Here is a 113,868-nt window from a genome sequence, read left to right as displayed (position 1 = left end):
TGCTGTGTAAGGCTGCTTACCCAGGGATGCATAGTTGTTTGTGGCTGTGTGCTGCGATATATGTGAGCATTTCTCTTGAGTGTAACTACCAGATGGATGGCATGTTTATGTTAGCCATCTGATCATCTGTGCTATCTGTAGCAAGACTGGTGTGTATCTCAGCAGATAACTTGTGGCTGGGTTTATATGGATGAGTGTGTGAAAGTCCGTGTGTTTCTGCATAGGCCCTGTGTTTGAGAGATTTCCTAACAACACCCATCTTCTGGGAGGTTACTCTAAAGCCAGTTACTTCTCTCTCCATTCCTTCGCTTCTTTGCCTCAGTTACACTGGCTTCTCCCTGGGAGTAAATGACTTGAGCACAGTGAGGTCTCCTAGAGCACCGCTGCCCTTCAGGCAAGTCCATGAGCCTCCTCCTTGCCTCTGGACCCTATGACCTGAAAACAGAAACCAAGAAAGAAAGGGCGAGCTCCATGATAAGCGACTGCTCCAACTTCACTACCCTGGAAGCCTTACCGTAGATTTCTTGATGTAACTTAAAAATTGAACTTCATTAAAAAAACAGTTTATGACTAAAAGCACAGAAATGGTGCCATAATATTTAAATAGTCCAGCAGAGACCTTGCAGTTGTTAAGTGATTTATTTCTGGATAGTGTTTGTACTTTATAGATCTTGTTTTACCAAAAAAAAAAAAAAAAAAATCACTACCGTGAATTTACTCCTATGTAACCTTATGATCATAATCCATTGTAAATGAAATATGAGTTGTTTTCTTAAGCCCATAGCACAGTTTTTGAATGGTAGTCAGTGTGGTATTTGTATTAGGGACCATAGATACTACATTATTGAGCTTTAATCAAGTGGATGCCCAAAAAATTAGATTTTGGATCACATTTTTGACAAAACATATTTTGGTCAAAGAAGGAAGAGAAGGGTAATAGGGTGTGTTTATCAGATATTGTTATGTTAGACGCTGTCCTCAAATGTGAATTCCTTTAAATCAGGGGTTATCTCAATTTTACAGGTGAGAACAAGGATGATCAGAGAGAGAGGAACTTGCCTAAAATCTCACAGCTAATAAATGAAATTTCACATCTAATGTTTGACTCCAATCCCTTGGTCATTGTACCTTGAGGTATTACCTATATAATTTGGCATTTTCTGGATGTGGAGGAGAGAACCAGAGGGCACTTAACGTTGAATCAGAACCTGGGGAGGGGGGTTCATTGGAGGTGGAATCGCTTCTCTTGGACTTTGGGTGTGTATCCAGACTATGGCTCCAAGGAAAGCTGCCCCGTGGCACTGACAGATTTCCTCAGGACTTTTGATGGAAAGAAGTTGAAAATTCCCCTTCCTCTAGGAAAACCAGCCCTGCCAGGGCTGCGCTTGCTGTAGAACTTGGGTGCTATTGTTCCTGGCAGTCACTTTTGGTTTTGCCCCTCCCACCTTCCACCCCCACCCTGCTGGCTTGGGCAGAGTGTACCCTGGGGAGGTGTGCTGGGGCTGACCTGGCCTCCTCCTGGCCTGAGGAGGCCTCTTCCTGGTGCTTTGTCAACATTACGCCCCAACAGCATCCCCCCGCCCCGCCCGCCCCCCTTTGAGGTGGGGGAGGGACTGCCTACAGCCCCAGCCTAGGGAGGTCTGGGACTGGAGCCCCTGGCCTCCGTCCCTGACTTCCTTGTTCTCAGCTAGCACTTGGCATTGCACCATTTCCCCCCACATTTGTCCTCAAGAGTTTTTAGTCAAGAGACCTAAACCAGGACTCTGAACACACCGTTTGCCTCTCGTCCACTGTCTTGAGGCTTCTGTTGCGCATAAACTACCTTCTCCTTGCCTGCTGTTTGCTTTCCGTGGAGGATAGGAAGGGGAAGATGACACACCTCTCAGCTTTGCTATTCGGTTGGCCAAAAAATTTGCTCAGATTTTTCCATAAGAGGTTACAGAAAAACCTGAAGGAACTTTTTGACCAACCCAATACTTACTAGGAATGAGCAAGACACATTTTCAAAGAGTAGGTAGAAAATGTAAAACTACTGACTAAAAGTAGATTTTAGTACTCTGTGTCCCTTTTACCAGGCTTGTCCCATTTCTCCTTAGATAACCCACTTTGGTTTGTATCACCTGAAACATAAACCTCTTCAATGAGTTGTTTTAGAGCACTCCAGCACAAATGCAGATTTCTGATACCTGAAGCAGCGCAATCAAATGTTACTCCCAGTATGGCACAGGGAATCTACAGTTGATATGTCTCTCAGCTTGAAAACATCAGTGTTTTGTCCTTGTTTTGGTGGGATTAAAAAACGCTCTTATCTTAAGCCCCGGGGACAAATGTGACCAACCCCCAGGCTTTTATCTTGAGTGTCTTTGGCACTTCTTTTGGCACTGAAATAATGTTTGGATAAAAATAGTTGAATATACAGTGTCTGGTTTTATATTTGCTTGTACTTATCTGAGTTTTCCCTTGTGGACATGAACTTTCACTCGGAAGGAGGTCATCCTTTAGGAGTATTTAAACCCCCAAAAGCCCTCATCTTGGGAAAGCTTCATATCTAGGGACCAGAGACTGTTGCTCAGGGAATTAGTAATAGGACCTGGACATCTGATCTTCAGGTGTCAAGTCTAGTTCAATTCATGTTATAGGGAACTTAGACAGTTACACATCATCACCATTCCAGGGGTCAGGTGGAAAGAAGTGGCTGTCACTTTTCATTTGCCAGTGCCCCACAGTTATAGAGATAATAGAGTATTCATTTAGCGTTGATCGTCATTCTAAAAAAAATAAAATCCAAAGTGTGTTAATAATTCCTTATTTTTATAATGAATTCACAGTAGGCTTTAGCTAAATAGCAAACTCTTCTGGGACTCCTAAATTACAACATGATTAACAAAATTTGATTTTCAAGAAGCTGTTTATGACAACTATTGCCTGGAGTACAGGACACCAGCCAAGATGAGGGCAGGGGTGGATACGGGCTCACTGGAGTGGTGAATTAACTTGTGTTGTCATGACCACTTCTTCAACAAAGATGCTAGGGAGAAGACTAGAGAGACTGGGACCAGGTCTTACTCAAGGAAAATTTATTTAACAATCACTTTTGTGTTGAAAGAACTTTAGATTTCTAGATTTAAAATCCAGTATCAGTCCAGCAAGTTCAGTAAGGAAACCATCTGTCTCTATCTGATGGAGCCATAACTGTGCAGAGATGTGGCCAGGGGTCTTTTGTATTCTCTCTTATTAGTTAATACCGCACTTTGTAACCAGGAGGGGCAGTTTGGCTGGTTAGCAACATTCATAGTCACTAGATAGGTATGACAAAGTCTGAGTGTGACTTCTTGCATAAACTGGGTAGTGGGCTTTATTGACACGTTTCAAATATGTGAATGAATGAATTACACTACCAGCAACCATCTGCCCAAGTACATTTACGTACATTCATAAGGTGTACCCTGTGAAGCCTCTTATTGTAACACCAGTAACAAAGTTAGAGTCTGTGAGGGGCATGGTGTACCTGGTATCCAAGTTATTTTGTTCTCTTTTGGGTCTCCAGTTCCAATGAACTGTAAAACATTTTACATGTTACATTTTTTATACTGTAAAACTTGGAAAATAAACTGAAGTCCCAAATTACATTTTGTTCCTTTTTTTTTATGTGATTACTTCAATCTAAAAAGTTTTATTTATTGAGATATAGTTGATTTATAATGTGTTTGTTTCAGGTGTACAGCAAAATGATTCAATTATTATTCAATTCAATAATTATTCAATTATTCAATTATAGTACCTACATATATATTTTTCAGGTTCTTTTGCCTTATAGGTTATTACAAAATATTGAGTATAGTTTCCTGTGCTATACAGTAGGTCCTTGTTTTATATATAGTAGTATATATATGTTGTATATATATGTTAATCTCAAACTCCTAATTTATCCCTCACCTTACTTGCTCTTTGGTAATCTTAATTTTGTTTTCTACTTTGTTAGGGGACATTTTTACTCTTGAAATAATTTTGATACCCTTTTAAATATAACCTGTCAAGTTTCTCTGAAAACCAAGACAATGTAATGATAGATTGAATGGGAAAGTAGAATTGTCATTCTAAGAAAAACAAGCATTTTATGCAATCATTTTATGGTCAAGAGAATGTTTTAAATGAATAGAATACTGAAAATTAAATTCTTAGGTTCTAAAACTTGGAGGTGAAACAGGCTTTTGAGTAAATCAGCAAGTGAAAAAAGATCTTCAAGTCAGATAAGGAGGGAAGAAAATGTCAGACCCTGGATTTGTGAGAAAAGTGAATGTTAGATTGTTTTTGTGAGTGGCTTGCTAATTCAGTTTAAATTATTGACTTATTTTCAGTAGGTCTACTTAAAGGGAACTTGATCATTTGACAAAGAAGTACTGGAGCTTGCCTTCTGCTACACTCAGCTATCCTTAGTACTGAGTACCTGTAGCACACAATCAAATTCTTACCTGTTGCATGGACAAAGATCAGACTAAGCAATTGATGTGAAGATACTCATTGTATAGATTATTGATAAACTGTCTCTCTGGGCCATCAGCCAAAATGGACACAATTTACACCTACACAAGCAAAACCTACTCAAGAAAAGATTAAAAGTGTGTAACAAACATAAACCAAAGACTCTTTCTTTCATTGCCCATGATAAAGATAACAGAATTTTGGAAGAGTTTTGAGGATGTTAGGTGACAAATCATAAGATTAGGGAAGTGGAGAAAGGATTATCAGGATGGGACCAGCTGCAGCCACTGCAAGCTTTCCCAATATCAGAGACAAGGTCCACCAGTAGTGTGTGGGTCTGGGGAGTATCCCTGCACCAGAGAGACTTGGTAATGCCATATCTGTGTTGTGTAGCGTCTTCTAGTTATACAGGCTAATGTTGACATGGCCAATCAAAACCGTATTTATGTTCTCTGTATTTACACCCAAACGTGTTTCTGCAGTTCTGAGAATTCATCTGGTTTCAGACAAAATGATGATGCAGTTGTAGAATTGACATGGGGGCTTTAAACATTTTTCCTTTTCTAGCTCCTTGCTCAGCTGTCCTGTCTTACCCACTCAGTTTTGCCTCCTGTGATCTGCATGTGGTAATCAGTTTTAAGGGTCCATTGACTGAATATTGCAATGAGTGAATAAACGAATGGGAACATGGCACACACTCAATGCTGAGACTACTGGGTGTAACCTAATCATTTATGACTATTGTAAGGGGAATTATTGGCATTTTGTGGGGTTCTAGGGCTGACATTAAGAATTCTAGTCATCACTGCTCTAAAGAGTCCAGATTGATACAATATCTGGTTAACTTGAAAGAGGTCTTTAATTCGTCTCTCTACCATTTGGGTCTATGGATGTATTAAAATAAATGCCTTTGACATTTAGGTGGCTGTGGTTATCCCATTTTCAGAGAATGGAGCCTGGGACTTCTGCTGTCATCCCCACACTGCTTTGCTTCCCACCAGGATGAGTATATTCCTGGGAGACTTTGCTAACCCAAGGGAAGAGAATATCCCCCACTGGAAATCTTACTGAGCCAAGGAGATAGTGTTCTTATTTCTTCAGCAATTGGCTATCCTAAGCAAATCTGAACAGATGACACTGTTGCCAAAAACTTGAAATGAGACTGACTTTCAAGAATCACTAGCACATTCTTAATGGTACTGCTAAGTCACTTCAGTCGTATCCGACTCTGCAACCCCATAGACGGCAGCCCACCAGGCTCCCCCGTCCCTGGGATTCTCCAGGCAAGAATACTGGAGTGGGTTGCCATTTCCTTCTCCAGTGCATGAAAGGGAAAAGTGAAAGTGAAGTTGCTCAGTCGTGTTAATGGTACTAATTAGTATTAATTGTACTAATAGCTGTTAAATTAGGGTTGCATAGGGTTTAGCAGAGTATTTAGTCAAACACGATTTATTAAGTACCAATCAGAACTTAGACCCTGAGGTTAGAACAGAATCAGCCAAAATCTTCTCCCTAAGATCACTCTCAGACTAATGGGGGGAGGGGCATGCACTTAAAGTACAGTAAGTTGCAGGTTCTGCAAAAGACTGCCACAGGGTGCTGTGAGGACTCAGCAGAGGATGTGACCAATTTGCCTGGGACATGACTGGAGAAGAGCCATAGAGTGTATCTCTAAGGGAGTTTTCTAGGCAGGTGCAGATGGGGAAGGACAGGCATTCTGGTAGATGGAACATGAGCCAAGGCTTGCAGGTGTTAAACAGCCAAACAGCTTTGGCCAATTTCTGAGAGTAGCTGTTTAGTCACTAAGTCCTGTCCAACTCTTCACGACCCCCGTGGATTGCAGCATGCCAGGCTTCCCTGTCCTTCACTATCTCCTGGAGTTTGCTCAGATTCATGTCCAGAGTAGAGGGGTAGACAGTTGGGAGGTGCCATGAGAACTGAGGCTGGGTAAGATAGACAAGAGACAGTTTGCATAGACCTCCGTGTCCTACAAAGGAAATTGGTTTTAACCCCAAGACAAGGCTAGTCCTGACCCCCCAGTTCACTGGCAGTGGTACTGACCTGACTTCTGCTGAAGTAACAACTGGATGTTATCATCTAAATGAAGCGTTTGGATGCCATCATTCCAAGATGGTACTCCATGTTTGCAGCAGCAATCACCCCAGTGAGACCCGTGCTCTTCCCATTCCTGAGCCCAGATATCACCAGCATCAGCTCTACTCCGACTTTGCTTTTCTCTTGTGGAGGAGAGAGTCTTCAAGGAGGTTTAATTTTACAGGTGCTACCTCATTTTTTCCTCCCCACCTCATGCCACACAGCCTAGACGCCACAACTGGCCATCAGACAACTTTCTGATCAATACTTGCTCTTTGTCTTTTTAATCCTTAAAAACACAAAATGTTTAAACACTTGTTGGGAATAGAACACCACTTCCCTGATGACTCAGAGGGTAAAGAATCCACTTGCAATGCAGGACACACAAGAGACACGGGTTCGATCCCTGGGTTGGAAAGATTCCCTGGAGAAGGAAATGGCAATTCATTCCAGTATTCTTGCCTGGGAAATCCCATGGACAGAGGAGGCTGGCAGGCTACAGTCCACAGGGTCGCAAAGAGTCAGACATGACTGAGCAATTAAAGCACAGTGAAGAATTTTAAGCATGTATGTGACACGATCAGTTTTTCATTTTCAAAATACCCTTGATTGCAGTGTGCAGGACTGGAGATGGGAGGGCAGTCAGAACCTTGCTGTTACCCAGCTAAGACGGTAAAGCCTAATTATACAGTAACAGCAAGTGAAGAGAAGAGGATCGGACTTGCTTCCTGTTGGATGTGGGAATAGGAGACATCGAAATGGCTCTAAGACTTCTGGCTGGGAGATTGTCGGAGGGCGATACCTCTTCCCCATTCCTGTGCTTCTGTGAAGGACTTTCCCCAAACACTGCTGGCCTTTTGCCCAGCCCTTATTCCTGTACTGAGATGGAGTGAGTTACCTGGTTAGCAGGTGGCAGCCATTTGTCCATGTTTCTTAGGATGAAGTTAATGTGTACGTTGGGGGAAGGATCCAGTCCATTTCTCCTGCCTCTCCATCCATGACCCCTGAGGACAATGGTCCTCTCTGCACACCTGATCCCCTCAGATGACTTGAACTTGGAGGCAGGAAACTGGGAAGCCCATTTTCCTAATCTCTAGTCTCCAAATTACTGCTTCTCTGTAATCAGGGTGGTATTCTGCTGACTTTTGGGCCTAATTTCTCAGTTGGTTCAGATCTCAGGAAAGGAAAGCTTTTTTTTTTTTTTTTTTTTTAACTGTGCTGGGGTTTAGTTGAGGCATGCAGGATCTAGTTCTCTGACCAGGGATAGAACTCAGGCCCCCTGTATTGGGTGCTCAGAGTCTTAGCCACTAGACCACCAGGGAAGTCTCAAGAGAGCTACTTTTTAAGGGCATCCCCTTAAAGCCCCAAAACTGTGTTGGTGTGAGGTGCCTATGGGGACATCCAGGTGATGCTGTCCAGGGAAGATGGCTGGAGTGAGGGGCTTGGGACCCAGAAGAAGCCTGGCTAGAGACAGGTGGTGTTGGATGCTATGGGCTGGATGAGATGACTGGGGGAGTGGGAAGAGCAGTGGTCAGTGTTGACTTGCATTTGTTCCCAGCAGAGGCTCAGGCCCGGGTCTGGAGATGGTGTATCAGTAGGTCTGGGCTGGTGACCGTCATCTGTGTTTTCTAAAACTCAGACATGATTCTGACACTGAACAGACTTGAGGAGACCTTGTAAGAGTGGGAAGTTCAAGGACAGGCCATGAGACCTGCCAGCACTTGAGGGGATATCAACCAGGGAGTGTCAATCAAAAGTTATTTGATAATGACCTCTGACTGGTCACATCATTGATAGAATGGGCTTCCTGGGCGATACAAGCTAGGGCCTGGACAGTATACAACCTTGTTACAGAAAAGACAAACTCATTTCAATTATGAGATGATATTCTAAAGAAATAGATTTAAATGTTCATTCTTGATAACACTTTTTTTTTTTTTTGCTTCCCTAGCAGGAAGGTCAGATCACACAGTTCAAATTAGGCAACATTACTAGCACTGCAAATTGATTACTTGCTTCCAGAATGAAAGGGAGAAAGACATCTTGGCTTAAACAGTAAAAAGGATTAAAAGAAATTCCCTTGAGTCCATACTGAGACACCATCTGAGTAAAAGAAATGGAATCCTTTGATTGCTTAAAGAATTAAATTTAGTTTAAATCTTTAAAAATGGGGTTATGTTTACATTCCTTTAAAGTATTTGTGTGACTCTGGGAAAATTACTTGAAACCTTTGTGCCTCACTCAGTTTTCTCATCTGTAAAATGGGAAAAATAACAAAACTCATAAGATCTTTTTAAGGATTAAATGGGGTAATACATTAAAAGTATATAGCGTAGTGCTCTGGGCACATACCAAATATTCAATAAATAGCTGAAAAAGTTTTACACAAATAACAAAACAGCACTACTACTTACAGATAGTACTAGCTTAACACTCAGTGCTTCTAAAACAGGAGCAGCATGGCATGATTTAAATTTAATGCATATTAGTCAGGCCTCTGAGAACCAGGGAATTTTCCTGGGTTGGGAAATAAACCACTCTGATGACAGAACACATTTCTTGGCTATTTGAAGGATTAGCTTCAAAGATCTCTTTATAAATTCACCTCCCCCAGAGCTTATTTGAGTCTCTCTGGATAGCCACATAGTCCAGCTTGGGAAGTGTCTGCCTTGCTTTGTGAGGCAAAGAGAAAAATAAGGAGGCCTTGGAAGCACTGTGATCCAACAGTGCTGAATTATTCACCCATCAGTCCAATAAATGAGTGTCCACGACGTGCTGAGCAAAGTGCTAAGCATTGGGAATACGATGGTAAATAAACCTCTTGTCTCCAAGGAGCCTACGTATGATTTAATGAAAGAACAGACATGCAAATATGTGTTACACTTTAAATGATAAGTGCCAAGATTTGGGGTGTGCACAACATGCCATGGGAGCAGAAGGGAAGGGCTCCCCTTCAGACCACACAGACAATTGGACAGATGCTGATATTAATCATTTGAACTGGGACTTCATAAAGGGGAGGACAAGTTTAAGGGAGAGGGTAATGAGTTTTGGTCTTGTGATGCTATTTGAAGCACTTGTACAACATCCAAACCAAGATGTCCAGCTGCAGTTGAATGAGTCTAAAACCAAGGAGAGAGGTCAAGGTTAGAGACCCAGGCTTGGAAGTTATCAGCTGATAGGCATGGATGATAAACTACCTTGGAAGAATGTTAGAGCTGAGAGATACCGTGGAAGACTGACATTTAAAGGGTAGGCAAAGGAAGAGAGAGCAGAAAGGAAAACTAAAAAGGAATAGAGAAGAAGAATAGGAGCCCAGAGAGGAGAGAATGAGCAGAAAAACAAAAAAATCAAGAGAGGATTTTCAAGATAGTCTCAGTACTTTCAAAATAAAACTTTAATGACAGTTAGCTGCTATTCCATAAAAGGATTGTCCTATTTTCAAAGAATTTGCAGTGTCTTACACATGTGTTAAAAGACTGAGAAAATAAATTAGAACATTAGAATGCACACCCAATGCTAAAACTACAGAGCACAATATAACTAGTTTGAAAGGCACTTGGGGATTTTTTCAGTGCCTCAGCGCATCATTATGAATCCTAATGACTGTTGTCCTGTTCACCTGTGGAAGCACTGATCCGTGGAGAGTGAATTGCCCTCTGGAAAAACCAACTTGGACTCTGAATGGAAAGGCTGACTAGCAGCGACAGACAGAGGGATATCAGGATCCTAGCTCAAGCTAGGACGCCAGCTGACCCAATCAGAGACCGAAAGACATCAGAAAGAATTTAAAACATTTAATCCTTCTAGCTCCCCCGACCCCTGTGTGTATATGCAAGAAGGTCATCTACAGCGAAGTTCAGAGAGCAAATCAACCTCCCATCCCAATATCCTAATATACTAGAAATGATGGTGACATCAGTACGCGTGTTTTTCAAAACCTCTCAATAGCCATCCAAAGGCTTGGATCTGAGTTCATAATGGTTGGATCTACACCTAAAATAATAAGTTTAATAGAACCAAGAGAAGTTGATTTGCAAAACTTATTTCCAAGACTGAGCCTTCGCTAAGAGGGATCTTCTCGGCTTGAGGAGGGATCCTAACTAATATTCTAGGCACGGGGGCTAAATGGATTGTGTGTCTTCCCTGGGCTCTGGCTGTAAGGTCACACCATGCTTGTGACTTAGCAAGCTGTCCATTCTGCTACTATCATAGTCAAACAAGTAAACTTGAGGCGAGGTGTTAGGGAATTGCTCTCTCTAGACAAACAGATTTGGGCACTGCCATGGCCACTGATGATCTGACAACAAACGAAAGCTTTTTCATAACAATTAAGACAGCCAACATGGGAATAATTCCCCACCGTCCTTGCTGAGCGAGTGGGACTGCTGGATTTAGAAAGGCATTTGCCGAGGTGCATATCTGATGAGAAAGAAGTGGGAAAAGAGATGTGAGTAAAGGGAAAGGAACTGGCTGGACACGGGCCGGGGCTGCTTGCTGCTACCTTGTGCTGTCTGCATGGTAGTGGGTAGCTGTGGTTTTGTCTTCGTGAAACTCATCTGGAGTTGGAGGCTATTCATCATCGTCATCACTGTCGTCATTGTCCTCTTCATCAGAATTATCATCGTCATTGTCATCGTCGTCATCGTCTTCATCGTCATCGTCATCATCCTCAGTGTTTATCTTCCCAGAAAGCACATCCTCAATCCAGTCTTCCAGCTCCTCAGCTGTGGGCAGGTCATCATCATCCGGGATCTCCATCCAGACACTGTCAGCCTGCATCCAGAAGCAGAATGAGTGTGAGAGTGAGTGCACGAAGGAGCAGCCAGGCCAGAGGGTTCCAAGCGACCGTCCTGAGTGAACCCCAGGTCACCTACACTTATCAGGAATATGTGCACATGGCATCTTCCTGACCCAGGGATCGAACCCATGTCCTGCACAGGCAAGCGATTCTTTACCACTGCGCCACCTGGGAAGCCCATTAAACAGAAATGCTTAGTAGCAAATGGTACGTGTAGTATCCTGTTTGTGCAATATAAAAGGAAATCTATATTCCATTGAATTATATATAATACATACATATTCCATTAAAAAAAATTTTTTTAATTGTTTTATTTTATTTATTGGACACACAGCATGTGGGATCTTAGTTCCCCAACCAGGGATTGAACCTATGCTCCCTCCATTGGGAGGTCAGAGTCTTAACCACTGGACCACCAGGGAATCCCTCCACTGTTCGTTTATATAGCCAGTTAGCAATGTTCTTCTTTTTTTATTTTTTAGCAATGTCCTTTCACTCTCTTGGTAGATGTTCAGTTACCTGGGAAATTCTACATTTGTTATTTTGTAAACTACTTTTTAAATTACTGGGCTTCCCTGATAGCTCAGTTGGTAAAGAATCTGCCTGCAATGCAGGAGACCCAAGTTCTATTCCTGGGTCGGGAAGATCCCCTGGAGAAGGGAAAGGCTACCCACTCCAGTATTCTTGGGCTTCCCTTGTGGCTCAACTGGTAGAGAATCTGCCTGCAATGTGGGAGACCTGGGTTCAATCCTTGGGTTGGAAAGATCCCCTGGAGAAGGGAAAGGCTACACACTCCAGTATTCTGGCCTAGAGAATTCCATGGACTATATATGGTCCATGGGGTCACAAAGAGTCGGACATGACTGAGCAACTTTCACTTTTTCACTTTTTTAAATCACTAATAATGATTAAAATTCTGCTTACATTAAAACAGTTTAAAAAGAGAATGGTAGGATATAAGGTGAAAAGCAAAAGTATTTTTGGTGGCCCTGACTCCAACCCTGACTCAGACTAGGATCGGTCCATGGTGGCAAGTCTCCTGAGCTTTAGCAAGGCCAAGAGTCCTGCTCATTTCATGAGGGGCTGGACTCCTCTACAGGATCTCGCAGTCTGGGCTGTGTGGCAGAAACCAGGGCAGGTGGAAGTTATCTGAGCAAGCCTTCATGAGGTATACTCACATCTGTCACATTCACCACCCCAATCTGTGGCTTGAAGAGGTCAATCTTGAAAGTCTTTTCCCAATAGGCAACAAGCTATAGCAACAAAAAATAAAATTAGACAGCAGGCATCATCCCCTGTTCAAGCCACGTTTTGTGGCTGGACCCACCTGCCATCCCATCACAGTAATGAGGCCACCATTAGTTAAAGGTCTCCAAAACAGCTGTGGGCGTGGAGGAAATTGAAGACTTGGCATTCAGCACTTTAAATAAGCATGGAAAAAAAGACGTCAAAACACAAACTATGAAAGCATGTAATATAAAAGCTTCTACAGCTGGAAGGAAGAATATTACAGAGATGATCCAAAGTTGTTTCCCAAATTCCCTATGGCTCTTTTACAGTTTATGTGTGGTGAAGGAGCCATTCCCCTCCACAATATCTCACTTAAAAACCCCTTACTTTGAGCCGCTTTGCTCATGAGATGTCTAGGAAAGCAGTGGTGTGCCGTAAGTGGGCATGGAAGAAAGAAGAAGGCTTCTCCATTCAGACAGACTTGGGTTCATGTGGACTAATATCTGACTGGGGCAGGACTCAATGAGTAAGGGGCCATGGGGTAAGAAAATGGAGATATTCAGTGGTAGAAACTCTCCCAAACAAATATATGGTCTGATGGGGACTAGAGGATAGTCAAGAACTTGGAAATCAGAAGTCTGAAGATTTCTCATTTGCAAAAAGCAAGGCAAGCATAGAGCAGGTCAGGAGAAAAGCAGACCATCTGTGAGCTTGCAAAACAAAATAGTCCCAGTAAATGAGAACTAAAACCAGGTAACAGATAAACAAACAAAACTATAATATATAGCATCTTTTAAGGCCATGACTTTGTTATGGTTGCCCAGAATTAAGACATTGGCCTTAGGTGACATGGAATTCTCTGCCTTCGATTCACGCATCCTCTACGTAGGATTGGGTTCCAGGACCCCTGAGATCACTGACACCCTTCATTTTTGTATATTTAATCATAGTTTGAGTTGGACATGAGTGAGCGACTGAACTGAACTGATCAATTGTGACCTATGCAACAAATGATAATTCCTGGAAGAAGATAGAGAGCATTTATATTCTTTTTTTTTTTTTCTATTTTTTGTCTCACCGAAAAGCATGTGGGATCTTTGGTCCCCCGCCAGGGATGGAACCTTGCCCCCTGCAGTGGAAGTGTGGCATCTTAACCACTGGACCACCAGGGGTGTCCCTATCATTTATATCCTAATGATAGTTAGTACTGAGTATCAGCATTTAGCTCAACCTAAAGTCTATTGACTAATAGACCAAGCTTTGGCATCACATAGACCTAGGTTAGAAGATCATATCTACCACTTACAGCTTAAACCTCTCCAGTTGTCATCCTGTAAGATAGGTATTATAATGGTCTGTACTTCATAGGGTTGTTGAGAGCATTAGATGAGATGATGCATGTAAAGAATTTACCATAGTTCTGGGCATATCATTGAGTATATTAGCTACATTCATTACCACTGGGCTCACATACTGCTACAAATTCTGTTTATTCTCTTTGAAATGAAGCATAATCAAGTCTTTGATCATTGACCCAGCAAGAGTTTAAGAGCCTTACACATTCATCAGGTGCTAGATATTATGCTAGGAGAGCATGATGAACAAGACAGACAGGGTCCCTGCCTTCCCAGAAGTTGTTCTTAACTCCATGCAGAATGTTCATCTCTGAAGGTTTATTACTTAGAAACTTTGGTTGCCTCAGAGTGATGGTCCCCCTCAGAAAACGAAAGACGTTATAGCAAGGGGTGGTAGGCAGCTACGGAACCGTTGGCAGAAGAATTTCACCCATACTTGAGTGGGCCCCAGAGCAACTCTGGCCTCCAGAGAGTGAGAACAGTAAGTCTTACCAGGTCAGTGTAGGCATCAGTCCTTAAGTTCAGTGCTGCCCCAGGGGCTAAGATCTTCACATTGGGTAGAGGCAGCCACTGGGCTTCTGCAGGTGCCCCTCCTATTTTACCTCCTCCTTCGTGCATCCAATTCTCATGCTAAACACAGACATGAGACTGTGAAGGTGACCAAGGACGAGGCCCCAATCTGAGCCACTCACCAGAGGAAAGTCATCGGGGTCGATCCATACGATGCTCAGGTCTGGGTTGTCTGTGTTATCCCGGGCAACCTGCTTCAGGATCTCCAGGAACTCATAGCCATCTGAAGCAGGATGCAAGAAGGTTGAGTAAGCTCTGCGCATACATGGTTTCTAAGAGGGAAAGCAGAGTGCCGCTTTTCCATGAGGGTTTCTTAGGTTATTCGGTGCATACCCTCAATTACAGGATTATTCTATAAAATGAGCCAGATGAGAACTTCAGACACAAAGCAGCTTATTCAAAGAAACAATAAATATTTTGAATAAAGAAATTAAAAGTTTCACAGGGAAGTGTCTGGTTGTAACTCAAAGCTAAATTCCATTTGCTAAATTGCCTATAAAAATTGACCAGCCTAGGAGTCAGAAAGTGCAAACCCAGAACAGAGGAACTCCAGTCTGGTCCTCAGTGCTCCGTGCCATCTCTTAAAATGGATAATTTGTTATCCCTCAGAGTTCCCCAGAACATTCACTCTGTTGACCAAGAACTTTTAGCCTGGACCCTTAGTTTTCTACAATCTGGAGTTCCTAAAACTTTCAAACTAAATGGGCTTCTGATTGATGTGTGCATGCTAAGTCACTTCAGAGTGTCCGATTCTGTGTGACCCTATGGACTGCAGCCTGCCAGGCTCCTTGGTCCATGGGATTCTCCAGGCAAGAATACTAGAGTGGGTTGCTGTGCCCTCTTCCAGGGGATCTTTTCGACCCAGGATCAAACCCGCGTCACTTACGGCTACCTGCATTGGCAGGTAGGTTCTTTACGACAGTTGGTTTCAAAGCTCTGACTTAGTGAATGGGGTCCCCTTCCTCCCGCTCACTATTTCCCTGAGAGCTCTGCCCTCTTCTTATTCAATTCACAGCATTCATAGCACCCCCCAGGGGAAGGATGATTCATATGAAAAGCAGATACAAGCCTCATTAAGACAAGCTGATGGCTTCAAGAGCACAGAAAGCCTAAACCTTGAAGAACTGAGAAAGAGAAACTTTATGTCATAAACAAAAATTGTGTTTAGTAAGAAAAAAAGGAATGTTTATTAAGAGAAAGCATAGCCTAAACCTTCAGCATCCCTCTCCCCGACTCCCAATCAGTAACAAAGAGTTTAGGTTGTAACAAGTCCCTGAGAATAAGCTCTGTGCCAGTGTGTATGTGTTTGTATGTACAAGTCCAAGTGCTGGAAAAAGCACGCCCATGTGTCCACATATAAAAACTCCATGGTTTCAGGGAATCTCAGAGTATAGGGGACTCATGGTTTGTTTTAGAATAAAACTCAGGAAAATGGAAAGACCTCAGAGTCTCTTGGTAAACCCTCTGGTGCAAGAGCCCTAGGACAGAGAAGACTCTAAGGAGGGCTCACCGAGTTCTCTGGGGGACATAGATGAGGTTGAGGGGAGATGGATCTGAAGAGGCCCAGCAATTGGGATGAAGGGGACCAGTGATGACCTAGTAGCTCAGACGGTAAAGCATCCGCCTGCAATGCATGAGACCCCGGTTCGATCCTGGGTTGGGAAGATACCCTGGAGAAGGAAATGGCAATCCACTCCAGTATTCTTGCCTGGAGAATTCCATGGACAGAGGAGCCTGGCAGGCTATACAGTCCATGGGGTTGCAAAGAGTCAGATATGACTGAGTGACTAACACACACAAGATATAAGGAAGACCTGTCCCCATGCCTGGGTGGACAACATACTGGAAAAGAAATCTACGGCATTCAGTCAATTTGACTTCCCTGTGGCTCAGACAGTAAAAAATCTGCCTGCAATGCGGGAGACAGGGATTCCATCCCTGGGTCAGAAAGACCCCTTGGAGAAAAAAATGGCTATCCTCTCCAATATGCTTCCCTGGAGAATTTCAAGGACAGAGGAACCTGGTGGGCTATAGTCCATGGGGTTGCAAAGAGTTGGACACGACTGAGCGACTAACACCACCAGTCAATTTGAACCCTTCTCTGCAGCCTCTGTTGAACACGCCTCTCCTCTCTCCAGCCACCCTAGCCTTTGTTTGGCTACCTGGGGCCTCTTGGGAAAGGTTTTTCCTTGCACTTCCTCTTCCCTAATACACTCTAGGCAAAATGCACACTATTCTTAGCAGCTCTGCTTTGAGTGGGTGTAGTCTCTTTAAGTGTGGCTAAATCATACTAAAGATTCAGAGTGGACCCCTCAGCCCTTGTTACCTGGAAGGCAGAGCTACCTCTAGCAGAGAAGAGGGTCTTTATGGCCTGCAGCCCTATCCTGCAGAGATCTGGGTGGTCTGGGTGATTTTTCCATCTATCCTCTGAAATATATGACAAATTAGATTGTATGACAGAGATGGATGGTGTTTTGTGCTTTAGAGTTTGTCATGTATCACTGTGGGGGGGGGGGAGTGGAGGTGGGGCTATTCCTCCTGCTGCCCACAGGCGTGGCTGAGAAGGTCCCTCCAGAGTGCCATTGGCTGCTGCTACCTGGACACTACGAATCTGCCTTCTATGGGAGTGTCGTTGTGTCACAGGACAGGGACTATGGTGCCACCTGGGTTATCTGTGGGTTTATGTATCATCAAATACACAGACTGCCCCAGAAGGGGTTTTCCTCAAGAGCTCAGTGACCACTTTCAGCAGACGAGAAGAGATGGATGGCTACAAGGAAGGAAGGTGCTGCTGCCAGTACTCTGGAAAGCGAGAATCACATGTGACAAATCAGAAATTCACAAAGAGGATGAAATTCAGCAACACAGTCCGGAATTCATGTAGAAAGTAAAGCTGAAGTGCGAAAGACTGACTGACGTAAGGGAAGGCAGAAACGGATCTAGGTACGAATGTAGAGGAAGAAGATCTGAACGGAAGCCCAACACACAGGATGGCACTGCTTGTTTCTGATGGAAAACCCACATATCACGATTTATAAATAGGAATGTACATACAGGGACATTTCTGTTTCAGAGCAGGTTTGGAAATAAAAAGAGAAAGATTGAAGCAACAAAAATTGGGTCTTGCAAGAAAAATCAAATGATCTGGAGTTTTTACATAAACAAGATAAGTCAATATTGTGGTTTAACGCTTGTTTTTAAGAATACAGAAAGTTTTTTGTGACGAGTATATTCTTTGTGCCCGTGGAGGAACGAAGAAAGCTCAAAAAACATGCCTACAATAAATTAATAAATGATTTGCCATTAAAGTTGGGATGTTTCATCCAGAGTCAAGGGCAGTTTTTGACATCCCGGATGATGTATTCTGTAATGGGCCTACTCCTTCTGCATCCCAGAATATTTCCAGAACAGAACCTGTTCTTCAAGGAGGCAGCCAAGCTTGATTCTTAAACATGTGGATACTTGGGGCAAATGGTCCAAATCCTGGGTCTGCTGTTTGGAGTGTGACTTAGGGCAAGTCATTTAATGTCTTGGTTTCTTGTCTGTAAAAGGGGGATGATAACAATAGTACTGATTTTGTGGACTGATTATTAGTTAAATGAGTTAGTGTCTATAGCACTTAGATGGTGCCTGACACAAAGTAAGACTTAGCTATTATTCTTCTGAAATGCTCTGACATTCTTCTGCCTGAATACAAGGAACCTGGCCATTCATCTGTTTATCCAATGCATATGTCTTAAGTGCAATGATCTGGGCACAAGGGTGGGCTAGATACAGTTTTGGCCCCGTGTGGCAGAGAAGACATGTTCCTATGCAGTTACACCAGGAGGTGGTATATCATAGAGTGATTCCTTCTGGTCCCTGTTGCTGACTCAGTGATTGAAGGCTGCAGGGGTGGCTATAGCAGCTGGTATGACTATGAGAACCTTGCTTCAGTACAGAATTAAAGCAAGGTTTACTTACTTTGTTTTAAAGTCATTAAGCTAATTTTGATATTCCTGATCCAAGGCTCACAAGCCCTATATACCTCCGTCAATCCCCAGCCTTGAATCCTTGTTGGAATGAATTCTCATTCATCTGTGAAAGCAGAATTAAGACAGCTACACTGGCCTCATATGTATTCAGTCACTAAAATTTTAACTTACAAGTTCAGTTTCTTCTTAGGGACCACTTGTGTTTCTTTGTAAAATAGGTGTCCTGGAAAAGGGACACATCCACTCTGGAACCCCCCTTTTTGACCAGGAAGGCAGGTGTTGGGAGCCATATTTCACTCTTGTAATTCAATGTTAAGCACAAAACTAGTTCACAGTTACAGCTATAGGAATGAATGAATGAATGAGTTTGAAATTAATGAACATTTTCTTATCAATGATATACCCAGCTTAGAGGTCTTTTAAGATTGTGACCATGTATTTCTCAAAAAGAATAGCCTGTAATTCTTTTTTAAAAGGTAGATTAAGAAAAAAGAGGAAATATTATTATTTTGAGATTTATAGAGTAGCAGTTATTTCACCATTGAAAGTAGAGAGCTATTCTCTGTGGTCATTAGTTAGAGAAGCCACCATTCTCAAAGCCAGAAGGGATTCCCAAACATCCCACATATCCAGGCAGGTGTATAGATAGCCCCACCCAGAACATTTGTCTGTCTTCTCTCTTGAATGTTTCCAGCGCTGAGACCCTCTGGCCTCCCTAAAGGTCTAGTACAGAATCAAAAACCCAGACAGCCAAGAGTTGTTTCCTTTCATCAAACTGAAATTTCCTTTTTTCTCAAGAAGTCCATCTCCCAACGTCTTCCTTTACGCACACAGGGCATTGTTTTTATGTGCAGGAAGCTTGCGATCATGTTGCCCAACCTTGATTTTACCAGTATTTCTAGAGCGTTTACTGGCTACTGGCTAGTAAGTACTTTTGCATTTAATCTTTGTATCTAGTCCTGGTGGAGGGTAGGAAGATGTTATTATCTCCATTTTAAAGAGGATGAAATTCAGACACAGGGAGAGTCCCTGAATTGCCCAGCATCTCACACCAACAAGTGGCAGAGCCAAGATTCTAACTCAGGTCTTTGGTCTACACCTCGGGTTCTGTTTCCACAGTCTACCACGTGTGGTCTCCACACACTGACCCAAACTGCTGCATCTTCTTGCTCAAGTCTGTGCTTGAGATCTGAGCTCCAGGAATGAAAGCATCCACATGAGGGAAGCGAGGGCATGGATAGCAGGAGACACATGGGTGGACCTGGGAGCTGGTGGGCTGGCCTTTGCCTCCCCCTCACCCAGGAGTCATGAGCCCCTTCCCCTCTTTCTACCCTACAGCTGAGCCACAGCCTGTTCAGTTGGCTGTCAGTGATTTCCCTGAGTGTGCCTGGAATCTCAGAGCTGGATCCAAATAAAGAAGAGGGGCCCGTGGTAAAGAATGCACCTGCCAAGCAATGGAGATGCAGATATAGAGCTCAGACCTGTGGACACAGGCGAGGGGGAGGACAGAGGGTGAGACGAATGGAGAGAGTAGCATGGAAGCATAAACACTACCATATGTAAAATATATATGCGTGTATGTTAGTTACTCAGTCGTGTCTGACTCTTTGCAGCCCCATGGACGGTATCCCACCACGTTCCTCTGTCCATGGTATTCTCCAGGCAAGAATACTGGAGTGAGTTGCCATGCCCCTCTTCCAGGGGATCTTTCCGACCCAAGGAGTGAACCCAGTCTCCTGCACTGCAGGCAGATTTTTTACAAGTCTGAGCTACCAGGGAAGCCCATGTAAAATAGGTAGCCAATGGAAATTTGCTGTTTGACTCAGGAAACTCAAACTGGGGCTCTGTAACAACCTAGAGGGGTGGAAAAGGGTGGGAGGGAGGTTCAAAAGGGAGATGACATATGTACGTACATATATGCAGGCTAAGTCGCTTCAGTCGTGTGCAATTCTTTGCAACCCCATGGATTGTTGCCCACCAGGCTCCTCTGTTCATGGGATTCTCCAGGCAAGAATACTGGAGTGGATTGCCATTTCCTTCTCCAGGGGATCTTCCCAACCCAGGATCGAACCCTCATCTCTTACGTCTCCTGCATTGGCAGGTGGGTTCTTTACCAGTAGCACCATCTGGGAAACCCCGGACATATGTACATCTATGGCTAATTCATGTTGATATATGGCAGAAACCAAGCCAATATTGTAAAGCAATTATCCTTCAATTAAAAATAAATAAATTAAAAAAAAAAACAATAAACAGATGCAGGTTTGATCCCTGGATCGGGAGGATCCCCTGGATGAGGAAATGGAAACCCACTCCAGTATTCTTGCCTGGGAAACCCCATGGACAGAGGAGCCTGCCGGGCTACAGACCATGGGGGTCACAAAGAGTAGGACACGACTGAACACACATACATGCACGCCCGATGCAGTGAGAGCTCTGATTCCTTCCCTGCCAGACGAGACTGGACCCTGAGATCCCACGACCCAGAGCCAAGGGCTCAGGCTGAGCCAGGTTTCCCACGGCGAACAGGAGGCCTCTGGGAATCACATCTTTGTGGGAGGGGATGATGGTGATTATGCTCTCCTCCTTCCCAGGCAGGGAGGGCCTGGTGGGAATGAGGCTGCACAAGCCCTGGGGGACCAGTTCCAGGCCAGTCCCAGCCATGCCAGAAGCTAGGGCCTATCTGGCAGACACACGTGTGTCTCAGACCCAGCAAGGGCCCCGCAGTAACAGGTCCAGGCCCTCTGCACACTGCCCACCAGGCCCTCACACTGTCCTCCCAACCCATCCTCAGGGGCTGGCGGTGCTCATCCCATAAATACGCTACGAGACACCCGTGCCCCCACACTGCCACCCCAGGTGCAGTTATGGGACTCGGGGTCTTGCTCCTGGAGACAGGCCTAGGCTTGGGGAACCAGGCTGGATGGCCAAGTCCTGTGACTATTGCTTCTGAGGCAGGTGACACAGATAAGCAGGCTTCACGTGGTTTGCAGGTTGTGTCTGGACTTAGAAGACCCTGCACAGGTCACTTAACCTCTCTGGTGCTTCTATATCCTCAACTGACAATGGAGAAAAAAGCTCCCCCATGACCCTGGGGGCTCGTTGATAATAATGATACTATTGTTATCATGCCAAGCACTTGCAGAAGAGACTGCAAAGATTTTTCCTGTCTTCTTTCTTTCCCGCTCCATCAGCATTTAATTCATGTCAAGTGTTCTTCAGTATGTTCATCCTTCATTAATAGGAGGGCTCCTGGTGTCATTGGGCTGGTATATTCTGTGTGCCCACATGTATCAGACCCAGGGCCAGATGCCAGGACATGAAGGTGTGGAGGGCAGTCACCTGAGAGGTCTCCTCTCAGAAAGGCCCACTCAGTACGTAAGCAGCAGTATGGCATCTAATCTGGGCCCTTTGGGAGCCGTGGGAGACAAAGTTGAGAGCACATCCCTGACAAGGTGTGTCATCAGTTGTAAAATGGGAATAAAAGTAGTACCTCCCACATGGGGTTATTTCATCTAAGAGTACAATAAGTCACCATCATCCTCATCTAATCAGAATCACGATGAGGTCAGAGGTCAAGAAAGCCTGCCAGAATTTGAATCTTGGCTTGGATATAGCAAGTGATTTGGCAAGTCATTTAACCCTTAAGAATCACTTTGCTCATCTGACGCTGGGAGGATCATCATCGTGCATATATCACAGGGTGGCTTTAACATGACCAAATATGACCACCTCCATAAAGCTCACAGCACACTTCCTCCAGACTGTTAAGAGAGCTCTTTAAGAGAGCTGTATTATTTTCTTTGGTGAGTGGGTAGGGGTTTTATTGGTGCAGTGGGCCACGCGGAGCTTGTTAGCAAGAGCAAGGTATATCAGGAAGTACTGTCTGGGTAGGAATGAAATTCCTAGTCCTGCAGTCAGGCCCCTCTGTCCTGGTTACACATCAGTGACCTGCAGTAATGACTGACTAGTCGCAGAGTCAGGGACTTGCACGGAAAAGCCTTTCCCTTTCCCAGCCCTGAGCGAGCCAGTCCCCCACCCCCTCCCTGAGGAAAGATGCTGTGAGCTCGTCCTCCCTCCCCCACCTCCACCCCCAGCGCATTTCTTCCAGCTTCCCAGTAACAAGCCCCAGCATGGGCTCCTGTGGGGCAAGACACGGCTTTGGGCCCAGGGATATTTGCGCAGGGAGGAGGTGGAAGTAGTTTCAGGAGCTTGATTCATTACAGCAGCAATCTCTGTCAAACAGGTTCCTGCAACTTCTCCGAGGCCTCTTTGTTCCATTGTTCCAGAGAGCCAGACAGGCCTCCCCACAATCCTGGGAGGGGGCAGGGGGTGGGGAAGGAAGCCCCCTGGAGTCTGGCCAGCAGGCTGCTGCTGATGGCCACTTCATCTCTGTTCACACAACACCAGGGATCCCATTCTGTTTGATTATAGCTTGTAAACCTTGGGCAACTGGCTTCTTTGCTATTTTCTTCTCCAGGGGCTATGGGGTAGCTAGAATTGTGGAAAAAAGCTGGAAATGTACTGATATTTTTTTTTGGACACAGATTAGGTTTTCTTGAAGAGTTTTCCCAAATCTGCAAGTCAATAATGGGAAAACTGGGACATCGGTGAACATTCCAAAAAATTAATGAAAAAAGGGGGAAGGGAGCTTTCAGATAATTTGGAGCATAAATTTGTTTTTCATACAAAGGAATATTATTTGATCCTAAAAAGGAATGAATTATTGATACATACCACATACAGATGAATACAGAAAACATTATGGTAAATGAAAGATACCAGGTACAAAAGGCTACATATTACATGATTTCATTTACATGAACTATCCAGAACAGTCAAATCTATAGAGACAGAAAGTACATTGAGTTGTTGCCAGGGGGTGGAGGAAAAGGGAATAGGAGTGGCTGCTAATTGAGATGAGATTTTTTTGAGATGATGAAAGTGTTCTGGAATTAGATAGTGGTGATGTTTGCACAACTTTGTGAATATGGTAAAACTGCTGAATTGCGCACTTAGAAAAGGTGAACCTTACCCATGGTGGCCCAGTGGCTAAGACTCCGTGCTCCCAGTGCAGAGGGTGGGTTCGATCCCTGGTCGGGGAACTAGATCCCGCATGCTGCCACTAAGAGTTTGCATGTCACACTAAGACCCAGCGTAGCGAAATACATAAATATTTAAAGAACAAGGTATCTTATGGTATGTAGATTATACCTCAGTTTTCAAAATTGCATGATAAAAACATTTGGGTTTCAGTTTGTAAGAAACTGTGGAGGCTGATATTGTTTTACCAAAGAAACAAACAAAATGCTGGTCAGACAGTGAACAGTTGGGCTCGGGCTCAGTCAGTCATCAGCATATCTAATCATTTGCCCACAGGTATTTATTAAGCACCTACTCTGTGTCAAGGCATGGACAAGAACCAGGTATATATTGATGAGTTTTGTGGCCTCCCACTAGCTCATTGTTCCCTCTTCGGCAGTTTGTTGAACTTCTCTGACTCTATACTTCCTTATCCATCTTTATGAATGAATATATGAGAGGCTGAGGCAAATACCATACAAATGTATCTTACCCGGAACAGTGGTTCCCAAACCCCACAGGGCATCGGCATTTGGCTCAGAGCTTGTTTCAGTCAGCCCCAGGTGGCTTGGTGGCACTGTTGGGTTGGGAAACCCTGCCCAGGCACCTCATGGCCCAAAGCCTGGCTGCTTAGCCATCCTAAAGGAAGTTCCCTGCCTTCTCTGCTTGTGTTTGGATTGTCCCAAGTCTTCCAAATCACACTTCAGAATCACCGTTTACCCTTCCCTTTGGGAAACTTTATTCACAGAGCACTGCTGAAGGAATCCAGAATTTTACCACCTGCAAAATTAATTTTTCCTGCACTTCACTCTTCACTGGTGTTAAAAAGAGTGAAACCAGGAAAAACTTGTCCGGGTTAACACCCATTTATAGGGTCATTTTGTACTTTAGAAATAAGCTGCTTGTTTTGCCCAGTTCTCATTATTTCGTGGAATATTTTCTATGAAGTTTCCTAAGCACAGACAATATTTTCAGACCAAAGGATACACAGTTGTTATTTTAAGGTAGGGTTGTAATTCATATAGGCTAGATCACAACATTGGTAAATGAAGTTTAAATGTGAACAGAAGTTTACCTCCCTCCCCCTATACACAGGGGCTTTCCTGGTAGCTCAGCTGGTAAAGAATCCGCCTGCAATGCAGGAGACCCTGGTTCCATTCCTGGGCCCGGAAGATCCCCTGGAGAAGGGATAGGCTACCGACTCCAGTATTCTTGGGCTTCCCTGGTGGCTAAGACGGTAAAGAATCTGCCTGCAATGCGGGAGACCATGGTTCGATCTCTGGGTTGGGAAGACCCCTTGGAGGAGGGCATGGCAAACCACTCCAGTATTCTTGCCTAGAGAATCCCCATGGACAGAGAAGCCTGGTGGGCTACAGTCTTTGGGGTCGCAGAGTTGGACACGACTGAGCGACTAAGCACAGCACCCACATACACATACACATCCTTAAAGCTAGGATGTTTTAATATCCTCCTCCTCAGTCCTTGGTGCTTCTTAATAGACAGGCAGCTAGGCAGAATGAAGTTCATACTCACTTGTGCTCTGCTTAGTCTCTCACTAGTGTCCGGTTCTTTGCAACCCCATGGATTGTAGCCTGCCAGGCTCCTCTGTCCATGGGATTGTCCAGGCAAGAACACTGGAGTGTGTTGTCATTTCCTTCTCCAGGGTCATACTCGCTTAGCTGTGTGCATATTTGAATGTGGAGTCATACCTAACAGGCTACCACCAGGGGGCACTCGATCACCTTGCGGTTGCAGAAGACCGGAAATGACGGAAGAGAGGATGAGGGCTGACCAAGGAGTGAGGTCAGTTTTGGCCTAAGGTGCCTAAGTGTGGGGGCAGGGGTTAGGGTTCCTACCTGGGTCACTCCTCTCCGCAAAGGCCACAATATGGATTCCGTTCAAATCATCTTCCTGTGGGAGAGAAGAATCAAAATTACTCTCTTGGGTGGAAAGATACAGGAGAGTGAGTCCCGGACAGATTCAGACGCTGGAATGAAAATGGGAGGCGGTGGAGCGGGGTGGACGCAGGGGCACACAATCAGGAAGGGAATTCCGAGGAGGCGCGGGGAAGACTGTGTAGAGTTTGATCAATGGGTTTGCAAGACAGGAAAACGCCAACCACATACAGACATTAGCATGAAAATGGCCTCACTCCTGTGGGCTGCAGGATCCAGGAGAGCATCAGTAAAAGGCAAAATGAAGAAGAATGTGAGTTTGGTTCATCAGGCGCTCCGAGAGCCACAAAGCATTCTGGACACAGCTCTGCGAGAGCGTGTGTCAGTCTGTGTTTCAAGAATTCACCGCCAGCAAATATAATCAGCGACATACCAGATTACAGAAACTTCCGAACGCTGCTAACAGATCCTGAAACTGTCCTCAAACAGGTAGCAGGCAAGACTCTATGAAATAAGTGAGGATGTGGGTCTGTTTTGTTCACACAAGAATCTACACCTGTGTAGTGCTTTTGCTAAAGACACCTCTTATTGAAGAAGCAGAACCTGTGTGGTCAGTAGGGGGCGCTTTGCTGAGTGTGACCTCCAAGTTGTTGCCTTGGGGTCTTCTCGGCTTGCCAAAGCCGATAGATCCTGAGAGTGGGCAGCTGCAGGAAAAGTCTGGAATTTAGACTTAGGGAAAGTTGAGGGTGTGACAGTAAAAGTGTGTGTGGAGGCTGGGATAGGGTAGAGACTCTAGAGAGAGTGTTTCAAATCCATGGACAACCAAGTGCATCTCATGTTTTTATGTCCTGAGCAGAAAGGACCATATATGCACCTTGTGTCTCCTCTGCACTGATTATTCCTGCAGAAGGAGAAGCAGGAGGTTGGAGGGGCCCCTCTTATGAGAAATGTGAGCCTCAGGAGACCTGGAGAGGAAGCTGTGTGAGAACGAGACAAATCTAAGTGAATATGATTATTGCTGACACCGGCAGAGGGATTCATTGGGTGCCCTGAATGTCCTATTAGAATCATCCTAGGGGGAAAAAAAAAAAACTCCAGGCATCTCAAACCTCTCATGATCTCTGTTTCCATTTCAATTGATTTTAATGCTGGTGCCATCCTATCTAAATGCTAATTCTTTTTTTCCTTTGAGTTTGGAATGGACAAAAACCTCCAAATGGTCTAAGAGAGATTAAATGGAAAATATTATTATTAAAAACAAGAGAGTGGGCACTGCCATGGTCAGACTCTGGGGATTTGAATTTTACAGATATGTGTGTGCACGCATACGTGAGTACAGGTTTATTACACAAATCTGATGGCAACCAGAAGGGGAGTCTAAGCTTTCACTGTTTTACATTTGCTATTATCGCCAGACAGAATATCCTGATCAGTTCTCATTAGGCTACCCTGTGTCTCTGTCTCCTGTCATCAGTTGGAAGTAAGCAGTGTTAACTCTAGGAAGAAGGCTTCATTTCTGTATACCCTCCTACAGTGCATTTGGAAATTAGTTTTAGAATTAAGAATCCATGTTAATTTGCTAAGAAGCTGTTCTTAATAAGGCTGTCACTCCCCAGGCCTGAAATGGCCCCTGGATGAAGAACCATAACCCAGAGAAAGAGCCTCTTTCTTTATGGATCTCAAAGATTCAGCACACAAACCTATATTGAATACCTGCAAAGAGGCAGTTGCTTCTCAGTGCCAGGTATTTTCAGTAATAAGCTCACAGAGCAAGAATCCATGGTCAGGCTGGTAAGTCAGGGTTACTCAGTGAGAATCCAAGGTGCAAGGTGGGGGAAGGGCCAAGCTGACCATCCACCAGCCCGAGAACACCCCAGGGGCTTTCTCTGAACCCCACAGCCTTTGCTGTGCAGATCATGCAGTTAGTCATCACATTGCCTTGAAAATAACCTTTTTAATTGCACAAATCTCTCTCAACTGGATGGCAGGCTCTCTGAGGAAAGGGATTATGGCTTAAAATAATAATGAATGTAAAAATGGCAACAATAATATTTGCCACTTGCCACACAATGTATTGGTACTTTGTAAATACATTATTTCTGCATCTCAAAATTTGATTCCTATTTAATGCTTCAAGAATTGAGTGACTTACCTAAAGCCATGGAGATGGTACATGACATAACTGGGATTCAAGCCAGCTTTGTCTGACCCCAAAGTCCATTCCTTTTCTTTCTCAATGATGGGGTCCCAAATAGGCCACTGTGACATAAAACTGTTTTGGCTGAAGGCATCTGAATTCCTGAAATCCTTTATCTGCCTAAAAGCAGAGCCTTGCCAAGAACTCAGTTGTCATCACTCAGACAGACATTATCACAAAATTATCGTATCTGCCATCTCTTCTCCTAAGGGCCCATTTATCATTCAAAAAAAGTCATTTTGTTCTAGAAATGCTCCTCTGCCCCCTACCCCACCCCCATTCCCCATTAAAATGGTGTATAAGCCCCTCCTTGAGTCACGTTTCTCCCATGTATGAATAGCTAATTAAATCTGTTTTTTTTTTTTTCTCTTGCCAATCTGTCTTTTATCAGTTTAATTTGCAGGCCCTAAGAAATAGACCTAAGAGGGTAGAGGAAAACTTTTCCTCTCTGACATTACCAACAAGAGAGAGAATGGGCTCTGCTAATCTGTTGTCTCTCCACAGGCTTTGCAGAAGATGTTGCAAATGCTGGTCAGTGGCTCTTACTGAAGTTGAAAGAGGCCAAGGAGGGGCTTTTAGGCCAAGTGTCTGAGCACCAGATCCCCCAAAGAAGTGGAAATTTGGGAGTTACTTTGATGACTACCTTAGTGTAGATTTGCTAGCACTTTGTATGTCCCTCTGTCATAGCAGCAAACATACTGGGCTGGTGTTGTGTTATTATTGGGACTGTTTCATCTTCTCAACCCTGAATTCCTAAGGACAGGAGAGCAATACTTATTTTTATAACGTGATTAGCACAATGTAATAGGTTCTTCTTAATTTCTGTTGAATTAAAACAAAAAAAGAGTATAGTGATAAAAATCTTACATACCTCTTGAAGAAAATTAGCAAATATTAGAGATACCAAGGAGAAATGAAACATCAGTTACCCACCAATCAGATATTACCATTGTTCGTATTTAACTCTGTTTCCTTCTATTCTCTGTTGAATGTTTGCTCTCATGTTGAATGTTTGCTCTCATGTTGAATGAAGAGATGTAAAGAGAAGAAAAATAGTTAAAACTGTCAGATTCCCTAACTAAGGGGCAATCAGTGATGTAGGGGCTCACTGGAGGAGATCTCTGGCCCCCTCTGGGAACGACTTTCCTGTTGCAACCAAGGGAAGAGTCTTTCAGAAAGAACTGCTGAGTCCAATTTCTGAGGGCTTTTGCCAAGGACTGTGGTTGACAACTGGCCAGGATGGAGGGCCGGTGGGGAGGTGGAGACTCAAAGCAGAGGGACAAGTCAGCACTGAGTCTGGACATTCTTTGAATATTCTAAATAAATAAATAAATAGCTATCTGATTTACACACAGCAAATATTACTAGATACCAGTATTTTGGGAATAATAATTTATATTTTCTGTGATTTGCTGCTATAAAAACCTGTACAATTGGGGAGAGAAGCCAATCAATGGTTGCTTTAGCCCTACCTAGTTTTTCTATTTTATTTAAATATCTTGCAATGTCTAAGCAAGTGGGTATTGAAGATCAAGATTTTCAAGTTCACGAATTGGTCACTTTCCCCAGCCTGTGCAGTGTAAGTTGCTGTGGCCAAGTAGCCCCTGAAAGTGGGTACATGTGGATGGGATAGGGACTGAGTAGCTTCCCCAAGGTCCTTCTGACAGTCTGATTTCTGCTCCTCTTTGAGGATGCGAAGATAACCCTGGGTAGCCTGTCTTGCCCTCTCTGCCTAGTTGGAGACTTGGATGAGGGGCTGGCTAGGGCTTCTGGGGATGTCGTATGGATATTCCATGATGAGGTGTTGGAAAGGACTAAACCCCTCTGGCTGCCCTTTTCTCTGCCTGGTTGAATTCAATACATAGCCCTTTTCCAATTAGAAAGCAATTGAATATATACTAATGTGGAAAGTGTGAGCCATCACTTTTATTTTATAGTATAGCAAAAGCTGTAACTTATTCATTAAGTGAAAAGAAGACAGAGAATGGGTTCCAGTGAAGCCAGACGGTAAACTTTCTTTCTGAATATCTGCCGCTGATATGGGAGAGGGAGCATTTCTTCAGAGCAGTGTGCAGGGTGGTGATTTGAGAGGTGTCCATGATCAGAAGAAGGGGGCAGGACTCTCCTACAATGGTGTTGTGGTTTTGGGTGTGATACTGCTCTGTCAGTGAGGAAAGGCCTGAGAGAAGGGTTCTACAATTTTGCAGTGTTTCCCTTCCAGGAGCCTAGAGACTTATCTTTTAAGAATGATCAAAATAAGAATTAAAGATAAAGGCATAGCTGAACAGAATAGTAATAATCACTCTCAATTTGAAATGGTACCTTGTCTCATGAAAGACGAAGACAGACCAACAACCTATTCCAGATTAAAGGCAACTAAAAAAACATAACAATCAAACACAAGCCTTGGATCCAGGTTTGGATCCTGCGCCAGGAAAAAAAAATGTTTTCTCTTGCTATAAAGGATATTAGTGACGACTGGTCAATTTAAATGTGGAATTGTATTAGTATTAACTTCCTGATTTGGATAAGCATACTGTGATTATGTGGCATCCCAGGTGACACTAGTAGTAAAGAACCTGTCTGCCAATACAGGAGACGCAAGAGACTCTGGTTTGATTCCTGGGTTGGGAAGAATCCTTGGAGAAGGGCACGGCAACCCACTCCAGTATTTGTGCCTGGAGAATCACATGGACAGAGGAACCTGGCAGGCTAAGGTCCGTAGGGTTGCAAAGAGTTGGATACGACTGAAGCAATTTTGCATGCATGCACACACTGATTACGTAAGAGAAAGTTCTTATTTTTATGCAACTTCTGAAGTGTTTAGGAGCAAAAGGGAACTGGGTCTGCTATTTACTCTCAAATAGTTCAGAAAAATTCTATGTCAAGTGAATGTGATAAAGCCAAGTGTTAACATTGCGGAATCTGGGTAAAGAGGTCATGGAATTTGTTGTGCTGTTTTTTATAAGTCTGAAATTGTTTTAAGTGAAAGGTGAGAATGTTTTTTAAAATGAGTATTATTTTTAAAGCATTGTTATTCCCTTTTTGTTATTTTAAAATCCAATAACAAGACCTGCTAAATGTTAAATTTTTGAAAGGTTTAAATGTTAGGAAAAATATTTCTGTTGTGCCGTGTTGCTCTTAAATAGTCCACTCCTCCAGACTGAATTATTTGCCTTTGGTGTGAAACGTTTGTTTTACCTTCAGATATCCAAAGAAGTTACATGCCAGTAAAACAGAGAGTGTCAAGTTACTCCATGGTTCTGTTCATCTGTCACTATAGACTCTGAATTAGAGAATTAGTAAACACATGCTTCCATGTTAATCTCTTTCTCCCCACCACCAACCAGTCTCTCCCTCTCCACCAAAATGTTGCCCTATGGGGACATGGTCCACTCTAGGACATATACTGGAGAAAACAAGAGATTTGGCTCCAGGTGGTCTAAATTTAAGTCCCCAGATCTAATGCTTATTAGTTATATATCTTTGAGTAATTGATTTAATCTGTGTGATTGTCAGTTTCTCTAGGAAGCTAAAATAATACTTGTTCTATATCACTTTCCAAAACTATTGAGAGATCCAAGTTAAAGCATGCATGAAATGCTTTGAAAAAAGCTCCACAGTCTTTGGTTGTTACTGTTTACTGAATTTTGTATAAAGCTGGGGTGGGGTGGGGGTGTGTATCTTCAAGGTCCTCTTTATCATGCTCACCCACCTGACATATTGTCTGTGACACAGACCTCGGAGACAATCTGACTTGGTACTTTTCAGTGCCTTGAGTTGATATTTACAAAAACAGCTAGCACACGCTAGTGGAGTACCTACTGTGTCTGGGTTCTTCATACCTTTCGTCCCTACAATAAGACTGATTTTAGATGCAAGAGCTAAAGCTCAGAAAGACCGCATGATTTAAGGTAGGATACAAAGCTAATAGGTGGCAGATTCTGAACTTGAGCCCAAGTCTGAATGAAACGCATGGTCTGAGCTTCTTCTACCTGTGACCTTGGGTTTCTGGTGGCCAGTGAATGAAAGCCAGTAGTCACGCTAGGAAATGAGCTCAGAAATAGAGTAATTTTGCCTAATGGCCAGCCCAGGGGAACGGAGTTGTAACTCAGTGTGTTGCTGTCCACATGTCAAATTCTCCACTACCCCGGACATCCACTCCAGGCAAATAAGACTTGGTTTGAGGTTTGGAACTCGAGGGGATATTCCTCTTGGGAAATGTACTCGTCTCTATAAGGCAGAAAGAGTTTGTCACTTTCTTACCCATGTTTCAAACATATCTTCTGGGCGCAGGCGACGTAGAGTGGGTCTGGGGAAAAAAGAAAAAAAAGATAAACTTCCTTGAATAGAGATTACCTCAGCTGACACCAAAGCCCCAGCACAGTGAAATGTAGGATGAGATGTTGGTTCACTTTCCCAAGTTCTACATACTTGTTTTCTCTCTTAAGGAAACAGAGCAGATCGACCCTATTGTGTCACACAGAGCTGGGCCTAAAGCCTTTTCATAGGCCCGTTTGAGCCAAAGATTATAAAGTCTATCACAGATAATGGGTCACAGGGAACGGGGTCAGCTTATGCCCAGGCCAAGAAGCCCTTTCCCTCCTCACTTATAGGGGACACTCCTGAGAACGCTGAGCAGGCCCAGAATCAGGAGACCCAGGAGGGGAAACAGCCCAGAGCTACAGTAGTTTTATCACCGGGGTCATCCATCAAAAGCCATTGAAGGATGTTTGGAGAAGCAGGTTGGATCTATCTTTTGCTCATAGTTTCACTTCTTTTTGAATGTTGGCAAATACTGTTAGCCTTGTGGGTATTTATCCATCCTAATGCTGCTTCCCTGTGGGGACGGAGGCCGACCCAGTGATGGAGTCATTGTGCTCCACGTTCAGTGAGCCTATGTGACCATGAGGAGGGGAGGGTGGGTAGATGAGGCAGTAAACCCACTACCATGTTCCATGTTCTGGTATTGTCTCTCCCTTAAGAGCCGAGGTCAGTAGACTACATACAGCTGGTGGGTCCAATCCAGCCAATGACTCCTGTTTTTATAAATAAACTTCTGTTGGGACACAGCCACACACATTTGTTTACATATGGCCCATGACTGTTAGCACACTACAACGGCAGAATTGAGTGTTTGCAGCAGAGACCATCTGGCCCACAAAGCCTGCAATATTTATTTTCTGGCCATTTACAAAAAAAGTATGCTGATCCATGCTAGTGCTAGTGGTATCAAATATTCCTCTCCCAGAAGTTCTATGCACAAAATGTTCATCCTTGGCTTCATTACTTAACTACCCTGAGCCCAATTCCTTGATCTGTAAAATTAGGATATAATTTGTTATAGCCCCCAAAATGTTGAAGATTAGGTAAAATAGCTTCCCAAAGCACCTGGCATCATACGTTAGGATGCTAACATTAAATCACTATCATTATCATTGTGGAATTGTATTTGTGATATCTTACTGTATGAGGTGATTTCTCCACTGCGGGGAGGTGGCATAACCTTGTTTGCAAATGTAAACCCATAGTCAGAAAATGTAGCCACTGATCAATGACCAACAAAGCCACACTGCTGAGTTCAATTCTGCTGGGTTACTAACTCTAGGTTGTTGCTCTTGGGGGTCTGAAATGGTGGGACTGAGAGGCTTGTCCATCCCCCAGGCCCTGGATCACCCCTGCTGCCACTCCCTGCATGCCATCTGGGGCACCTTTGGTGCTCTTTCACAAACTCCACGAGCTCCTCTTCTGTGTAGGGTTTGTCAGGGATGGCAATGGGCTCGTCCATAAATGGCTCGTAGAAGTCAACCTCATTCATCTTCAAGGACAATTTCTTTGCAACCTGTAACAATTAGAAGCAAGACAATAGTTAACTTGAACGTTAGTCTAGAGTAGCAATGGGTTGTCCAGCTACAAGTGTGTATGTTCTCTGCAAAAGACATGGGAGTGTATCTGTGGTTTTAACTTAAATGTAGAAATGATAGGAACTCAACACCTAGGCCTGGCTGGACCCACCTCCTTTTGTGATCAAAGTTCAGATAGAGAGGAAAAATCCTCTTTGGCAGATGAGATCCAGTCAGGGCCAGAGAGCAGTCAGAATGTAAGGTGGGAAATTTAATTCCATAATCACCGTCACTGAACTGTGTTTGCCAGGGCCTGGAGGATGAAGCAAATGTTAGCAGATCATGTTCAGTGTCCTGGGATGCATGGATTTAACTGAACCGATTTTGATAGACCAGGCAGTTGATGGAAACCACGTAAAGCACACAGGTACTCAGAATCAGGGGCCAACCCATTGGTCTGTCCCCAATCAGCTCATAAACTGTAACTGCTATTTCGGTTGAAGCATTGGCCCGAGGGCTGTCTCTCAGTCCTGGGTGTGTCTGATGGTTTCTGAGGCTCTGGGAACTGCCTGGTTGGTTACCTGTCAGCAGGTGACCTGCCATCCTGGTTTGTCCAGGGTGGAGGGGTTTCCCAGGATTCATACTTTCAGTGCTAATGCTGGGAGAGTACCCAGCAAGCGAGGATGAGTGGCTCACCCTGTGTCAAATAGAAAGCATGGGGAGCCAGCCTATGAGCCGGATGCTCTCTTGATTAACATGGCTGTGCAGTCTGGTCAGGACAGAATGGTTGCTATGTTCACCGGCAGAGCTGCTGAACTCATATCTCCTTTTGTGAAATGATTCGAGAGGCTTGGAATGTGCAACGCTCTGTAGAAAACCAAATGCCATTCTTTTCGAGTTCAGAGCTGTGGTCCCAGAAAGCACAGGGATGAACAGTGGTTCCCTTGAAACTAAAGAGGAATTGCCTAAGAGCTGATGCCCTGTGGTGGTAACCAACGGTGCAGAGGCCCAGGGCAGCCATGACTAATGGGAGGGGGAGAAACTGGGTGTTACATAAGCTGTTACACAAGGAGGTCCATTCTGAGCCAACACTGGTATCCCTATGGCTTTTGTCATCACTTGCTATTAATTCCGGGTCACTGTATTCCAAAAAGATGTCTTTTAAGGACTTAAGGGAAGGCAACACCCACATGCTACTCAAGAGCTAACGAAAACAGCTGTGTTAAGAGCCAAAGTCTGTCAAAGAGATTTAATGGTGATGTTGATTTTGCTTTAAGAGACAAAAAGGTGTGAGATTTTCTCTTTTTTCCCTCTTCTATGGTATGGGGGTGCTGTGGATGATGGGGTGGGGAGTGTGGTTAGGGGAAAGGGGAGGAAAGAGCAACTATACAACTATGGGTTGGGTTTACACACAGTTCTTCACAAAGCTGGGCCCTCGCAGGATGAGCTTGAAAATGGATTCTGGTTTTCTGAGTTCACCTACTACATATCTTAGGAACCAGGAAACTGTGTTTGTAGGAGATGAACAAAAACAAATCCTAGCAAACACATGGAGCACTTGCTGTGTGCCAGTTACTGTTGCAAAATGTTTTAAGTTGATTACTTTATGAATCTCCACTTTGTACGAGGTCAGAGCTATTATTATACTTATTTTACAGATGATGAGCTTGAGGCACAATTTGAGGAGGAACTGGTCAAGCAGAGTGTTCTGAACTGCCAATTCGCCTCCATTCCAACTTTCCATTTCATTTCCTTCCAGATTACCTTTCCCTTGACATTGTGCAGAAAGGAATTTATGTTCCTTTAAATATCAGATTGGCACTGTGCTTGGTGTAGGGAGATGTTTCCTTATTCTTCTTATAACGTGTTCTCGTCAACTCATCCTCAGATCAGTCTACCAGAATGAAGGCTTCCTGAAGGTGAGGAGCAACCCATCACACCCTCCATTAAGGTAAACAGTGGAGATGAACCTGTGTGTGTGAGTGTGTGTGTGTAAGGATGTGCAGTGTTAAGACCATGAATGTGAAGTTGGATTATGATGTTTGTAAGTTTAAATCTTGGGAACTCTGAGCAGAATTTTCTAGAGGCCTATATCCCCTATATAGGCCCATTCCCTATATCCCCGTCACTACCATAGAATTTCCTCATCTTGAATCTCAGACAATTCCTTCCTTTTCCTTTTAATGTTATCTTGCATGGTAAAGACTGAAGGAGGCTTGACTGATTGAGGCACTGATTGATTCTTCAATAAATATTTAGTGGGGCCGACTATATCCAAGGGACCCAGACCTGTTTCATGGATGGTTCAATGAAATAAGAATAGATTTTACTATTAAAATCTGAAGAGATTCAATCATGAATTCTTTTGTCCTTTTTTTAAAAAAAAATAGTTGGAATGGAGTTTGCCAAGGCAAGAAGATTACAAAGTACAGTGGCCATTCTTCTGACATTTGGGCATGTATAAATTTTGATAACATATTTTTCCACAAGTTAGCAAGCCATTTCAGTTGTTGCAGATGAAACCAACTCAATGAATTTAGGTCTTCTCAACATCTGTCTTCTCCGTCAACTTTGTTTAGAGAATCACAGCTTCTTTTGGCCCAGTATGGTTCAAAAAAATGATTTTGCTGCTCACTGTTTACTCCAAGAAAAGAACAGGTCAGTGGGAGATGGCATGAGATAATTAGAACTGACATTTTTCAGGCTGTGAGGTGCCATAGAGTGGACACCATCCTCAGTCCTCTGACTATTGCTCCATTTGCTCAGGCAGGTTGGGCCCTTGTGTGGCTTGATACAGGATCAAGATCCATTGATCAGTGCTGGTCCCAAACCTGTGTGCCAGCTAAAATCTCCCAGGGAGCTCTTAGAAAATGCGTATTTCTGGGCCTGGCCATAATGCTTAAAAAAAAAACCCTAAATTTCCAGGTATGAGTTCCAAGAACCAATGTTTTTAAAAGCTCCTTGGGGCCTACCAACATGCACAGTGGTTGGAAACTGCTTAACTCCCAAATCAACATCAGCAGCCCTGATATCTCATCTTATTACAGTTCTCCAACTCATATAATGTATTTAACATAATATATTTATTGGTTTGTTTACTTACTTTCTGTCTTCCCATCTTCTCCTTACCCCAACACATACTAAACTCTAAATCCTACAAGAACAGAAATCTGATTTGCTCAATGTTGTGCCCCTGGCATCTGGAAGAGTGCCTGGCACATAAAAGGCCCTCAATAAATGCTTGCTAAGTGAGTAGGTGAATAAATAAATGAAAGATCCTTGCAGTTGAATGTCTTCCTAACTTGTAGAAATTAGAGCTCAGCACCCTATCTTATGTTCCTTAATAGATTCTTCTTCCTAGATTTCCTAGTGTTTTCAGTAGCTTTATAATCTTTACTGTCCTGAAGCAGAGACTTGCAATCTTAAGCTGTTTGTGTGTCTTCTCTTGTCTTTCTCTCAATCTCAACAGTGGGTAGGTCCCCTTGTCATCTCAACCTCTGCCAGTTGGTTTTTCATCTTTGGGACTATATTAGGGTTTCCTGGACCCTTGCCTCTCCTGACTTCAAACCTCTATAAAGCCCATCCCTTTCCAGGTCCCTCTGGCATTCCCTACGGTGCTGTGTCTCACAAACAGGTCCTTCCGCCCACTTCTGCTCTAGCACCCCCTGCTGGGCACCAGTGAGGCTTGGACTGGGGACAGCCATGCCTCCTGGACCCTACCGTTTCCCCCACTCTGCAACTGATGACTATAAATTCTTAAGTTCCTTATATCATGATCAAGACTGCCCAGTGCCACAGCTCTTCCTTCTGTGTTCTATATAGAGGTAGAGAGTATGTTTCTTTATAAATGTCATAAAATCCCGCAAGGCTACATGAACAGCGGCACTTGTGACTCAGTGTCTTTCAGAGTTTTTAATTATAGCGTGACCTCAACTTCATGGGCCACATATGGTTGGGCTGGAAGGCACATCTAAGACCAGACATTACCCTGAGTTCAGCATTGGACCAGCCTTCTAGGAACTGAGGCCTTCTTGCTTGGCCAAGCTTATCTGTCTGACTCTGTCTTCCTTCACATGAGTTCTTACCCAGGAGCTGCTGTATTCCCTCCCATCCCATCATAACCAAATGAGAGTGATGAATTTTCTTTATGCTTCTCTGGGCCTCCCCTTCTCTACTAATACTCCCTCCCAGTCTCCCTTCGCCTGGTCTCAGATGACTGCCTCTTCTTAACAACAGTACTGGCTCACACTTACTGAAGGTTTACTATGTGCCAGATGGCAGCTCAGCACTGACATGTATTGTTTCTTTCTCTTGAGAGCAGTAGGAGAGAGCATTTGACTTTGAAGTCAGGCTGACCTACTAACTATGCGACCATGAGCAGATTTATTTTGTCTCTCCTGCCTTGGTTTCATCTTCCATGGATTGAGAATCCTAATCCGTCTTATACAGGAGTGTTGAGAGGATTAAATTAGAAAACCTATGCAAAGCTCTTAGCACAAAGCCTGACACATAAAAAGTACTTAATAAATGATAGTTACTATTCCTTTTGATATTCTTTTTCCAGCTCTCTCCCACCTCTAATCCACATAATTAGGGTAAGTGTTCTTCAAGTTTGGATTGTATTACTTAGATTATAGAGCTATCTTCTGGATTATAGGCTTGCAGACTGGGGTCATACCCATAGAAGTGGTTATGTATATATATTTAATGCAGTCTCTTTTCATCATACTCCTTCCCTGCTCTAGCACTTACAGGCTTCCTCTTGCGTTTTACAGAAAACTTGATTTCTTTGTGGTAGCAATGCCCAGGAACACTGTTCATCAAAGCCTCACTCCTCGCTAGGAGTAACTTTTACCTTTTTTGCTTTTAACTTTTGCCACTTGAATTTGATCAAGACACCAGAACTTTGTCCTAGATTTATTTGTTCTAGTAAATATTGCGATTTAGAGCTTTTAGTTTGGGGTATATGTGTATGTGTGGTGTATGGATGTGAGTTTATTAGTGTTATATATGTGTGGGTACAAGTGTGACTGTGTGAGGAGGTATATGTTATGCTTGTATGTTGTGTGAGTGTATGTATTGGTGTGTTGTGTGTGATTATATGCATGTTGTGTGTGTTATGTGTGTATTGTGCAGATATGTGAGTGTGAGTACATGGGTATACACCCTGAATCTCAAGAGAAGATACAGAGTCTCCTACTTAATGGTGTGGTACAGAAGAAAGATCATGGATTTTAGGTCCAGATTGTCCTAAACTGTGATCTCAACACTATTACTAATTCGCTGGAGACCTTGGATACTACTTAACCTTTCTAAATCTTTTTTCTCATCTGGGAAATGTTGTTTTTACTTTTCAGAGTTGTTTTGGAGTTGTTTAAAGGATTAGAAACAGTATAGATGCAATATATCAAATTTTGCCCAACACAGAGAAAATCATAAATAGCCCTTTTGGTATTAACTGGAGCAAGAGTAGAGTGCTCCAACCATAGTAGGCCCCGAATAAATTACCCACTGATTCAAGGTCCCTATATCTCTGCAGTTCTTTGGCTTACAAAAGACTTGCCACATGCAGAAAATATAGATCCATTGAATTATAGATGAGTACACCAATGACATCTCCTGAGGAGTAGGAATGGGTAACTTTCTGAAACACCAGGGCTTTAGATGGTCTGTGCTCCTCCCCAATGCATCCCTCTCCTTGCCCAGTAGAGGGGAACTATACAACCCCAGGAAGGGAGAGGATGGCCCTCAACAAAAAGGAAGCAATGACCAGTGACCCAGCACATCTGGGCTCATACACTTCCCATTCTTAGTGTTGAAGGTAATAAAGAGTGATTCACCTCTTTTTATTGCATGTTTTCAGAAATACCCTTACATCCTCTGAATTAATAATTGTTGTACTCGTTTCTTATTCAATGGTAATTTAATGCCATATTGCTAACACTTCTGGCAAATGTATTAATGGATAGAGGATAGAGGAGTGTTAATGCTGCTAAAAGAGAAGGAAAAGTGGTGGGAAATTCAAGCTTTAAAGTGTTTAAACAGGTTTCTTAGGTACTTACGCCTTTGTCAAAAGTAGCAAAAAATTTTATATAAGGCTGGAAGTGTTCAGCTGCCTCTTCAAAAGCCTTGTAATCTAAGAGGAAAAAGATAAAAGGGAGAGACATTTTCAAGATTCACATTGCATCAGAAATTTCTCTTTTTAAATAATGTAGAGAACGTGGGAAGCCAATTAATTCTGATTGGATAGTTATCTGGTAGATATTATTTAGATAAGGATTTGATATGATTTTAAATCCCAAGGAATCTGGGTGGACTGTCGTTCAACTATCCTGAAAAGGATCTCTTATTTATTTATTTATGTTTGCGCTGGGTTTTTGTGGCTGCTCTCTGGCTTTCTCCGTTTGCAGCAAGTGGGGGCTAGTCTTCGTTGCAGTGTGAAGCTTCTCATTGCAGGTTCTCTTGCCGCAGAGCTCAGGCTCTAGGGCTCACAAGCTTCAGTAGTTGTGGCACACGGGCCTAGCTGCTCCATGGCATGTGGCTGTGTCCCCTGCACTGGCAGATGGACTCTTAACCACTGGACCAATAAGGAAGTCCCCTAGGAAAGTTCCTAGAAAGGAACTTTTCATCTCACTTTTATGTGTTTTAGGAAACTGGGTGAAACCAAGAAAGGACAAGAGAGAGAAAAACCAAAAGAAGTTTTTTCTCTCAAACTCACTGCTAGTTATAAGTGTACCCTCTAAAGAGAATGCATCCTGCTGTATAAGTGAGCACTAAGTAAGACGAAAACCCACTTAGTATGCAAAGCAACTCAATCAAAAATGACATCACAGAAGAATTTTAAACTTCCTAGTAGGAGTGCTTCTTTGGGTAAATCCTAGTTTTTCTTTCTCTCTTTTTAAGTTTTCTTTTTTCATTCTGATCCCTTGAGAGGAAGACTTAAAATTAACCAAGCCCAGGCTTGATTCTCTGTCCATAGAACTCTCTAGGCAAGGCTACTGGAGTGGATAGCCATTCCCTTCTCCAAGGGATCTTCCTGACCCAAGGATTGAACCCCGGTCTCCTGCATTGCAGGCGGATTGTTTACCGTCTTGAGTATGGTAAAGAATCTGCCTGTAAAGCAGGAGACCCAGGTTCAACTCCTGGGTCAGGAAGATCCCCTGGAAAAGGGAATGGCAACGCACTCCAGTATCCTTTCCTGGAGAATTCCGTGGACAGAGAAGCCTGACGGGCTACAGTCCATGGGGTCTCAAAGAGTCGGACACGACTGAGGGACTGTACTACTATTAGACTCGATTCTGGCCCCAGACTTGAATCTAAATGGGTCAAGATAAGCTTGAGACCCTGTGAGTGTGGCCATGCTGTGCCTCACTACACTTAGGCAGTTACTGCTTGGTAAAGACATTCATACTCCTGCCTGATATGTGAGGGTGATGGAAATGGTGCTCGTGTGGATGATTCTGCCCAAAGTCTATAATCCTGAGAGTCAGTGATCCTATCATTCATTTTTAATAAGATTACCTTTTTTTCCATTTCATGAAATTTCATATCCCTTCATCGTCAGAGGCATAAGCTTTATCTAGAATCCCAGAAGCAGGCAGAATTTTCTAATATTTAATCAAAAACATTTCAAGAATAACACTGACTTAGGGGACAGCAAGTTGAGTAAGACAAGTACACTGATCTCAAAGGCTCACAGCCAAGGAGGGTTATGGGCCCTCATAGGACCACAATGCGGTGTGATGGTTGTTAGAATAGAGGAAAGCACATAAGCCCAGGCAAGACAGGGGTTGGAAAATCTACAAGAACAGCTCTACAAGCTGATGCAAATTTACACAAACGCATTCCTCATAAAAATAGTTGGGTTGTCAGAAAATATATCATAAAACCTGAGAACTGGGCTAGAGGATTAGGTGGAGGGGAGGAAGGTGGGTGAGAGATTCAGAGAATGAATAGAGAGAAGGTGAGAGAATGCAGAAAGTGGAATGATTATAGCCATACCTGAGTTATTTATGTCTATCTAAGGGAGCAGTGGGCCCCATCAGAATCCTCTGTCCCCCCTTCCCCAACCTCTTGTTCCTGATGAACCTCTCCTTGCCTCCAGGAACCCCTGTCCTGATAGAGAGAATGGCCTTTACCTGTGTCCCAAAATCTCCCGTCTTCACTTGAGGAGCCAGTCTATATCCCTTTTAAGATGCAGAAGGGTTGAACAAGGTTATTTGCCAGCTTCAAACTGTGGTTTCAAGGCTTCTAACTGTGGTTGAGCCTTTAGCCTCACCCAAAGAGCAGCTGGCTTCTAGGAAACCCAGTCTAGTCTTCTGCTCTGTTTGATCTCATGTGATCCCAAGGTTTTTCCTGCCCTTGTGTGCTGTTTTGATGCTGACCAGGTCCTTCCTGGCTCCTCCCAGTCTGACTCTGCAGTTACCTTGGTCTTTCCCCTTCTGGAACAGGCTCCTGAACATCAACTTTTAACCTCAGGCTTACTGCAGTCATGTCTTAGCATTTCCTCACCTTTCTTCCTTATCACTCTGAGTTTTCCACACTGGGTATTGACCCTTTAGCTCCACATTTTCCTCAGTTTGGTATTCTTAACCATTACCTGATCTCCCTCAGTAAGTTTTTGTCATGCTCTCTTAGCACTAGCATACATAGTTACATGTTCAAACTGGAGATGGACCTTCATGTCCAACCTCCCTGGGAGATGTAGCCTCCCAGTTCTTCCAGATCCTTTCTAATTTGGTACCAAATGTCTTAGGCAGCCTTCTGTCCTAAGACCATTCCAGTCTACCTATGTTTTAAATCCTTCCAGTTTCCCCACTGTCTCTCCATTGTTCTTGTTCAACAGACAAGCTTGAGATCATTTGCAAAGCCCTTGTCTTCTGTGCCATTACACTTCCTTGACCAGTCACCCTCAAAATACAGCAGAAAGCACAGGATTCTCAACAACTGCTTCCCTGGGTGCCTTACCAACTCCTAGCTTCCCCACTCACCGACCTTGGCCTCTTTTGAAAGGCAAGAAAGAAACAGAGAGATGGGGATGCCTACTAAAACAACACGATGCTTTCCGCCAGTGCGTGATGCCCACAGGTGTGTTACAAGAGGCATGATAGATATAAAATTTTTTACAGTGATAAATCTTTCCAGATATTTTCTACAACCATTCAGATTTTTGAGTAGTTAATATTATATTTGAAAGCAGTGGCTCCCTCAGTGAATGTTCTGTTTCAGTAACAATTATTTTGTGCCTAAGACTAGTGAGCATCACAGCTAGAGAGAGGCTGCACCCCTGTCTTCCCCACTGGATCTTCTCAATGTGATTGTTACTTTAGTCCAAGTTGGTTTATCATCAGTGATTTTTTTTTAGTTTGTGAGGCTCTGTAAAATATTTAGTTTTTTCTTTTGATTTGATTTACTTTTATTTTTCTGCTAACACCAATGGAATGTATGATAGCTGTTTATTATGCTAATAATCATCATGATCAACATTATCAACAAAATCTGGTATTAGGTATTTCTAAAGAGGATAAAACTGATTTTCTTAATTTTCTGAATTATTCAATCTATGCCTTCCTTCTTCCCTTTCTACTGTTCTATCTTCCTACCTTCCTTCTTTCTTTTTTCTAATGCCTGTATACATTAACACTTAGCCAATCTGATTCTAGATGGGCTTTCATAATGTATTATTGTTTTTGTAAATTAAAAAATTATTTCTTTCAAAAATAATGATTGGGAATAATTTGATTAGTTGATTCATTAAAGAGGACTGTAGCCCTTTATGGCTTCAGAACTGATGGTGAGGCTGTAATGACAAGAAGGTGTAAAGGCTGTGTTGTCAAGTTCTTTCTGAAAATTTTGAGATTCCAGCAGTATTTATTCACAGAAATTCTTTGTTAAAAAACTTTTATCTGTTGGTATGAATTCCACATAAAAGATTGTTATTTTAAAAATTGACCCCAGGGACTTCCCTGGTGGCCCAGTGGTTAAGAATCCACCTTGCAGTACAGGGTACATGAGTTTGACCCCTAGTCAGGGAACAAGATCCCACATGCTGCGGAGCAACTAAGTCCATGAGCTGCAACTACTGAGCCCACATGCTGCAACTGGAGAATCTGTATACCACAATGGAAGATCTCACATGACGCAATGAAGATCCTGCATGCCACAGCTAAGACCTGATGCATAAATTGGTTAATTGAAAAAGTGACCCCAATAATATCCAAACCTCCATAGCCCCTTCTTTTATTGTGCATGTGTGGGTGTGGGTGTGTGCTCAGTTGTGTCTGACTCTTTGCAGCCCCATGAACTGTAGCCCTCTAGGCTCCTCTGCCTATGGAATTTTCCAGGCAAGAATACTGGAGTGGGTTGCCATTTCCTACTCTAGGGGATCTTCCCAACTCAGGAATTGAACATCTCTTGCATTGGCAGACAGATTCTTTACCATTAGCAACACCAAGCTTCTCTCCTTAGCTCCAGGTAAAGAAATAGGTTCAGAAGACTTGTCTCTGCTGTATCATACTCAAGCAGGCTCACTGTGCAAGAGGAGTTTTACTAAGAGTTTATGAGCTAAGAGATGAATTGAAAAAAATTGTGAATTATGTTTGGTTTGAAAGCTCTTCAAAGGATAAATTATTGGCTTCAAAACATGCTGGACCTTGCTGAGCTCCTGAATAAAGTTAACTGAATATTGCAACGACACTGTGAAATATACAGTGTACTGACAAAGTTTATCAATTTAAAAGCAAAAATTTAACCTTAGAAAGGAGGTTAAAATGGCTCACTAGTAACCTTATTATTTAAATTTTAAGAAAAAGTTGTAAGACCAGTAGAGCGATAATTGCATATTCCAAAGCAGATGCTTCATTATTATTTTTAAATATGTAGTATGGAAAATCTCAGCTGGGCTTGAAATTTTTTCAGATGATCATAAGAAATATTCACGTTACATTTGTCATTGAAAAGGAGAGCAATATCTGTTAGATGGAAAGAATGTTCACATCCTTGAAGGACAATTTAGAGATTAGATTATCTAAATTCTGTTCAATGGCAAGAAAAGATGGTTCATCAATCAAAGAAAAAAAAAAAGAATGTTGTCCTGTCATTTGCCACCATCTACATGTGCCAGCAAAGTCTCTGGTCAAGGGTGACTATCCAGAATTTGAAAAGATCACTTAAAACCTTGATCAGGAACAGTATATTGCTATTTCAAACATAAAACCTAATATCAAAAGCTGTATTCCTAGAAGCAAGCACAAGATTTTCATTCAAAATCTATAAATATTTTATTTCGAAGTTTTATACAATGTAATATTTGACATCTTTCCTAGTATTTTGTAATTATTATATTAAGAAAGTGAAAAAACATTTTTTTGTAAGCCCACATAAATCTCTTCCAGTTTACCCCTACGTGCCATACAAGCATGGTCACATTTCATGTGTGCCTTGACCTGACACAGCTGTGAAGTCTTGAAAGTATGGCCCAGTGGTTCAGTGTATGAGCCTTGAAGTCAGCAGTCTGGGACTGTCTGGGATGTAAATCTTGGCTCTACCATTATTACTAGCTGTTTGATACTGGGTGAGTTCATTCAACCTTTCTGTCCCTTTATATCCTCATCATTAAAATGCTGATAATAATGGTAGCTACCTTACAGGCTAGTTGTGAGAATGAAACTAAGGCATCTACAGAAAACTCCTAGCATAGGCCCTGAAATATGATATACATTAGTTGAATGGAGCTATTATTGTTATTCATTTAGGGTTGGGGAAGGTAGACAGTGGAAGATGTGGTTTTCTCTCTCTCTCTCTCTCTTTTTGGCCACAGTGTGCAGCCTGTGGGATCTTAGTTCCCTGGCCAGGGACCAAACTCAGGCCCTTGGCTGTGAAAGCACAGAGTTGTAACCTCTGCACCATCAGGGAAACTCTGGAAGATGTCCTTTTTATCCCAATCCTCCCTCCCTCTATGCTGCCCTGAGCTTAATGGAGGAAGAGAGAGAGTTAGGATAGGAATGGATAGAAACAATTGAAGGGGTCAGGCAAGGCATAAAATGATTAAAGGAAATGAAAGGAAGAGGAGAAAGTAGAAGAGGGTGGGAGAAGAACCCAGAGTAGCCAGCCTCTATATAGGAATGTGAAAATTGAAATAAAGTCACCTAAAGAACTGGGTTGAAAGTTCTTAGCTAGCCTCCTTCCCAGAAAAGCACCCTTGAGGAGGGTGAATCTCTATTCACCTTTTATGTAGCAAATTAGAAGACAGTTGAGTCATAGGAGAGAGAAAATAGGTGGGTTGTTGATGAGATGACTAAGGATGCCAGTTGGCAGATGGAATACAGAAATGGCTTCACAAAGAATTTCAAAACATTTTGGAGATTCCAGAAATAGTCATAAGCAGCCCTTATTTGCACTCTCCCATGTACTAATGCTTCCCAATTCTCTTTCATGATTATGCCCATTCCTACTAGCACTGTCCCTCTCTCCACAGCTCAGACGCAAGAAAAAGCCTTAACTCATAGGACCCTTGCTGCCAAAGCACTTTAAAAAATGTCCTCAAGTAGTTAACCTTCCTGGTTCCTTCTCTACCTCTCTCTTCCTGGTTCCCACTCGCTACCCCAGTCACCTCTGTGTAGGTTGTAGTGATGCTCCAATATGTTCCTCTACCCACCCAAAACCTGGCCACAAAGCTTTCAAAGGGAATATACCCAGAGGTGTGGCCATGCCATTGCAGGCAGCCTTGGTGGTCAGTGGGGGTTGACCAGCAATTTCCCACAATGTGCTGCAGTTGCCAAGGTGATCCCTACCCAGATTTTCCTCAAATGCTTTCCAAGAAGCTGCTGACCACAGGAGCTGCCAACGTCAGGGAGACAGCCCTTTCTGCCCCATGTTGAGAGAGAATCCTGCAGGTTGATGGGCAGGTGCAGAAAGTGGAGGAAGGGCTTTTCTCTCATCTGTCTAACACTGATGAGCCTCCTTCAAGGTCAGAGAACATGGCCCAACCTCAGTATTCTTTCAGCTCCCCCACCTGTTTTGCATAATTTCTGCTCATCTGTCCCATTGCACAGGGTGCAAGGAAGATTCCCCCTCTATGTGCTGATGGCTCATCTTCTTTCTGGATAATCTAACACACCTTGTTGGGAAAGGAGCCTTTAGACTAACAGGCTCGGGTGGACAGACAACTTACGTTCTGATTCCTCACTCTTGAAAAAGCCGATGAGTTTGATGTGGTCCTCAATGCGCTCAAAGGCTTGGACTTCCAGTTTGCTATTGATGATCTCCACTGGGTCTTCAATGAGCTGGAATGTCACACACACAACATAAAAGATGTTCAAATAAAAGAACTGTTCCCTGCCCGGTAGGGGAATCAGGCGCATGTGTTAGAGTGCTTTGGGGGGAAGTTGTGAACTTTGTTTGAGTTCTTCAGGGTCCATTTCACTTTCCCCAGTGAGGTGAAATTTCTTTCTTTCTTAGAGGAACTGACCTTAACTCATGGAGTAGGCCGACTGGTCTAGGAGTAACCTCATTTCTCTGGCCAGCTGTTGATTCAGGAATGGCATGTGACTCAATTCTGGCCAATGAACCTCCAGAGTAGATCAGCTTGAAGGCCTGGGGAAAGTTCTACTCTCCTTTTAAGAGAGCAGTGCAGGCCAGATTCTTTTCCCCCCTCTCATTGGATATGAATGAGGAAATGTGGTGTATCAGCTCCTGCTGCTGGACCTTTTTAAAAATTTATTTTTAATTGGAAGATAATTGTGTTACCATGTTGTGTTGGCTTCTGCCATACAACAACATGGATCAGCCATATGTGTACATATGTCCCCTCTGTCTTGAATCTCCCTCTCACCTCCCATCCCATGCCACCCCTCTAGGTTGTCAGAGAACTTGAGGACAGTCAGCTTGAGGACAAAGCCAACACAATTACCTGATTTACAGAAAGAAATGGAGGTAGAGCCCTGATTTGGTCAAGTCTAAAATCTGCCTCCCACTGGTCTTCCATTTGTCAGTGATGTTGCACATTATTTAAGGTACTTGCATCTAAAAGCGCCCTCCTAGCTGACAGAGCCGGGGCAGGGCCACGTGGGCCCACAGTTGTTCTGTTGCCTCCCTCAGCCTTCTTTAGGGCTTGCCAGCGTGGATCAGTGAGATGAGAGTCTATGAGCACTGTTTTATAGGAGGTAACCTTTGACTTACTTCTGACCCTCTCGTAGAATGTTTGAGGCAGTTGGGAAAAGGCAGTAGGCCACTGTGTTCTAGCTGGTAGATAAGGAATCACCAGTATGGACGGTCTTTATCTGCAAGTTCAAAAGAACTTGACTTCACAGCTGTTATTGAAAGTGTGAGTTTAGCTATGGAAAAAATACCTGTACAGTGTCTATTCCTCTATTGGCCTGAGCACGTGGATCCCAGGGAGCTGTCCGTCCATGGCTGAGAGGGAATGTGGTATTGGAGGGCTCCTCAGCCCTGCCTTTCTTTATCCTGTCTGCGGGTCACTCAGCAGGTTATTACTCCTCTCCCTCCTCCATCTTCCACTGACCATCTTCCTCTCTTCCTTACACCCCCCTTCAGAAGCCCTAGAACAAAGCCAAGGGGATTCTGGGGATGTTTGTGCATACTTGCTCAGAGAGTTAACATCCTACTACTACAAAGTGCTAATTTGTGACCCTCTGGTCACTAATAAAACAGTTTATGAAGTGATTTACGGGCCAGCTGCTGAGTAGACATAAATATTGTCATGATGTAGGCATGCTCTAGTTTTTTCATGAGGCTTGAGAAATCTTTCTTAGACCAGGTCAGGTTATCTACCTTTTCTGTTGTTACTTTGGGGTCTTACACCCTGTATTTGAACCCACACAGTGCCACGCACGGCCACTGGGCGCAGAAGCTTACGTCCAAGAGAAATTCCACCAAGACGTCAGCCGCAAACTCGCCATCAAACTCAATTGTGCGATCACCCTTAAGAACATACAGGCTTCCTTCTTCATCAAAACCTAAAAGAAACAAAGAGTTCCCAGAGTAAAATCATCCTGATGAAACAAGAGCCATCCTGTTGCTCAGGGTCTGGCTCAGGTTTCCTGGGTGACATGGGGTCAGGCTCAGTGGAACTAGCATTAACCTTAAGATGGGTTCCCAAAGGGGAAGCTCAAAATGAAATAGTCGAGAACCAACAATTCCACCTGGACTTTAGCTTAAAAGAAAAACATCACCACTCTGCCACTGCTTTAATTTTCCAAAGGCTATTGCTGACTCCATCCTTCTTATCAGAAAGTTTTCACACCCACTGCCCATCTGGCTCTGTAGCCTGGCATGAAGCCCTTCTACAGCCTAGTGCTAGCCCTGTCCTGTGCATTCTCCCTTGAGTGGACCTGTGCCCCCTAGAGAACTTTGCTTTTCATCCCTGTGCAACTCCCTTGGCTTTTTGCCCAAGAGCTGAGGTGAAAGGGGACAGAAAGGAAAAGCCATACTGCATGATTCTCTGTACAGTTGTTCTCCTTGAGCCTGGAATGTCCTTTCCCACGACACCAACACCACTACCACTCACCTTGGTCATCTCCTCTGGGTCTTAGCTTATGACCCATTTTTCAGGAGAGAGCTTCTCCAACCTCCCTTGCCATTATGGATCTGCTCTCAGCTCCATGTACAGGTACTCACTATAAACAGCGATCCCTCTAGAAGGGTAGGGCTGTTGTCCTCTTGGGACCCCAGCACCTTGCTTGGAGTCTGGACCCCTTGGACATGCCATAAAAGTTTGCAGTCAGAGCGAACACCTTGCTTTCCCATTATAGCTGAATTGTGCACGTCTTCTTTTCCCAGTCTGCTGATAATGCTGCAAGAGCAGGTTCTGCATCTTCTTTCCTGCCCTCCTGGCTCTCGGTGTGATGTCTCCTGCCCTCCTTGCTCTCAGCTGTGTACTTTCACAAATGCACATCGGAGAACTGCATTTCCCCCCAGGAATGCTAAATAGCTGAGGCTGGCACTTGGTCCAACTGCATGGCATCCTTAATTCCTTAAATTAATTGTTTTCAAACTCTCAATTAGCTGGAGGATGCTCTCTCCAGATGAACTCTTCTGCAGAATCTCTAGGGGAAGGGAGGCTGGCCCACTGCCCACCATGTCCCAGGGCACTTCTGAAGAAGCCCTAGCATGCCACGGAGCTCCGTTTGTAAATCTAAAGGAGCAGCGTGCCAGGTATCCCTGAGGCGGGCAGTGACTGATCACAGACGGTGCATGGCGAACCTCAGGCAGTGTCCTGCTGTTGGACTATTCTCTGAGCCTGAAACCAGTTAGGAGATTAGTTCAGAGACCAAACCAGTTAGGAAATTAGTTCAGAGACCAAACTCTGGCAAATGGAAATGGGGATGGAGTTATAAGGAGCAGGTTTACAAAATACAACTGTCCTGTAAACTCCGAGGATTGAGTAATCAGAAAGAACCTGCCCCATGTCATTTACAAGTTCATTTAGACATTTAAAACCCCATCACATCCTCCACTGGGAGAATATCCATCAGTCCATTCTTATGAATGCTTGCTGAGCTTGTGCTCCCTAAGTTTCTAGATTGCTAGAACACTAGTGTTTTCCTCTAACTATATTTACTAGAAATTCTCCCAAATTCTCATTAAAAGAGTGGGAAGAGAGAAGACTAGGGAATCAAGAGGCACTGGACTGAATTCATCAACTCGCTTTTGACGAGGGAAAGAGTTGAATATGCTTTGCTCCCCTGCACAAGGGGAAAAAATTCTTAACTTGTCTCCAGGGAAGGAGATACTCCAGGCATTCTTAATAATACATTATCACTTATAGTCATGATTCTGCCTTGTATCTAACCTAAATGTTGTCTCCTACAGTTTAAATCTTTTTTAAAAAAAACTAGTGTTGAAAATAAAATAGGAAGCAGTTGTTTGAAATTCTCTAAGATAATGAACTTTCATATATATCTGAAGGTGTTTACTGAACCACCACTAATCTTTTTCTTTATTCTGTGATTACTACTCCCAACCCAATTAACCTTTCTTTAAAGGTCCTGTTTTATAACCTCCTGCTCTCTTTTACTAGCCATCCTTCACTGGTGATGCAGAAAAAGTGAACTGGTCAGTACAGGTGTGGGGGTGTTTGCAAACCAGGGAGTAACCTATATTCTCTCTCCTTGGGATTAGAGGTGTAAGAATCTTAAAGGGCACTTGCACTTAACCGTGACATATTGACACAAGAGATTACAACTTGCAGTGTGCAGTCATCTAACCATACCTCCTCTAAATCCTCCCTTTCATCCTTGGTGACAGTGCCCAGCTGGGGTTTGGCCTTCAATATAGAAACAACTGGGACCCTAGAGTCACTACTATTAATGATACCCTTTGTTGGCTGCTTCAGCTAAGAGGTCAGGAAATAATAGGTGATGGAAGAGGAGATTTGATCTCCCTCAAAGAGATCACTGCGTCAGTGAGGTTAGCCCCCCTGCCCTTTCTTAATATTAATATATAGTTGACGTACAGTGTTGTGTTAGTTTCAGATGTACAGCAAAGTAATTCAGTTATGCATACATGTATTTTTCAGATTCTTTTCCCATATAGGTTATTACAAAGCGTTGAGTATAGTTTCCTGTGCTATAAGTAGGTCCTTGTTGTTTATTTTATGTAGTGTGTACATGTTACTCACAAATTCCTAATTTATGTTCCCCCATCCCCTGCCAAGAAGCTAGCCTTTTAACCTTTTCTAAGAGCTGGAAATAAAGGTTTGAACCATTAGTGTCCATTTTCCCATGAAGAGACCCTCTTTCTTGTACTGATTCAGAGATATATTAAATGTCTAATGTGAAATCGTTGAATTCAGGCCTGTATTTACTTTTGTGAAACTCTTCCCTAAGCTAAGACTAAGCTGTACAAGATCATTTTATATTTATTTAAAAACAGTCTAGTTATCATGCAAGAAAAAAATGACTGTACCTTTTTTTTTGCAAGACACATTTGTTTCTTCGTGATATATCTAAAAAAAAAATCACACTTACCCAATTTCTTGGCAAGCTTGGCTTCTTTCTTGGCATCCACCATCACAAAGCCTATATCTTTATGTTCCAGGACCTGAGCCACAAGCTGAAGGGAAAGACAAGCAGGAGAGTTAGTGAGTCAAGGGCAGCAAGACTGTAGAAAATACCATGGGACACTATTTTGATATATTGACAAGATTTCTCTTCATACTTTCTGTTACTCTGTGACCAATTCAAGAAGCCATGTTTATACCTTCAGGAGAAGGATAATTCAGCAGAATTCTGAGAACCAAAGAGAGAAAACTATGAGGACCAAATCTAAGATTTGGAAGACCATATCCATTGTTGCATACCCTTCTCTGCCCTCAGGGTAGATAAAGTTTGAATTGGGAGAGAGCAGAATCAGAAAGGAAACAAAGAGAACTCGGTACCAGCAGATTCCTACTAAGGGGCCTGTAGCCCATCCCCAGCCACTGGGGTTTGGTGGGGTCATGAGAGATGCCAGATAGGCTGAGGGACCTGAAAATAAAGGAGAACTGTGTCCCCAATACCCAAGATAGTCTTCAAATCCCTCTACCCCATGCACTTGAGGAGTAGGAATGTCCATTGAGGGTATCTGGTAAAATGACCTGAGGTGACCTCTGAAGTCTTCCTGCTTCCAGCTGAGAGGAAGAATTAGCAGAGTACCCAGGTGGATTCATAGCCTCAAAGGTGAAGAGGAGGCAACAGTGTCAGGTGGACAGACGGGTAGACTGGATGGACATCAGTTACCCTGGGTGGATACCAGCCTACCTGCTGACACCAAGCACAAGACTGGCATCATGTTAAGCTCCCTGAAACTTAGATATGAGGAAGCAGTGCTCAGTCACTCAGTCGTATCTGACTCTTTGCAACTCTGTGGACTGACTATAGCCTACAAGGCTCCTCTGTCCATAGGATTCTCCAGGCAAGAATACTGGAGTGGGTTACCATTTCCTCCTCCAGAGATAAGGAATTAGAGAGACCCTCAGTTGACTGAGATCTAATTCCTGCCATCTGGCTGAATGGAGGCTTAAAATAGAATAGAGTGGGGAGGCTCCCAGAAAGATCATGAAATATTAATATTACATTTCTTTATTTAAAATTAAAAAAAGATGATTGCAGATTAACATGCAGCTATAAGAAATAGTACAGAGAGATCACTCATACATTTTACCCAGTTTGCCCCCAAAATAACATCTTGGAAAACTATAATACAATATCAAAACTGGATATTAGTATTTATATTGTAAATGTACAGAAGATTTCCATAACAATGAGGATCCTTCATGTTGTCCTTTTATAGTCACATCCACTTGCTTCCACCGTCATCCCCTCCCTAACCTTGGCAACCACTGATGGCATCACCAAGTCAATATACATGAGTTTGAGCAAACTCTGGGAGATAGTGAAGGATGGGGAAGCCTGGTGTGCTACAGTCCATGGGGTCACAAAGAGTTGGACATGACTTAGTGACTGAACAATAATGTGTTCCCATTTTCTGTAATCTTTTCAAGAATGTTATATAAGTTGAATGATATCATATACAACCTTTGAGGTTGTTTTTTTTTTTACTCATATTTCCTTGGAGATTCATCCAGATTCTTGGGTGTATTAATAGATCATTCTTTTGTATAACTGAGCAGTATTTCCATATTATGGAGGTACCACAGTTTCTTCAATTATTCATCTGCTGGAGAACATCTGGGCTGTTTCAAGTTTTGGGCTATTATGAGTAAAGCCACTGGCAACATTCATACACAGGTTTTTGTGTGAAGGTTATTCTTAATGTCTTTGGGAAAAAATACTCAGGAGTGCAATTGCTAGGTTGTATCATAATTGCATGTTTAATTTTTAAAGAAACTGCTGTTTGAGTGGCTATACCACTTTACATTCCCAATAGCAATGTAGGGATAAGGAATCCAGTTCTGCATCTTTGCCAACATTTGGTGTTGTCACTTTTTTATTTTAGGTGTGTAGTGATATCTCATTATGGTTTTAATGCATTTCCCTAATGGCTAATGATGATGAATACTTTTTCATGTACTTGCCATCAGTATGCTCTCTTCTATGAAATACCTGTTCATGTCTTTTGTCTATTTTCCAAATAGATTATTTTTGATAGCTGAGTTTTGAGAGCTTTTTAAATATTAGTCCCCTGGAGAAGGAAATGGCAACCCACTTCAGTATACTTGCCTGGAAAATTCCATGGACGAAGGAGCCTGGCAGGTTACAGTCTATGGGGTCACAAAGAGTCGGACTCGACTGAGCAACTTCACTCACTTTTGTTGGATGCGTGGTGTACAAATATTTTCTTCCATCTTGAAGCTTATCTTTTCATCCTCCTAATAGGGTCTTTCTCACAATAAATGTTCTTGATTTTAATGAAGTCATATTTATTGGTTTTCCCATTTATGGATTGTACTTTTGGTGTGAAGTCTAAGAACTGTTTTCCTGATCCTGTATCCTGAAATTTTTTTCTAATTTTTTCCTAAAAGTTTTATTATTTTCTTTTGTTGTTGTTTCCCGTAGCTTGAGAGATCTTAGTTCCCTAGCCAGGGATTGAACCCAGACCATGGCAGTGAAAGCACTGAGTCCTAACCACTAGACTGCCAGGGATCTCCCTAGAAGGTTTGGAATTTTAGTTTTACGTGTAAGTCCATGATCTGTTTTGAGGGTTTTGTGTGTGTGTGTGTGTGTGTGTATCTTTAGCCAGTGGTGTCCAGCTGTTCCAGCACCATGTGTTGAAAGGGCTATCTCCTGCTGTAACTTCTCTATTTGCCTGTTCATTCTTCCCTCCTTGACCTCCTATACTTTCTGTTCTCTTTCTTCCTCTCTAGCTCCTAATCACTCCTTTCATCTAAGGCCAAGGATATTGGGCAGAAGCACAGAGAGCTGCTCTGTGGAGTCCCGCTGGTGACTGGAGGTGAAGGGGCAGGTAACAAATGATGCCTCCACCCCACGAACAGTTTTCTCCTCTTTCTTGAAGTTTGGCTGAGTCTAGGGAAGGCTTAGAATGAAAGATATCATCAGTGTTTATATTATGACTTATCTTGAGCGTCCCTGTAATGCTTAAACAGGCCTGTCTTTCTGCAAAGTCACTTGGCTTTAATCTATTGCATTCAGTTTATTAGACAAGATCATTTTTGAGTTTTCTGGTGTTCAGTGCAAGCCACTTTGTCCTGTTTAGTGCTATCAATACATTAACTGAAATGCTCCCTTTCTATAATTAAAAATTAATGATGATGAGACCTGATGGCTTTGTGATATTAGACAGTTTCCCTATTCCTGAAGTGTGAGCCTCTAACAGTGGTTCTTAAACCTGGAGCACTGGGTGAAATGGGGCTTCCTGGCCTTCACTCCAGAAAGTAGAGAATAGAGCTGGGGTGGAGCTCAGGAAAAAATATTTTCATAAACCACACCACCACACCCCATGATTCTGACGCAGCAGATCCTGTACCACATTCTGGAAAACACTGCTATAAATGGTTGTCAGTTCATCCAAAAGTGATGTGACATGGTGTTTTCCAACTGTGACCCACGGGCCATGCTCAGCCCTGTTGGTTGCTTCATCTTAAGTGTAGGAGAGAAATATTATTAATAGTAAGAGTTTTCAAGATTAACTCTGAGAATTACAGAGAATTTAATTCCGACCTCTCCTAGGCATATACCACCACATTTTATTGGTTTTTAGGTAGATGCCAAGTGTGCCTTGCCTGGGCTTGTAAAGCATGACATTCTCATTACCTTATTGATATTGATATATGACAATTGAAGATATATGAGTGGAAGGTGCTATCGCAGACAAACTCAGTTCTGTTTTTTTATGGTTTTCTGTTTAAGCCACAGCCAGTTACCGTTCTAGGCACAGATGGGGAGACAGACGCTGGCAGTCACAGATGGGTCAGGAACCCATGCTAGCTAAGACCTGTCCACCTTCTCCTTGGCACCCTTTGCACAATCCGTGAGGTGTCCTGTCACTCTCGCCTCCTACCATGATTAGGCCCAAAGCCTGCCCACTTGAGCTCTGTCATCACCTCCATCAGCCCTAGCAAGCACCCTTCTTGGGCCTGAGCCAGGGGTGGCCAAGGCTGGCAGCCACCCAGGAGAGAGCCATGAGACTGGGCTGCGGGAGAAAGGGTGCAATGAAAGACTGGGGCCTTCTGGGCTGACCATTCTCCCCAGGATCAAGAGCCCCTGCTGAGCTGATGGGGCAGGCCAGACATTGTCCGCTTCTCCCACTTAGCTTAATCTCCACCATTGCTCTGGTCTTATATCTCCAGCTCATATTTTCCATTCTCCATTCTTCCGTAGTCCAGTCTCACTGAGCTCTCCAGGTTGCTGCCACCCAGGCCTTGGCTGCAAAGCCCAGCTCCAGACTCATCTTTGACTCCAGTCTCCTTTCTGTGAATTCCAATAGCCCAATATAGGGACACAGCACTCTGGCACTTATTTTTCAGTCATCAGAGTTCTATATTGCGCATCTTTCCTCCCTAAGGAAAAAAAATGCTGGCTCTATGCTTCTTTTGTATCTCATATAGTTCCCTAGAAACACTCAGCATACTTTGGATGAATGGACTGGCCGAAGTACTTCACAAGTTTAAGAGAATTTTGAGCCAAAAGGAGAAGAGAAATTGTCACCAATTACAGGGATGCTGCCCTCATAGCTCAGATAGTAAAGAATCTGCTTGCAATGCAGGAGACTTGGGTTTGATCCCTGGGTTGGGAAGATCCCCTGGAGAAGGGAAAGGCTACCCACTCCAGTATTCTGGCCTGGAGAATTCCATGGACTGTGTAGTCCATGGGATCGCAAAGAGTTGGACACAACTGAGCGACTTTCACTTTCACTTCACTTCACAATGATTAAAAGTTACAACCACCAGGAGGAGAAAAGATAGAGTCAATGTGTCTCCCAAATTCCCAGAAAACCAGAATGCTGTTTTCAGATTAGATTCCAGTTTTCTCGTGTTGACTTCTGGCTCTGTCTGTTTTGTTGACTGGTTGGTTGGTTACTTCTCAAATGGTCATGCCACCTGTCCATCCTAGAGAATGAAGTTGTTAGCAGTTGGTATATGTAGCCACTGGGCATGGGTACAGTTCCAGAAACATTGATTTGTTTGACCATTGCTGATTCTTTTGAGTGCAGAAACAACTTTATATAAAAAAATCATATTAAATAATATACATGTCAGCAGCAAAATTGTGGATGTTTATAGTATGTCCTTTTTAAATTTTGCATCATATAGGTATTTATTGTACTATTGTTGCCTCTGTAATGATATGACTTGAAGTAGATCTCATCTTTTAATGAATAAATGATCCAGAGATAAGATATCCTAGTAGTTAAGAGTATACAGCTTGGCATCAGAGACCTGGATTCCTGACTTGGTCCTTGCTATGACTCTGCTGTGAAGTATGGGGAGTACCAGTATCTGTTTCATAAGGCTGTTCTGAAGAAGAGTAAATGAGATGATTCATGTAAACATCTTGACACAGTTTTTGGCATCAGTAAGTGCTTAATAAATGTTACATTTTCTTCTTACTATGATGACAGCTTGAAAGGGTCAGCTGAACCTTGTGCCAATTAAGAAATTGCCTAGTTAACAAAAGCCTAATGTATTGTGATGGCAAGAAGACAATAATTATTAATTGAGGACCTACTATGATCAAGGTTCCATGCGAAACAAAAGTGCAAGACACATTCCAGAGTCAAGGAGTTTGTGATGTCATTAGGGAGGAAGCTAATAAAAAATTAGCTGATAGGAAAAATTGTAATATATAGTGGAGCTATATGTAACCTTGTTCTGTATTTTCCAAGTCTCCTGTAAATATGTTATTGTACTTTCATAAGTTTAAAAAATAAAAATTAAAACAAAAGAATTAGCTGATAGATGTTGAAGAACTAAGACAGAAAATAAGGGCTATGGAGCCAGAGCAAGAGAGTTCATGGGCAAGGAGGTCAATCATACAGAGCTTTGAAAGTGATGCGAAGGAATATGGATTTAATTTCCACACACTCAGGATGAAATCTCAAATCCCTAGCATGACCATGAAGCCCCTACACGGTATGGCCCAGCTGCCTCTCCAGCCTCATTTGGGGCCACTCTGCCTCTTACTAACTCATCATTTTCAGTTCCTCAAAACAGCAAGTTCTTTCCCGGATCAGGAAGTCTTTGCCCAGGATCACCTCGTTCAGCTATGCTCCCAAGTCCTAGGGCAAGGCACGGACTGCAGCTGCCTGTGGGGACGCCTTGATCTATTTACACAAAGACACTCAACATGTTCCTCTACTGTGCATGCTCTTTCCTCTTTCTAGAAGATCCTTCCCTCAACTCCTATTTCTCCTTGAAGTCTACACATTAATGTCAGTAACTCAAAGGGCATTTCCTGACTCCCTGGTGCTCTTTCTGAACTGGGTCTGAACTGAGTGCTCTTTCTACCCTTGTCCGTAGTGCTTTGCCTTCACAGTCCTTTCTCATTTTGTATCAGTAAGTACACATTCACTGTTTGATCATTTGTCTGTCAACTATCCGTGTGTGAGCCTGTAAGCTCCATGTCCCTGCCTGTTTTTCTCTGTGTACTATCTCCAGCACCCAGTATAGAACCTGAGAAGAGAGTTTAAAACAAAACAAAACATCAGTTTATTAAATTAATAAATGGAAGAAAGAAGGGAGGCTAGCTAGACCTTGAGAGGGGAGGTGTGTCTGAATAGACAGAGGAGAGCTGCATGGACATCTGAGGAAGAAAATAATGGCACAAATGTTTTTGAAGGTTTGGAGGGGCAAATGCACAGGGTGAGTGAAAAGGAAGAGGCTTCTGTTCTCAGGTAGAGGGCTTCTCAGGGGAGCTGGAAGGAGTAGTGTGCTTAAGGCATGGTAGAGAAAGAGCATGAAGGACTTTGACCATTAGAACCGGCAGTTCTGATGTGGAAGATGCTTGAGTAGAAGAACAGTATGGTTAATTTGAGTTTGGGGAGCTTTGATCTGAGGGCATAGACAAGACAGATAGGAAAGTGGAAGGGAAGATGACCAGTCGGGAAGCTGCTGCTAGAGTCTCAATGGGAGATGTCAGGTCTCCAGCGAAGGCAGCAGGTGAAGTAGCCTGTGAAATGAAGTTAGAGGCTGAGAATTAGCCAGACTGGTAACCATTTTATGGTTTTAGAGAATTAGGGAAGGTGAGGGGAACCAAGGAGAGGAGGAGGCAAGACGATTCCAAGGTCTCCGGCCAGGGAACAGAGTGGAGGACAAACAGAGATGTCAGGAGGGCACACCAGAACCACGATTGAGCTTCTCAGCTTGGATTTAGATGCAATGAGTTCATGGCCATGGAAATCCAGGCAGTAGTTGGAGGTGCCAACCTGGAGTGTAGGGGAGAGGTTTCAAAGGACCTTTGCAAGTGAGAGGTAAAGGTATAAGGAGAGTGTATGAGAAAACCACAGGGTCGAGGACTGGCTGCCTTGTAGGAGGTGAGAAAAGGAGGCTGCCTGGAGGCAGAGAGGTGTGTGGGAGAAGCAGGAGGACAAGGAACGCAGTGCCAGGACACCATAGCCATAAGAAGCTCAAGAACAAGCAGGTGGTCAGATCAAGTGTTGCAGAGAGTCCCGGAGATGGGACCACCATTGAGGTCTCTCCTTCCAGGATGGTAAGTCACGGGTGACCTTTAGAGAGGAGCTGGGCTGGAAGCCAAAGCACTGAGAGCGAGGCCAATGAGTGGGTGGCAGGATCGCGGTAGAGCAGGTGTAGATCACTTGCTCAAGAAGTTTGCTATGAAAGGAAGGGAAACACAGCAGCCTCCAGGGACACGTTCCCTCTGGCCTCAGAGGACAGGCATGTGAGGTGCCCTGTCTGTCTATACACACTGGTCCCTCCGAGACCAGTCCCTTTGTAGGACATCTCAGCCCTGATCCAGGGACGAACAGGAAGAAAGTTCCATTTCTCCAGAATTGTCCTCCTTGTGGAGAAAGACTAATTTGCTTCATTGTCAGAAGAAGGTGGGGTAGCAGAGACAAGGGGCTGCTTACCTACTGGAGAGAGCTGAAGGGGCTCACTTTCTGCATGGTCAAGAATCTGAAAAAAAATCAAGGTCTGAGAAGTATGGGGGGAAATGTCACAGATTTTGGCTCCAAGTGAGTGTCCCTCAGACCAGCCATTAAAAGTACCCTGGCGGCAACCCTGCTCTCTCCATGTAAGCCAAGAGCTAAGTGGCTCTTCCGACCCCCCATCCCTGATACCATCTGGCCACATGTCAAGCAACTCCACTACTGTGCTTGTCCTCCCCTGAAACCGGAGAACTGACGTTTATCTCCAGTAATCTCCTGTCACTTTCCACCGCCCTCAGATGAGGCCTGGGCTATGTATAGCTGGGGGCTTGGCACATGATGTGTCCATGCAGGAGGCAGGCGAGGGAGGGGGACTACTATTTTATGAGATGAACACTGGGGCCTTTTGGGGCTGGACCTGGTGGCTTCTAAAAGTGCCTTGAGGGAAAGTAGGGTGGAGGAGGGGGGCACTGTTGATTGTTTTTATTGTTGGCACTTTTGAACTATCACCTTGGTCAGAGCCAAGGAAAAGACCCAAAGGTCACTGCTGTGTGTTCATTCCACTCCACCACACTGAGAAGCAGTATTTAACAACAATAAAAATAACATCCATTGAGTGTTCACTGTACGCCAGATACTGCTCCAACACCTCACATGAGTGATCTCATTGAATCTTCACAAAACTCTCATGAAGTATAAGTTTGAGATGAGGAAACAGAGGTACAGAGAGGTTAACCAACTTGCCCAGAGCCACACAGGGCTCAAGTGATCTGGGATTCCAGCCATGACACTCTGGCCCCAGGGCCCAAACTTGCATCAATTACATTCTGCTCCCTTCACGTGGGCCTCAGAGGGACCTGGGCCCCAATCCTGGCTCTGCTGCTTATCAGCTGTGAGACTCTGGGCAGGTCACAACATCTCTGATCTCAATTTTCTAATCTGAAAAGATGAGATCTAATTCTTGCAGGAGTGCTATGTATTCAAGTGCTTATGAATGTTTGTTCCCTAGAAATTCACTGCAGGGTAACCCCATTACACTAAGCTAGTGATTCTTGAACCTGAGCCCGCATCAGTATTACCTGGAGGGAAGCCTTGTAAGAACACAGATTTCTGGGTCCACCCCAGAATTCTCAACTCAGGAGGCCTGGGAGGGGTCCCATGAATTTGCATGTCTGACAGGGTCCCAGGAGACACCCATGCTGCTGGTCCCAAGTACACACACTGAGAACCCCTGCTCTACAACAGTTCTAACATACAAGTACAATCTCCCTGTGTAGCATTTGTGACGTCCAAAATGACTGATTAAGGGAAGCTATTCCTGAGCCAGGTTTCTGTTTTTTTCAAACTAAAAATATTATTGCGGTGGAATTTTTTTAAAAAAATGGATTTGACTGACCTAGGGGCCAGGCCATGCACTTTTCCAATTTTTCTCAGCAGAGTTCTTTTCCCAAGAGCCTGTGAAAAAGCAGTCTGACAGCTCAAATGCACACACTCTCTGGTAGCCCCCTCCCTTGGACGAGTCCCACCAAGTATCCATCATGTTCCTGCAGCCAGGGAGACACTGTCCCTTTTCTAACTATACCTTCCATAGGTTGGTGCACCTAATGAAAAAAGGGAGAAATAAAAGCGAAGGGAAGGCTGGAGGCTGCAGTCAGTGGACAGACCTTCTAATTGTAAAATGACGGCAGACAGGCCTCTGTGCCTCGTCTCCCCAGTAGTGAACATTAAAAAGCAGAAGGGAAGCCTGCTGCTGCTTGGCTAAACTTTGCGAAATGTCTGAGTAGTGTTTATTTTGATGACATCTACTAGTGACAACAAATAGCACAGACAGCTAACCTGAGAGTTCATTTTCAATGTGCTTTCACATAATAAATTCTAGAACATTTCTTTCCTGAGCACCAGACATGAGCTGTTCACTTTGCACACACCCCTCTTTTCTCTTCAGAGGAACCCTGGGATGAGGGGATAGTGGTCTTTATTCTACAAAGGAAGAGGCTCGGCCTTCAGGAACTTAGTCCATGGTCTGGACATTGCAAAGACTCAGACCCACAGGGTTTCTGTCCTAAGTGTGTGCTTCTTATGTTGCCGGGTCATAGTGCGGCTGCTGTTGATGGGTTGTATTCACTTTTTCTTTTGGGTTTGGGAAGTGCTCTCGGTTCCTTCATCAGGAAGCCAGGTGTGTATGGCCAGGCTAAGGAAGGTCTTGGGGTGCTGAGCCAGGGCTGTGTAAGGAAGAGGCGGGTGAAGGAGTATATGCTGGCCCGTCTCCCTGCCCAGCACACGGCAGATGGTGAGGAGAGTCCTGCCTGGCTTGGGGCACCGGGAAGCAGGCGGACGCTCCTGGAACAGGCTCGCTGGGCACTAAGGAGCGGCTCTGGCCTGCCCAGCCCATCACTCTGCAAGATGGTGCACTGGCCATGTTCCTGTGTGTCTGTCCAAAGAGAAATGGCTTATCTGAATCAAACCACATCCAGTCTACAGAAAGGGGAACCTCAGAAGCTTTGTTGTACAGATGCAGACTTTGTGGAGACTGGCTTTTTTGATTAAACTTTTTATTTTGGCAGTTAAGTCCTATTTTTATTTTTTAAAATTGAAGTAGAGTTTATTTACTGTGTTGTGTTAGTTTCAGGTATATAGCAAAGTGATTCAGTTATACAGGTATATGATGTATAATATATAACACACACACACACATATATATATAAAACACATGTGTGGGCTAAGTCACTTCAATCATGTCTAACTGTTTGCGACCCTATGGATCATAGCCCACCAGGCTCCTCTGTCCATGGGATTCTCCAGGCAAGCATACTGGAGTGGCTTGCCATGTCTTCCTCCAAGGGATCTTCCTCACCCAGGGATCAAACCCACATCTCATGTCTGCTGCATTGGCGGCTGGAGTCTTTACCTGCTGAGCCACCAGGGAAGCCCCATATAATACACACACACACACACATACACATTCTTTTTCAGATTCTTTGAAACAAATCGTCTTAGATTCTAAGGCTGAGCTGATAATTATGCAAAAATACTCCACACCAAGCAGTGAAGTTAAAACTGTAAGAAAATAGGGCAGCTGCTTTTAAAGAAAATGTTGTGATTCTGAAACACATTTTGTTTGTTTGTATTTTACTGCTTTACACTAGAGTAGTCCTTATAATACTTTCATCGCAGTAACTTTCATGGTCTCTCATGTCTCCATTTAAAAATGTATAACTGTGAGGTGGTCTTCCTCAAGGATACAGTGACTAGCTATCCTGTTTGGGCTTGAATATTATTGAGGGCTGTTGGGGGTGGGAAGAGTGAGAGAAGTTTCCAATGGTGTAAAACCTTCTGAATCAACAGTATATTTGCCATTTTGTAAAATCTCTATCTCCCTGTTAATTCTGTATGGAAGAAAGACTTGAACTGTAATCAACTCAGCCTGCACTTTGAGCATTTCTTATCTTTTCACATCTCACCCCAGGCTCTAGTTTTATTGCTGAGAAGGGCGCAGCAAACACACATGTCTTAGGAGAAGGTGCAGTTTAAGAGTGAGCCTGGGCATCCATCTTCTGAGAGCTCTGGCTCATCAGGAGGGCTTATTCTCAAAGCCAAACCAAAATAAGCCTGACCTCATCTGAGTTTTCAGAGTGGAGCAGGTGCAAGTTTGGAGAATGCCATCTTTGGGCAGTGAACAGTTGGAAGAAATACCTGAATCCTGTGTGTGTTGCTATTCTCTGCCCAGTGTTCCCACATCAACCCATCTGTGGATTCACTTGCCTCCAGAAATTTCATTTTGCCTTCCTCTCTTGAGGTTTAGAAATGCAACCACTGGGACATTTGCCAGTGCTAAATAGGTTTGAAGGCAATGACAGCCTTAGAGAGCCCTGAGGTTTATGCCCATGCTGTGTATGTGTTTTGGACTGAGAGTCCCATGGTTTTAAAAAGAATCTGTTTTACCCATATTTCAGCAGGATTAAGCAAGGATGACAAACAGTTCCCTGAATCTGACAGATTCAGTTTAATTTTTCATCTTCCTATTGAATCTCTTTTTAAAAATTGATTTAATTTTTAAAGGATATCAAAGAGAAATATAGTTCCAATATGAGCAATATATCCATAATTCCTTGCCATCTTCTTTTCCCTCCATCCACCCCTCCACCCACCCACCCAACATTTATTAAATACCAAGTAGGTGCTAAGCATTAGTCCCTTTACTCCCACTTCAGTTCAACACATAGTCCAGCTATGAAACTAAACCCTGCTCAAATGTGAGTGAAAATCCTACATTCAAATTAGAGACGCTTGTCTTTTTGTAAGTTGGCACTGCTTACAAACAAGAAGCAACCCCTTTATACTATTTCTTGGTGTAGTGAAAGGAACACAATATTTGGAAACAAATAGATGTGAATTCAAATCCTGCTTCATGCTGTGCCATTTTATAGCTTTGTGACTTTGGGAAATTTCCACTCAACTCTAGGGAATCATTTCTTTGTACATAACGTGAGAATATGTTGTAAGAATTCAACAGAATGACGTATGTAAAGCACCCATATTGGACATGTTTTACAGTAAGTTCGTAGTGGTAATAAGTGTGATTTCCTTACTCCTTCTTTCTCTTCTGTTCATTTAACATTCCTTCAGCAAACACTGTTGAGGGGCCACTTGGAGTCAGACACTGGTCTAGGTGCCGGGGTACAGCAATGAAGAGAACAAAGTCTTTGCTTCTGTGGGTGCTACATGCTATAACCATCTCGAACAATATGCGCTCTGCAACGTGCTATGGAGAAGAATAAGGTAAGGTTGAGGGGATAAGGGGGTGCTTGGAGTGTGTGATATATAGAGGTGGTCATGGAGATAACTTCTTTCATAAGATGACTCTTAAGCATAGACCTAAAGGAAGTGAGTTCTTATCAACAAAAGACCAACCCCTGAATTATCAGGAGCCGTGTCATCTGCACTTTCTAAGTAAGCAGTGCATGAATATTTGACAAATAAATGAAAGAATGAATATTTCTATTGGGGTGTTCACAACGCTTGAGTGCGTGCGTGTGTACTCAGTCGTGTCTGACTCTCTGTGACCCCATGCACTGTAGCCTGGGATTTTTCAGACAAGAATACTAGAGTGGGTTGCCATTTCCTCCTTCAGGGGATCTTCCCAACCCAGGGATCGAACCCAACTCTCCTGCATTGTCAGGCGAATTCTTTACCACTGATGCACCAAGGAAGCCCAGAACCTAGTTCCACATTATAGAACACTCATCAGTTTGCCCTGAACAGCTTTCCCATACTTTCCTGTTAAATATGCTAACATCTTAGTGTCCCATATTCATATACCTCCAAGATGCTCAAATTTGTCATCTCTTTTGGAGAAAAGGGCATTGTGACATGGCAACCAAATAGATGCTTTTCCTCCCTTTCCGAGGGTAAATCCTGGACCTTGACCTAAGATTCCTTAGAAAGGCACCTTCTGATCTGGCCTTAGAAACCCTTGTAACTCTCCTGGAAACCTCTCAAAGAGGGGGAAGCATCACATGAGCCCAGATTCTCTCCTTCTAAGGAGGTCCAAGTATTAATCACTGATGGTGTGAGTGAAGGGACCATGGGAGAAGACTGGGAGACCTAGCTGAGTCCCAGAGCAGACCTGAATCCCCACAGCCCCAGACCAAGTTAACATCTCAGCAGTTCTCCAAATCAGAGGAATGCTGACATGTCCATTGTCATTCAGGAGAGTCAGCAGGCCAAAGGTCAAGCAGGTGCAACATGATTCTGGGCATCTGGAAAATTTCTCCAATCCAACAGACCAGTACGGTGCTTTGAAAACTTTCACATACCTATGAATCACCAAAAGATCCTGTTGAAATGTAACAAGTATTCAGGTGATACCATTGTTGCTGGTGTGGTCTGCCGACCAAATTTTCAGCATCAAGCCTCAAGTGGTCCACAAACTTGGCTGCACATTAGAATCACCCAGAGACCTTTTAGAAGCTACCACCTGGATATCATCCTTTCCCCATGACCAATTAAATCAGTGTCTAGGGGAATAAGACCCAGAAGCATTACTATGAACAAAGCTAGTGGAGATGACAGGGTTTCAGCTGAGCTATTTAAATCCTAAAAGATGATGCTGTTAACATGCTGCACTTAATATGCCAGCAAATTTGGAAAACTCAACAGTGGCCACAGGACTGAAAAGGGTCAGTTTTCGTTCCAATCCCAAAGAAGGGCAATGCCAAAGAATGTTCAGACTACTGCATAATTTCATTCATTTCACATGCTATAATGCTCAATATCCTTCAAGCTAGGCTTCAACTGTACGTGAATGGAGCATTTCCAGATGTACAATCTGGATTTAGAAAAGGCAGAGAACCAGAGATCAAATTGCCAACATCTGTTGGATCATCCAAAAAGCAAGAGAATTCCAGAAAAACATGTACTTCTGCTTCACAGACTACACTAAAGCCTTTGACTGTGCAGATCACAACAAACTGTGGAAAATTCCTAAAGAGATTGGAATACCAGACCACCTGATCTTCCTCCTGAGAAACTGTACACTGTTCAAAAAGCAACAGTTAGAACCAGGCATGGAACAATGGACTTGTTCAAACTTGGGGAAGGAATATGTCAAGGCTGTATATTGTCACCCTGCTTATTTAAATTATACGCAGAGTACATCATGCAAAGTGCCAGGCTGGATAAAGCATAAGCTGGAGTCAAGATTGCCGGGAGAAATATCAATAACCTCAGATACGAAGATGACACCACCCTAATGGCAAAAAGCAAAGAGGAACTAAAGAGCCTCGTGATGAAGTTGAAAGCAGAAAGTGAAAAAGCTGGCTTAAAACTCAACATTCAAAAACCTAAGATCATGACATCTGATCCCATCACTTCATAGCAAATAGATGGGGTAAAAAATGAAAACAGTGAAAGACTTTATTTTCTTGGGCTCCAAAATCACTGCAGACAGTGACTGCAGCCATGAAATTAAAAGACGCTTGCTCCTTGGAAGAAAAGCTATGACAACCTGGACAGTATAACAAAGCAGAGACATTACTTTGCTGGCAAAAGTCCGTACAGTCAAAGTTATGATTTTTCCAGTAGTCATATACAGATGCAAGAGTTGGACCATAAAGAAGGCTGAGTGCTGAAGAATTGATGCTTTCAAACTGTGGTGCAGGAGAAGACTCTTGAGAATCCCTTGGACTGTAAGGAGATCAAACCAGTCAGTCCTAAAGGAAATCAACCCTGAATTTTCATTGGAAGGACTGATGCTGAATCTGAAGCTCCAGTACTTTGGCCACCTGATGGGAAGAGCTGACTCACTGGAAAAGATCCTGATGCTGGGAAAGATTGAGGGCAGGAGGAGAAGGGGGCAACAGAAGATGAGATGGTTGGATAGCATCATTGACTCAATGGACATAACTTCAAGCAAGCTCTGGGAGATAGTGAAGGACAGGGAAGCCTGGCGAGCTGCAGTCCATGGGATAGCAAAGAGTCAGACACAACTGACTGACTGAACAATTTTTAAAACTCCTTAGGTTGAGTCCTACGTGCAGCCAAGGTTAAGAACTACCACAACTGGCCAAGAACATGGGCTGCATTTCAAGTGACAGGTGAAGGGAATTAACATTTGATAAGCACCAGCTGTATTTCAGGCCCTCAGCATTCTATATAGATTAATTTCCTAGTAGTAACCAACATAACAAAGAAATAACACCTGACACTTGTACAGCTTCTTATAATTTTACTGGGAATTTTTATTCATTTAATTCTTTTAATTCACTAAGGTAGAAAGGGCATAGCCAATTTTTTTAGATGAGTAAAATGCGATGCATATTCGTGACTTGCCCAGATCAAATAGTAAATGGAAAAGAAGTTCAGTTACCCTGACCCATAGCTGTCTGCTTTGCCTAAGTACTTCGATCTCATCTGATGTTGGATACACGAGGATGGTCGTGCACAAGAGTCATGTCAGCAACACTGGACACATGACAGAGTCTAAAGAGGCTGCAGTCACCTCACCAAAGATATTCTCACTGATACACAGATTGATTAGGAGACTGAGACCTGAATAGAAAAGGGAGCTCAGTCTGTTGAGGACCTTGACAATCTGAGAGCAATGGCATTAAGACACTTAGCAGAACCCAGAGGCCTGTATTGCACAGGAGTCACTTCTTAGTTCTGCCACAGATTATGGAACCAGCCTTCTCCTTCCCATAGGGCCTAATGGATGATCTGTGCTAGAACCACCTCTAAAAATTATTTGCAGAGCTTCCCTGATGGCTCAGTGGTAAAGAATCCGCCTGCCAATGCAGGAGACATGAGTTCAATCCCTGGTCTGGGAAGATCCCACATGCCACGGAACAGCTAAGCCTGTGTGCCGCAGCTACTGAGCTTGTGCTCTAGAGCCTGCCAGCCACAACGACTGAGCCCACACACTGCAACTACTGAAGCCTGCTTGCCTCGAGCCTGTGCTCCGCAACAAGAGAAGCCACCACAGTGAGAAGCCCTCACACCTCAATGAAGGATAGCCCTGGAAGCAACGAATACCCAGCACAGCCAAAAATAAATAAATAAATAAAACTATATTAACAAAAATACAAAATACAAATTATCTGCAACTGGAAAGAGATTAATCTCCAGAATATACAAACAGGTCATGCAGCTCAATTAAAAAAACAAAAAAGCAATCTAATCAAAAAATGGGCAGAAGACCTAAATAGACATTTCTCTAAAGAAGACAGACATAACTGGCCAAGAGGAACACAAAAAGATTCTCAACATTACTAATTATTAGGGAAATGCAAATCAAAGCTACAATGAGGTTATCACCTCCCACTGGTCAGAATGGCCATCATCAAAAAAATCTACAAACAATAAATGCTAGAGAGGGTGTGGAGAAAAGGGAACCCTCTCACACTGTTGCTGGGAATGTAAATTGATACAGCCACTATGGGGAACAATATGAAGGTTCCTTCAAAAACTAAAAATAGAACTACCATATGACCCAGCAATCCCAGTCCTGGGCATATACTTGGAGAAAACCATAATTCCAAGAGACAAGTGCACTCCAGTGTTTATTACAGCACTGTTTACAATAGCCAAGACATGGAAGCAACCTAATGTCCATCAACAGAGGAATGGATACAGAAGATAATGGTGTATATATGCAATAGAATATTACTCAGCCATTCAAAGGAACAAAATGTGTCATTTGTATAGACGTGGATGGACCTAGAGCCTGTCTTACACAGTGAAGAATGTCAGAAAGAGAAAAACAAATATTGTTTATTAACATTTATGTGTGGAATCTAGAAAAATGGTACAGATAAACCTATTTGCAAAGTAGAAATAAAGACAGAGGTAGAGAACAAATGTATGGACACCAAGCAAGGGAAACAGTGATGGGATGAATTGGGAGATTGCGATTGACATATATGTGTGTGTGTGTGTGTGTGTGTGTGTGTGTGTGTGTGTGTGTGTATACACACACAATGTGGAAAATATATAGCTAATGAGAACCTACTGTATGGCACAGGGAACTCCACTCAGTGCTCTGTAGTGACCTAAATGGGAAGAAAATCCTTAAGAAAGAGGGGTATTTGAATATGTACGGCTGATTCACTTTGCAGTACAGCAGAAAATGACACAATCTTGTAAAACAACTGTACTCCAATAAAAATTTTGTTTAAAAAGGTAAAAAGAAAATTATTGGGAAATAGCCTGTTCACCAGGGGTTTCCCAGGTGGCTTAGTGGTAAAGAATCTGTCTGCAGTGTAGGAGATGCAGGAGACACGGTTTTGATCCCTGGGTCAGGCAAATCCCCTGGAGGAGGGCATGGCAACCCACTCTAGTATTCGTGCCTAGAGAATTCCATGGACAGAGGAGCCTGGCGCGCTACAGTCCATGGGGTTGCACAGAGTTGAATAGGACTGAAGCAACTGAACACACACACACACACACACACACACACACACACAGCCTGTTTACCAGCAGTGGAAAATCAGTCATAGCAGTAACCCTTACTGTTGGCAGACAGGTTATTTCCAATAATTTTTAGGTAGTGATCCTGCCATTTGATATCTGGGAGGGCCTGGGAGAGAGCTCCTGGCCAGGTCATGTATGGGGATGGCAGCCCCTTTATGGTGGGGACCTCCTCAAGCAGAAAGAGCAGAAAACCCTGCAGGGAGAATTCTACAAAGCAGTCCTACACCTCCTGAGAAACAACAGGGGCATCTGGTCAACCCAGCGGACAACTACCAGGATGATTTAACTATTTCTGCTTCAGGACCCCAGGTTGCCTGCCAGTACCTGCCAGTTCATCACCCTAAACAAATGAATGAATTTTTACTGTTTACCGTGTGGAAAGCATCACTCGTTCACCATCCATTCAGTGACTGATTCATTCTTTCATTCATGCTACAGTTACTGACAGCCTGCCTTAGCAACAGGTATGAATGAATACTGATAAATGAATATTTCTATTCATGGATTCACAGTAAGAATTTCCATGTTCTGAAACACTCACTCACTTGCCTGAGGAAAATTCCAGTAAATGTATATATTCGTTACAGGTTGGTGTCTTTAGTTGCTCCCACAGGACTCACACAGACACATCACACGTGAGGAACCTGAATGCAGACAGACTTCTTCCTCGGGAACTGGACCCAGGCCTCTCTGATTTGGAAGCCCATTTTAGAGCACACCACCTCTCTAGCATTTCAACCCGAGAGAGGTCAGTGATGTCAGATGTCAGAGGACTTTCTCTGCAGTATTTATAGAACGTGATAGGAGCAGCACTTGTTTCAAGGCGAAAGTAGAAGCTGGCACCAGAGAAGCAAGGAGGAATCACATTCATTGCCTGTGTCCTCGTCTTGAGTCTCTGAGTCCTGTAGTACCAATAGGGTTTGGCCAGTGAGGCATGACTACATTTGCTGACTTTGCTGAAGCTGAAGGAAATAGCATACAAAATTGCAACTCCCTTTATAATCTGAGTTGATATCTCAATAGAAAAAAATGGGGACAAGGCATAGAAAAATAAGAAAAAATGTAAGTGTCAAATAATTTCATGAAAAATTCAATCCAGCTAGAAATCAAAGAATGTCCACTAAAACAATAAAAATATCAATAGGCAAAGATTTTTAAAACCCTGAATATTGTGCCAGTATCCAAAAATAGAGAAATTGTGTAATGGCCTATATGGGAAAATAATCTGAAAAAGAGTGGATATACGTTTATGTACAACTGATTCACTTTGCACAGTACACCTGAAACTAACACAACATTGCAAATCAGCTATACTCCAATAGTTTTTTTTTTTAATTAAAAGGAAAAAATAGAAAAATTATTTTAAAAATATGTATGATCATATAGTGGAATCCTATGCCAATATTAACATCATGTTTGCCAAGAATTTAAAACCACTTAGTGACATAGGGGCACTCACAATATACTGAAATGAAAAAAGCAGGAAGTAAAACTGGTATACATCTAATTTGAAAGTGTGTTTTTATGCATAGAAAAACAATACTGGAAAGAACTCTATCAGAACACTAGCCATGTTTATTTCGGGGTGCTTTTTCTTTGTCCACATCATCTCACACTCCTGCGTGAGAGTGTGTTATTTTGTGGATGAGGTGCTCCACCAAGAGTCAGGATTGCCAGCTGTGTAAATCACATCACTGCAAGGCCACATCTATGACATGAGGGGTTCAGAACAATCTAGATGGTTCCTGAAGTTCTTTTGAGCTCTAACATATCAGACATTCATTCAACAAACATTTACAGAGCATCTTTATGGAGCTACGTACATGGCACCAACCCTGGGGTCTTCGAGAGGTAGATTCCAGTCAAATGCAAAGCAGAGTTTGAGTGTGGCCTCCCGGTGCCATATCACTTGCCCTTTTTATGACTAAGTTTGTAAAAAATTCATTATTTTTAAAATTTGGCTGTGATGGATCTTAGTTGCAGTATACAAACTCTCAGTTGAGACATGTAGGATATAGTTCTCCCACCAGGGATCGAAATTGGGCCACCTGCATTGGGAGTGTAGAGACTTAGCCACTGGACCACCAGGGACGTCCCTCTCCCTAAGCTTTTAATGGCCTCACATTCTTCCCTTTCTTCTCTTCCGCTTATCAAACCCTGCTTTCACATAGAACTCAACCTTGATCAGATGGAAGTGTAAGTGAATGGCAATATCGTAAAAGACTATCTCTTGCAGAAGGGCTTGACTAAATAGGGATAAAAAATTTACCTAAAGGAACGAGGCCGTTGTGGCCAAATTTTAGGGAAAAGAGATCAAGTTGGAAAAGATTTCGGAGTTGTCAGAATCTTAGCTCCTGGATTTCCCTTCCCCACCCTTGCTTCTTTGCCTATTAAACTCTATTTATTTTCACAAACCAATTCTTCTTTGTCATGCCTTCCACGTGTCTCCCAGAGAGCAGGGCATTTCCTCTTTCCTCTGCACTCCCAGAGGAGCTTATGTTGCCCTACTATTACAGTGACTCCCTTGCACTGTGGCTTTTCATTAGTATTTCTTTGTAATTTCCACATTAGGCTGTAAGCCGCCTGAGTGTTTCATGTTCCCTGTATCCACAGCGTGCACCCCCAGGCCCAACCTAGAGTAAGTGGCAGATGTAAGACTAATTGATGGGCATTTCAAGGCCCCGAGTCAGGCAGTGACCTCCTTACCCTGTGGATGGGGCTATTTCTAGGTATTTCAATATCAATCCTTAAACGAACAGACAAAACACTGACCATAGTATCTTTGGATTTTTATCAGAATGGATGGCCCTTTTTTAAAATTAATTTTTATTAGAGTGTAGCTGAACAGAGGAGCCTGGCGGGCTACAATCCATGGGGTCACAAAAGAGTCAGACCCTGACTTAGCGACTTAACAACAACAAGAAGAAGAATAGGTGCTTTACAATGTCGTGTTAGTTTCTTCCATAGAGCAAAGTGAACCAGCTATGCTGCTGCTGCTAAGTCGCTTCAGTCGTGTCCGACTCTGTGCGACCCCATAGACAGCAGCCCACCAGGCTCCTCTGTCCCTGGGATTCTCCAGGCAAGAACAATGGAGTGGGTTGCCATTTCCTTCTCCAATGCATGCATGCATGCTAATTCGCTTCACTGGTGTCTGACTCTGTGCGACCCTAAGGACAGCAGCCCACCAGGTTCCTCTGTCCACGGAATTCTCTAGGCAAGAATACTGGAGTGGGTTGCCATTTCCTTCTCCAGAACCAGGTGTATGTTTACATATATCCCCTCTTTTTTGGAAGTTTTCCCCATTTAGGTCAGGGATGGCCCTTATGCGATGAGTTGTGAACTTCTAATTCTTCACCTTCTAACCTTTAGAAATTCTCCAGGTTTATCAACTTGGGGGTGGCAACATCATTGGGGAGGGAGATCAATTTAATAGATTGAGATCAATATGTTTTTTAAATGAAATACAACAGAAGTATAGAAAAGAATAATAAGAAAGAAGACAAAAGAATTTTTGATCCAACTGCTCCCCAAATAATAATGCGTTGTCTTGTGAAACTGTTGTTTCATTTGTGTATGTATGTTCTGTACACACTAAGTCACAGTGAGCTATGATTGAAAGTATGGGAAACCACCTTCCTAAACTGTTCAGAGGAAAGGAACCCCACCCTTCCTGTGCTGTCTGCCCTGGGCTGAGATTTCACTGCCTGTGGATGCACCCTGGGAACTGCCTCCTCGCCTCCTCTTTTGCACATACACAGCCCTGGAACTGGCAGGATATTTTCCTTAGCGTTTGTTGAGAGTCCAGGGAATTAAGAAGACAAAAATGGGCTTTTTTGACCATGAAGAAAATTTAGAGGTTCACACCCACCCTCTCTTAACCATTCCTGGGATTCCTGGAACCAGTCTTGTCCTGGATTCTGAGGAATGGCCTGCACCTGACAGGTATCTCGGCAAAGGCCCCCCTTCCTCCCCAACCCTCACGGAGGCAGCCCAGCCTCCTCCAGGGTTTGGATATTTGTATGAGCAGTGCCTCTTCTGGGACTCTGTGCTTCTCAACCCTGTTGCTGATATGGCTGGCATCATCAGGCCCAGGCCCACAGTCTGAGCACTCTATTTAAGGAAGACTCTTGAAACAATCCTGAAGAGGGTATCCACCAGCAACTTGTACATCGTCTCATTTGATTCTAGCAGTAAGGCAGTATAGGGACTAAAACTGCCTTCACCTACACTAGTTGAACGGCCTTGGGCAACTTAGCCTCTCTGTGCCTCAGTTTCCCCATCTGAAGATGGGGGTGGCAACTGTACCTACATCAGAGAAATACTACAAGGCTCAAACCAGCTACACATACAAAGTGCTTAGGACAATCCCTGCTCACAGAAAGCATTCAATAAATGTTGATTATTATTAATCATCCCATAAGCCTGTTGGACAATTATTATTTTTCCAGATTTATAGATGAGAAAATGGGGTGCAGAGAAGTTAAGTAACCTGCCCTATGTCGTGTGCCCAGTAGAGGCAAAGCCAGGATATAAATCCAGATCTCTGGACTCCAAGTTCTGTGATCTCTTTCCCTAAGGATTTAGGAGCCTGTGGGGCATCAAACCACCTCCTGTGCTGAACCTACACCTTGTCAGTCTCTGCTGGGCATTCCTGGATCAAAGGTGGCTGGAAGGATGTGAGTCCAGGGCACAGTCCCTTCTCAGGATTTTGCTTGGGAGCACAGAATTTGTCTTTGAGGGAGAATGTGTGTGTGTGTGTGTGTGTGTGTGTGTGTGTGTGTGTGAATCAGAAATTCGGATCATTGCTTGCACCGGCACTTTTTGAGTTCTAGGCTAAGTTGACAGTGGTGAGCATATATGGTAGAGTCCTTGTGCCTTCAGTTAACTTTTCATAAAATTGACACTATGATTGAGTAGGGCAGTTTGAGATGGAGATGGTAATGTGAGTGAGGATTTCTTGGGCTGAGCAGCAGCTGTGCTGTATGTCCTGGTTTTTTTCTAGCCTGCGATTTTCCTGTATATATAGTACAAAGACCTAATAACTGTCTCTGCTTTTTCCTTCCTTATAACTCACAGAGGGAACTGAACTTCCATGTTCAGGCCCCAGAATAGAGCCTGAGGAAAAAGATAATGGGTATGGTAATATTTTTAAAATGCTTAGTTTTTTGTCCACCAGAGCTCTCTGTAATGACCATGCTGCCATATATAAATCCTCTGAAAATAGATATGTGTATGATGATTGAGAGACACAGGATTCTGCAATACTTTTTAAATTATCAAAGATATTTTGATGTGTTTGGGATGGTTTTTATGGATTTTATTATGTGCTTGGTCGTGTCCTACTCTTTGTGACCCCATGGACTGTTGCCCACCAGGTTCCTCTGCCCATGGAGTTTCCCGGGCAAGAATACTGGAGTGGGTTGCTATTTCCTTCTGTAGGGGATCTTCCTGACCCAGAGATCAAACCCAAATCTCCTACATTGGCAGGTAGATTCTTTACCACTGCGCTGCCTGGGAAGCCTGGATTTTCTTCTAGTCAATTTTTTTTTGAGAACTAAAATCCACATGGGTTTTGTATGATAATTCTGTTCATCAAAGTATTTGATTATAATGTATGTCAGTTTCAATAAAACTGAAAGAAAAAGAACGAAAAGGCATCTGATGTAGCTGAGCTTTCTGGTAGGGCTGGTTAATAAACTGCTATAGTTCTCCAATAGTTCTTTTTGCAAATAGGTGCATGGGCTGAGCCAAGCCTGGGGACTGATAAGGGATCTCGGTGCTTACTAGAATTCTTGGCACTCCCAGGTGCTCCTGAGAGTAACTGATCTGAAACTGTCCAGGAGGAGCTACGGGAGGAGTTCCTGGGTCACTCACATGGGATTAGAGAATCAGCCCCGGTGCCAGTTTCACAGAGAGGCCACGTAATGCAGACAGAATAAGAACTAACTTCAGCATCTTCCCTGAACGCACACCAAGAAATTTCTGAGAAAAAGAAATACTCCCGTAATGAACATGCAGCCAAGATCTTCCCCATCTCCAGTGTGTGATGTTGACAGATACCGAATCCCAAGAGAGGAGCATGGCTTAGTGGTGCTCCCCAGCTGACCCACAAACAGAAGCAAGGTCAAATGGCTTCTGCTGCCCCAAGATCGTGGGCAGACTTACAAGAACAAAGAGTAGGAAACTAGTACACCGAATGAAGCCTGCCCATAACCCTGAATTTCATGTCATTCAGGCTTTTTAACAATAGCTTTAACATTCTCAGGAAAAGAGTGGCTGGAACCGTTGCCCTTGAGGAATCAAGAGGGCCATCAGCTGATAGACTTTACATCTTTACACACTATAATGCATTGGGCAGACTTCCCTGGTGGCTCAGTGTAAAGAATCCTCCTGCCAATACAGAAGACGTGGGTTCAAGCCCTAGGTCAGGAAGATCCCCTGGAGAAGGGAATGGCAACCCACTCCAGTAGTCTTGCCTGGAGAATCCCATGCACAGAGGAGGCTGGCAGGCTATAGTCCGTGGGGTCGCAAAGGAGTCAGACACGACTTAGCAACTAAACAACAACGACAAGCAATGCAGTGTGCAGCACGTTCACTTATCCTGTCTGAAGGGTCTGAACACACCTCTGTTTTTCACACATCCTAGCTTTGCAAGATTTCCAGTTTTGTATGAGATTGAAATGGGGCAAGACTTCAGGATATAGTCTTAGCACCCTGGGGTCCCCACATCCTGATCACGGGCCAGTTCCCACCTCCTTGGACGACGTGGTCCGAGGGCCCCCTCCCACTCACCTCCAGCACGATTTCTTTCAGCTGGAACTGTTTCTGCACGACTTTATCTGAAGATAGGGGCTCATGGTAGTAGAGGCAGAGCAAGTCATATTTCTTCAAAACCTGCTTGAAGTTCTTCTCGGTTAGACTGACCACGCGGTCCTTGCCATCATAGGTGGGGAAGTTCAGTCCCTCCTCTGCCCTGCAGGAGGACAGCAGGTAGACCCCCACCACAAACAGGTGGGCGCTCTTCATCTGGGCAAAATTTTTCTTTCCCAGAAACGCTGATGGTAGGAAAGTGAATGGAGCCTTAGAGGACTTGCTGGGAGTCATGGGAGCAGAGAGGCTGATCTGGTCTCTCTCCTTGGCCCTCTCTGGGCCCGAGAGCCCCGTCTTCACCTCTGCAGGCTGCTGACTGTCGCTGTGGGCTCAGACAAAGCAAGCAGAGGCTCACACCCATGCGTGCGTGGAACCGGAGCCAGGCTGGACCGCCCAGCCCCAGATAGCTTGCATAGCTCTGCCCAGCCCGTGTCTCATCTGGAACTCCATTTTTAGGATGCAGTTGTTTCAGGCTAAAAATAAATCATGCGATGAATAAAAAAGTTAGATATGGCCCTGTTGAGGGATTCGCTGATACAGTTTGTCAGGCTGGTGGAGAGGGAGGAGGCAGGAGGGAGACAGGGGAACATGCGCACATGAAATACGGAGGCCAGGAAGGTCAGAGGAGAGAAATTCACTCGGAGGGAGGAGGACAAAAGGAGGGGAGGGAGACATGGGATTGTGATGTGTGGATGTGCAGGGGTCACTCAGATGCTATTGAATCAGTCCATTATCCCAGGGAATGGTGTCAGCCTGTCCCTTCCTGGTAGGCTGCTCATCCCCCTCTACCCCGCCTACTCACCGCTGACCTGGGGACCAGCCCGACCCCCAGGTGGACTTGACGTTCTGCACCTGCCTTCCCCTGGCTGGCCGCTGGGCCGTGTCCCCCACGGCTCTACTGGTCACTGAGCAAGGGATCTAGGGTCACCCTTCCTCAGTGGAAAGAGATCCAGAGACCCCAGCCCACCAGGGTCACAGTTGTTCTCCTTCTGCCCCTGCTCATGGCTTAACGTTGCTGACACCAGGAGATCCTGCCCCATTATAAAATTAAATATTGTAAAAGTTCAACTATCTTCCTTAGAAACCTTCTTAGGCTTTTCACTATCATGCCTGTCATCTTCTTTTTTTTAACATTAACCCCCAATGTATCATTTTTGCCCCTTTCCTCTTCATTAGAGACAGACTGCTGTAGAGAGTCCAGAAGCCAGACAGGTCTGAGTTCAAATCCATGCTCTGCTTCTTAATGGCTGAATGGACTTTGGAGGGTCACTTACCCTCTCTGATTCTCCATCCATCACCTCCACCCCCGCTCCTTGTAAAATGGGGATAATTACAACTATATTGTAAGGCTTGGAACATAGAGATGGAAAAACATGGTGCAAAGCAATTACTCAAACACAGCAGCTACTCAAACACAGCAGCTGTTATATTACTCCATTCTTCTTGGAGTTGGTGGGACGTAGGTTGCTATAATAATTACTTGTCTGTTTTTTATAGTAATTGTTTATGAACCCTTCTCTGTCTGCCTTCTTGAATCCATCAGGCATTTGGGGCAGATGTGATTAAAAGGTCATTGCACAGAGGAGCTAACTGAGCTTCAGGGGGCTCAGCACCTAGTCAGAGATCGTGTTACTGACTGCCTGTTGGTAGAGGGTAGGCAGAGAGTTCAGTTCTGCCCCGGAGCCCAGTACTCTTGGGTGCTTTCACTCTGATGGGGTAATTCCCCCACAGACACCTCTTTTCTTAAAAGACTCCATCTTTTCTTGTCAAACAACAGTCCACTCTTGTCTTTCCACTCTTCAGAGTGGTCTATGACTCTCATGATTTAAGCTGAGTTTTTGTCTTCTTTTGGTTGGAGAATGAGCTTTGGAAATAGCAAGGACTCTGTCCCATACAAACTTTGCAGGGGACAGAAGGTAAAAAGAAAGTCAGTGGCCTACATGACTGGAAGCAGTCCTCTCTACTGCAGCCAGAGGGCCTGATGCTGAGGACCAGGCCAATGGCAGTTTCTTCAGAACACTTTCACATCCAGGAAGCCAGGACCTTGGGGAACCCAGGACCTTGGGGAACTCATCACTGAAACCCATGACAGCATTCAGTTCTTTCTGCTGGTCGCTTTGCTAGGCTTTTAAAGATAGAGTCAAGCATAGTCATGCTAAGATGTAGTTAGTTTTCAGGTAATTGGCAAGCACGCAAGATCTTTGCTTTCTTTAGAAAACTTAGGGGGAAAAAAGATTGTCATGTGAAACAGTGTATATCTTGTCTTTTCGAGGTCAGCTTCCCAAAACTGTTCCCAGTTGTCTCAATCTCATTGACTTATCTTTATTTAGAATTTGCTCCACTTTTCTTAATATATGTTTTTTTTTAATGTTACCAAAAAACTGGGAGATGTTTAAAGCCAGAGTCTTTGAATTTTGCACTGACTTACAACTGATGAGAAGTACCAAGGCAAAGGGATAAGTTTAAAAAATTCAGCTTAGCCCTCAAGTCTGGCTTATGACCAACTGTGTATCAACAGAAAAAAAAAGCTGCAGTGTGGCAAGTTCCTGTCCCTAAATCCCGGCTCTGTTTGGGGCCTCAAAGCCCAGCCTGAGGATGGCTCAGCCACGGACACCTGCTGTGGTGATCAGGTTCCCCACCGTCCACCCACACCTAGACGTGGAGTCCAAAATGTATGTCCCATTGGATGGGTTAGGTTTGCCTGGTTGACTTCCTATGTCCCAGCCATCTTTTCTCAGTGTCTTTTATTGTTTTCATTTTTCCTTTGCCTTCTGGCTCACCAACTCTAATGTATTTATTTTGTAAACAAGGGATGCTTCTGACATGTCTGAGTCAACTTGGCATCTGGCAGGTTAGCTTTTCATTCCAGTTTTCCCAGCTACCCAAGTCAGAGTGTCACCTACACATGCCTACTTTATGTGACTATGCTGAAGTGTGCGAGTGTCTTTATGTGCCATTAGCAGGTATTTTTGGTCTTTGTTTTTAAACAAGAAAGGATAAAGCAAAGTAAACCAATCAATATAAATGTATGCTAGTTATTGTCACAATATATGACGTAGGCCCCTTGGTTTTGCTGGCAGTTTCCAGTCCCTCACTCTGAGTGGCCTCTCCCTAGAGTCCCTTACTCTAACCTCACCCCTTTCATTAGTTTACCTTTGACAGGTGGCAGGACAGTTTGGCATATATTATTTAACTGGATCTTCACCATAGCTCACTTTACAGATGAATCAGGATTTGAAGCCATGATCTTTCATTTATTAAGTAAACATTAATAACATTTTATGGAGCATCTCTTACATACCCGACACTACTGGGAGTGGGGTGGGGCACAGTGTTCATCCGAACTCACTGAGTTTACATCCCAGAGGGGAGACAAACAATAAATAATCAGAGTATGTATGGGGTGTGAGTGTGTATGTGTGTGCACCCGCGTAATACCGGACTTCAAACAGAGGCATGTGCTCTAAAGATCAGCTGAGAAGGACAAGGGAGAGACGGCAACAGTGGGTAGGATGTGGCCCGTTTGGACTGAGGGTGAAGGAAGGCATCTTCAAGGAGGGAACCTAAGAGTAGCAGGGAGGGGAGAAGCAGAGAGCAAGCTTCTTCCAAGGAGAAGCGGCAGGCGCCTCCGCGCTGAGACCTACCACGTCTTCCACCACTAGGGGGCGCTGCATCCACCGCCTCCGTCGTATGGAAGCATCAGTTTTCACTCTGGACTTCTTTTGTCAGTATGTGCGCCCACACCTACATGGGAGGGTCCACAGGGCAGGGAACCTATCTGAACGACTGCGGGGCAGCTCAGAGAGAGCTGAGACTCGGAAGTCAGGAGACCTTCGTGTGGAAGGGCCCAGCCCGGCTGTGCGACCTTGGTGAGTCTCCTCAGCTCTCGACCCTCGCATTTCTAATTTGTGGAAAAGACGGTCAGACCCACTGGTCTTCCCATGGCCCCTTTCCGGCTCTAAAAACCTAGAATTTGCTCCGGCCGTAGAATATTTTCTTTTCCCAGAAGTGACTTTAGCACAGGCCATAGGTTTGAGGAAGCTTGTTGACTTAACCTGCGGAGAAGGGTTTGATGGGCGTGTCTCTTACAAGTCCGAGCTTGCCTCTCCCCTAAGGCAGAGAGATCTAGGACTTCACTGCCTCCAAAGGCCCCTTCTTTGGCTAAAATACTCCACCTAGTGGGAAAAGCGGAGTATGGCATCTTTCTTTCTTTGAGCCCGTTCCTCCCTCCCTTTTGGCTGGGCCGCTGGCCAAGACCCTCCTTTCCCTCTTGACTCTGAATATCAGGCTCCCCAGCACCAGAAAACTTCTAAATAGAACCGAACAGAAAAGCTCAATGCTTGGTTGGAAAAGAGCTAGGCTGTATAACAGTCCACGTTTTAACAAATGTCACTTCGTCAGGGGGACCCCTGAGTGTAGAACAGGGGCTGACATTCACTCCCCTTGTACCATACTTCTCCTTGGAAACACTCCTTCCACTGGGGATTCTTTCTCTGCAGAGAGACTGAGCCTCCTAGGAGCCAGGAGAGCATCTGTTCAAAGTATTCCTTGAAACCTGCCTTGCCAAGAGTAGTTCTCATTAAATATTTGTTAAATAAATGTGAAGCACTTACTTTGTACCAGGTCTTATTTTAAGTACTTTACAAAATTTAACTTATTCTTTTTTTTTTTTTTTTATGGTTTGGCTGTGCTGGATCTTTTTTGCAATGTGTGGATTCTTTGTTCCGGCATGCAAGCTTTCTCTAGTTGAAGCATGTGAACTTGGTTGCCCCTCGGCATGTAGAATCTTAGTTCCCAAGACCAGGGATGGAACCCGAGTTCCCTGCTTTGGAAGGCAGATTCTCAACCACCACCAGGAAAGTCCTTAGCTATTCTTACAAACCCTATAGTATAACACAGGGAGCTCAACCCAGTGCTCTGTGACAACCTAGAGGAGTGGGATGGAGTTGGGGGTGGGAGGGAGGTTCAAGAGCAAGGGACATATGTATACTTATGGCTGATTCATATTGTGTATAGCAGAAACCAACCAACCTTGTAAAAGCAATTACCTTCCAATTTAAAATAAATTTGGAGAAGGAAATGGCAGCCCACTCCAGTGTTCCTGCCTAGGAAATCCCATGGATGGAGGAGCCTGGTGGGCTACAGTCTGTGGGGTCGCAGAGTTGGACATGACTGAGTGAATGAGCAATTAAAATATATTAAAAAAAAAAAACAACCCTATGAGGCTGATAGTTTCAGTATTCCTAGATAAGTAAGCTGAGGCACAGAGAGATTAACTAATTTGCACAGGGTTAGGTCATTAGTAATGGCAGAGCTGGGCTTTGAATCCAGAAGGTGGATTTTGTGCGAAGTTTCTGTTTTCTCCACCACTTGGAACCACAGCTACATGCCTCTTACAGGGGGCTCATGAAGTCACTTGGACGAGCCAGGAAGCACTTCAGAAACAATAGATGGCTCTCCACAACGTGACCTGGGGATAGGTTCTGCGTTTTGGCCCTGCCCTGAGTCACCTTCTGTGCTGTGTGCATAGGAGGAAAAGAAAGAAGGGGACTAATGTTTTGGTGCTTGCGATGAGCCAGTTACTGGGCTCCTTACCTTTTATACATCATCTCATTTAAAATTCTATCAAGCTGAGTGCTCTTCTTTCTATTTAACAGTTGAGGAAACTGACACTCAAGATCAAGTACTCTACCGAATTAGTACAGCTCGTGAGTAGCAGAGACCGGATCTGGACCATGTTCTTTCTGCCTTGTCACAACCCCAGGCTGTTCTGCATAAGGAGGGGAACCTTCTCTGTCTCCATGGGGGAAAAACAAAACTAGAAAAACTTAGGTTACAGAAAATTTAGAGGACACAAAAATAAAAATAAACCAGCTTTTTTTTAACAATAGAGAAAAGAGGGACAATTGGTAAAATGAGAAGAAAGAAAATGAGAAGTTTAGTTCAGAAAGAAATGTACATGAGAGCAAATAAAGGGAAAACTTAAGATTTATTTGTCCTGGGACTGGAGGGAAATATAGACTTCTTAGGGAAAGCAATAAAAGAACAGAAAAACAAAACCAAAAGTCAGCTGGGTATAGAGATTATGTCAGGATGTCCAAGTGGAGAATGTGATAGGTAGAATGGTGGCCAGCATCCACTCCCCAAGATGTCCAGCCTCTAATCATTTCCTTGTGAACTTCAGAATCTGGTCATAAAGTTAAAAAAAAAAAAAGAAAAAAAGTCTGTTGAGATTTTGATTGTATTTACTATATAAACCTGTTTGGGGAGGATTTACATCTTTACAATATTGAGCTTTCCAAACATGAACAATGTATATCTTTCCATAGATTTAGGTCTTCTTTGATTTCTTTTGGCAGTTTTTTGTAGTTTTCGGTATACAGGTCTCATAGTGTCTTTTGTCAGGTTTACCTGGTACTATTTCATATTTTTGATGGTATTAAAATTACACATAAAAAATTTTTTTCACTTTTTTTTTTTAAAACGTTTATTTATTTATTTATTTATTTGGGCTTCCCAGGTGGCACTAGTGGTAAAAAACCTGCCTGCCAGTGCAGGAGACATAAAAGATGCAGGTTCGATTCCTGAGTTGGGAAGATCCCCTGGAGGAGGGCATGACAACCCATTCCAGTATTCTGGCCTGGAGAATCCCATGAACAGCTGAACCTGGTCGGCTACAGTCCGTAGGGTCGCAAAGAGTCAGACATGACTGAAGCAACTTAGTATGCGCAGGTACACACGTTTATTTATTTATTTCTGACTGTGGTGGGTCTTGGTTGCTGAGAGGGCTCGTCTCTAGTTGCAGCGAATAGGGGCTGCTCTCTGGTTGTGGTGCTTGGGCTTCTCGTTGTGATGGTTTCTCTGGTTTCAGAGCACAGGCTCTAGGCACACAGGCTTCAGTAGTTGTGCATGGGCTTAGTTGCTTTGCAACATGTGGGATCTTTCTGGACCAGGGATCGAATCTGTGTCTCCTGGATTGGCAGGCGGATTCTATCCACTATACCACCAGGGAAGTCCCTGTTCTGCTGTTTTCTTGCTTGCATTGTTCCCTACAAGCAACTGTTGTCATCTTTATCTTTTTTCCTTTGTAAATAAATTATTCCCCCCATGGTTGTTTTTAAGATTTTCTTTTTATTCATAGATTTTTAGCAATTTGATTCTGATATGTCTTTAGTGGTTTGGTTTTCTTCATGTTTCTGTGCTTGGGGTTTATTGTGCTCCTTGGAACTACAGGTTCATAGTTTTCGTTACATTTGTTAAATGTTTGACCATTATGTTTTCAAGTATTTTTTCTGTCTCCACTCGCTCTTAAGACTCCACCTACACGTATAAGTCACTTGGAATTACTTCACAGCTCAAGGATTCTCTTTTCATCTTCTAAAATTCTCTTTTCCTCTCTGTGTTTCATTTTAGATAGTTTCTATTGCTAAGTCTTCAGGTTCACTAGTCTTTTCTTCTTCAACATACAACCTTTTGTTAATTCCAGCCAGTGTATTTTTCATCTCAAACATTATAGTTTCTATCTCTAATAGTCTGACTTAGATCTTCTTCTATCTTCCTTGAATTAAATTTATGAAGATATGGGGTATAATTATATTAACTATCCTACTGTCCTTGCCTGCTGATTCTAACAACTGCTTTGGTTCCAGGTCAGTTCCAATTATTCTCATCAGTATGGGGTCATATTTTTTTTTGCTTCTTTGAATGTCTGATAATATTTGATTGGATGCCAGACTTTGTGAACTAATACCTCACTGAGTGCTTTATTTAAAAATTTTTGTCAATCTTCTTAAACTCCATTCTGCAATGAAGTTAATTGTTTAGAAAGTTTCATCCATGCTGGTTTTAGTTTCAAGATTTTTCCCCCCCTACAGGAACAGAACGGCAATTAGCCTAAGACTAATCTCCACTGCTGAGACAAGACTCTTCTGAGCAGTCTACCCAGTGTCTCATGAATTATGAGGTTTTTCAGTATGGCTGGTGGAAACAGGCCCTCGCAGTGACTCTATAGGAGCAGAGGATACTGTTCCATCTAGTCTAATCCTTTTGGATCATTCTTTTCCCAGTCTCATGTAGTTTCCTCATATACATGCACTCATCATTATTCTGTTCAGTACTGAATGGGGACCTCTGTCATCTTCATGGTTGTCTGTACAGCTCTCTACTCAGGTTCTATGACCTGTGAACTTAGCTTTTTGGTCTCCTTAGACCCTCAGCTCCTTCTCCTCAACACAGGGACTCTGTCTTGTTTCCCCCTTTCTGTTCCACCCTTAGAGGCTCTCTCTAGGCAGTGAAATTGAAAGTGAGAGTCACTCAGTCTTGTCCGACTCTTTGCAACCCCATGGACTATACAGTCCATGAAATTCTCCAGGCCAGAATACTGGAGTGAGTAGCCTTTCCCTTCTCCAGAGGATCTTACCAACCCAAGGATCAAACCCAGATCTCCTGCATTGCAGGCAGATTCTTTACCAGTTGAGCCACAAGGGAAGCCCAAGAATACTGGAGTGAGTAGTGTATCCATTCTCCAGGGGATCTTCCCAACTCAGGAATCAAACAGAGGTCTCCTGCGTTGCAGGCGGATTCTTTACCAACTGAGCTATCAGGGAAGCCCTTCTCCAGGCGGTATGCTGGGGCAATTGTAGGGCTTGATTCTTTTGTTTCTTCTCTCTCGGGGATCACACTCTTTTGCTGCCTGAAGTACAGTGTCTTAAAAAACTGTTATTTCAAACGTTTTTCTAGGGTTGTTTTTTTTTTTGGTTGTTTCAGAAGGGAGAGTATATTGGTCCCTGTCACTCCATTTTGGCCAGAAACAGAAGCCTTGGGAAATTGAAATTTAGTTATAGATTATATAAGCAAAAATAGACAAGAACTTCTTTTATGATATGATGTGGGTCATTCTTGTACATTGCACTTATCTCAACAAATTTAGTTTTTATAATTTTTTAGTTTATTTCTAAATAATTATGAAAGCTAAAGGTATAGCAGTGAGATTATGTTAGGATCCAAGTAACGAAAGCCCCATGCAAGCTGGCTTAGCTTGTATTACTGGAGGCAGGGAAGGCTGTCAGGTTGGTATGATTCATTTGCATAACAATGTCATCAAGATCTTTTCTGTTTTCATCTCTCTGCTCTATCTTCTCTTGTCTTAAATCCTCATCATATTATTGACTATACCTGGTTGTTGATTGATGACTGAAAACAACTCTTGGGGTCATGCTTCCTCTTCCACTTCCAGGAATAGAGTGTGAGTATTTTTGCCCCCAGAATCACCAGAGACCATCTTTTCTAATCTCCTAAGCTAACATTAGACAGCATATTTAAAAGCAGAGACATTACTTTGCCAACAAAGGTCTGTCTAGTCAAGGCTATGTTTTTCCAGTGATCATGCATGGATGTGAGAGTTGGACTATAAAGAAAGCTGAGCGCAGAAGAATTGATGCTTTTGAACTGTGGTGTTGGAGAAGACTCTTGAGAGTCCCTTGGACTGCAGGGAGATCCAACCAGTCCATCCTAAAGGAGATCTGTTCTGGGTGTTCATTGGAAGGACTGATATTGAAGCTGAAACTCCAATACTTTGGCCACCTCATGGAAAGAGCTGACTCATTGGAAAAGACCCTGATGCTGGGAAAGATTGAGGGCAGGAGGAGAAGGGGATGACAGAGGATGAGATGGCTGGATGGCATCACCGACTCGATGGACATCGGTTTGGGTGGACTCAGGGAGTTGGTGATGGACAGGGAGGCCTGGCGTGTTGCGATTCATGGGGTTGCAAAGAGTCGGACATGACTGAGTGACTGAACTGACTGAACATTAGGTAGGGAATTCCTTGGTGGCTGAGACGGTAAAGAATCTGCCTGAAATGCAAAGCAGAAGATATTAAGAAGAAGTGGCAAGAATATACAGAAAAACTGTTAAAGATCTTAATGATCCAGATAATCATGATGGTGTGATCACTCAGCTAGAGCCAAACATCTTAGAATGTGAAGTGAAAATGGGCCTTAGGAAGCATCACTATGAACAAAGCTAGTGGAGGTGATGGAATTCCAGCTGAGCTATTTCAAATCCTGAAAGATGATGATGCTGTTAAAGTGCCGCACTCAATATGCCAGCAAATCTGGAAAACTCAGCAGTGGCCACAGGACTGGAAAAGGTCAGTTTTCATTCCAATCCCAAAGAAAGGCAATGCCAAAGAATGTTCAAATTACCGCACAATTGCACTCTTTTCACACGCTAGCAAAGTAATGCTCAAAATTCTCCAAGGCAGGCTTCGACAGTACATGAACTGAGAACTTGTAGATGTTCAAGCTGGATTTAAAAAAGGTATAGGAACCAGAGATCGTATTGCCAACATCTGTTGGATCATCAAAAAAGCAAGAGAATTCCAGAAAAACATCTATTTCTGCTTTATTGACTACGCTAAAGCCTTTTACTGTGTGGATTACAACAAACTGTGGAAAATGTCTTAAAGAGATAGGAACACCAGACCACCTTACCTGCCACCTGAGAAACCTGTATGCCAGTCCAGAAGCAGCAGTTAGAACCAGACATGAAACAACAGACTGGTTCCAAATTGGGAAAGGAATACATCAAGGCTATATATTGTTACCCTGTTTATTTAACGTCTATGCAGAGCACATCATGTGAAATGCCAGGCTGGATGAAGCACAAGCTGGAATCAAGATTGCAGGAGAAATATCCATAACCTCAGATATACAGATGACACCACCCTTATGACAGAAAGTGAAGATGAACTAAAGAGCCTCTTGATGAGTGTGAAAGAGGAGAGTGAAAAAACTGGCTTAAAACTCAAGATTCAAAAAACTAAGATTATGGAATCTGGTCCTATAACTTCATGGCAAATAGATGGAGAAACAATGGAAACAGCAAGAGACTTTATTTTTTGGGGCTCCAAAATCACTGCAGATGGTGACTGCAGCCATGAAATTAAGACACTTGCTCCTTGGAAGAAAAGCTATGACAAACCTAGATAGCATATTAAAAAGCAGAGACATTACTTTGCCTACAAGGTCCATCTAGTCAAAGCTATCGTTTTTCCAGTAGTAATGTATGGGTATGAGAGTTGGACCATAAATAAGGCTGAGCACCGAAGTATAGATGCTTTTGAACTGTGGTGTTGGAGAAGACTCTCCCTTGGACTGCAAGGAGATCAAACCAGTCAATCCTAAAGGAAATCAACTCTGAATATTCACTGGAAGAACTGATGCTGATGCTGAAACTCCAATACTTTGGCCACCTGATGGCAAGATCCAACTCATTGGGAAAGACCCTGATGCTGGGAAAGATTGAAGGCAGGAGAAGGGGGCAACAGAGAATGAGATAGTTGGATAGCATCGCTGACTCAGTGACATGAGTTTGAGCAAGCTCTGAGAGATGGTGAAGGACAGGGAAGCCTGGTGTACTGCAGTTCTTGGGGTCTCGAAAAGAGTTGGATGCAGCTGAGCGACTGAAGAACAACGAAATTAGATCATATGCCCACCTCTGAAAACTGAAAACTGGAGGATTCACTTATAGTGAATCATTGCGACTCTGGTGGGGTCAGCTTCCCCCAAAGCCATGGGCTGTCAGGAAGGGGTGGGATACCCAAACAACACTCAGGTTCATTGTCAAAAGTCAGAGGAATGCAAGAAACAATCACAGTGTCCATCTGGGTGGGCAGTAGGCTCTTTGTAAGTTCAGTTCAGTTCATTTCAGTCGCTCAGTTGTGTCTGACTCTTTGCGACCCCATGGACTGCAGCACACAAGGCCTCCCTGTCCGTCACTAACTCCCGGAGTCTACTCAAACTCATGCCTGTTGAGTCAGTGACACCATCCAACCATCTCATCCTCTGTCGTCCCCTTCTCCTCCTGCCTTCAATCTTTCCCAGCATCAGGGTCTTTCCAAATGAGTCAGCTCTTCGCATCAGGTGGCCAAAGTATTGGAGTTTCAGCTTCAACATCAGTCCTTCCAATGAATATTCAGGACTGATTTTCTTTAGGATGGACTGGTTGGATCTCCTTGCAGTCCAAGGGACTCTCAAGAGCCTCTCCAACACCACAGTTCAAAAGCATCAATTCTTTGGCGCTCAGCTTTCTTTATAGTCCAACTGTCACATCCATACATGACTACTGGAAAAACCATAGCTTTGACTAGATGGACCTTTGTTGGCAAAGTAGTGTCTCTGCTTTTTAATATGCTGTCTGCTGCTGCTGCTAAGTTGCTTCAGTCATGTCCGACTCTGTGCAACCCCCGTAGATGGCAGCCCACCAGGCTCCCCCGTCCCTGGGATTCTCCAGGCAAGAACACTGGAGTGGGTTGCCATTTCCTTCTCCAATGCATGAAAGTGAAAAGTGAAAGTGAAGTTCCCAGTCGTATCTGACTCTTCACGACCCCATGGACTGCAGCCTATCAGGCTCCTCCATCCATGGGATTTTCCAGGCAAGAGTACTGGAGTGGGTTGCCATTGCCTTCTCCTAATATGTTGTCTAGGTTGGTCATAACTTTCCTTCCAAGGAGTAAGCGTCTTTTAATTTCATGGCTGCAGTCACCATCAGCAGTGATTTTGGAGACCCCCAAAATAAAATCTGCCACTGTTTCCACTGTTTCCCCATCTATTTGCCATGAAGTGATGGGACCGGATGCCATGATTTTAGTTTTGTGAATGTTGAGCTTTAAGCCAACTTTTTCACTCTCCTCTTTCACTTTCATCAAGAGGCTCTTTAGTTCTTCACTTTCTGCCATAAGGGTGATCTTTATAAGTACTTTGGGACAAATAATACAGCATAGGTGTAGTAGTCTCTTTATTCCTAATAAATAAAAACCCAAATTCACTATAATTACAATAGTATTTTTTGGATTCCAAGTTTAGAAATTTTGGATATGTCTGGATATGTAAATTAGGACTTTGGATCAGATTAATTATACTTGGGAAGTTAGAAAGATCACCTCCAGATGCATCTGTAGAATTAATTAATATGTACATGCTTCACGTTAATGTGTGTTTCAGCACCAGTGTCCCTTGTATTTCTTGTCTGTGTACAGTAGTTTGTTATGGGCACAAATTAGAAGACATGATGACTAAGAATAAAGATTCTGGAAAGCCGTGCAGTCACCAACACCATGCTGGCAGCTGAGGGATACTCTGAGGGTCTGAGTCAGGAGCTGACCTATCTGACCCCACTATGGGGTGCATATACTGATATTTAATTGGAAGCTCTCAAGCAGTTTTATTTCAAGTGCCAAGATTTTAAGTTAGTATTTATTTTAGGTACTTATAAAAAAAATTGAAAAGGAAGTCTTAATGCCATCATTGCCTTGAACACTTGGCACAGTATCACAGCCCCTCAGCAGAGAAATGCTAGCGTAGGTCATCTCTAGGGCACACCACATGCCAAGTGCTTTGTGAACACTTTACAGGCAATGGCAAATGTATATCCTCAGATACCCTGTGAAGTTGTCCCTGTGGTTATCCACAGTTTATAGGTAAAGATACCAAGGCACAAAGTGATGGAAGTCCCTTGCCCACTGTCACCCAACCATAAATGATAAAGCTGGGATTGGAGCACTGATGGAAGTCCCTTGCCCACTGTCACCCAACCATAAATGATAAAGCTGGGATTGGAGCACTGGGATTCTCCCTGCAAGTATGTATAATTAACCGCTACACTGGAAGCCTCTGCAAAGTGCTTGGGGCAATTTTTTATATAAATAAAGGCTTTTGGCTTCACAGCTGTGAGTAAACCAGCATACGATGTCCCTGCACTTCACACCAAGCTTTACTCTCAAGAAATGTTACTGCAAGTGCTAGCTGTGCTTCCAGGGCTTCCCTTGTGGCTCAGTGGTAAAGAACCTGCCTGCAATGCAGGAGACACAGATTCAATCCCTGGATTGGGAAGATTCCCTCAAGAAGGAAATGGCAACCCACTCCAGTATTCTTGCCTGGAGAATCCCGTGAACAAAAGAGCCTGGTGGGCTACAGTCCATGGGGTCACAAAGAGTTGGACACTGAAGAGACCAAACAACAACAACAGCAGTTATTCTGAGGCTTATGTCCAGACATCCAGATCAGTGACTCTCAGGAGAAGATGACTTGAAAACCCAGGAGACATTTGACAATGTCAGAAAACATTTTCAATTGTCACTCCTCCGAGGGAGAGATTTGGGGTGTTACTGGTCCCAGTGGATAGAAGCCAGTGATGCACTAAACTTTCAAAGCACAAGGCAGCTCTCAGCGGCAAGGAATTGTCTGATCCCAAAATGCCTCTAGTGTTGAGTGGAAACTGACACAGAGCTCATGATGGACTGGTTGAGGGTGCCCTTGCGGACCTTCCCTAGAATTTTGGTCTTTGTCATTTGAGTAGTGGTGATCCTAATTCTGAGCCCAGGACCCAGAGAGGATATGACCCACTTGTTCCTTGTATGTGCAAGAGCACTGGCTTTGCCTGGCTCTCTAGCCCTGGTAGGTCAGTTGGTAAAGAATCCGCCTGCAATGCAGGAGACCTGGGTTCAATTCCTGGGCTGGGAAGATCCCCTGGAGAAGGGAAAAGCTACTCACTCCAGTATTCTGTCCTGGAGAATTCCATGGACTAAATAGTCCATGGGTCGCAAAGAGTCGGACACCACTGAGCAACTTTTACTAGCCCTGGATGTGGAGCTGGTTGCTCCTCACAATTCTCTCTTTGCCTTGTGGGCCACAGGATAGGTTTCGATTGGGAAGGACACTCTGTCCTTAGTTGTTCCAGGATGAGTTATCACAGCCTGCATGGTTCTTCTGCTCTTCTCAGAGCTATGCTTTAATGGTTACTCTGGTTACTCTGTCCGCCTGCCGTGTTTGCTGAGTCCTGTGGTGGGAGCTGCCCACTGCCTGAGATGCCCTGATAATCCATCTTCCATGTGACCAGCCTGATGGAGTGGAGATGCTCAGCTCCTGTGGGATTGTGTCCTGCAACAGAGTTCTCAGCCCTAAGGAGGCATGGACACACGACCAAAGTGGAGCAGGGGCCAGTCTTTCTGGAGCTGTTCAGTGACACCCTGAGGCATGGGGGCTTTGCAGCAGGGACGATCCTCTCTAAGCCATCATCTCAGCAATGTTCCAGGAATAGCCACTGTATCTAGCGGTGGGTGGTCTGGGTTTGTGACATCCAGAGACATTCCTTTGCCGCTCCTTCTGAGGGCAAAGGGACGGCTAATCCTTCCTCTGACTCATAACTAAAACCAGCTTCCAAACTGGTGAGATTGTACAGCTTGAGGGAGGGGCCTCACGGCCAAAATATCTCCTCCACCTGTTTGCTGCTCCAACAAATTCCTACACATTCAGTTAATATTATTATCACTCACTCCAATTTTATCGATAAGAATCCTTAAACTCAGAGAAGCTAAGTGAATTTCCCGAGGTGACATAATAAGCTAGATGATCCATATCTGTATATTTCTGGCTCCCTACTTTTCGCTAGGTTATTTCAAGGTACAGTCTGGCTGGAGTGAAGATTGTGTGCAGCCATCATGGGCAGTAATGCTGTGAACATATATGGGACTCAGACTGAGCAAAGCTGTGAACGTCAGGTGCAGTGGACGTCTGCTGTTTTTCCTGCCCCTTTCTCTTTCTCCCTTCTTCCCATAACAGCCTTCCACTGGACACAGCCATACGCTACAGCGGATTCTGCCCACCACAGTGCACGCTCCTCTCTTCCGTCCACAGTGATAGGTCCCAAGGAGCACTGGTGAACTTCACATGCCTGCCTGGGCATGAAGACCTGCCTGAAAGCTAGTGTGTCAAGCCCTGTCATCATGATCGGTGATACTTAAAGAGGCTAGACTTGCTGATGGCAAGTCAGCTGGAAGCATCTTGGTCCAGGATGACACACGCTGCATCCAGCACACTGGAGTCTGACACATCAAGCGTGCTTCCAGGATCTGTTTCCTTATAAAATCAAACCACAAACCCTCCAAGGAGTGAGCAGAGAAGAAGGCTGAGGGAGGGGCTATGAACAAAGATTCTCAGAAACCGCTCCCCTGAGCTTCATCTCTCGCTTGGGATTTTCCCCGCAGGGGACATCAGTTTCCATTTAAAGTCAGGCTCGAGGGGGAACAAAATTGTTTCCCTTGGTTCTTCATAGCACAGCTGAGACAATCTGACATTTTCAAAAAGAATTTAACTAAATACTAAGGGAGAACAAAAAGGAAATAATAGCAGACAATACAAATAGTGAGCTTCCAGAGCATGAGTTTCTAATCCTAAGATAACCAAACGCTGGTCTTAAGGATAGGGTAATAATTTGGATTATTGTTCAGCAAATATTCATTCCCTACCCCCTCACTGTGGATGGAATATACACCCTGTCCCATTGGTATTGACCTTGGCCGTGTGGCTTTTTTTTTGACCGCTGGAATGTTAATGGATGCAACTTGAACAGGGTCCTTAAATGTGCTTGCATGGGTGACTTCTGCATCCAGTGATCAGCCACAAGAAGAACGTGCCTTGGGTAGCACTGCCTCTGCAGCCTGGACCCTAGGATGACACGTGGTACAGATGTGAACCTCACCTGAAGCCAGGAGCCCCATCTAGCTGACACAGCAGAGCCTCCCAGGCAGCCCATTCTAGATCAGATGCACTGCTGAAAAAACTGCAGATTAAAGCACAAGCTTTAATCCAGATGTGGCAACTCACTGGGCACTGGGCTGACTTGTTTTTCAGCGTTATCGAATAGCTGACTGATACAGATGATGCAGTGTCGTACGCTGTGTTGTTGAAATTCTTCCCCTGGAGCAAGTCCTGCCCACCTTACTGTCTGCTCCCCATGAGGTGAATCAGGACATCTTAACGTTCCTGTTAGACAGACAGCTGAGTGACACACTGGACCTGACTTCTACCCCCAGCAGAGGGGGAAGTTTATCATCCTACTCAGAAAGAACACCTGCCTCATCACCTCACTGGTCAGTGGAAAGTGGCCTTGCCTTGGTGATATACTGTAGACCTAGAGCGTAAAATGTGTGAACCAGGCAATAACTAAGGCAATGAATGCTTGGGACTGCAGAAGACTTTGCTCCCCATGCTGCTCTAGCAGGAGTTTTCATCCTTCCCTCCCTCAGGGAGTTAATGCCCCTTGTCAGCTCAGCTGCCACTTCCTCAGTGACCTTCACTGACCAGTCCCCCACTAGCCACTCCCATAGCTCTGCTTCTTCAGAACTGTTAGAGATATAATTTCACATTTGATTTGTTTAATATCTATTTGCCCCTCAGACTGTAAACTTCATGAAGCCAAGGGCAAGATTCTGGTTGTTTTTTTCTTTCACCACTGCACACTCCATGCCTAGCATGTATCTGGCACACAGAGCCTTAGTAAATATCAATTGACCGGAGAAGGCTTTTGTCTCTCCCGACCCTTGCAAGTGCCTATGTCCTGGGAAATTATTTGATTTCCTAGACTTTCGTTCCTTTCTCTAGCAATTTTTTATCCCACAGCTCATGAACTTGTATGGTTCTGACCATAATTACAGGGTTCCTTCTAGCCCCTCAAGGTCACACATGCAGGAACAGAAATGGAGTCTTCTTTCACAAAAAGGTCTCATCATCTGCATGGATGTGAGGACTCCTGCCTCTCAGTCAATAAAGAGGGAAACTGAGGCACATTATCCCATCGAGTTTACCTGGCCAACCTTGGCAAATGTCAGAGATGTTGACAGGAAATTGGTTCTGCCCCTTTTGTTGTCACTGTGGGCATACAAGGTTTTCATCGTCCCATGATAACTTTGGCACTGAATGAATACCTTTGGTCTGAAACGCCCAATCCACGTTAAGCAGCCCTGGCTTTAGAGGGTCCACGGGTGAATAGGGACGGATTGGGAGCCGTCCACCGGCCAAGTGTTTGGTAGCAGCTGCCGCATACCTTCCTTTGTTTTTTTCCACCGTCGCTGGTTTTAACCCTCATCGAGAAGGCCACTTTGTCTGGGACAGGGAGGTAATTTCGTCTCGCGTCTGTTTGGCAGCTCCCTGATTACCAGCTGAGCCTGATTACACAGTCTGTGTGCCTGTCCCAGGACAGACGGGCGGCTGCTTCTCTGGAGGATGGAGGCGGCTCCAACTGTGAAATTGCATTTTGAAGTCTCACTTCCAACACTTCTCTGGGGCTAACCCAGACCCCATTCCTGGGGGCAAAGGGCTCCGGGTTCCACAGTTTATTTCAGAGCTGCTTGCACTCCCTTTCTCTCTCCGGCAGGAGGTCCTAATGGGTTAGACCATGCTTTCCTCTCTCCTCAGGCTTCAGATCTGCTGCTTTCCTAGTCAATCCTTGGTTTTCTGTTGGGGTGTGTGTACGTGTGAGAGTGTGTGTGTGTGTGTGTGTGTATGTGTCTTCTTGCGAGAGCAACCTCCCATTCATGAATTCTTCAAGCTTGACCACAATACTCATAAAGGATGATCGAGGACTTCTGTGTGAGGAACTGGTGATGTAGGCTGAGTAAGTAAGACAGAGTTCTGACCCCAGGAACTCTCACAGTGGAAATGAAGATATGCAATGTGGGAAGTTATAATTGTGGGGACCCAGGAGAAGGAAATGGCACCCCACTCCAGTACTCTTGCCTGGAAAATCTCATGGACAGGGGAGCCTGGAGGGCTGCAGTCCGTGGGGTCACGAAGAGTCAGACACGACTGAGCGACTTCATTTTCACTTTTCCCTTTCATGCATTGGAGAGGGAAATGGCAACCCACTCCAGTGTTCTTGCCTGGAGAAATCCCAGGGACAGAGGAGCCTGGTGGGCTGCCGTCTATGGGGTCGCACAGAGTCGGACACGACTGAAGCGACTTAGCAGCAGCGGCAGCAGGAGAAGACATTCCTTTTCTCAGAGAACGACAGAACTGAATAGATCTGGGAAGCCTTCACGGAAGACATGCTACCTTGATTGGGCCTTGAAGAGAATAACTGAGTTTTTTTCCCAAATAAGGAATTGATGGAAGGACAGACAGAACCTTATACCACACAGAGGCATGAAATTGTGAGGTGTGAGGTGGAGAAACAGCATGGGTAGGTAACCCGTCTGGGATGAGTGGAGAAAGGGGAATGATCACACATGCCTGGAAGACACACTATATGGGGCCTGGGGAAGAAGAGGGGTGAAAATATGGCTAGGAAATTGGTCTCAGATCAAAGGATGTTGTTATATGACAAGCTCGTCTGCTATGAGGGAGGCAGGGTCACCAACATTACCACCTGTTTGAACATAAAGCAGGTCATCAAACTTCTGTAAGAAATACCATTTTAATATGATAGATCAAATATTTCTCATAGATACATCAATTTTTGATAGATAAAACACATCATAGATAAACCAAGGAAGGTAACTTTAAAAAAATAATAATTTTATTAAAGTACAGTTGAGTTACAGTTGTGTTTAATTTCTGCTGTACAGCAGAGTGACTCAGTTATATATATATACATTCTTTTTCATATTCTTTTCCATTATGGTTTATCACAGGATACTGAATATAGTTCCCTATGCTATACAGTAGGACCTTGTTGTTTAATCCATCCTGTATATAATAGTTGGCACCTGCTAATCCCAAACTCCTAGTCCTTCCCTCCCTCACTCCCTTGGCAACCACAAGTCTGTTCTCTATATCTGTGAGTCTGTCTTTGTTTTATAGATATGTTCATTCATGTCGTATTTTAGATTCTACATATGTGGTATTTGTATGGCATTTGTCTCTGTCTGATAATTCACTTAGTATGTTCATCTCTAGATCCTTTCATGTTGCTGCCAATGGCATCGTTTCATTCTTTTTATGACTGAGTAATATTCCATCTTGTTTATCAAAAGAAGATAACTTTTAAAAGATCCTTAATAAAGTGAGTTTATGGCTGGATTGAGAATAATTGTCAAATGAAAGTTGGGGCTTATAACACTGAACACTTAGTATGCGCCAGGTACAATGTATGCACTTGATATATGTTCATCTCATTTAACGCTCAGAACAACACTACAAGGCAGATATTAGTGCCATCCCCATTTGGTAGTTGAAAGTGCCTAAAACAATGGGCACTTCTGAGTCATTCAATTTGAAGCCAGTTGGTCTGATTCTGGGAACTGTGTAGTAACTTATGGGCTGTTTGGGAGATAGCCAGAATCCTAGGCCAATTTTCTCGAGGCAGTGATAAGCCACAGAGGATTCGAAGCAAAAGCAAGGTCTGATCAGTGAATGATGGCTTCTCTGTTGAGCAAATAAGTTGCAGAATAAATACTTGCAGAAGTTTCAGGGACAGCCGTTTAAACTATGAGTGGGCCATTGGGAAGAGGAGGCCAGACAGGTGAGTAGGGCTCTTCCTAGAAAAAGTTCTGTGCTAACTGTGCCTTTAAGGAGCCAAGCTGCACAGTGACAGGCTCTGAGGACAGGGGGCTGCCTGTGCACGTCAAAGAATGGTACAGACTTGACAATCTTTTCAATCTTTTCTATCTTTTCAATCGTCCATACGCCTTAAATCACCCCTCAGCAGGGAACCTGCAATTATGAAGGCAGAGATCTTAAACTCCCTTTGTCCTCTTAGGTTTAAACTCAGTCATCTGAAGACAATCTCATAGCCCTTTACTTTGCCAGGCCAAGCTCCTAAAACGATGTGTGTGTTCCCCAACAAGCAGGGGTGGCTTGTGTTAACGACTGTCGCCAGGACACTTTCAGAATTCCTGCAGCCTGAGGTGCCTTTCAACCCATCGCACCGGAGTTCCTGCCCTCAGATTCATCGTTTCACTGCTTTCCAGCCTTCTTTGTCCTTTTTCAACCACCTTTCCCAATGAGCCTCTGAATTTCATCCCTGCTCTTCCTGGGGTCTGCAAATCCTCTGTAATGAGTAGCCATCTGCAGATTTCATTTTTATGCAGTCTCCCCTCCCCCTTCAGGTTGGTAATAAAAATATTAAGCAGGACTAAACCCTTAGCTCACCCCTGCAGGGCCCTGCCAGACAACTCCCCTTGGGATTGGCCGCCTTTTATAACTACCCTTTTTTCCCTGCTGTTGTTTGGCCAATTTATAGTCATCTCCCTCTGTCCTCAGCCTAGTCAATCTAAACTGATTTTGAAAATAAAAGTGTTGAAAGATAGCCCAAGATTTTCTATTTAAAGTCCAAATCTGTGTTTTTTCCCCTATATAGCAGGAAAGAATTATGATATATAAGAGTGTTTTTCCTTCATAACAAGATATTAAATATCAGCATATTTTGAGTGATCTAGAGAGTTGATGAAATGTTTTATTTTCAACAGGCCCTTTGAAATCTTGTGTTCATGAGTTAACAATTGCTAATAAAGAGTAAAGGTATCACTCTGTTTCTCTTTTTGTTCACAAATACAGCCATAGAGCATCTTGCACTTCAGTTTCCCTAAGGTGTTAAAAAAAAAAAAAGGAAACCTGACAAATTTGTGTTTATAACAAACTCCAAGGAAACATTTGATAGACATACAAAAGATTGTTTGCCACATAGAAATACTTTTGTCTTTTGACACAAATATTCCCCCGTGTTTGAAGATCCTACCTAGAGAGATGCCATAGTGGTCTATTTTTTTTTTTAATAGACTTTTAAAATTCTTTTAAAAATAGACTTTATTTTTTAGAGCAGTTTGAAGTTCACAGCAAAACAGAGTAGAAGGTCCAGAGATTTCCCATGTACCCTCTGCCCCCTCCCACACATAACCTTCCCCACCATCAACATCCCCTACCAGAGAAGTACTTTTATTACAATCCATGAACCTACATCGATACATCATTATCATCCAAAGTCCATAGTTTATATTAGAATTAACTCTTGGTGGTGTATGCTATATGGGTTTTGACTAATATATTTGACATCATACATTATGACATCATACAGAATAGTTTCTGCCCTGAAAAAACTGCCCTAAAAATCCTCTGTGCTCTGCCTACTCATCTCCCCTTCCACCTAACCACCCAACACCCACTTATCTTTCAACAGTCGCCATAGTTTTATCCATTGCATTTTTATCCTGCATATACCACACTTTTAGAAGTCCTAGAGAATAAATGTAGCATCTCATTCCTCTGGGACTGCATTACGAGTGCATGACTGTGCTGTGAAATTTGAATACATCTGTTCCTGGACAGTTTTTTTCCCCCTTGCCCTCCCGAGACGTGGAGCTCATGGAGTCAAAAGCTCAGGTGGTAGCATCTGGCCATGAGAAGACATCTTTTCAGGCTCTGTTTATCTGTGCCTCAGTACCCTCGTTATAGCAATGAGGATGGACGGAGATTTAAAAGCAAATATCATCTAACAAATTGGCCAGACCAATTCCTCACCCAGCATCCAGAACAAGAGAATTTGCACTTCTCAGAATTTCCTTGTCAGAGGGAAACACCCTTATCTAGTTCTGTAATGCCTTTATCTTTCCCTCAGTATGTATGTATGTATATATAAATATATGCATATGTATATATACACACATATACACATATATATACAATATATATACACATATTGAGGGAAAGTGAAAGGTATTACAGACCATTTTATATATATATATATATATATATATGCATGCATATGGTGGTGGTTTAGTCGCTAAGTCGTGTCCAACTCTTGCAATCCTGTGGACTGTAGCCCGCCAGGCTTCTCTGTCCATGGGATTCTCCAGGCAAGAATACTGGAGTGGGTTGCCATTTCCTTCTCCAGGGGATCTTCCCAAGCCAGGAATCTAACCCGGGTCTCCTGCATTGTAAGCAGATGATTTACCAACTGAGCTATGAGGGAAGCCCATACATGTATATACATATATGTAAAATGTATATGTATAAATGTAACATATATATTGTCTTATACTTTTATAAAGACTTCTAAAGGGAGAGCCTTCAATATTTGGACCATATTTTTAAATCTTTTGCAACATTTTTCTTGGCCAGAAGTGCTTTAATAAACAAGACCTTCCAAACTGGAAACCTCAATAATATTTTTTATGTTACAACTGAACAAAAGAGCATGAAATAGTAAGAACCCCACTATTCTCAATATATTTTAACTCTATCATATAGAAAGAAGATAAAAGGGAAAAGAATTTTATAGTTCACAGAATATCTGTATCTTTCATCACAAATATGTTATTTGTATTCTTAGGATGTCATTATATATGATAAAGAAATTCATGAAAAGATATATTTTAGATAGGATACACAGTAGACAGATTTATTCTACACATGTAAAATTTGCCTGTGTTGTGTAGGCACATATTTTTGTGAACGTGTTTGTAAAAACATATATAAATGTAATCTCGCTGGTGAGCCATCTCAATTGAAATGGTGATGTGGGTCCTTAGCCAGGTTTTCTTTGTATTTCGGCACACCAGGTCTCAATGGCAATAGAGTGGGAGCTGTCCTGTTTCTAAGTCCCAGAAGCCCAGGTTTGTGTTTGTGTATGGGGAGAGTTAATGAGAACAGAATGGCTTTCTTTCCCTTGCTTCCCCAATCCCATCTGTTCAAACAAAAGGCTGAAAGGGAAAGAGAACTGAGACCCTGCTGGTCAAGGGGGGAGGAATAATAACACATATCCTTGGGCAACATTTCAGCACATGCAACCCTTTTATACTGTGCTAGAGCTTTTATTCAGACAAAAGGAAGTCAGGCCAATGTAGGTTCCATTAAAAAAAAATCATTATTAAAAAAAAATACATTAGCCCCAAAGGCTAGTTTGTTTTTTTTTTTTTTCAATGACTGCATTTGTAAGTTTAGATTAAAAAATGGAAAACATGTAAGGAGGGATGAAAGCAGTTTGGCTCTAGTGAAATCTGCAGAGTAACCCGCCTGTGTAGAGAGTTGTAGAAGAGCAGTTTTCCCTTACTTTGCGTCAAGTTCAAGGTCCTAGTAATAAATATGATCACAAAAGGAGTAAAGAAGGCACTACCCATTCTTCCTAATCTATGAAAATATTGGACCTCCCAGTGGTGGACAAGAAAACAAATTGCTCTCTGTCCGTCAGGTCAATAGATTGTCAACAGAAGCCTAGCAAGCATCTCTCTGGAAGGTCCAAGAACTTTCCTCAGAACAATTCTATTGAGGTTGGCTGGCTCCTAGAGATGGCTCCTAAAATACCAAAGGGACATCCTCAAGGGATTATTCTACAAGGTTTGCTGATTCTCTGAGACATCAGAAAGACTTACTGGATATTATTCCACTAACTCCAGGCCTGAGCTATTGAATCTTCTTAACCACAGTGAGGAAAGCGAATTTGCCGTCAAACAATTTTCTTTTATCTGTATTTCAAATGTTGTGTTTTAATAAACAATTCATCAAAATAGCCACGTTGCCATCATGTAGGAAAAGGAAAGGGAAAGTGTCGCTCTGTCATGCCTGACTCTTTGCGACCCCAGGGACTGTAGCCCGCCAGGATCCTCTGTCCATGTAATTTCCCAGCAAGAATACTGGAGTGGCTTGCCATATCCTCCACCAGGGGATCGTTCTGATCCAGGGATCAAACTTGAGTCTCCTACATTGCAGGCAGATTCTTTACTGTCTGAGCCACCAAGGACAGCCTGATCATTCATTTGAAAGTACGAAATGAAGTGGGAGAAGGCGAGGGTGGAATGATTTGAGAGAATAGCATTGAAACATATATATTATCATATGTGAAATAGATCACCAGTCCAGGTTTGATGCATGAGACAGGGTGCTCAGGGATGGTGCCCTGGGATGACCCAGAGGGATGGGATGAGGAGGGAGGTGGGAGGGAGGGTCAGGATGGGGAACACATGTACACCCATGGCTGATTCATATAAATGTATGGCAAAAACCACCACAATATTGTAAAGTAATTAGCCTCCAAGTAAAATAAATAAGAAAGAAAAAAAAAAATGAAATCTATCTTCTCCTCTTGAGTTAACCCTGATGCCATTGCTCCTGTGACAAGGAAAGTAAGAAAGGGAGGAGAGGGTCACAGAGACCACCAAGGCTGTGTATTGTAATCACTATATATTCAAGAAAGGAAGGAGAACACATCTTCAAAATACTTTGCAAAGGATGAAAAAAAGAAAGGAAGTGGAAAATAAAAAGAAAATGTGAACATTAAGAAATGTCATTTTAACCTAGAAGGGTGGAATTTGGGTGGGGGGGTAGGAGAGAGGCTCAAGAAGGAGGGGATATATGTGTACATACAGCTGATTCACTTTGTTATACAACAGAAATTAACACAACATTGTACAGCAATTATACCCAATTGAGAAAAAAAAAAAGAAGAAAGGAATGTCATTTTAGAATCTTCTAAAATTGTGAATGTCTGAGGAAACCTTATAAGGAAATGTTTTAGCAATCACAGGGACACACCAAGGTGTGGAGAGCTAATTCACTCCCTAGAAGGTCCATCAATGTGAAAGGCAAACAATACCTAATATCTAAGGAGGCACAGGCTCTGAAAACAAGGGAAATTTCCTGTGAGGGAAGTCTTGGAGTTTAGTAAGGCACAAGTTTAACAAATTTTGATCATCTTGATAGCAATACTTGGTAGCAATATTTTCTCATAAGTGTTTCTTTTCATCATGCATTCAACCTTCAATTATGCATGTAAATAGAAGGGAAAGACAGTCCAGAGTGGTGATTGATCAAAACTGCATTATCTAGCTTTCACCTGCCTCATATTGTTCTTTTTTACAATGCATTCTCTTTCCTTATTATTTATTTTTACCTGGACTAATTTTAAAATGAGTTTTTATTCCCTAGTTACTTTGGTCAGTGTTAGCCCAGAATAAAAAATATACCCTTTGTAATCCACAGAGAATGTAATCCACAACATTATTAACTGGTGAGCTGAATGCATTTGCCTACTCTGTCTTCCTCTTCTATCCCTAAAGGAAAAGACGAATTATACCTACTTTACAGAATAGATGAGTTCTGAAAGGCTTGGCTACAAAAGTAAATTTTGGTGAACAGAATTCTGTTTTGCCATGGTTCTTGATCTGAAAGCTAAAGTTGTGCATCAGATGAAAAGCCTACTCTGGGAGATAATAGGAATCATACTTAAAAGATAATAAAGCTGTTAAAGATTGTGCTTTTAAAGGTGATCAAGGCTAATTTTGGGGTGACTATCATTATACTGTCTACACTAAGTCACAAGAGACAATATACATGGTATTAATAGTTATGAGAAGAGATCCCCAGCCCCAGCTCCCAACTGTACAGTTTTGGGTACTTTTAAGGAATATTCTGGGGCTTCCCCATTGGCTGAGCAGTAAAGAATTTGCTTGCAAAGCAGGAGGCATGGGTTAAATCCCTGGATCAGAAAGATGCTCTGGAGGAGGACGTGACAACTCACTCTAGGAGAATTCTTGCCTGGAGAATCCCATGGACAGAGGAGCCTGGCAGGCTGCAGTCCACAGGGTTTCAAAGCATCAGACATGACTGAAGCGACTAAGCACGCACACAAGGAGTGTTTTGTTGGGTTTTACCACTGTTTTCTGTAAGAAGGTAGTTATACAAATAAATTGGACCCCTTCTCTCTGCCATCATTGACAAGGTATAGATACATTTGAAAGAGTTGTTGTCTTCCGAGCATTTGACTTAAATGCCCAGGTATCAAACACAGTCCACAGTCTGAGGAACTGAGTCTGCAAATTGTTTGAAAACTTCTAATGTGGAAGATTGCAGGTAAATATTAATAAAACAATGTGTATTTGTATATCATGGCAGGTACCTGACATATTTTAACTGCTCAATCCTTCCTCATTGGCTTTTTGTTTAGCAAAAGGATCAATATCTTGTATTACACTAGGATTTCTCACCTTAATTAACCTTGTTCCCCTGAATTTTGGCAGGATGTTATGCCTTTGATATAATTTTTTTTCATTCAAGTTATGTTTGAAGATGTCATATAAGACCAAGACTTACGTTTGATGTTTCATACCTAGTGGGTGCCTTCTTCCCCAAATATTGAGTAAAATGAACTTGCCAAAGTATTAAGATCTTCCCTCCAGGGGTGGAAGGTAGTGGTAGGAGAGCTGCCTGACTTAGGAGAAGGGGAAGGGAGAAGAAGCATGCTCTGACAGTCTGTTCCTCAGACCAACAGCTCTCTCTAGCATGTCCTGTTCATCTTCCAAATCAACTGGGAGGGCCATAATAATAAGTGAGGAAGATGACTAGGCTCTTAATTCAAAGGACAGTAAATATCTACTTCCCATTTTTGACACAGGTGCCCATGTCTCTGATCCCATGACTCAAAGTGAATGGATATAGCTCCAGATTGGCAGTCACGACATGTGTCACTGGCTGAATATAACCTTTGGTCAATTCTTGCTTTCCTCATCTGAAAGAGGTAGAGTTGTTCCAGTAAGGTTGCAGCTCCAAAGGCTTGTGATTTGCAAAACCCCTGAGATATGGTTCTATGTGGGTGGTCATGATGGAGAAGCAAATGTGGGACGATCCTAAATCATGGTCTGGATATGGCACTGTCTTCTAGGCTTGTGGTTTAATGAAAAGCATTGAGTGAATAGATTATTCCCCAATACCTAGCATAGTATCTAGCCCAAATGAGTGCTCAGAATATGTGTTGAGAATCATAATAAAGAACATCAGTTCAGTTCAGTTCAGTCACTCAGTCGTGTTCGACTCTTTGCGACCCCATGAATCGCAGCACGCCAGGCCTCTCTGTCCATCACCAACTCCCGGAGTTTACCCAAACCCATGTCCATCGAGTCCGTGATGCCATCCAACCATCTCATCCTCTGTGGTCCCCTTCTCCTGCTCCCAATCCTTCCCAGCATTAGGGTCTTTTCCAATGAGTCAACTCTTCGCATGAGGTGGCCAAAGTATTGGAGTTTCAGCTTCAACATCTGTCCTTCCAATGAACACCCAGGACTGATCTCCTTTAGGATGGACCGGTTGGATCTCCTTGCAGTCCAAGGGACTCTCAAGAGTCTTCTCCAACACCACAGTTCAAAAGCATCAATTCTTCGGCGCTCGGCTTTCTTCACCGTCTAACTCTCACATCCATACATGACCACTGGAAAAACCATAGCCTTGACTAGACGGACCTTTGTTGACAGAGTAATGTCTCTGCTTTTAAATATGCTATCTAGGTTGGTCATAACCTTCCTTCCAAGGAGTAAGCGTCTTTTAATTTCATGGCTGCAATCACCATCAGCAGTGATTTTGGAGCCCAAAAAAATAAAGTCTGACACTGTTTCCACTGTTTCCCCACCTATTTCCCATGAAGTGATGGGACCAGATGCCATGATCTTAGTTTTCTGAACGTTGAGCTTTAACCCAACTTTTTCACTCTCCTCATTCACTTTCATTAAGAGGCTCTCTAGTTCTTCACTTTCTGCCATAAGGGTGGTGTCATCTGAATATCTGAGGTTATTGATATTTCTCCCGGCAATCTTGATTCCAGCTTGTGTTTCTTCCAGCCCAGAGTAAAGAACATAGCTGGTCTTTATTTTTGGTTGCTGGCACAGAGTTCCAAAACTTCTTGGAATTTTCTGAGTGATAGTAACGTCTTTTATCAGTATAAGAGCCACTTTTGACCATACTTGAGTGTATGCTAATGAGATGATTTTTGATGGGGCCTTAAATAGTTTAAGATATGAAAGAGAAACCAAGCATGTCATTATAATGAGAGGATTAGAGCTTTCAACCCCACCCTTGATCTTTGGGAAGGGGGAGAGAGCTGGAGGTTGAGTTCAATCATAGCCATTATTTTTTAATTGAAGTATAGTTGATTTACACTGGTGTGTGTGTTTATAATACGTGTACAACATTGTGTTTAACTTCTGCTAGACAGCCAAGGACTCAGACTCAGTTATATATATATATATTCTTTTTCATTAAGCCTATACCAGTAGGACTTTTTTGTTTATCCATCCTATATATAATAGTTTGCATCTACTAGTCCCAAACTCCAATCCTTGCCTCCCTCACTTTCCTTACCCTTGGCAGCCGCAAGTCTGTTTTTGTTTCATAGATATGTTCATTTGTGTTGTATTTTAGATTCCACATATAAGTGATATCATATGGTATTTATCTTTCTGTTTCTGACTTACTTAGCTTAGTATGATCATTTCTACGTCCATCCATGTTGCTACAAACGGCGTTATTTCTTTTCAATGGTTGAATAGTATTCCATTTATATATCTATGCCACATCTTCTTTATCCACGTGGTCAATCATTTAATCAACCATACTCACGTAATGCAATCCAACAATCAGGGGAGCTTGCTGGCTGTCAAAGAGATTAATGTGCTGGAAGGGTGGTGCACACAGAATCTCTGTGCCTTTCCGCTGAGAGCTTGCCCTATGCATCTCTTCCATTAGGCAGTTCCTGAGTTGTAGACTTTAGTCATTTTGGTGAATTATCAAACCTGACAGAGGGTCATAGAAACCCCCTAATTTGTAGCAAATCTGGCAGAAGTGCTGGCACCCTGAAAATACCACTTGCAAGTGGCATCTGAAATAAGAACAGTCTTGGGAGTCTTGTACCTTTTCTTGTGGGGGTGTGTGTGTGTGCTAAGCCACTTCACTCATGTCCAACTCTTTGCCACCCTATGGACTGTAGCCTGCCAGGCTCTCCTGTCCATGGAATTCTCCAGGCAAGAATACTGGAGTGGGTTGCCATGTCCTTCTCCAGGGGATCTTCCTGACCCAGGGATCGAATCTGAGTCTCTTTTGTCTCCTGCATTGGCAGGAGGATTCTTTACCACTAGAACCACCACACTACTTCAGTGTCCTAAACCTATGGGGTTTTTGCTTACTCTGAGTAGCTGGTATCAGAATTGAATTGGTTGATTAGGACACTCAGTTGGTGCCAGAGAATTGATGTTGGAACATAGTAAATATTTGCACAATATTTGCATAAAAATAAATAACACTAATGAACACTTTGGGTTTCCCAGGTGCTGCTAGTGGTAAAGAAGCTGCCTGCCAATGCAGTAGACATAAGAGACTTAAGTTCCATCCCTGGGTTGGGAAGATTCCATGGAGGAGGACATGGCAACCCACTCCAGTTTTCTTGCCTGGAGAATTCCATGGACAGAGGAGCCTGGAGGGCTACGGTCCAAAGGGTCCCACTTACTGTATTTCAGGCACTGTTCTGAGTGCTGTATGTATATTATCTCATCTAATCCTCACAACAAAACTGAGACAGAAGTCATTATCATGCCCACTTTACATGTAGGAAATGGAGGCATCCAGGGGATAAGTAATCTCAATTTTACACAGCTGGTATATAGCAAAATTGGGATTTAAACCCAGGCATTGTAGCTGCAGAGCCTACATCCTAAACCGCTACCCACATGCAGTCCCACTGCTTAGCTCTGTCTTCTTGACCCTGGAGGAGCTTAAAACACTAAAAGAGTCAGATTTGAAGATGTTGAACTAACCTGCTGCCAAACATTCAGAAATATGAAAAGGATTTCCTTTGAGACACTTCATAAAAGAGGCTGTGATGGGGTTGCCAGTTCCTGGAGAACTGAAAGGATGCCACATGCTTTATCTCAACTCGAATATTAAGTGTGAAATTCCTCAGACCCTATTAATCAAAGCAATCTCCAGAATCAGTATTCATTAAACAGTTGTGTGCATGGACAAAAGTTAATCACATAGTAGGCATATATGCTACTCCCAAGTTGTCTCTGTCCAAAAGGTAGATAACACTATCTATGGGAAGGAGACGAACCTTCCCATCTTGGGAAAAGAGAGGCCAGAAAAGAGTCCCACTTATCTGAATGAATTTGAAGCACTCCACAGCTGCCCTGTGCCTTCCCCATACCTCTTCATATGTAAAATATTTTCTATTTGGATGACAGAGCAAGACTAGATGAATAACATGGCTGGTGACCCTTATCTGCAAAGGGCCTTGGCCTCTCATAAAAATACTTAATAGAGTTCTTTCCCTTTAATTGCATGCCGCAGTCTTTGGAGGCCCATCCATCTCTATGGATGCTCCAGGCACTAACCCCCCTTTATAATGTGGCTGTGCCTGAGTGTGGAATCAGCTGATGAGGCCAGGGGTCCCAAGGCAGTACACCATCTGGTCAAGGTCATGGGTGGCAGATTACCAATTAGGAAGCATGGCAGGGAGGATGCTGTGTGGCTGGGGGCCAGGAATAGATGGTGGATCAGCCATTAGTAAGGGAACCAGGGTAGGTGTTGCAACAGATTAACACACGAATCTTTGCTCTCAGAGAATCTTGCGTGCAATCTTAGATTTGGTCACTAGGAACTTTCAGAGGTGGATAACGAAGCAACTTTTTAAAAAGATGAGCCTGAACTTACAGCAATGGGTCTCAAACTTTAACATGCATATGAATCACCTGGGGATCTTGTTAAAAGACTGTTTCTGGTTCTGTGGGTCTGAGGTAGGCCTAAGATTTTGCATTTATAATAACCCAGAAGATGCCTGGGCTTCCCTGATAGCTCAGTTGGTAAAGAATCTGCCTGCAATGCAGGAGATCCCAGTTTGATTCCTGGGTCAGGAAAATCCAGTGGAGAAGGGATAGGCTACCTACTCCAGTATTCTTGGGCTTCCCTTGTGGGTCAGCTCCCACAGTGTGGGGAGACCTGGTTTGGTCCCTGGATTGGGAAGATCCCCTGGAGAAGGGAAAGGCTATCCACTCCAGTATTCTGGCCTGGAGAATTCCATAGACTGTATAGTCCATGGGGTCACAAAGAGTTGGACAGGACTGAGAAAATTTCTATTTCACTTTCAGAAGATGCCAGTGTGCTGCTATGTAATAGACCACTCTTTGAGTAGCAAGGTCTTAAAACACATCCTACCTGGATTCTCTGCTTCCTCTCCAGAAGACTTCCCCTGTAATTCTCTATATCTCTGGAATCTGTTTTCTGTAGTCAGAACTTCTACTCAACACCTTAGATTAAAAGAGGGTTCTCTTGTATGTTAGTGGTGAATAAGGAAGACTTTGTCCCTAGACTTTCTTTTTTCTTTTCATTTACTTTTTAATTGTAAAAGTAATTCTATTTTAGCCAAGTCAAATACTGTATCGCTTCATCTGTGAGCTCTTCCTTGTCTATCTCTAACATAAAGACTCTTCTTTTAAGGTTAACATAGCCACAATACCATTATTATTCTCAACAAAGTTAATAATAATTCTTTAATATCATATAATATCTGAAAAGTGAAACTTTTAGTCACTCAGTCGTGTCTGACTCTGCAACCCCATGGACTGTAGCTTGCCAGGCTCCTCTATCCATTGAATTCTCTAGGCAAGAATACTGGAATGGGTTGCCTTTCCCTTCTGTAAAGGATCTTCCCAACCCAGGGATTAAACCCAGGTCTCCCATATTGTGGGCAGATTCTTTACCATCCGAGCCACCAGGGAAGCCCATATAATATCTAGCTCATGTTTAATTTCAGTTAATTATCCCCAACATGTCTTTTTATAGTTGGTTTTTTTGAATCAAGATCTAAATCAGGTCTGCAAATTACATTTGTTTGATTTGTTTCTTAATATCTCAAAGTTCTTAATCTCTAACAGCTCCTCCCTTTTTATTTATTTATTTTTTTGCTATTTCATTCCAGTTATTTGTTGAAGAAAGTAGGTTATTTGCTCTGTAGAATTTCCCTCATTCTGAATTTGTCTGCATCTTCTCGGTGTTATTTACCATGTTCCTTTAACCCCTATATTTCCTGTAAATAGGTAGTTAAATTCAGAGATTTGACCAGATTCATCACTGCTTTTGTTTGTTGTTCAGTAATAATCCTGGTGCTACGTACTTGCTACTCTTTTACGTTGGATAGAAAGTATAATGGATTGTTTCACCTGTAGAGATGTTAGGATTGATCTTTGGGTTCAGATAATGTGGACTTGAACCACCTATCACAAAGCCCTTCATCATCCCTTCCAGTCTTAACCATCATTGATAACCCCTGTCTGCACTCTTGAAAGTGTTCCTGTAGCACCCTATGTTTCCCTATCACACTACTTTATTCATCAATTTTCTCTACTTTGTGGTGAATTTCCTCAAGGTAGGATCATGTCTCACTTTAGCACCTAGCCTAGTACCCAGCATATAGTTAATACCCAATAAATAGTTATTGAATGAGTGAATTCTGCCCCTAACATCCCCTGAGGTCAGTGGATGCCCACCAGGTTTTGGTGTTTAGGTTGCATTCTTTGTGGAGATGTTCAGGATTTTTAAAGGCCTGGTAATACAGTAGGAATTCCTTCTAAAAATTCTACCACTATTGGGCTTGGTGTCACTTCAGAGACAAGATATTTAAGACATGACCTGAGTTCCTAGGCCCCATGGTGCCACAGTGGAGGTAAGGAGAGAAAAAGGAAGAGATTTTCTTACTCTTTGAGCCAAGGAAACAGATCTCTCATGGTCAGATACACAACCATATGCAAAGACGTACTGAGGGGACAGAAGTGCCTGCTTTGGAAGGAAGCAAGGAGTACTCCAGGCAACCAATTCCCATCTACCTCTTTCCCTCATTTGAACCCCAATAACTTGTTTCTGGGGTTTCCCAGGTGGCTCGTGGGTAAAGAATCCACCTGTCAATGGAGAAGATGCAGGAGACACAAGTTTGATCCTTGGGTTGGGAAGATCCCTGGAGGAGGAAATAGGAACCTATTCCAGTATTCTTGCCTGGGAAATCCATGGACAGAGGAGCCTGGCAGGATACAGTCCCTGGGGTTGCAGAGTTGGACATGACTGAGCAAGCAAGAACCTGTTTCTGAGTAGAGGGATCACTGGTGCTTGCCCTGAACTTTTGCCCTTCTTCCAGGACATCTTTGAATTTAACAGCACTCATATGGAACGATTCTTCCAAACTGCTCCATTTGTGGGATGGTAGATGACCCTTGAATTTTTTCAGTGCATTTGTGACAGGGAATAAGGGGTGGGGTGTTGCTGGTATATCCTAGCACAAGGAGCAAGATCTTAGCTCTTGGAGACCGAAGAATTGATAACAGCATGTCCAGTAGGAGGTGGTGGTGGTGGTTTAGTCACTAAGTCATGTCTGACTCTTGCGACCTCATGGACTGTAACCTCCCAGTCCATGGGATTCTCCAGGCAAGAATACTGGAGTGGGTTGCCATAGGAGGAGCCCTTATCAATGAAGATGCCGATGGTATTTTGGAATGAAGAGGAAATTCTAAAAGGAGGTGTTTGTAAAAGTCCTAAAAAACACCCCTAAAAATAAATATCTAAGATTAATAGAGAACTGCTACCTTTCCAGGTTCCAAATGCTAGGGGAGTACTCCCCTAGTACTCCCTGTGCTAATGGAAGTCTACACATGGATACACAAGCCTATTTGTTAAGACGCTGCTTCTCAACTGGGTGATGATTTTATGCCCCAGGAAATATTGATCAATGTCCGGAGGCATTTTTGGTGGTTAAGACTGTGGAATTGCTACTTGTATCTGATGACTCCAGGCCAGGAATGTCACTAAAATTCTACTATGCACAAGACATCCCCCACAACAAAGAATTATCTGGGCCGAAACGTCAACTGTGCTGAGGTTTTAAAAACTCTACCTTCTAACAGTCTGTTGTCCCTTCACCAGTTGTTCAGTTCAGTTCAGTCACTCAGTTGTGTCCGACTCTTTGCGACCCCATGAATCGCAGCACACCAGGCCTCCCTGTCCATCACCACCTCCCGGAGTTTACCCAAACTCATGTCCATCGAGTCGGTGATGCCATCCAGCCATCTCATCCTCTGTCATCCCCTTCTCCTCCTGCCCCCAATCCTTCCCAGCATCAGGGTCTTTTCCAATGAGTCAACTCTTCGCATGAGGTGGCCAAAGTATTGGAGTTTCAGGTTCAACATCAGTCCTTCCAATGAACACCCAGGGCTGACCTCCTTTGTAGTCACATTCAATTGCACAACTCTGAGATACTTCAGCTTAATGTCTTCCACCTGAATTCCTAAAATCCCTCTCAAGTTCTTTGGACTCTCCCTTGAACACCCAAGGAACAGTTCTGTAATATTCTTCAAAATCAGAGATCCCAAATGCATTTCTTTTACTAGCCAAATCTCTGCCATATCCCCACCCAGGTACCCTCTTCAATTTGTGTGTGTGTTGTTTTTAAGCCTTGCTTTTCATACCTCATATTTTTTAGAAAAGATAGTACCAAAATATACAGAGCAACCAATGAAACAAATGAAAACATCTCTGGTTAAAATATTTATATTTTTCTGAATATTCCCTCCCTACATTCCCTATTTCAGAGTTAAGGAAGCCCTTCCCACCCACCTCACCCCCGCCACCCCCCCACCCAATAAGGCCCAATTAACCAGGGTCCTTTGGGGGGCATACTGCATTCAAAATTAAGAGACTGATGCTTGACAGAAAAGGTTAGAAGATTTTAACCCTTGCTGAATTTGAAAATGGAGCACCATGGCGTCTCTGTCATCAGTAAGTTTCCTTAAATATTTTGATTAAGGTGATAGAAAACCCAAATGATAGAGTTGGCAAGTTACTGAAACTCTCAAGAGCCAGATTTTTCCCTATAAAATAAAGGGCTGTCTTCAGGATTCCTTTCAGCTTCAGACTTACAGTCAGCACCCACTCTTAGGAATGAGAGACTAGATTGAAAGTCTTTCTGGAACTAGTCAGAAGAGCTGCAAGTGAAGTGGGCAGGACAAGTTGGGCTCCAAATAGGAAGATATTTCAGGGAAGTTGTCTCATTTTCTCATGCCTTTTCTTGGGAGCATTGTGGTCTCCTTAAATTGTCATCCTCATCATCATTCTCACAATCTCCGTAAGCCAAGTACCAGTGCTTGACCTGCCCATACCCAATCTCCAAAATAATTCTCTAATGACCATAGAATATAAGCAGTTCCCTCAAGGATGGGAAGGGTGTACACATATTTGTATTTAAAGAAGGGAGTTTGGGATGAGAGTAAAACGGAGAGAACTGAAAGAGTATGGGCTTCCCCGGTGGTTCAGATGGTAAAGAGTCTGCCTACAACACAGGAGACCTGGGTTCGATCCTTGGGTTGGGAAGATCCCTTGAAGAAGGGAATGGCAACCCACTCCAGTATTCTTGCCTGGACAGTTTCATGGACAGAGGAGCCCTGTGGGCTGCCGTCCATGGGGTTGCAAAGGGTCAGACATGACTGAGCGACTAACACTTTCACTTTCTGAAAAAGCACAACCTGCTCTCAGATTTTGGAGTGTCCAGCGAGACAGACCAGCCATCACTGACCAAAGGCTGACAAGCCCAACCTCACTGCCTGATGAGGTCTGTGTTAGTAAAAGCTACATGAGTTCCCATCATTTTATATTTCTTCCCTGTCATCTCTTAGAACTATAGACAGTCTAGATTGCCAGCTTTCTCAATCTGTAGATACAAGTAAAATTGTATTACTAAAAACCAGTGGAAGTTTTTATTTTTGCTCCTCCTTGTACCCACCTGCCTCACCTCTTCAAGTCCTTTTCTTTCCCACTCCAGTATTTTGGACAGTCCCAGAAGAGGTGCCACCATATGAGTTCACAAACCACTACATGGCACCCATCATCTTTGTCCTCTGATGCTCCCCATCTAGTTGACTAATCAGAAATTTCAAGAAGAGTGGCAATACTGATACTTTAGATGATGTCCTCCTTCCCCCAGGAAGACAAGCTCCATCCCAGGATGTTCCTAAATCACCACCAGTCCTTAAAGTGCCAGAGCCGTGCTGAATTTTATGGAAAAGTGGGAGGAAATTCCTTTCCTCGTCTCTGTGTGGATCTGTGCAGCTGCTCTTCAAAGTTTTACCCAGAATTGAACAAAAGACTTTCAGGAAGGCAGCCTCCACTGCTGATGCAATGAACTGGCCAAGAACACATATCTGTATACACATGTATACACAGGCTCATGTAGACAAGCAGCAGCAGAGGTGAAATCTCAGGGGTTTTTTTTTTTGTTTCAGTTTTTTTTTTTTTAATATGGACCTTTTTTAAAAGCCTTTATTGAAATTGTTACAATATCCCTTCTGTTTTATGTTTTGGTTTTTTGGCTCCATCAAATGTGGGATCATAGTTCCCTGATGAGGGATTGAACGTGCACCTACCCCCAGCATTGGAAGACGAAGTCTTAACCACTGGGACCATCAGGGAAGTCCCTGAAATCTTTGTTTAGAAAATAGTTTTTTCCAAAGTAAGTGGGGTCTGCAGAGAGGCAACTTTGCCTAAAACCAAGATAACTTTTATCCAATAGCTTACATGTTTTTTCTCCCAGCTAGTGTCTTGACCATCCCACTTCACAATTATGGGTCCTGCTTTTTATTTTCCTATTTAAATTTCTATCCCAAGAGCTTTCCCAGATTTAAAGCATAGTATCTCTTCCTCTTACAAGACAAAAGTCTTTTGCAACTTTTGAATCATGGTTTTAAAAGCTATGCCTCCTTCCCATGAAGGCCTCCAAACAATCAGGGCAAAGCTTCATCTGATTTCAGGTTCAAATGTCTTGAGGCTACTTCCTGCTCCAGCAAATGACCTGGAAATCACTTCTTCCCATGGAGATGGCGGCGGCGGAGAAGATGGTAGCAAAAGGCATACTTACCTCTTCTA

General features: G+C 43.4%; 1 protein-coding gene across 1 annotated transcript; it reads right to left on the bottom strand.

The window, feature by feature from the left end:
- Window positions 1-9,955: 9,955 nt before the first annotated feature.
- CASQ2 (calsequestrin 2) lies at window positions 9,956-76,710 on the bottom strand. The gene is made up of 11 exons (XM_081493319.1): window positions 76,307-76,710; window positions 51,511-51,595; window positions 48,398-48,498; window positions 46,695-46,806; window positions 39,586-39,659; window positions 33,392-33,522; window positions 31,947-31,992; window positions 25,445-25,499; window positions 14,655-14,755; window positions 12,556-12,630; window positions 9,956-11,352 (listed from the first exon to the last, which is right to left on the bottom strand). The coding sequence occupies exons 1-11, from the start codon at window positions 76,616-76,618 to the stop codon at window positions 11,149-11,151; spliced, it is 1,296 nt and encodes a 431-aa protein (XP_081349445.1). The 5' UTR covers window positions 76,619-76,710; the 3' UTR covers window positions 9,956-11,148.
- Window positions 76,711-113,868: the final 37,158 nt, after the last annotated feature.

The sequence above is a fragment of the Giraffa tippelskirchi genome, chromosome 5 (assembly GCF_054371585.1).
Source record: "Giraffa tippelskirchi isolate mGirTip1 chromosome 5, T2T-mGirTip1v1.2.pri, whole genome shotgun sequence".
Lineage (NCBI taxonomy): Eukaryota > Metazoa > Chordata > Mammalia > Artiodactyla > Giraffidae > Giraffa > Giraffa tippelskirchi.
This window is presented reverse-complemented; position numbering and strand designations above follow the sequence as displayed.

Excerpts from the sequence above, each read along its gene's own strand:
- CASQ2 (XM_081493319.1), bottom strand. The coding sequence starts at position 76,618 with ATGACTCCCAGCAAGTCCTCTAAGGCTCCATTCACTTTCCTACCATCA. Across the intron at positions 48,499-51,510 it reads CAAGCTTGCCAAGAAATTGG|GTTTTGATGAAGAAGGAAGC; the intron begins GTAAGTGTGATT and ends TGTTTCTTTTAG. Across the intron at positions 39,660-46,694 it reads CAAGAGTGAGGAATCAGAAC|ATTACAAGGCTTTTGAAGAG; the intron begins GTAAGTTGTCTG and ends TTTTCCTCTTAG.